Genomic DNA, 144,179 nt, shown 5'->3' on the forward strand with positions numbered 1-144,179 from the left:
AGGAAGAATTAAAAAATTTACATCATGTATATATAATTTGATTCAAAAGCAAATAATTAAATTAGGAATTCATAAATCAAGACAAAAATTGGAATCTGATTTGAATGTTAAAATTGATGGGATAAACTGGTCAAGATTATGTTTTGACAGTATGAGAAATACAATAAATGTTCGACTTAGATTAATACAATATAATTTTTTACATCAATTATATAAAACACCACAGAAAATAAATAGATTAAATTCAAATATGTCTGACCAATGTTTTCGATGTAATCAACAAATTGGTACCTTTTTACATTCTACTTGGTCTTGTTATAAAATTCAACCATTTTGGATAAATTTAAGACTTTTATTGGAACAAATTGCTGGAGTACAACTTCCACATAGTCCACTATTATTTTTATTAGGAGACATTGAAGGGACAATACTGAAACTTAAATTGAACAAATATCAGAAAAAATTTATAAAAATTGCATTGGCAGTAGCCAAAAAAGTTATCGCAGTTAGTTGGAAATCTGATTTATATTTAACTATGGATCATTGGAATAATGTTGTATTCCATAATTGTATTCCATTTTGAAAAAAATACATATAATTTAAGAAATGAATATGATATATTTTTGAAAATTTGGCTCCCATACTTACAAAAGATAGGATTAAATACATAGGTCCTTTGAAGATAAAATTATAGTAATTGGGGAAAGTAAAAAATAAATATCAAAATTGTTTTGAACTCCATGGAGCATGTGGGGATCCTCCGATATCCAGGCAATCTTTTTCTTCTTTCTTTTTTCTTTCTTTAGATAAGGGTTAAGGGGGGGAGGTTAATATTACCTTTCTTACTATTTTACTATTACATTTATTCTTTGTAATTTCGAAAATTCAATAAATAAATATTTAAAAAAAAGAATCTTAGCAAGTCGGGCAGTGTCTATGCAGGATAACAAATGGTCAACGGGTCAGGTTGAGATTCTTCACAAAGACTGCAAAGGGATGGGGAATATGCCAGAATAAGAAGATGAGGGAAGAAGGAGTACAATCACGATAGAGAACCCAAGTAGGGGGGAGGGGGTTGAATGGGTTAGTGGAGAATCCAGGGGGAGTGGGGTGGGGAAGCTGTGAGGTGACTAGTGGAAAAGGTGAAGCTTCGAAGAAGGAGTGTTATAGGAGAGGAGAGTAGACCATGAAAGAAAGGGTAGGAGGAGCGGTGATAGGCTGGTGAGTATGAGGCAAGGGGCAACAGGGGAGCCAGAAAGGGGAATTCAAAGAGAGAGAAGGGGGAAACAAAATTATCAGAAGTTATAGAAATCAACGTTCATGCCAACAGGTTAAATGCAACCTGGATGGATTATGAGGTGCTGCTTCTCCAATGTGGAATTGACTTCATCTCTGCAATGTAACTCAGCATTCAGTGACAAATGTGACATCTTTGGAGAGAGATTTCTGCCTTTCAGTGTTTACAATGAAAGCGTCAATATGGCTCAAGAATAACTCTTCTAAACTCACTACAAAACTAGCTAAGGTATGTCAATTTCGGTATGTAACCAATGATTTATGTTCTAATTGTTCACTGTATGGAAGCTGAGGATGTTCTTCTTGAAGGTTGAGAAGACAGTTTGGATTAAGTGAATGCTCTGATATAATTTGACAGGTAGTGCTAAAGGTGAAAGAAAACTTTTAAGCAAAAATTCAGGGTTAATAGAGTGATAAATGATCACTGAAATGTGTATGTCCTCTGTGCTGCAATAGACAACCTTATTATGTACAATCTAACTTGCCTTGTTACACATAATAATACACATAATAATACTACTAAATTACTACATTTCAGAAGAAGGGTCTCAGCTTGAAACATTGACTGTTCGTTTATTTCCATGGATGTTGCCTGACCTGCTGAGTTCCGCCAGCATTTGCATATGTTGCTTCGGATTTCAATTTCTTGTGTATGTAATACTACTGCTTGATCCTCTATCTGACAATATTCAGGTAAGGCTGGTCAAAGGGAAAAAAAATAAAATCAGGAGCAGGGAATCGATTCCAGTCTGGGTGCTGCTCCCTTTTATCACATATTGAACCCTCTGCGTGCTCAGAACAAATCTAACTCTAGTTGACAATCAGCTGACAGAAAAAGAGGCACCTAAACAAAATACTGTACCTCTCCCTCTGTTCACCACACATACCCGGGAAATTAGTAAAGGTCAAAGTATATTTTGGTCTCAAGGTTGCTCCCCTTCCTTTCCCATTACTGGATGGCACGATACCTGGTAGAGGCTATTGCCATATGCACCTGGCTCCGGTTAAGCTTTTGAATAAAGAGAATACAAGATATATTCTAGTGTTAACTTTCCTTAAGAAATCTGATCCAGTGTGAACTATCAGAAAATAGGACAAGGAGGATACAGGTCTGTTTTACACAGGCAGATATGGAGGCTGTATGGTACAGGCTCATAAGCCTGGTAAAAAGGCTCCAATGCATAGGATCGAAAGAGGCTGCAGAGAGCTGTAGACTGAGCTAGCTTGTGCAGAGGCACAAGCCTCACATCTATCAAAGGCATCTTCAAAAGGCAGTGCCTGAAGAAGATGACATTCATTACTAAGGGCCTTCATCACCTATACCTGCCCTCTTCTCACTAGTAGCACCAAGGCAGGAAATACAGGACCCTGAAGACCCACAGTCAATGATTTTGCCGCAGCTTCTTCTCCTTGGCCATCAGCATTCCGAATGGTCCATGAAACCATGATCACTACATCACTTTTCCTCTTTTGCTGGAATTATTAATGCATTTATATTACAAAATCAATTTTTATGTTTTGTACAGTATTACTATCACAAAATAATAAATTTCATGACAGGGCAACAATAATAAACTAGATTCTAACTCTGATTCTGATTTTGAAACTGAGGAGACGCTCAGACTGTGACTGCAGCCCTGGCAATCACATATAGATGGATGTCAGACAAATTACAGAGAGTTGATGTGGATGCGTAGTGAATGGGGAAATGCAGGAGTTTGATCTGAGAGCTGGATAAACTCAAAGTGTCTCATTCTATGTCTTATGATATATACTGTATATGACAAGTGAACAATAGAATTCTTATCCTAAACTGTCCTTTAGATATGGTGCTATGCCTTTCCACAAGGTCTCACCTGTAAAGTATATCAAGGTAGTAAACAGGAAAAGGAGTGGACCATGTGATTCATAGAACCTGCTCCACCATCCAATGAGATTTCAGCTTACCTAATCAAAAAGCAAAATACTGGAGAAACAGTACATCTCGCTAAGAACAGGAAATTCTGAAGGTGATCAGCAAATCGGGCAGCATCTGTGGGGAGAGAAATGTAATTGATAATTCAGATCAAAGATTATTTACCTGGACTCGGGAAAACCACCCCCTTCACTGCAGCTTAATACACATTGGTAAGTACAGCTAAGAGACAAAGAAAACAGCTGGACGGACTTGTTGACCAGCTGAAGACACCAGCTTAGGCTGAGCACTCCAGGATTAGGCATACACACAAATGACAGAATGCAGTTGAAACTGTATGCCAGGACACCTGTGGATTATGCAATACAACACATTTATTGTTATTCAATAATACACATGCATACAGCTAAAATAAAACAAAGTTCCTTTGGGACCAAGGTGCCAAACACTGTACATTTATCATATCCAGTACATAAAATAATATTAACCCAATAATATTAATAGATATTAAAATGCATTAAGTGTATTCTGTAGATGTACAATTATAGTTGGGTGGTGGGGTCAAGATATTTCTCTACCAAAGGAGGTGTAAGGTGCTCCTTCCCTTTGCTAGCCTGCAGGTCACTCTTGGGCAAAGTGTAGCACCTGCTTAGCCACCCAATCAGTGAGCTGGTGGTGGATGGTTGTCTGAGAAGCTGGTGCATATCACATGTCCTGGTTATGCAGCCACTAATGCCAGGCAGACAATTTCTGAAGAGTATTGATAATCGCTGGGGGTCACCCATCTTGTAAAGACACTGCCCAGCAGAAAGCAATGGCAAACCACTTCATGGTCATGGAAAGACCGTGAATGCCCATGTCATACAATACAGCACAACAAGCGAACAACAATACATAATTAAATATACAACAGTATATTGCTACTGGTACTGTCACAAATGGTGCTTACTGGGTGGTAGTAAGCTGTTCAGAGGTCTTACAGCCTGGGGGAAAAGGCCGTATTCTTATACTGTGGTATCTCTGCCTGACAGGAGGAGGTCAGAGAGATTAGAGGAGTGATGGGAGGTGGTTAGACAGCAGGTTGGTAGTTGCAATTTGTTGGTAGAATCTCAGTTAGAGACTAGAGGGTGTACTGGAGTGAGTTAGTTGAGTGGTATCACAGCAACAATCTTGTCAGTAAGAGGAAAGAGCTGATTGTGGATTTCAGGAAGGGTAAGACTAGGGACCATGAACCATTCCGCATAGAGAGATCAGAAGTGGAGAGAGCGAGCAATCCCAAGTTCCTGGATGTCAAAAACTCTGAGGATGCAAACTGGTCCTGATGCAGCAATAAAGAAGGGAAGTCAGAGGTATATTTCTTTAGGATTTTTAAGAGATTTGGTGTGTCAACTAAAACACTCGAAAACTTCAACAAACAAACTTTGGAGAGCATTCTGATAAGCTGCATCACTGTCTGGTATGGGAAGCTACTGCATAGGACCAAAAGAAGCTACAGAAAGTCATACAATTAGTCAGCTCCACCTTGGGTACATCTTCAAGGAGCGGTACCTCAGAAAGGCAACGTCCGTTATTAGGGACTCTCATTGCCCAGGGCATGCAATTCAGACACAGCTTCTTCTCCTCTGCCATATGATTTCTAAATGGACATTGAACCCATGAATACTGCCTCACTTTCTTGTTTAATGTACATATTATTTCTGATTTTACATTATTTTAATCTATCCAATATGCATATATATACTTACTGTAATTCAAAGGTTTTGAAGGTACATTTAATGTCAGAGAAATGTATACAATATATATCCTGAAATGCTTTTTCTTCGCGAACATCCATGAAAACAGAGGAGTGCCCCCAAAGAATGAATGGCAGTTAAACATTAGAACCCCAAAGTCCCCCCCAGCTCCTCTCCCTCCAGCCTGTAAGCGGCAGCAAGCAACAATTCCCCCTCCCCACACAAGCAAAGGAAAGCATCGGCACCAACCACTGAGCACTCCGGTGTGCAGCAAGGCAAAGCAAAGACACAGACTTGCAGCACCCCAAAGACTACTCATTCACCCGGCAATTCGACATACCACAGGCCCTCTCTCTCCCTAATAAGGGAGAAAAACTTGACTCTGTTTCACAGTGAGAGGGGAGACATGACAAACAACTTGCTGGTTTACCATGTTAAAAATCCATTGCGGCACTTTTTCTGAACTCTGTGCCCAAAGATTTCAGGTCTCTGGGTGCACAGCCAGTTCTTCCGACTCTGACAATGCACTGATTTCCTGCCGGGACACCTACTTCTGATCCGTCCCTCTCCAGGGCCACGTGACCTCGGACCTCTGAAGGTGAGCTGAGCTCTTAGGCCTTGCCTTTGGCATGTCAAATAATGGCCAGGTTTGAAACCCTGAGAGCAGGTTCCATTCCCACAAAGAACCAAAGTCAGCATGCAACTCCAGGTCAGGGTCTTCAAAAGAGCCTTAAAAGGGAGAAATAAAGATAATAAAGATGGAAAGAGAGCTATTTCTGAAGACGCCATCATGCCAAAGCTCCGCCTTCTTCTACTAATCAATTGATTGATTTAACTATTTATTTTATTTCTACTATCATGTATTGCTTTGAACTGCTGCTACTAAGTTATCATATTTCATGACACATGCCAGTGATAATAAACCTGTTTCTGATTCTTATATGGGGTGGAAAAGGTGGGAAACATTGTTGACATTTTTAATGGAGCCACAGCCTCAAAATACTCTCTTAAGGTGGCCCAATGTTTTAATTACCATGGAAGAGGCCTCACTACACGGGGACATCTGTGTTTAAAGAATGTACCTGCAGTAAAATTGGTACTTCCTTCACCTGCTGACACAGAAAGCTGAAAACCTATTGGGCAGAAGACACAAGAGCTTGAGAACAATCGCCATCAGGATTAAGGACAGCTTCTAAGACTTTTGACAGACTTCTTATATGATAAAGAACCCATGAACACTCGATCCATATCATCATGACTGTCACACCTCATTTCTGTACCTGAACTGCACATTCACTGTAATTGTAACATTCTGCTATTACGTTTCATTTTGTACTGCTATGATGTACTTACATATGGAATGAACTGTTTCAATAGCACATGAATGAAGTCATTTTTTGCTTCATCTCAGTGGATCTGGACAATACTAAAGCAATTTCCAATCACCAAATGTGTAGAGCCGTCTCATTGCAATTGTGCACTGGAATCAGGATTGTGGACTGAAATGGGCTATTTTTCTGAAGAGTAACTTAAAGGCAGCACACTACTATCAGCTGCGAACGCCTTATCAATGCTTATCAATAGCAATGGCCAAATTACATGGTATTGGAAAGAATTCAATGGGGTGTGGTCAGAGACAAAGCATCAAAATAACAGCTGGAAAGAGAGCAGTACCTGAATCAATCAAATGCCACAGAGGAAATCATGATGAGGAACCATGGGCACAGAGCTACGTAGATGAGGAAACTTATCTAGGGGTTACATTAGGATTTTTTTGTGAGTACATGGTACATGGATATGGGGGGAGGTGGGGTATATTCAAAATAATTACAGATGCTACAATAGTTGACAAGCATTTTGTACTGCTATGATATACTTACATGTGGAATGATCTGTCTGGATAACACATGGCTATGGACACATAAAGTCCTAAGACAGCAGGCAAGGCCATTTGATTCCAAACAATTAGTTTATTGATCATTAAAAGATGTCTCTCTGGAGCTTCTCATTCCTTCTCTTCTTCCTTCTCCTTTTCTCTACCATGAACCCCTTTCACTGCAGCCTTCCCACTCTCAGTTCCCAATAGAGTCCCATATGAGAATTAGGTTTATCATCATTCACGTAGAAACATAGAAAACCTACAGCACAAAACAGGCCCTTCGGCCCACAAAGCTGTGCCATACATGCCCTTACATTAGAAATTACCTAGAGTTACCCATAGCCCTCTATTTTTCTGAGATACATGTACCTCTCCAGGAGTCTCTTAAAAGACCCTATCATATTTGCCTCCACCACTGTTGCTGGCAGGCTATTCCATGCACACACCACTCTCTAAATAAATAACTTAACCCTGACATGTCCTCTGTACCTACTTCCAAGCACCTTAAGACTGTGTCCTCTCATGCTAGCCATTTCCGCCCTGGGAAAAAGCATCTGACAATCCATTCAATCAATGCCTCTCATCGTCTTATACACCTCTATCGGGTCACCTCTCATCCTCTGTCGCGCCAAGGAAAAAAGCCGAGTTCACTCAACCTCTTCTCATAAGGCATGCTCCCCAATCCAGGCAACATCCTTGTAAATCTTTTCTCTACTCTTTCTATTGTTTCCACATCCTTCCTGTAGTGAGGTGACCAAAACAGAGCACAGTACTCCAAGTGGGGTCTGGCCGGGGTCCCATATAGCTGCAACATTACATCTCAGCTTCTAAATTCAGTTCCATGATTGATGAATGCCAATGCACAATATGCTTTCTTAACCACACAGTCAACCTGTGCAGGAGCTTTGAGCGTCCTATGGACTCGGACCCCAAGATACCTCTGATCCTTCACACTGCCAAAAGTCTCACCATTAATACCATCATATTTGACCTACCAAAGTGAACCACCTCATATTTATCTGGGTTGAACTCCACCTGCCACTTCTCAGCCCAGTTTTGCATCCTATTGATGTCCCACTGTAAACTCTGACAGCCCTCCACACTATCCACAACATCCCCAACCTTTCTGTAATCAGCAAATTTGCTAACCGATCCCTCCACTTCCTCATCCAGGTCATTTATAAAAATCACAAAGAGTAGGGGTCCCAGAACAGATCCCTGAGGCACACCACTGGTTACCGACCTCCATGCAGAATATCACCCATCTACAACCACTCTTTGCCATTTGTGGGCAAGCCAGTTCAGGATCCACAGAGCAATGTCTCCTTGGATCTCATGCCTCCTTTTTTCCTCAATAAGCATTGCATCAGGTACCTTGTCAAGTGCCTTGCTGAAATCCATATACACTACACCTACTGCTCTACCTTCATCAATGTATTTACTCACATCCTCAAAAACTTCAATCAGGCTTGTAAAGAACTGCCTGCCTTTGACAAAGCTGACTATTCCTAACAATATTATGCCTCTCCAAATGTTCATAAATCCCGCCTCTCAGAATCTTCTCCATTAACTTACCAACCACTTAAGTAAGACTAACTGGTCTATAATTTCCTTGGCTATCTCTGCTCCCCTTCTTGAATAAGGGAACAACATCCACAACCCTCCAATCCTCCGGAACCTCTTCTGACCCCATGGATGATACAAAGATTATCACCAGAGGCTCAGCAATCTCCTCCCTTGCCTCCCACAGTAGCTTGGGGGTACACCTCATCCGGTCCCAGTGACTTACTCAACTTGATGTTTTCCGAAAGCTCCTGCACATCCTCTTATTAATGTCTACCTGCTCAAGCTTTTCAGTCCACTGTAAGTCATCCCCACAGTTGCCAAGATCCTTTTCCATAGTGAATACTGAAGCAAAGTATTCATTAAGTACTTGTGCTATCTCCTTTGGTTCCATACACACTTTTCCACTGTCACACTTGATCGGTCCTGTTCTCTCATGTCTAATTCTATTGCTCTTCACATACTTGTAGAAAGTCTTGGGGTTTTCCTTAATCCTGTCCACCAAGGCCATCTCATGGCCCCTTCTGGCTCTCCTAATTTCTTTCTTAAGCTCATTCCTGCTAGCCTTATAATCTTCTAGATCTCTGTGATTACCTAGTTTTTTGAACCTTTCATAAGCTCTTCTTTTTCTTTCTTGACTAGATTTACAATAGCCTTTGTACACCATGGTTCCTGTATCCTACTATCCTTTCCCTGTCTCATTGGAATGAACTTATGCAGAACTCCACGCAAATATCCCCTGAACATTTGCCACATTTCCTCTGTACATTTCCCTGAGAACATCTGTTCTTGATTGATGTTTGCAATCCAATTTCCTTCCTGATAGTCTCATATTTCCCTTTACTCCAATTAAATGCTTTGCTAACTTGCCTTTTCCTATCCCTCTCCCATGCTATGGTAAAGGAGATAGAATTATGATCACTGTCTCCAAATTTCTCTCCCACTGAGAGATCTGACACATAATCAGGTTGATTTGTCACAATATTCTTTTTGCAGCAGAAGTACAGTGCAATATATAAAATGTTCACAATATTCTGTAAAAGTCTTAGGCACCCTAGCTATATATACTGTGTGTGCCTAAGACTTTTGCACAGTACTGTAGAAAAGCAGGTTGAATAAAATTGTATTTATTTATTCATTTTCTCATTATAAATACAGTGAGAGTGAATTTCTATTCTGTGTCTTTAAATTTCGGATAGTATTTTGTGAATTACGTAAGGTTGAAGGCGGATCAGCAGATTGAACAGATCCCAGGGTTCCACTCTACAGCACAAAATGAGAACAGAGTTTGTGTTTGGTTTATTAGAGGAAGTAATTTCAAGGAATTGTATCTGTATTGGTTCGAGGTTCAAGGTACATTTATTATCAAATTATGTATATAGTATACGGTTCTTCTCCAAATCGCCACGAAACAAAGAAAACGTCAGAAGCTGTTCAGAGAAACTATCAACCCCATCCCACCCCGGCTCACCCAAAAAATACACACAAATCGCACAAATGGCAACCAGAACATCAAACCTCAAAAACTGACCCCACCCAGCCCAAAACATACAAAACAAAAAAAAAATTGTGCAAATGCAGGAAAGTAAATAAAGAAAAATACAGGAAAGTGAATCTTAGCATATAGGGTAGAACTATGTCAAGGATGAATTATGTGAATAAGTTTTGCTTGTATAGATTTAAGAACTGTATGTCTCTGCAGTTAATTGTAATTTTAAAAATTTGTAAGTGGCTGATTTAACATATACTCAGTGGCCAATTTATTAGATACATCTGTACACCTGCTCATTAATGAAAATATCTAATCAGCCAATCATGAAGCAGCAACTCAATACATAAAAGCATGCAGACATGGTCAAGAGGTTCAGTTGTTGTTCTGAACAAACATCAAAATGGGGAAGAAATATGATCTAAGTGGCTTTGACCATGGAATGATCGTTGGTGCTAGATGAGTATTTCAGAATCTGCTTATCTCCTGGAATTTTCATGCACAACAGTCTCTAGAGTTTACAGAAAATGGTGCAAAAAACAAAGAAAAACATCCAGTGAGCGGCCGCTCTTTGGGTGAAAACATGTCATTCATGAGAGAGTTCAAAGAATGGCTTGACTGCTTGAATCTCATAGACAAGCAACAGCATGTCAACTAATCACGTGTTACAACAATGCTGAGCAGAAGAGAAGCTGTGATTAAACAATATACATTGAGCATTGAAGTGGATGGGCTTCAGCAGCAGAAAACCACAAACATACACTCAGGGGGCAATTTATTAGGTACACAGGGTACCTAGTAGGTGGTAAATTAAAGTCATAACTAACCTCCCCATCTTTTAATGTTTGCACTCATATTCCTTCTTTTATTATGCACCAGTGTTTATCCTTTGTCGTTTTAGCAAAACAGAAAAGGAAACCACTTCCCTCTACCCATCATAATCTTGGACACCTCCAGCAAATCACATCTTAACATTGCACTCCAAGGAGAATGACATCAGCTTCCCCAGGCTGAGGTCTCTTGGGAGTGAAAGACCTCTGAGGATCATTTAATATCTCTGGATCTGTACTTGATGAAGTTCAGAATGATGAGGAGAGAACTCATTGAAACCTACCAGACACTGATGAAATACATGGACTCGATGCGGAGAGGATACTTCCAATAGTTGGAGAGTCCAGGATCCAAGGGAACAGCCTCAGAATCAAGTCCCCTTAAAACTGAGATGAGGAGAATTTTCTTCAGCCAGAGAGTGGTAAATGTGTTGAATCTGTAGTCACTAAGGGTTGTATAGGCCAAATCACTGTCTGTACTTAAGGCTCAGATTTAGAATCAGAATTTTTTTTTATCACTGACTTAAGTGAAATGAAGTTTGTTGTTTATTGGCAGTGGTACCATGCAGAAACATAAAAATGTTACCACAAATGACAGAATAAATAAATAGTGGCAAAGGAAAGGACTAACAAGGTAATGTTCATATGGGTGCAGGAACTGCTCAGAAATCTGATGGCAGATGGGAAGAAACAATTCCTAAACCATTGAGTGTAGATCTTTAGGATCCTGTACTTCCTCCCCAATGATAGTGGCAAGAAGAGTTCATTTCCCAGATGATGAGGGTCCTCACTGATGGATACTGCTTTCTTGAGGCATTGTCTTTTGAAGACACTCTTAACAGTGGGGAGGGCTGTGCCCATGATGGTGAGGGACCAAGGGTGACAGGTAGAGAATGGGGATGAAGAATATCAGCCATGGCTGAATGGCAGGGCAGATTTGATAGACCAAGTTGCCAAATTCTGCTCCTATATCTTGTGGTGTATGGATCTAGGATAACACGCAGAAGTGAAAACAAGGTACAACTCCCTTACTCTTAATGAGCACAATTTGTTCTTTGTGTTTCGATCAGCCCACACACATACAACAGAAATCCACTGGCAGTTCATCACAAACACCAAATGCTACAATGTCTGTCTTTTCATTACTCCAGTTCAAGGAAACTGATGTAACATAACATTTTGTTGAAGTTCTAATCTATGGTTTGGAGGCATCCCATATTCAATGTAAAATTTCAATCAAATATGTGCATGTGTTATTCTTGAAGTGTTTTATTTATTTCAAGGATTTTGCTGCACTGGCATCATTATTGGCTGAATAATTGTTTTAGACATGTTAAAACAGACACATCATCAGTGCAAGTTAATTCAAAATTTTTAATCTCAAAAACTGTTTATAGTCAATAACGTATAAGAAAGACTAAGATTACGTGGAATATAATTCAATTGTTGAATTGCTGTTCAGAAGTGTTTGGAAATAATAAAAAATACAAGAAAAATTAAGGAAATGAAACCATTGGTAAATGTTACAGAAAATAGAAAACTCATTTCTGTTTTTGATATCTTGTATATTATCAATCTTTTCTGTCACAGTTGGAACAAAAGGATAGGTACACTTAATGTGTGTCACTCTGTGCAGTCCACAGAGACCAAGGTAAAGAAATCAGGGTTTGACATTTGATGTGGATTTATATAGATTCAGTCAACTGCCCTCCCACTATCTCCATCCTCAAGGAATTATGCCTTTGAAATGTTGATGATCAAGTTCACATTTCTGTTAAATCTGCAATGTATGTCCAGCTCAGACATGAAGTAAAATACATGTGCCACTTTATTTTGAATCTGAAACTCTACCTCAGATTGTCATTGCAGCTGACCTCTAGGTTATTTTCTCATACATATAAAATCGCAGCAGAAGCATTTCTCTTAATTTACCTGATTAACATAGTAATGTCACTCAGCAGAACTGTTAGCCATGACAATAACAGGAAGATATATGTCACGCAGAATTACTAGTGGATGAGAATATTCCCAGAGAGATAAATAGCAACTAATTATTTTAAATGAACATTGAATGTTGGTTTCAAAATGTCAATACATGGAAGCACAAATGCTTTTCAGTATGTTGAAAGATTAATGGTTTAAGTAGTAAATGCTACATTCATTTCTTAGTCAAACATTGCTCTATTTGCACTAATGATTTTATGTCCAATCTATCTATTTAAGACAAATATAATGAATCACAGACATGAAGTCAATCTATTAGGACAGAGCAAAATGAAAAACATCAGGTCAAATGACTGAATGCTTAGTGAAGAAGGAGCGTCAGAAAGGAGATCGGGGGTGAGAGAGGTTAGGGAGGGAGTTCCAAATCCTGGCACTTAAAGGCAATCATGGAGAAGCACTGAATATTAGGACAAACAGTGGGGTGGAACTCCAGATTTAAAATGACCTCAGAGTTTGGTAGACTGAAGAATAGTGAGCTCTGTCACTTCACAGTGTCATAGGATGGGCGTTGGGAATGGACCCAAATGCAAGACACAGACACTGAAGCACTAGAGACAGGACTAGGTGCATCAAGAAAGTAAGATAAGTGGGGAAGAAATGATGCTGGGGAAGACACAGGCCCTGGACAAAACTAGGAGACAGGGCATGGGTGAGGACTAGAGTAGGAAAGTGGGACCCGGACGAGGAACTAAGAACTGGGAACTAGGAACCTGGACAAGGACTCCGAGCCAGGGACTGGACAGGGACCTGGAACCTGGGTCTTGACTCGGGCTCGGACTCCGGATCCAGGCGTAGATTGGACATAGCAAGGCAACAGGACTGGATGTGGGGGCAGGATGCAGGACTCCAGGGCTGGACGAGGACACGAAGCTCAGACTTGGACGAGGACATGGACAGGAACATCCTTGGAGCCTTGGACATGGACTGGAAACTCCTCGGAGCCTTGGACTTGAGCACAGGAACACAGAGCCTTGGACTGGAACACAGGAACACAGAACACAGAGCTGGGACCCCTCCTTGGGAACAGGATGTAGGGCCGGGACTCATACATGGACACCAAACACAGGGACACAAAGAGACAGCTCCAAGCTCAACATTAGATAGTTCCTTCTGTTGGCATGGCCAGGCTCCAGTCTCACTCCAGTGGCTGAAATTGACGGCAATACAGATGAGGTCACAGGCAAGGTTGCTGGCAGGGCTTCAGGCCTTGGTAGCCAGGCTTCAGAGGGAAGGAAGGGAACAGTCCAGCCTCAGGGTAATGGCAAAGACAGCCAGATTTACCCAACAGAGGCAAGGACAGGAAGGGACAGATCCCACCATAGGGTAATGATGCACCATCAAAAACTCTCGGAGATGGGAGGCGAACAATAGGCTTTTATTAGCTGCAAGAGACCATGATTAGTAGCAAGAGACCACCACACAACATCCTGGAGACTGAGGGAGGAGCAGTGCCTCCAACTGTCTTTATACAGGGGTCTGTGGGAGGAGCCACAGGAGCAGTCAGCAGAGGGGCATGTCCAGACAGGTATATGTAGTTCATCACAGGTAACAGCAAGAACAGCCTGACTTATCCCACAGAGGCAGGGACAGGATTTCGACAAGATGAACCAGCAACCTCATTCGAACCCAGGGCCACTTATATTCCAAACCCAATATGACAATCAGGTGCCTGTGATTAAGCTCAATTGAAACAACAGACAGCCAGAAGACCCGGAGTCCGGAGTCCACGAACCGGACCATGACACACAGTGGTGAGGGATTTTTGGGAGCAGGTTATATACGTGCCTGAGACCAGGATGCATTAATACATTTAATAGCCACTTCATTATATTTCATGTACTTAATGTGGCCAGTGAGTGTATATTCATATTCTTTTGATGCTGTAGTCCATCCACTTCATAGTTGGACATGTTGTGCATTCAGAAATGCTCTTCTCTGAACCACCATTGTAATGCATGGCTCTTTGTGTTACTGCTGCCTTCCTGTCAGCTTGAACCACTCTGGATATTTTCCACCAACCTCTCTTATTAACAAAACATTTTTGCCCACAGAACTTCCACTCATGAGATTTGTTTTTGTTGCTTTGCGCCATTCTCTGTAAACTCTAGAGACTGTTCTGTGTAACAATACCATGTTACAAATAATGAACAACTCTGATGGGCAGAAGGGTACAGAATCGCCAATGCCCCCCCCCCCCCCTTGGAGAATTGCAAATCTCTACTATTCCGATGCTGTTATCAAGGGAGATGAGAGAAACACAGGAAAGCTGCCCAGACAGTTGTTATTGATAAACAGCTCATGTCAGTTAACAAGAGAGAGAGACAACTCAGAGATACACAAAGTGGAATGTCTCCTCCTAACAAAAGCAGAACAGAATTATTGATTACTGCTATTGTCTCTTGGAGAAGGATTGTTTATTGAGTACTGTATTATTCATTGAAACCCCTCAGGGGGCAACCAGAGTGGGCTGGTTGATGGGTTGCATCATCCCAACCTGATTGACACCTGAGACCCCGTGAGTGGGGATAAATGTAAGGACAGGGGAACACCCCTCAGACGCACCAGGAGAGACGCTACGAGACCGGTGGGGGGCTTGTGTGTGTGTCCACCCTTGCCTGGGTGATGAGTCCTCCATGGAAGAACAGTCTAGCTAAAGGACAGAGGGGTCATACGTGAATGGCCACAACAACAACGCATCGACGGATCAAGATCGTAAAGGAAAGTCGGCAAGTCAATAGCTGTTACTGTTCTGTCTCTCCAACAATTGCAACACAGTGACCAACAACTACCGCAGCCTGCATGAACTGAACTGAACTTTATATTTCCATCTGACAATTCATTATCCCCTAGACAACGATGGAGCTTATTTCTTATTGATTATTATTATACCAGCACTTTTAGGTTTAGTATTGATGATGTATATTATCTGTATATTTGTATTGATACTATTTTTGTGTATTTTTACTAATAAATACTGTTGAAAATAGTATCACCAGACTCCAACGGACACTTCTATCTTTGCTGGTAAGACACCCAGTAATGGGGTTCGTAACAACCAGGAGATCAGTGGTTTCTGAGATACCCAATCCCGTCTAGCATGAACAATCATCCCACGGTCAAAGTCACTCAGATCACATTCCCTCCTTTTCTGCTGTTTGGTCTGAACAACAACTGAACAGGTTGACCATGCCTGCAAGGCTTTTCTGCAAAGAGTTGCTACCAAATGATTGGCTGATTATGTACTTGCATTCAGGAGCAGGTGCACAGGTGTGTCTAAGAAAATGATCACTGGGAGTATATCATCAATATAACTAACTGAAATGTATGCCAAAAATCTTTCAAACAATAAGTGGTAATAGGTTAGTAAGTACAAGATGAAGAAAGACCAGTTTATCATAACAATGATTTAAGGGAGTTTAATTGGTTTAGTTCACATGTATTGTGAAGCGATAGATTGCTTCATTAAGCTCTGAAAGCTAAAACAAGTGAAAAGAGAAAGATTTGAAAGTAATCAAGCTTCACTACGCTGAAAGAAATCTGCAAAAAGAGTCCTTGCAGAGACTTATTAGCATTAAATTGCATAGATCAAATAATTCAAAGGATAACATTTAATTGAGTCAAGAGGTTTCTACAGAGCAAAATCTTAATTAGTGACAACTGAATATGAAACAGAAATGAAAAAGAACAAAATGTACTGGAGACACTTAGAGGCTAAGGAAAGTCTGTAGAGAAAGAAAGGGACTTCACATTTTAATTCCAATAATAGAAAATGCTGAGAATACTCAGCAGGACAGGCAGCATATGTAAAAGGAGAACATGTTGAACATTCCAGGGAAAAGATACTGCCTGATCTGCTGAGTGTTCCAAACATTTAAAAAAAAAATTTGATTAACATTTCATGTCAGCGACTTTTCATCATTCAACCTGAAGAGTCCTGATGAAAGATATATTAACTCTTTTTTTCTTTTTTGACTGATGCTGCCTGACTTGAGTATTGACAGTGTTTTGTTTTTATTTCAGACTTCCAACATCTGTATTATTTTATTTTTAGATTAATATGAGACAGCAGAATCAGGTTTATTATCACCGGCATGTGTCATGAAATTTGTTAACTTAGCAGCAGCAGTGCAAAACATGATAGTGTAGAAAAATAAATAAATAACCAAATAAATCGATTACAGTAAGTATATACAATAAGTTTCTTAAATAAAATAAAAATAGTGCAGAAACTGAAATAATATTTATTTTAAATAAAGAAAAAAGTGAGATAGTGTTCATGGGTTTAATGACAATTTAGAAATAAGATGGCAGAGGGGAATAAGCTGTTTCTGAATCACTACGTTGTGCCTTCAGGCTTCTGTATCTCCTTTCCGATGGTGACAATGAGAAGAGGACTTGCCCTGGGTGATGGGGGTCCTTAATGATGAACGTCATCTTTCTGAGGTACCATTCCTTGGATACTACAAAGGCTAGTAACCAAGATGGAACTGACTAATTTTACAATTTTCTGTAACTTCTTTTGGTTCGGTGCAGTGACCATCTCCCTCTTCCTCCCCCCGCCCCCCCCCACACCCAATAGCAGACTGTGATGTAGCCTGTCAGTATGCTCAGCACGGTACATCTATAGAACATTTTGGGTGTTTTAGTTGACAAACCAATTATCCAGTCACTGACCTCCATGCAGGTTATGACCCGTCTACAGTCACTCTTTGCATTCTGTGTGCAAGCCAGTTCTGGATCCACAAAGCAATATCTCGTCCGGTCCCAGTGACTTATCCAACTTGATGCTTTCCAAAAGCTCCAGCACATCCATTTTCTTAATGTCTATATGCTCAAGCTTTTCAGTGCACTGTAAGTCATCTCTACAATCGCTAAGGTCCTTTTCCATAGTGAATACTGAGGTATTCATTAAGTACCTCCACTACCTCCTCCAGTTCCATACACACATTTCCACCGTTGCACTTGATTGGTCCTGTCCTCTCACGTCTTATCCTCTTGCTCTTCAGATACTTGTAGAATGCCTTGGGGTTTTCCTTAATCCTGTCAGCCAAGTCCTTCTCTTGTCCACTTCTGGCTCTCCTAATTTCATTCTTAAACTCCTTCCTGCTAGGCTTGTAATTTTCTTGATCTCTATCATTACCTAGTTTTTTGAACCTTCCATAAGCTTTTCTTCTTGACTAGATTCTCTACTGCATTTGTACACCATAGTTCCTGTTCTCTGCCATCCTTTCCCTGTCTCATTGGAATGTACCTGAATATTTGCCTCATTTCTGCCATACATTTCCCTGAGAACATCTGTTTCCAATTTATACTTCCAAGTTACTGCCTGATATCTTCATATTTCCCCTTACTCCAGTTAAACACTTTCCTAACTTGTCTGTTCCTATCCCTCTCCAATGCTATAAAATTGTGATCACTATCCCCAAAGTGCTCTCCCACTGAGAGGCCTAACACCTGAGCAGGTTCACTTCCCAATACCAGATCAAGCACAGCCTCTCCTCTTGTAGGCTTATCTACATACTGTTTCAGGAAACCTTCCTGAACACACTTAACAACCTCCACCCCATCTAAACCCCTCGCTCTAGGGAGATGCCAATTAATATTGGGGACATTAAAATCCCCCATCACAACAACTCTGTTCCAGAATCTGTCTCCCTATCTGTTCCTTGATGGCTCTGTTACTATTGGGCGGCATATAAGAGTTATTGACCCCTCCCTGTTTCTAACTTCCACCCACAGAGACTCAATAGAAAATCCCTCCATGACTTCCTTCTTTTCTGCAGCCATGACACTATCTATGATCTACAGTACCACACTCCCACCTCTTTTGCCTCCCTCCCTGTCCTTTCTGAAACATCAAAAGCCCAGCACTGGAAGTAGCCATTCCTGCCCCTGAGCCATCCAAGTCTCTGTAAAGACCCCAACATCATAGCTCCAAGTAATGATCCATGCTCTAAGCTCATCCACTTTGTTCTTTATGCTTCTTGAATTAAAGTACACACATCTCAAACCATCAGTCTGAGCACATTCCTTCCCTATCACCTGCCTATCCTCCCTCTCACGCTGCCTACAAGCTTTCTCTAATTAGCTGTCCCTTCCTCAATCTCTTCAGTTCAGTTTCCACCAACCCCTCCCCCCAGCAATTCCAGTTTAATCTCTCCCCAATAGCCTTAGCAAACCTCCCTGCCAGGATATTGGTCCCCCAGGATTCAAGTGCAACCTGTCCTTTCTGTACAGGTCACGCCTATCCCAAAAGAGGTCCCAATGATCCAGAAATTTGAATCCCTGCCCCCACTCCAATCCTCAGCCACGCATTTACCCTCCACCTCACTCTATTGTTATAATCACTGCCTCATGGCGCAAACAGTAATGCTGAGATTACAACTTTTGAGGTCCTGCTTCTCAGCTTCTTTCCTAATTCCCTGTAGTCTGTTTTCAAGACCTCCTCCCTTTTCCTACCTATGTCATTGGTACCAATTGGTAGCCATGGTCTTGCTTTCTTTATAGCTGCATTGATATGTTAGGTCCAGGTTAGATCCCCAGAGATCTTAACACCCAGGAACTTGAAATTGCCCGCTCTCTGAGGAATGAGGATTGGTTCGTGTTCCCTCATTTCATCTTCCTGAAGTCCACAATCAACTATTGGCTAGAAGCTTTTAATTCAATGCTTCATCCACTAAGCACACAGTGCAGACCAGAATACTAGGATAGCGGAAGTCCAACCAAGTCTTGTTAACTAGCCATATTACATAATGAAGAATATAATTTGCATTCAGTGCCTGAAAATTAGCCTCATTAACATCATTGCCATTTCTTCCCAAACCTTCAACTTCAGTTAAACATATTCACCTGCATAGATGCAGAGCAATGTTTTCCAATAGGAGTTACCCGGCCAATCCTTAATTGATTTATTATTGTCCCATGTACTGAAATATAGTAAAAATCTGTTTTGTATGCTAACCATACAGAGCACTTAAAGACATAAATATACTGAGGTAGTACAAAGGGAAGGTCCTAAGAGAATGCAGAATACAGTGTTACAGTCACAAAACGTGAAATGCAGCTGGATAATAAGGTAACACACACAAAATGCTGGTGGAACACAGCAGGCTAGGCAGCATCTATAAGGAGAAGCACTGTCGATGTTTTGGGCCGAGACCCTTCATCAGGACTAACTGAAAGAAAAGATAGTAAGAGATTTGAAAGTAAGAGTGCCATCACTCTTTGCCTGTTCTCCATCTCCCTCTGGTGCTCCCCTCCCCCTTTCTTTCTCCTTAGGCCTCCTGTCCCATGATCCTCTCCCTTCTCCAGTTCTGTATCCTTTTTGCCAATCAGCTTTCCAGCTCTTAGCTTAATTCCTCCCCCTCCTGTCTTCTCCTATCATTTTGGATTTACCCCCCCCCCCCCACTTGCAAATCTCTTGTTATTTTTACTTTCAGTTAGTCCTGACAAAGGGTCTCGGCCCAAAACATCGACAGTGCTTCTTCCTATAGATGCTGCCTGGCCTGCTGTGTTCCACCAGCATTTTGTGTGTGTTGCTTGGATTTCCAGCATCTGCAGATTTCCTCATGTTTGGATAATAAGGTGATGAGGTAAATTGAGAGATCAAGAATTCTTTATCATCCTGGATGCCCATTCAAGACTCCTATAATTGAGGGATAGAAGCTGTCCTTGAGCCTGTTAGTGTACGCTTTCAAGCTCTTGTATCTTCTGCCCAATGAGCTGAGGGTGCAAGGAATAATTGGGGTGACAGGGGTCTTTGATAACATCGGTTTGTATGCCTGAATATTTGATTATACAGCCTTGATACTTACAGTATACCATGAAGGGATAACCCATTTATGAATATGAACAGAGTATACACTCTTTTGTTTACAAAGGTTTGGTTTCTTTTTGAAGGTAAGGAATGTGATTTTATCCTCCAAGAGGACTACACCTCATTGTAGGCTTCTGTGCCTCAACGACCTAGAGAGCTATGTTGACTAGAGTCAGGGTCTGTGCTTTGGCCTTGATTAATTAAAGTTAAAGTCTGTCCCAAGCCTTATAGGCTCATCAGGCCGGTGCTTATGCCGGTTTCCCTGGCGTGAAGCGACTGAGAGCATGAGACTCTCCCCCAGATAGGATGTCAGTCTATTGCAAGGTTAACCCCCAGCATTTTGACCACCCACAGCTGGGTGGACTGGAGCAATGTGTGGTTAAGCGTCTTGCTTAAGGACATAACACGCTGCCTCAGATGGGGCTCAAACTCACAAACTTCAGATCACTAGTCCAACGCCTTAACCACTTGGCCACGTGCCAAACTTTGGTCTTGATAGGGTCTAAGAGTGGTCCACCAGTCCTCCAGGTTCAGGGGTTCAGCTCAGGACTAACAACCCTGATTGGTTAAAAGAAAATTGGTATGGAAGCAGCAATGAAGAATCCTTCTATACAGACAGAGATGGAAGACCTTCATTGCCGCCCTAAATGCCAGTGGTGTAATGGGCAGTAAGCAAGTAAGTAATTAAATGGGATTTTCTATGGCCTATAGTCCAAATTTTAGAAATAATTTATATCACACCCTTCATATCTTTCTGGCCTAATGTACGTAGGCAATGATATACTTTTGCAGTGAAATCATTGTTGAAATGTAGGAGGCATAAGCACAGAAATTACTGTAATAAAGGTTGGACTATGGAGTAGATGTTATAGACACTGAATCAAAACCAGGTTTATTAACCTTGCCTTATACTTTCTTAAATGAAATATGTTCTTTTCAGCAGCAGTACAGTGCACAGACATAAAATTATAACAAACTTCAAAATAAATAACTAGTGCAAAAATAGGGAATGACATAGTATTCATGGGTTGATAGACCATTCAGAAATCTGATGGCAGACGGGAAGAGGGTGTTCTTTCTCCTTGATAGTAACATAAGAGGGCATGTCACTGACTGTGAGTGTCCTTATGATGAATGCTGCCTTCTTAAGGCATCACCTTTCAAAGGTGCTTGTAATGGAGCTGGCTGATTCCAAAACCCTCTGCAGCCTCTTCCGATCCTGTATGTTGGTGCCCTCATACCAGGCCATGATGCAGCCAGTCAGAATTCTCCCTACCATACCTGCATAGAAATTTGCAGGAGTCTTGGGTGACATGCCAAGTTTCCTTGCCCTAGTAACAAAATAGAGCCGCTGACATGCCTTTGTTGTGACTGCATCAATGTGCTGGGCCCAGGATAGATCCTACAAGATATTGACAGCCAGGAACTTGAAGCTACTTATCCTTTCCACCATTGAGCACTAGTGAGTGCTGTCCTAACTTCCCCCTTCCTGATTGTTCACAATCAATTCCTTGGTTTTGCTGACACTGAGTACAAGGTTGTTGTTGTGACACCACTCAAACAGCTGATCTAACTCACATCTGTAGGGCTACTCCTCCCCATTTGAGACTTCAGCAACAACAATGGTATCATTAACAAATTTTGAAATAGTGTTTGAGCTGTATTTGGCCACACAGTCATATCAACTGTGAACTCTCATTGGAAAATTAAGTTCTATTAACATCAAAAGAACCAAGACTCATGTTTGAAGTTTATTGACTACAACAAGTGCTGAATTTCAGCACTGATCCATTTCATTAAGTAACTTTGGACAGAACCTATGTTTATTTGTAAACAAAAATGAGCAGGAATTTAAGTATTTCTCCAAGACATCATAGTATCTAAGACATCTTCTAGGAATAGAGACTCAGAAAGGTAGTGTCCATTATTAAGGATTCCCATCACCCAGGATATGCCATCTTCTCATTGTTATTGTCAGGAAGGAGGTACAGAAGCTTGTAGGCACACATTCAGTGATTCAGGAACAGCTTCTTTCCCTCTACCATCCAATTCCTAAATGGATATTGAATCCATGAACACCACGTCACTTTTTTATATTATTTCTGTTTTTGTGTTATTTTTAATTTAATATATATATATATACTTACTGTAATTGATTTTGTCCCTATATTATCATGTATTGCATTGTACAGCTGCCACTAAGTTAACAAATTTCACGACATAGGCCACTGACAGAAAAACTTGATTCTGATTCTGATTCAGTTACTACAATGGTGCCCTCTACAGATCAGTTTTCATGTTTCCAGTCTGTGTCCAAATGTCAGATACCAAATTCATAGAAAGATAAGAAGTGGCACCCTTGAAATATTGTTTGCAGTGCTTCATTATGCTTTCACCAGTTTTATTGATACTATCACTGTTTTGGAAGATTAGCAATTCATACACTGTAGTTAGGAGGGCTCTGCTGCAAATTAGCATTAGATTCTGTGGAAAAGGGAATATTGGGGAATGAAGAAAAGTTTTTAAAATGCTGAAAAAGCAAAACTTCCTATCTTATGGTCTCAGGACATCCCAATGCACTTTACAGCTAATTAAATACTTTTGTTTAATGTGAAGCTACTGTCAAAATGTAGCAAACACAGCAACCAATTAGTGCACAATGATGTCTCTCAACACCAATGTAATGATTATCAAATAATGTAGTAATTATAGTGATACTGGCATTTTAGGTGCTAATAAAGTTTATTATGACCAGTAACCCTCATATGACCTCACTTCCTGTCCCCATTGGTTTTATATTGTTCATTAAAAGTGTTATATTTGAATGCACACAGCATAAGGAATAAAATGGATGATCTTAAAATTCAGCTACAGATTGGCAAATATGACATTGTGGCCGTCTCTGAAACTTGGTGAAAAGATGGCTGTTATTGGGAGCTGAATGTTGAAAGATATATGGTGTATCAGAAAGATAGGTTAGTAGGCAGAGAGGGTGGTGTGGGTCTGTGTATAAGAAATAATATTAAATCATTAGGAAAAGTTGACATAGGATCGGAAGGTGTACAAGTCCCTATTGGTTGAGTTAAGTAATGGCAAGGATAAAAGGACCAAAATGGCAGTTGTATACAGGCCTCCAAACAGCAGCCGGGATGTGGATTACAAATTACAGCAGGAGATAGAACAGGCGTGTCAGAAAGTTAATATCGTGATAATCGTTTGGGATTTTAACATGAAAGTGGATTGGGTACTGGACCTCAAGCGAGAGAATTTGTAGAATGTCTAAGAGATATCTTTTTAGAACTGCTTGTTGAGCCCATTAGAGGAATGGCTGTGCTGGACCGGGTGTTGTGCAATGATCTGGAGGTGATAAGAGAGCTTAAAGTTAAGGAGCCCTTAAGGAACAGTGATCACATTATGATCGAGTTCACTTTGAAATTTGAGATGGAAAAAATAAAATCCAGTGTGTCGGTATTTCAGAGGAATAAAGAAAATTACAATGGCATGAGAGGGGAACTAACCAAAGTTGAAAGGAAAGGGGCATTGGCAGGAAGGACAGCAGAGTAGCAATGCCTGGAGTTTCCGGGAAAAATGAGGGAAGTGCAAGACAGATATATTCCAAATAAGAAGTGAAGTCACAGCCAAAGTAAAAGCAAAAGAGAGGGCATACAAGGAAACCAGAGTTAGTGGGAAGATAGAGGATTGGGAAGCTTTTAAAAATTTGCAGAAGGAAACTAAAAAAGTTATTAAGAGGGATAAGATGAATTATGAGAGGAAGTTGGTGACTAATATCAAAGAAGATACTAAAAGTTTTTTAAGTATATAAAAGGTAAAAGAGAGTCGAGGGTAAATATAGGACCAATAGAAAATGATGCTGGAGATACTGTAATGAGAGATGCAAAGATGGCAGAGGAACTGAATGCATATTTTGCATCAGTCTTCACAGTCTTTGCAGTATACCAGACATTCAAGAGTGTCAGGGAAGTGAAGTTTGTGCAGTGAAAATTACGACTGAGAAGGTGTTTAGGAAACTTAATGGTCTGAGGGTGGATAAATCTCCTGGTCCTGATGGAATGCACCCTTGGGTTCTGAAGGAAGTTGCTGGAGAGATTGCAGAGATATTAATGATGATCTTTCGAGAATCGATAGATTCTGGCATTGTATCGGTTGATTAGAAAATTGCGAATGTTACTCCCCTATTTTAGAAGGGTGGGAGGCAGCAGAAAGGAAACTATAGACCTGTTAGCCTGACATCAGTGGTTGGGAAGCTGTTGGAATTGATTGTTAGGGTTGAGATGACGGTATAACTGGAGGCACATGAGAAGATAGGCCAAAGTCATTATGGTTTCCTGAAAGGAAAATCATGCCTGGCGAATCTACTGTAATTCTTTGAGGAAATTACAAGCTGGGTAGACAAAGAAGATGCAGTAGATGTTGTGTACTTGGATTTTCAGAAGGCCTTTGACAAGATGCCACACATGAAGCTGCTTAGCAAAATAAGAGCCCATGGAAGTAACTACCATGGGTGAAGCATTGGCTGGTCGGCGGAAAACAGAGAATGGGAATAAAGGGATCTTATTCTGACTGACTGCATGTAACATTACAATATCAATAAGAGAGAAAGAGTAACTATCAATGTAGTATGGTTAAGTGGGTGGTGACTAGTTCTCAACATTTCATCTTGTACTCAGCAGAGGGACATCTGTTGGCTAGAAACCTTATGTTGCAGAAGCTGATTTTCCCGCTACCTGCACTAGATGAAGAGGAAACAAAATGGATGCTGACAATTGAAGATCAGGTAGATATTAACCATCTTTTGTACTGGGCTACGTTGGAAGTAGGGATTTCAATAGAGACTTGAAGGTGGGCTGAAAAGTCAAGTGGTGGGGAGGTTACTACTCCCTTGGGGAACCAGGGTAGAGAAAGATTTGAGGTTTGAATTTGGACTGTACATTTTCTTTTTCATTTTCAGTCATGTGGGATTCGACATAAGCAGGAATAAAGCACTTCAGGTCCAGACATGGAAATTAGGAAGTTTAACTGGACATCCTTGTGCCGTGGAGTTAAGTTCCACATCAAGAATATACTGAATGTTATGATGCCATTCCCATACAAAGTTCTATTAAAACATACCTTGGCTAATAACATAAGGTTTGCGACTCAATCACAAGCATAATTAAATTTGGTATTTGCATACATGCAAAGACATAAACATGCAAATTAGGAAAACAGTAGACCATACAACCCCTCAAGCTGCTCACCAGATAATAAGATTCTGGTTGATTTGGCTGTAACATTCCTGTCACATCCTTGCTTACTAGGTAAGTTATCTTGCTAAAGGAAGGGTGTAATTAAACTGTAAAAGGTGAAGGAAAGGTTTACTAGGAGATTGCCAGGATTTGAAGGAATGAGTTATAAGGAGAAGCTGGACAAGCTCAGATCTTTAGTGAAGGAGACTGAGAGGTGATCTTATAGAGGTGTATAAAATGATGAGGGGCTTAGATAGATTGAATGCACTCAGTCCATTCCCCAAATTTATGGAATCAAGGCAACAGGGCATTAAGGTGAAAAGGAGAATTACTAATAGGAACCTGGGGGCAACATTCTTTTCACAAAGGGTAGTATGTATGTGGAATAGGAATAGGCTCCGAGTGGAAATGGTTGATGGAGGTAGGATAACAACTTTTAAAAGACAGTGGGCAGCTACATCAATAGGAAAGATTGAAAAGGCTATGCAACAAATGCTGGCAAATGGGACTAGCTTGGACAGGCATCTTGGAAGACATGCGGCAGTTGGGTCTCAGAACCTGTTTCCATGCTGTTTGACCTGAAATATCTATCTACTTCTGCCTTATAGGTATTCAAAGACTCTGTTTCCATCAATCTATGAAGATGTATTTCATGACTTGTGGCAAAAAATATTTTGAGTTTATCTGATTGGACAATCCTTCATTTTGACCTCTTGTTTAGGTTATCCAAACAAGGAAGCATACGCTCCTCATCCAATCTCTCCAGATCCTTCATGGTCTTGTATATTTCAATCAAGTACCTTTTCTTCCCCCAAGCACCAATAGGAATAAGACTTCCCTTCCTATCTTTGATCATAACACCTACCTTTTCCAGGTATTAGACTTGAAAACATTCCCTAGACTTGAAAACATTCCCTGGACTTCCACCAGCACATTTACATCATTTTGTTCTCAGTTGGTAGTATTCCAGATGTGGCCTCTGCACTGTCCTCCATAACTGAAGCATAACCTTCTTAATTTCCATTCAATTCTCTCAGCAATATTCTGAAATAATCAATGTTAACATAATAACCATAATCTTCCCATAGGGAATGTTGGCATTTCCAGTTAGTGATTACCAACGTGCCCGTAAAGCAGCTTACATCAGCCTCAGGAGCTCTGCAACTAATGAGATACTTCTGAGGTGTTGTCTTTTCGGCATCGTTACATACACAGCAATCAGTCTGGAAGCTTCCATAGGCAGTAATGAGATAATATGTGATCTATACTTGACTGATAGTCAATGGTGGCGACCCTGCTCTTCAAAAGAACTCCAGGGAATATTTGTTTGTTTTAGACAAAGGGGCTTCAATTAATGTTTCATCTGAGAGTTAGCATGCATTCATGTCATCATAGTTACGTGTGCTCATGTCTTTGGGTTGGGATTTAAACCCAGATTTTGGATTTAGTGGACCATCTTTTTTATCCTAGAGCAGGATTGAGGGACCAAGAGGCCTACTACTGCTCTGAAAGTGTATACTTGTTTGTCCTTAGACAAGTTTCTCAACCAAATAGGAAAACCTTGAATTGTTTTCTTTGCTTTAGCCTTGATTAAAATTGGAGTCATGTCTTATTGATTTCTTGAACTTCTGATAATTGCTCCCCACATTCCTATTTCCCACTCTCATCTTATCTCTTTACCTCCAATCACCTCCCTCTGGTGTTCCTCTCCTTCCTTTTCTTCCATGGTCTTGCACCCTTTACAATCAGATTCCTCATCTCCAGCTGTTTATCTCTTTGGCCAATCAACTTCTTTACCTTACCCCTCCCCGTCTTCTGGTTTCACCTATCGCCTACCACCCTGTAGTTCTTCCTCCCATCCTCCCACCTTCTTGCTCTGACTTCTCATCTTTTTTTCTAGTCCTGATGAAAGGTGTCAGCAAAACATATTGACTGTTTACTCTTTTCCATAGATGCTGCCTGGTCTACTGAGTTTCTCCAACATTTTGTGTGACTATCTGGGGTTTACAGCATCTTCAGATTTTCTTGTATTTATATCTTATTGATCTAATTTGCTTAGAGTGACCACTGTCAGAGAATGTTTATGATAAAATTATATTTTGATAAAATCTGGGTGGGCTCAGAGTCCTATTTATGATTTTTCAAATTTAAGACTGGGGTTTGCATTGTGGCTCCACAGTATTTATGCAGTTCAGCAAATCTGATGAATTATTTGTTCAATAAACTGGCATTCTTCCAGGTCCTGTGCAAAGGCAATTTAACACAACTCAATATTTACACTGAAAAGGAATATCTAGATCGTGATTCCTAAATGCTGGGACCCAGTTTGGCATTTCTATAAGAGCACAATTTAAATCGATCCCACTCCCACCAACAAAAGCCTGTAACTAGAATTTTTAAAATGCAAGAAATTAACTCATAAACACGAGATTCTGTTGATGATGGAAATCTAGACAAACACAAAATACTGACAGAACTCAGAAGGTCAGGCAGCAGCTATGGAAAGGAATAAACTGTTGATGCTTTCAGCTGAGACCCTTTATCAGGACTGAAACATAGATACATTATTCCATTCCATAGATGCTGCCTGACTTGCTGAGTTCCGCCAGCATTTCAATGTGTGTGACAAGAAATTGACTCACCTGTTTATGATATTTTTCCATCTTTCCTATAGTGAGTTATGTATTGTCCTGCCATTGTTTCAGTGTAAGTATGTGGTGAGCACATTTTAATCAATGTTTTGCATCAGTCAGCTTTGTTTAAAGCTTTCACAACGCCAGAATTGTGGTTTGCAGAATGATTTATTCAAACAAATAAATATATATTCTGCCTGGTTCCTTCCAACATCTTGTGAAAACTGATGTCCTCAGCAGGTCCATACCTTCCGCTGATGGAACACCATAATGTTACTGGAAGAGAGACCCATATAACACCTGGCCATGATGCAACATATTTCAAATGCTGGTAATCTGTAATATGGTTTATATACTGTTCAACACGAGGCAATTTACTCATAAAGTAACACTGTGATTTTTTTTAAAATCCTAATGGTAATCTGTTTAACTCTGGAATATCACATTAACATTACAATAATAACGTCATTAATTTCACAAATATTATTTCCCTGGTCAGAGAAGCTTAGGAGATATTAATTCCATTCTTAAATACATTTTGCCTAATCCTATCTCTATACTCTCCAGACCTAGCCTCAACTAAACTATTATAATCCGCTTATTTTTTAATTGGGCCGTGATCAACAATACGTCCTGTTGGTAAAGACTATTCCATAAAGTTTTCCTCCAAATAAAGATACAGCCCTACACCACAGGAGTGTTTGGTGAAGGCAAATTAAGTAACCTGGTTCAATTAGAGTTACTACTTTTAAACAATATCAGATGTACTTCTCCTCAGTTTCATGTTATTTTTATTTAAATATCACCTTTCATTTCCTTCCAAAATATTCAAAAGTGTTTTGCAGCCTATGAAGTTATCAATGATATAATGTCATAAATATGTTAGCCAAATTATGCACAGTAAGCTGCCACAGATGACATTTTACTTGTACAGTAAAACTTTTCCACATCCAAAGAGAATGCAGGTAACCCAGCTGGAAGTAGGGAGGGGGTGATCTTTGTACATTATGTGTTCATAGAAATCGGTCCTTATTACAATTTTCTACAATGCAAAGTCTCATCCTGTGCATGCATCAAGTAGGAAAAAATATTGCTTTATCTATTTGTTTTCACTCACATAATTTCCATGAGAGGAAAATGTTACTCCACATTTTAGATTTTGGTATTCATTTGTGAATTCAGTAAGGCTGATTTTCTGCTGTAACACGGCTGTAGCATTGTGGTTACCTGCCGTCATTAAATGTACAAGGAGGATTCAAGAAAGGCTAAATTCAAAATAATTAAGAGGAAGGTCAAATATATAGAAGAAAGAGGTGGCTTTGCTAAAATAATAAGAATGCGTCATGGAAGGACAGAAAGTCTATGAGAGATAACATGCCATCAGTGATGGAGGTGACATCAGCAGAAATGAGAACAAAAGCTAATGCTAAAGGTATTCCATTTAATGCATGAAACATTCATGAACAACTGATGAATCACTGGCATACATAGGAATAAATGGGTTTGATCTAATAATCATGGCAGAGTGACTAAGGAACTAAATATTCAAGGATACTTGACATTTAAAAAAGATGGGCAAAATGGAAATAGGTTGATTGTGGAGGTGTTCAGCCTGAATAATGAAGGATAAGATAGATAAGTATTGATGACTTAGATAAACTGGGGCTGAATTCAATTTGGAGAGAGCTATGAAATACTAAAGGTCTGGAGATTCTGGCTGAAATGGATTAAAGAGCCTCTCATTTTTATGTGAGTTCTGGAGCAGTTTGTTTATAAAAGCATAAGTGTGTTGATAATCATATTACAATAATCAGGTGTCATGATTGTATAGTGGTTAGCACAATGCTTTACTGTATAGGTGACCTGGGTTCAATTCCTGACTTTGCATGTAAGGAGCTTGTACATTCTCCCGGTGACTGTGTGGGTTTCCTCCAGGTGCTCTGGTTTCCTCCCACAGTCCAAGGACATACTGGTTGATAGGTTAATTGGTCATTGTAAATTGTCCCATGATTAGGCCAGCATTAAATTGTTGAGTGGCACTGTTTGATGGGGTCAAGGGTCAGAAAGGCCTACTCCACACTGTATCTCAATAAATAAATATATTAAAACTTATAAGTGCCCCAATCCTCAATGATAACAGGCAATAATAAATCATTATCACATGTACCAAGATTTAGTGAATAACTATCTTTTGCATGTCAACCATTGAGATAATTTCAAAACATATGAATATAGAGCAGTACACAAGGAACAGAAATAGTAGAATGCAGAATATAGTGTTACAGTTACAGGGAAAGCACAATGTAGGTAGAGGCTAAGATGCAAGGGCCACCAAGAGACATCAGAAAGAGATCAAGATGACTGTTCAATACTCTTATAATAGCAGGATAAAAACAATCTTTGAGACTAGTAGTGCATGTTTTCAAGCCCACTGGAGAGTAATTGGAGGTGTTGGAGGGGTCCTTGATTATGTTGGCTGCTTTCCCGAAAGAGTGGGAAGTGTTAATGCAGGGAAGACAGGACAAATAAAATTTGTAGTACAATTATGGAGGAGAAAAATTTGGGATGCATTAAGGTAGTATTTTTAAACCAATATTTCTAGATAGTGAACAAACTATTATAGATCAGACATTGTTCAGATGGATTTTTTCTTGAAAGTCAGTTAGTAATCTCTGGGAAAGGTTGATCATGATACGACAAATTTGTCTACCGAGTTTGAGAATGACTTATTTAAGTAATATTGTACTTATCATTCTTAAGGAAAAAAGTGGAGGTATGAGACACATTAGTAAGTTGAGGTTTGGAGTCTCTAACCAAGATATTTGATCACTGAACAAAGTCAAGACTGAGATTGTTGAATTTTCTACAACTCCACTACTTCCTTCCAAATTTGCAGAACTCCCTCACAATTCCAGCATCTTGCACACCTTCCATTTTAACTGTTTCACTGCTGAGGCCTAAGCTCTGGAATTTCTTCCCGAAATCTCTTAAATCTCTTCCTACCTTTAAGATTGTCTTCGAATGCCCTTCACTTAATTTCCTTTTCTATGAAAATCAAAAATAAAACTTCAGATGTTGGAAAACTGAAACAGTTGCAGTAAATTGTGGAAATACTTGGGAAGTCAGGCAGCATGTGTGGAAAGGAAAAGAAATAGATAAAGAGGGGTCCAGGACCTGAAGCTGAGTATTGCTGGTATTAACTCCTTGCATATCTTGAAGTCAAATTTTATTTGATGAATTCTTACGAGACTTCTTAAATATTTTACTGCATTAATAGCACATCATCATTATGTGCCGTACTGTATGACAAAAGCAATCATGGTCTCATGACCATGATTGTTCTTGGCAAATTTTTCTACCAAAGTGGTTTGCCATTACCTTCTACTGGGCAATGTCTTTACAAGATGCATGATCCCAGCTGTTATCAGTACTCTTCAGAAGCTGTCTGCCTGGGTGTGGTGAACTACATATACCTGTCTGGACATGCCCCCCCTGCTGACTGCTCCTGTGGCTCCTCCCACGGACCCCGGTATAAAGGCGAATGGGGACACCGCCCCGGCCTCAGTCTCCAGGATGCAGTGTGGTGGTCAATTGCTGCTTGTTCTTTCGTCCAGCCAATAAAAGCCTATATCTTGCCTCACGTCTCCAAGAGTTATTGGTGGTGCATCACTGGGGTCAGTGGTCTCAAAACCAGGACTTGTGATAGGCACCAGCTGCTCACATGATCATCTGCCATTGGGTTCCATGGGCAAAAAGTACAACACCTGGAGGAAGCCAGCAGCATCTGTAGAGGTAATGGAATGGCCAAAGATTTTGCCCTGACCCAAAACACCAACCATTCCTTTGCCTCAGATGCTGCTTGACCTGCTGAGATCCTCCAGCCGTTTTATTTTCTCTCTTTGACATATTTATGTCATTAAAGCCAAGTGTGTCATATTTCATTAACTGGTGCGTAGGATGAAAAGGGAAGGGATGTTCATGACAGATGCATACACCAATCCATCAACAATTATTCAAAAATGGTTACCTTCAAAACACAACAAAAAATGAGAATGAACAGAATGCTCTGAAAGCAATTTAACTTTTCTACTTCTCAAAGTTTTAGTTACTTCCAGCAGCTCTCTGCAGCAACCTCTCATTACCAATGATTTACTGAGATAAACTACAGGCAATGATGTATTTTTTCTACCATGTCATTTAATTTTGTGTACCTAACATTCACTTGTTTAATGGTGAATTCATATAGCTCTATTGGTCAGATGGCATGAATATTATTTATTTGTAAAATGCTGATTGCAGTTTTGGTGTTGTGGTAACCTTACAGATCTATCAACATGAGTTCAATACTAACATTAAATGCCATGTATGCAAAGTTTGGTATTCTTAATGACCATGTAGCTTATTTCCAGGTGTTCCTGTTTCCTTTCACTTTCATAAACTGTCAATGACCTCGTCTCATTACTATTATCATGGAGGTAGTACAGGAGCCTGAAGACCAACACTCAACATTTTAGGAATATCTTCTTCCCCTCTGCCCTCAGATTACTAAATGGTCCATGGGCCCATGAACTCTACTTTGTTATTCATCTTTAGCACTATTTATTTATTCATTGTAACATATTAATTGTTATGTCTTGCACTGTATTGCTGCAGCAAAACAACAGATTTCATTACGTACGTCAGTGTGAATAAATCTCATTCTGATTCTGAATTTAATTCACTTATCATTTCTGTATCAACTGGCCTATGTTGACCCCCCAGTCAAACAGTGCCTTGAAGTTAAAATTCTCATCCTTGTTTTCAAATCTACTCTACTGTCTCACTGGCAGAATAATTTACTGTCATAAATTACCTTTGTGTATTGGAGTATGGTAAAAAAAAGATCAAAATAGAGTTGATGGGTTTGTGCAAGTGTGGTTAAGTTATAGTGTACAGTAAAGTAAGGACTTTTATTTCCTTTTATTTATAATATTGTAGACAAATGATCATTTGTAATTGTTTTATTGTTGCCACATATACTGAAATACAGTAGAAAAAAAACTTCTGTCCAGACAGATTAGTCCAAGCATAAGTTGATTGAGGTAGAATAAACTCTCTCAGGCTTCCAGCTGGGTAGAGCTATCAATTGTAACCAACACTTCAATGACAAACACTGCCATCTTCATCAAGGATGATGCCTGGTCTAGTCTGGTGGTATTTACACTCCCGTAGTCCATCCCTCCTGATAGGTTAGTCCTCATCCAATCAGGTTTCTGCTCTCCCACCTTGTTTACAATCAAATTCCAGTTCTTACTTACTTTGCTTTATTTAGTTTTCTTTGTCACTGAAATGTTGATTATAATCAAAATCTGTACCCAGCCGAAAGCCCGAGAAAAGTTTATTCATTATATACACCGAGAAAGTACGAGATCCTATATTGAGGTAATACAAGAGAAAAACAACAGAATATATAATGATACAGAGAAAGTGCCGTACAGGTTGAGAAATATAGTGCACGGGCCATAATGAGGTAGATTGAAAGATCAAGAGTTTATCTTTAACGTACAAGATATTCATTCCAGTGTCTAGTAAGAGTGGGATAGAAGCTGGTTGTAAGTTCTCTGAAGCTTTTGTATCTTCTGCCTGATGGAAAGGGTTAGGAGAGAGAGTGACCAGGCAGAGAGGGGTCTGGGATTATGTTGGCTGCTTTCCCAAGGCAGGAGGAAGCTTAGACAGATTCAATGGATGACAAGCTGGCTTGTGTGATGGACTGGGCTGCGTCCATAACTCTCTGCAGTTTCTTGCAGTTTTGCACAGAACATCCCAAGCTGTAATGCACCAGGGCACGTTGCTTTCAATGTTGCATCTGTAGCTGTTGGTTTTGTTAGTGGACAAGCAATTTGTGAGCATGATCCAATATTAAGACAGCAGTCCCCCAATATTGTAATGATGAATGTAAGTTTAGTTTTAAAAACATTTGAATTGCAGAAAACAAGTATCAGTGATGATCACACATCTGCTGGATTGTTGTAATGATCCATTTGGTGCACTAATGTACTTTCACAAAGGTAATGTGCCATCTATCCTGGTCTTTTATGATATTAGAGTCCGGATAGTAATGATATAGATTTTAACTATTCCATGAGCCAGAGAATTCAAGAGCTAATCATGGATGTACCAATAAATCTGAACTTGCCCATGATCATCATCTCTTGTGCATACTGTAAGTAGAAAGAATACATGCATCCGTATATATATTTAAGTATTACAATAAGTACTGAAAGCTCCAGCAGATTTCTCTCCTCCATAACCCTGGAGAATTGAGGCCACTTATAAACCAGTGGCATCTCCCCAGCGGAATTCAGCTGGATATACAAACCAAAAAGCAAACTTGGAACCTCTGCAATCTCTCCTAACCAGCTGAGCCTTCAGGGAACCATCTGTGTGGATTTCTATAAGTGCCTGATATAAAAAAACAACAGGAAGCAAACAATGAATAAATATGCAAACCAGCCAGGAAATGTGCCCAACTACAACTACAGCTGCTGCTAAACTAGCTAGGGCCCTGCCACCTGTTCTTATTTAATTCCACAATTTAAAATGGTTAGAAGTTTGAAGTTAATATATTCAAGATCTAAGTACCATTTCAGTACTGGCATTTGCTGTTTTTCGTTGTTGTGAAATAGCTCCTTTATTGGTGGAAGGTGAAATATTGCAGAATGTTGAAATGATTGTAGAGACGGGGAAAAATCTGTAAAGTACAAATACAAGTTCTCAGCTAGGGTGTAAAGTGTGACTTAGAAAATACTGGGATAAATCCAATCTGAAAATCTTTTACTATCAATGCTTGAACAGCTTGGAACTTATCTTATCAATCATGCAAAGCAAAGTACATTTTGACAAAGGTAGCATGCACTTTGATACTAGGAATTCTGAAACAATTCCCTCTAAAATTTCTGATAAATATTTTATTGTAAATTTAGACATAATAGTTTTCAATATTAATAATAATCTGGGAATGAATGAACAGAATACACTTATCTTAGAAGCTATTATTGTTCTCCAACTTTTATTGTAGACTGGATTTAAAAGGTGAATTTTCACATTATATTACACCAAGACAACCTCTCTTCCCAATATGTATTGACATCTGGCCATTTTCTGTTTAGTGTGTTAGTTTATTATATATAGTGACATTTTAAAAACCTGTTCTATTCATAGACAATATGCTTCGCAATAATCAAGTATTCCTTCCACACTCCCAATCCCTTTGTGTTACGTTTCCTCCTTAGCAATGTATGTGCCTCTCTGCCTGTGTATAAAAATAATGACCACCTGACAGATAAAGCTCTGTGGGTGTATGGGTTGATAGCACAACTCTAGCTGCTTTAAAACCATTGATAATATGGCATTGAATGACTGATCTGTTGTGGCTCAGCCTGTATTTTCCCTGAAGTACTCATCGCCAGAATCACAAACAAAGGTGACTTAGAAGATGCTTTAAACATTCTTGAGAAAATTGGGACTTCATGTCAAGATGTGCCAGTTGCAACTTATGTGAACTAACTTGTTAAGATTCATAGATTTCTTTTGGTGTTATACAGCATGGAGACGGGGCATTCAGATCAACTCATCCTTACTGACTAAGATGCCTGTCTAATCTAATCCCAGTTGCCTGCATTTGGCCCATATTCCTCTAAATCTTTCTTGTCCATGTACCCATCTAAATGTCGTCTAAATGTTGCAATTGCAACTGACGCTATCACCTCCTCGTCCAACATACAAAACATCCTTGTGTAAATGATAAATCCCTCAGATCCCATTAAAAATTTTCCCCTCTCATTTTCAACATATGTCATGAGTTTCAAACTCCTCTATCCTAGGGACAAAACTGAGTATTCACCCTTTCTGTGTTCCCCATAAATCCCTCACCAGCCTCTTTCATACCGGGGAACAAAGTCCCAAACTCCTCAATTTCTCCTTGTAACTGGAGTCTTCCAGTCCTGGCAACATTCTCATGAATGGAGTCACAGGAAATTTTGCACATGCTGGAAATTTTGAGCAACATATACTAAATGCCGGTGGAGCTTCACGGGTCAGGCTATGTAGGGAAATTAACCGTTAACATATGTGGCCAAGAGCTTTTATCAAGACCTCTATCATAAGACCATAAGATATAGGAGCAGAATGAGGCCATTCAGTCTATCGAGTCCGCTCCTCCAATTCATCATGGCTGATCTGATCCTTTTCAATCCCTTACACCTTCCGTCTCATCACACCCCTTGATGCCCTGGCAGATCAGAAATCTATCAACACCTGCTTTGAATATACCCGTGGACTTGGACTTCACCGCAGTCTAGTCCTTTCAATATTTGATGGGTTTCAATGATATCCCACACATTCTTCTAAATTCCAGTGAGTACAGGCCCAAAGCTACCATACACTCCTCATATGTTAACCCCTTCATTCCTGGAATAATCATTGTTAACCCCCTCTGGACTCTCTCCAATGACAATAATCCTTCCTGAGATATGGTGCACAAAGCTGTTGACAATACTCCAAGTGTGGCCTGACTAGAGTCTTAATAGGGCTCGGCATTATCTCCTTGTTTTTATATGTTAATCGTCTTGAAATAAATGCCAACATTTCATTTGCCTTCTTTCCCACAGACTCTACCTGTGAATTAACCTTCTGGGAGTCTTGCACAAGGACTCCTAATTCCCTTTGCACTTCTGATGTTTGAACCTTCTCCCCATTTAGACAATACTCTGTACTATTGTTCCTTTTACCAAAATGCATTCTCATATATTTCCCAATACTTCATTTCATCTGCCACACTTTTTGCCCTTTCTTCCAATTTGTCCAAGTCCTGCTGCAATCACATTGCTTCCGTAGCACTACCTGCTCCTCCACCTATCTTCATGTCATCCGCAAACTTTGCCACAAAGCCAGGAATTCTATCTAAAACATTGACAAAAAAATAAGAAAAGTAGCAGTCACAATAAAAATCATGAGGAACACCACTAGTCAATGGCAGACAACCAGAAAAGGTGCCTTTTATTCCCACTCGCTGCCTCCTGCCTGACAGTCATTCCTCTATCCATGTCAGCATCTCTCTTGTTACACCATAGGATTTTATCTTGTTAAGCAGCCTCATGTGAGGCACCTTATCAGATGCCTTCTGAAAATCCAAGTAAATGTTATCCACTGCCTCGCCTTTGCCCACTGTACTTGTTACTTTCTTGAAGAATTCTAACAGATTTGTCACTAAGATTTCCTTTTACAACAACAATGCTGACTTTGACTTATTTTATCATTAGTCTCCAAGTACCCTGAAACATCATCCTTGGTCATAGACTCCAACACTTTCCCAACCACTGAGGTTAGGCTAACGGACCTATAATTTCCTCTCTTTTGTCTTTCTCCCTTCTTACAGGGTGGAGTGACATTTGCAATTTTCCATTCCTTCAGGACCATGCCAGAATCAAGTGATTTTTGAAAGATCATGACCAATGCATCCGTTATCTCTTCAGCAACCTCTTTCCAGACTCTGGGATGCAGTCTATCTGGTCCAGGTGACTTATCCATCTTAAGACCTTTGAGTTTGACTAGTACTTTTTCCTTTGTAATAACAATGGCACTCCCTCCTGTTCCCTGACACTCACAGATCTCTGACATACAGCTTGAGTCTTCCACAGTAAAGACTGAAGCAAAGCACATATTAAGTTCTTCTGCCATTTCTTTATCCCCCATTACCACCTTACTGGCATCATTTTCCAGTGGTCTTGCCTCCCTTTTATACTAAAATTACTTCCAGAATGCTGTTTTACATTATCAGCTAGTTTGCCCTCATATTTAATCTTTTCCCTTCTTATAGCTTTCTTAGTTACCTTTTATTGGATTTTAAAAGTGTCCTAATCATCCGACTTTCCACTCACTTTTGATACATTATATGTCCTTTTCTTGGTTTTTATGCAGTCCTTAACTTCCCTTGTCAGCTACAGTTGCATAGCCCTGCCATTTCAAAATAATTTCTTCTGTGGAACAGTATCTATCTTGCACCTTGTGAACTATTCCCAGAAACTTCTGCCATCATTCCGACTTGTATCCCCTCCAATCCACCTGGGCAAACTCCTCTCTCATGCTTCTGTAATTCCCTTTATTCCATTGTGATACTGATACATGTGACTTGTGCTTCTCCCACTAAAGTTGCAATATGAATTGAATTATATTACGATCATTGCCTCCTAAGGATCCTTTATGTTCAGCTAACTAATAAAATTCAGGTTATTACACAACATTCATTCTAAGATAGCCTTTCCCCTAACAGGCTCAAGCACAAGCTGCTCTAAAAGCTATCTCATAGGCATTCAACAAATTCCGTCCCTTGTGATCTGACACCAACCTGATTTTCCCAATCCCCTTGCATATTTAAGTCCCTCATTACAATGTAACATTACCCTTATTACATGCCCTTTCCAGCTCCCTTTGCAATCTCAACCCCATATCTTGGCTACTGTTTGGAGGCCTATATACAATTCCCATAACTTTTTTTCAACCCTGCAGCTTTTCAACTCGACCCACAAAGATGCAACATTCACTGATCCCATGGTACCTCTTTCTAAAACTGTAATTCCATCTCTTGCCAATAGAGCCATGCCACAGCCTATGCCTCCCTGTCCGTCCTTTCCATACAAAGTATATCCTTTCAGCCTACATTCGTGTGAATCTTTTCTGAAACGTAATCACACTCTTCCTATACCTTAGCAAATAGAACAATACTACAAGAACTGGAAGTGACAGACCTGAGTGGAGCACCAACACAGAGGCTGTGTACAAGAAGGGCCAGAGTCAGCTCTACTTCATGAAGAGACTGAGGTACTTTGGAGTATGCAGGCCTCTCCTTCCATGTTCTACCAGTCTGTTGTCGCCAGTACAATCCTCTATGTGGCGGTGCGCTCGGGCAATGGCATCAGCACAGGTGATGCCAATCTGCTCAATTAATCAGAATGGCTAGTTTGTTTTCTGGCTGGTGGCATAGTGGCATCAGCGCTGGGCTTTGGGGCGAGAGGTCCTGAGTTTGAATCCGGCTGGCTCCCTTGGACGCTTTCCATCTGTGCTGCTTAAAGGAACATAGAAAACTACAACACATTACAGGCCCTTCGGCCCACAAGGTTGTGCTGACCCTCAAACCATGCCTCTCATATAACCCCCCAACTTAAATTCCTCCATATACCTGTCTAGTAGTTTCTTAAACTTCACTAGTGTATCTGCCTCCACCACTGACTCAGGCAGTGCTTTCCATGCACTATGAGTCTGAGTGAAAAACCTTCCTCTAATATCCCCCTTGAACTTCCCACCCCTTACCTTAAAGCCATGTCCTCTTGTACTGAGCAGTGATGCCCTAGGGAAGAGGCGCTGGCTGTCCACTCTGTCTATTCCTCTTAATATCTTGTACACCTCTATCATGTCTCCTCTCATCCTCCTTCTCTCCAAAGAGTAAAGCCCTAGCTGCCTTAATCTCTGATCATAATCCATACTCTCTAAACCAGGCAGCATCCTGGTAAATCTCCTCTGTACCCTTTCCAATGCTTCCACATCCTTCCTATACTGAGGCAACCAGAACTGGACACAGTACTCCAAGACTGGCCTAAGTAGAGTTTTACAGAGCTTAATCATTACCTCACAACTCTTAAACTCTATCCCTCGACTTATGAAAGCTAACACCCCATAAGCTTTCTTAACTACCCTATCTACCTGTGAGGCAACTTTCAGGGATCTGTGGACATGTACCCCAGATCCCTCTGCTCCTCCACACTACCAAGTATCCTGCCATTTACTTTGTACTCTGCCTTGGAGCTTGTCCTTCCAAAGTGTACCACCTCACACTTCTCCGGGTTGAACTCCACCTGCCACTGCTCAGCCCACTTCTGCACCCTATCAATGTCTCTCTGCAATCTTCAACAATCCTCTACACTATCTACAACATCACCAACTTTTGTGACATCTGCAAACTTGCCAACCCACCCTTCTACCCCCACATCCAGGTCACTAATAAAAATCACGAAAAGTAGAGGTACCAGAACAGATCCTTGTGGGACACCACTAGTCACAACCCTCCAGTCCAAATGTACTCCCTCCACCATGACCCTCTACCTTCTGCAGGCAAGCCAATTCTGAATCCACCTGGCCAAACTTCCCTGGATCCCATGCCTTCTGACTTTCAGAATAAGCCTACCGTGTGGAACCTCATCAAATGCCTTACTAAAATCCATGTGGATCACATTCACTGCACTACCCTCATCTATATGCCTGGTCACCTCCTCAAAGAATCCTAACAGGCTTGTTAGACACGATCTGCCCTTCACAAAGCCATGCTGACTGTCTCTGATTAGACCATGATTCTCTAAATGCCCATAGATCCTATCTCTAAGAATCTTTTCCAACAGCTTTCCCACCACAGATGTAAAGTTCACTGGTCTATAATTACCTGGACTATCCCTACTACCTATTTTGAACAAGGGGACAACATTCACCTCCCTCCAATCCTCCGGTACCTTACCCGTGGACTACGAGAACATAAAGATCCTAGCCAGAGGTTCAGTAATCTCTTCCCTCACCTCGTGGAGCAGCCTGGGGAATATTCCATCAGGCCCCGGGGACTTACCCGTCCTAATGTATTTTAACAACTCCCACACCTCCTCTCCCTTAATATCAACATGCTCCAGAACATCAACCTCACTCATATTGTCCTCACCGTCATCAAGCTCCCTCTCATTGGTGAATACCAAAGATAAGTATTCATTGAGGACCTCGCTCACTTCCACAGACTCCAGGCACATCTTCCCACTTTTATCTCTAATCGGTCCTACCTTCACTCCTGTCATCCTTTTGTTCTTCACATAATTGAAGAATGCCTTGGGGTTTTCCTTTACCCTACTCACCAAGGCCTTCTCATGCCCCCTTCTTGCTCTTCTCAGCCCCTTCTTAAGTTCCTTTCTTGCTACCCTATATACCTCAACAGACCCATCTGATCCTTGCTTCCTAAACCTCATGTATGCTGTCTTCTTCCACCTGACTAGATTTTCCACTTCACTTGTCACCCATGGTTCCTTCACCCTACCATTCTTTATCTTCCTCACTGGGACAAATTTATCCCTAACATCCTGCAAGAGATCCTTAAACATCGACCACATGTCCATAGTACATTTCCCTGCAAAAACATCAGCCCAATTCACACCCGCAAGTTCATTATGAGCCTTATAGCCTCATAATTTGCCCTTTCCCAGTTAAAATTTTTCCTATCCTCTCTGATTCTATTCTTTTCCATGATAATGCTAAAGGTCAGGGAATGGTGATCACTATCCCCTAGATGCTCACCCACTGACAGATCTGTGACCTGACCCTGTTCATTACCTAATACTAGATCTAGTATGGCATTCTCCCTAGTTGGCCTGTCAACATACTGTGACAGGAATCCATCCTGGACTCACTTAACAAACTCTGCCCCCTCTAAACCCTTGGAACTAATCAAGTGCCAATCAATATTAGGGAAGTTAAAGTCACCCATGATATCAACCCTGTTATTTTTGCACCTTTCCAGAAACTGCCTCCCAATCTGCTCCTCTGTATCTCTGCTTCTACCTGGCGGTCTATAGAATACCCCCAGTAGAGTAACTGCTCCCTTTTCGTTCCTGACTTCTACCCATACTGACTCAAAAGAGGATCCTGCTACATTACTCACCCTTTCTGTAGCTGTAATAGTATCCCTGACCAGTAATGCCACTCCTCCTCCCCTCCCCCCCCCCCTTTATCCCTTTTAAAGGATCTATCCCTTAAAAGCTGGTGATCTCTTAAAAATAACTCACCCGGCAGAAGGCACAGGCAAACCACTGCTGTAACTTGCCACATATATGATTTTCCAATATGTCAGAGTGCCATGGAGGGAAATTGTCCAGCAAATGGAAATTCTAGACACTGACTGATGAGTCTGTTATAGGAGTTAAAATGGATACACTGGAGGCTGTGGTAGAACAAAGGACTCTACGGAAAATCCTGGCAATTCTAGACGATGTTTCTCACCCTCTACATGCCGCCTTAACTGAACAGAGACAACTGTGCTGCTCCAAAGTGAACTTTCTGAGATCATTCTGGTCCTCAGCCATTAAGCTCAACCTATAGCCAGAGAACTGATCATCCCCTCCTGCTAGACTGTGGTAACTTATTTTTTATTCTTTCTAATTCTGTTAAATATTTATATCTGTGCACTTGTAAGGTTACTGTGACACCGTAATTTCCTTTGAGATCAATAAAGTGTGTGTCTCTCTCTACACACACACACACATATATATATACATTTCTTAACCAACAATTTGTGCAGCTGTATTCCAACTTATATAGATGTAGATGACGCAAGCTTTCAATATGGAATATGGCTTCCTCACCACTCTATCTATCGACGTTGCTTCTTTCAGGACTATGTACTTGCCCAGCAAGATCTCCCTGTTTAATAACATCCCCCAGAGCAATGTTTTATTAGTAAGTTGTTGTTACTTCCATAAAGGTTGCCAAGTAGGTAAGTTCGTCCACTTCGGGGTTCAAATTGCACTTGGGAATTTGTACGTGATAGACAGTATAATACTGGCAGATTATTCTACCGGGGATGTACATTTTTGATATCGTTCACCCTCTGACATTCTTTGACCGCACACCTTCCCATCCCTTAAGTATTAGATGCCGGAAACACAATCGAAGACGAATTATAAGCTTCTCTAAATGTGTTGAGTAATTTGGAAGATCATGTCACATTATTCCAATGAGGACTTGTTTTAGACGGGACCTTAATTGGACAATTAGGGCAATGAATAAAGTATGCAGAAGATCAGAAGCCTTCTTACTCAGCTGAAACATGCCGGTTGAAATTCCTATTGCAAACAAACAAAAATCAATGGCTTCCATTTTTTTTAAAAACTCTCCCGTGAAATGTAAGCAAAAGAGAGAAAAGCACATTCGGAATTAATCTGAGGAAAAATTATTTAATGAAGGTCCAGGGAAACATTCTGACACATTCGGAAAGTAACTATTATAACAATATCGGGTGGGACACAAATATCAGACGTCTCTCAGAAGTAATGCCATTGTAAAATGACAGTGCGCTGTTACTGAACGTAAATTGGTCTGCGACTGATAAATAGGTTCATTATCTCGGCAACAGATTTCCTGAAAGGTGATTTAAATCCCTTTGAATGGGACTAACCGTCTCGTCCACTGGGAGTTATGTTAATCCCCCACGCTGTCACACAGCTCGCTGAAGCAGTAAACTTACTCTTTGCTTTCTTTCACTTGCGCTGTCTTTTCACCCTGAAGATGTTGATGTTCCCATTGCCGCTCGGGAATCGTAAAATAAATGAGCTGTTCATTTGAGGAATAAATGACCTTTGCGGCGAAGACACACCGGCGATGTTCTTAACACCCACTCCCTTCCGCGTTTTGTGACATATTTGACTGCCCTGTAATGATTTTCTCTACTGCTCCAAGGTACACAGCTTGCGGTAGAAACCGCGGTGTGTGCTGTAGACTGATCTCTATCAAGCGGCAGAGAAATCCACAGACTTCCGCGGAAAAAAAGAACGCAATCTATTTTGCGCCTTGACAGATTTTTTTTTACGCTGACTGAATCTATTTATACTAAAAACGGGCGCATCGCCGTCTCCGGGCTGAACAAACTGAACTCTGGCTCGCTTTAATTGCTCGCTGCACAGCAACCACCTAACCTGTGACCCTGTGCGGCCAGTAAGTGGTCTAATACACCCAGTTGCGGGATGACTCGCATGAAGCGCGTTTCTCTCGGAGACCCTCCTTTGGCAAACCAGCCCAAGGGACTATAGAAGCCAAGGTAATAAGCGAGGTCAGGAAACCCCCCTAGACTCGTTGGAAGGTTTCACAGCGCGTTCCCGTCACTGACTGGAAGGGGAAAAGGGGTGGAATACTGGTCCCTGGACACAGTATGTTCGTGCATTATATCCCATCTTCAGTACCTGTCAGAGATAGAGAGCCATGGCGTGTACGGTGAGAGCCCCTGAGCTTATATAGGTGACTCTGTTTCCTGTTGACTGTGTTGCGGGTAGTAAAAGTGATTTGCTGCCAGCAAGGTAACCTCGTGATTTGCTGGGAGTGTGGTTCTGGTAGTTAGTGTGGGAGGGAAAAACGTATGTCTAAGCTCCGGGAGAAGACCGTTATCAGCACTGTCCTGAGCTATACCTCGCAGTTGGCACTCGCCCCTGTCCTTTCGCGGGACCTCCGTTGAAGTTGCAGGAGTTTGGAACCATCACCCCCCTCCCCTTTTCGGGAAGCATGTCAGGCTCCGGGAGAAAGGACTTCGACGTGAAGCACATGCTGCGTCTCCGCTGGAAGTTGTTCAGCCACCCGTCGCCCAGCCCGGCCGGCGGTGGCGGCGGCGGCGGCTATCTGCCAGCGCAGGAAGGCTATGAGAACTGGGGCAACAGTCAGGGCCGGCTCAAGAACCACAGCCAGGACCGGGCGAGTTTCTGGAAGAAAAGCAATGGCATTCTGCTGCCGGCGCCGTGCAGGGCCAGGACGGTGGAGAGCCAGGCTCAGCAACGTGCCGTCTTCTACATGGAGACCTTGGAAGAGGTCCCCAGCCTGGAGTTCACCAGGGAGAGCAAACCATCGCTGGAGGAAGTGAAGGAAGAACTGGCCACCACCGATTGCTGCGAGGGAGCCGAGGACGGCTGCTTGCACAGGTAAAATGTTCAGCTTTCAACTTAATAGAACTAACTTTAAAGTCACGGTCCCCATTGCATTAAATAAGGACCAGTTTAATGTCTAGATTTGTGGCATTATGGAATCAGGGGTAACATTCCGAGGCTGTGTCCACAACAGAGTTCGTTCCATCACAGATGAACCTGTAAACGCCTTTACCACTCTCGTCAGACACGCTAATGGTCTCCAGAGATTCTTGCATTTAGGCAGCGGCAACATGTGAAACAAGTCATAAAAGTCAAAGCTAAATAAGCGCCTGACGTTTGCCCAGAATACATACTACCGAATACAGTATGCTACTTTGTACTACCTCAAAGCACGGCTGTAATTGATCTGTGTGGAGCATATGCGTGGCAAGTTTTTCACTGTACCTCGCTACATGTGACAATGATAAATTCAATTTGCAATATTATCCAACGATATTCTCCCAACACTTCTACCAGGGTTAAACCCAGCGTCGGTTGAAAGCTGTTCACAGACACGGAACAGAAAACGGGAGAAACATTTGATTTGAGCTCGGTAATGAGGGATAGTAAATGTAAGTCTCCACGCGGTGGTTGAAACACGGATAACCTCAAAAGTATGAACAAAATCATTGGGGACCTAGATAAAGTCAATGGTCACGGAAGTCAAAAAGGAGATGACATCTGTTTAAGGCAAAGGGAAAAGGTTTAAAAAGAGACACGAGGAACAAGCTTTTATTTCAAAACAGAGCGTGGTGGCCATGTGGATCGACCTATCAGTGGTAGAAGCGGGTTTAAATGTCTTTTAAATGATTTGGAGGGATTTGGATCAAAAGTATGCAAATTGATAAACTCAGAGACACGAATGGGGTGGGCTGAAGGGTCTGTGTTCAAGTACAAGTCTGTGACTCTCTACAGGACGTCTCCAACTAACTACTTGTTCAGCCTGTTCCATGAGGTATTACAGACTGCAGCTGGGCACCTCCTTTGGAAGAAAAAAATCATTGAAGGCTGATCATTCTGGGTATGTTTTTGCATGTCCAGCCTCTAATTCATGGGTTCACGGCCCTTTTTAATGCTCTGGAGCCTTACCATTTACTGAGGAGTCCATGGACCCCAGGTTGAGAACTCCTGCTTTACTTTCACAGTAGCTTTAGGAGACATGTCTACTTGAACGCTCTTGCAAATATCTTGAGGGGAATTAAACTGTTATAGGAGAGAAATTTATTTGCTGCCCCTTAATGGAACATCTCCTTCCACTAACTACTTTGTGTCCTGTGTAATGTAGTTATTCAGTCAATATGGTCTTTGATAACTCCTCTGCACCTAGTGTTTACCCATGAGTCAAGGGGGGAATATGGATAGGCCATTCAGAATCAGGTTTATTATCATTGACACCTGTTGTGAAATTTGTGGCAGCAGTGCAGTGCCTCTTGCAGTGCAGTGTATGTCTTATACAATTTATAAAATGAATACTGTGAAAGACAATTAATTTCATATCAAAATTTGCCACGATTGATGATTAATCTAACATTCTTGGGAGCTCACAGAATAAAGGAGCAGTATTGGGACTTGGTTTGAATGTCTGTTATTAGCCAGACTTGTAGATCACTTTATATGTAATGGTTCAACAGTCTTCCATCTTTATGAGTACAGAAATAAATCAAACAAAACCTTTGTGTGTGCAACTTATCATCACAGATGAACATGAAGTTGTTGATTAAAGAGCAGCCCATGTAATGTAAGGGTCAGTAAAATCAATATGGTCCAGCAGTAAATAAAAACAATCCAAGAGTTTTTCCACTAAAGCTTGTGTAAGCTTTTATAACAAGAGGAATTGAGTATAGGAATAACGAGGTCCTTCTGCAGCTGTACAGGGCCCTGGTGAGACCCCACCTGGAGTATTGTGTGCAGTTTTGGTCTCCAAATTTGAGGAAGGACATTCTTGCTATTGAGGGAGTGCAGCGTAGGTTCACAAGGTTAATTCCCGGAATGGCAGGACTGTCATATGTTGAAAGATTGGAGTGACTGGGCTTGTATACACTGGAATTTAGAAGGATGAGAGGGGATCTGATTGAAACATATAAGATTATCAAGGAATTGGACACACTGGAGGCAGGAAGCATGTTCCCGCTGATGGGTGAGTCCAGAACTAGAGGCCACGGTTTAAGAATAAGGGGTAGCCCATTTAGAACAGAGATGCGGAAAAACGTTTACACCCAGAGAGTGGTGGATATATGGAATGCTCTGCCCCAGAAGGCAGTGGAGGCCAAGTCTCTGGATGCATTCAAGAGAGAGTTAGATAGAGCTCTTATAGATAGTGGAGTCAAGGGATATGGGGAAAAGGCAGGAATGGGGTACTGATTGTGTATGATCAGCCATGATCACAGTGAATGACGGTGCTGGCTAGAAGGGCTGAATGGCCCGCTCCTGCACCTATTGCCTATTGTAAGCACTTCGTCTGATTTCTATTGCATTATTATCAGTTGTTTTATAACAGCCGGTAAATTTCAACAGGTAAGACAACATCTGCAGCTCTTTGAATTTAAACCAGTTAGTTGTCTTATCTTTGGCATTCACCTTCCATTTAAGTAGATCGTTTGTACAATGTAAATGATTATGCATGGAACAGATCAAAGATATAGTTTGGTTCTTCAATTAAGGAATGGTGTGGTTACTTTACTGACTTAATCTAACGCTATGCAAATTTCCACTTTTTTTGCAATTAATAATCTGACATATTGCTAAATATTTACACAGCAAATGTTATTTTACATGTAAGTTGCTGACTTCAAGTACTTTAAGTTCCTCAAGACAACAAAATTTTAGTCCAGATGAAGGGTCTGAACCCTAAATATCAAATGTCCGTTTCCGTCCAGAGATGTTGCTGGACCTGTTGAACACTCTGTGTGATATTATTTTCTTCCATTCCCAAACCTGCATTAAACATTCTTGAGGAAAATACTCAGGAAGCTAAGAGTACTTGTTTATAAATATATACATGATCATAAAATGACATGTTTTGTTAACAAGAAATTCTTTAGTCATGCATAGATGTCAAAATAGAACAATGAGCCAAGTTCTATTCAGCTGAATTTTACTACTGACGCAGTCAGAAAAATAATTTGATATTATAAGCTTTTTGGGCCACATTTAAATTTATTCTCATTAAATTCAATCTTTACAATGAACATCAAATCTTGTGTTATCCAGGAAGAGCATTAATTGGGTAATATATCCAAACTCAACAGGAATCTCACTAGGTTGGGTTTGTTATCCATCTCCACTGACAATTGATCTCATTAGGTTCTGGGATATGTCTCTAATTTCCTGACTTCTATTTCTCTTAACTGTTAATTTTCCCTCAAAGATAAGAGTTATGGAGCATAGTAGAAGGCAAAGTGCAGGGAATTGGTCCTAGTGTCCAGTCTGGTGTATCTGTTCCATGGTAGCCACCTCTCACTTATCCATTGATCTCTATCTGCATGAAATGTATGTCTTTGTTCCTTGTGTTATAAGCTTTCCTGTAAAAAGAGGTCTTCCTTGGAAAATATACTGAATTATTTGTATTCATACACCACATTTCATGCAGTAAAATTGAGGCTTCATAGCGCTACCAAACAAAATTTAACAAACAGCATCATAAGGAAACAATAGGTTGTATAAAACAGTTATATCGAACAAAGTTGTGAGACTTAATGGCAACTGTTTCATGGAACACCTTTGTCCATAAATGGAGGATTTGACAGTGGCCAATTATTTTAATTCCACTCTCCATTCCTATTTTGACATTTCAGTCCATGTCCTCCTTTACTGCTACAATGTGGTCAGTCTCAGTTTGGAGGAGCAAGACCTTGTATTCCATTTGGATAGCCTCCAACCTGATGGAGAAATTGATGGTAAAACAAACTTTTTGTAATTTCTCCCTTTAGTCCATTCTTCTCCATTTTTCATTCCGTATTCTGGCTCCCCTTTTACTCCTTCTCTGGTTTCCTGCCTATCAGCCCCTCTGGTGCCCCTCCTTCTTCCTGAATTCCCATGCTTCACTCCTCTCCTATTTACCATTACCTTTTCCACCTATTACCTCCATTCTTCTCACTTCATCCTTCCCCCCTTTCCTGTTTTCCCGCACCCTCTTATTATTGCTTCTCACCCCTTCCTTTCCAGTCTTGATGAAAGGTCTTGGCACAAAATATCGACTCTTTATTCAACTCCGTAGATGCTGCCTGACCTGCTGAGTTCCTCTAGCATTTCGTGGTGGCATTGCTCTGAAGCAAGGATTTCCATCCTGGCCTTAAAGGACCCTTTGGCAAATGGTATGGGTCCAAGGTATAAAAAACAGATCAGAACCACTGCTCTAAAGCTTAATTAAAATAGGTTTTAAGCATTATGCATGTGATTGGTCTTAGAAACTAAACTTTAGGGCCTTGGCAACTTGGGGTGGCATTTAAATTTGGGGATGATTAAAGGACTACTACTAGAAAGTTGAATTTTAGCCAATTTAGCTGGTAGAGTGTGAGAGCAGGGAATAATATGTAATCAAGGCTAAGTGTATGCTCTTTATTTCTTTGATAGAAATTATTATTTTGAGAAATAACTTAGTGGTTTTCAGTAACTTTGTTTACCAGGTGAGGAACAAACAGGACAGATTAGAGTGCATTGGAATAGTTGACTCTAGAATGTGGATGAGGCTGGAGTGCAGCTGTGTAAAGGAGGTAGACATAGGCTTTCCTGTAATTCAAAATTCATTTTGGGGTTAGATATAATCCCCAGGTTTGTATTAATAAGTTTATTTTGAGATAGGTGTCCAAGGTAGAGAGATAATGTTGGTGAATGGTGAATGTGGTTTATACGAAAGTACATCATATAGAGGAACAATTCTAGGTGGTATTTAACAAAAGTTATTCAATCTAGCTGGTAAACATAACTAGCTATTTTGTGTACTTATAGTGCTCTTCTGTTTACAAATTGTGAGCATGTTAATTTTGTGTTGTCTTTTGGTCTTGCGTAATGAACAAATGGTGTTATCCTTGAGCACGGAGCTTGACTTAACCAATGGGCAGTTGAGTTGTTTGCTGGTTGTTACAGAAATGTCTGTCATACTTTTGAAAAAAAGCGCCAATCTAAGACAAAATTGTAACTACCTGGAATTTCCTGGTCAAATGGTGATAGATGTCACGGTTTTGCAAAAGTAGTAACAGGATTTATGAATGCATTGATTGTCATGTTCCAAGGATACCACAGCATTGTGTTCCATGGATATGTTACCATCTATTTGAAGGTATGAAGGTAATCGTCCTCTTTTAGAAAGGAGATAGAAAATAAAGGGTCACAGATTACTTGGTTTGAATGCTTGAATGTATGATTAATAAGCAGTAATAAAACTTTAAATGTAAAAATGGGACTGGGCACAAAAATGTGCTGGAGTCATAGAAAAGTTTGGCATGGGAACAGCCCCTTTGGCCCATCTAGTCCATGCAGAACCACTTAAACTGCCTAGTCCGATCGGCCTGCATCCAGACTATATCCCTCCCATCCATGTGCCTATCCGAACATCTCTTAAATGTTGAAATTGAGCTTGCATGCACCACTTGTCCTGGAAGCTTGTTTCACACTCCCATGGCACTTTGAGTGAAGAAGTTTCCCCTCATGTCCCCTTATAGATTTTACTTTTCATCCTTAACCCAGGACCTTTAGTTGTGGTCCCATCCGACCTCAGTGGGACAAGCCTGCATGCATTTACCCTCTATATACCCCTCATAATTTTGTATATCTCTATCTAATCCCCACTCAGTCTTCTATGTTCCAAGGAATAAAGTCCTAACCTATTCAATCTTTCCTTATAACTGAGGTCCTCCAGTCCTGGCAATATTCTTGTATTTTTTTCTGTACTCTATCAACCTTATTCATATTTTTCCTGTGGGTAAGTGACAAAAACAGCAAACAATACTCCAAATTAGGCCTCACCAACATCTTGTAAACCTTCAACATAACATTCATCTCCTATACTCAGTATTTTGATTTATGAAGGCTAATATGCCAAAAACTTTCTTAATGACCTTGTCAGTCTGTGATGCCAGTGTCAATGAATTATAGACCTGTATTCCCAGATCCTTTTGTTCTACCGCACTCTTCAGTGCCCTACTATTCATTGTGTAAGACCTATCCTTGCTGATCCTATTGAAGTGCAACACCTTGCACTTGTCTGCATTAAGTTCCATCTCCCATTTTTCAAGGTCATCCAGATCTCACTGAGTTGCTGTCCGCCACACCCCCAGTCTTAGTAACGTCTGAAAATTTGATGATCCCATTTATCACATTAACGTCTAGATCATTGATGTTGATGGCAAACAACAATGGACCCAGCACTAATCCCAGTGCTACTCTACTAGTCATGGGCCTTCAGTCAGAGAGGCTGCCATCTACTACAACTCTGGCTTCTCCCACAAAGCCAAATTCTAATCCAATTTAACACCACATCTTGAATGCCAGGCAACTGAACCTTCCTAACCAACCTCCCATGCAGGGCCTTGTCAAGTGCTTTGCTGAAGTCCATGTAAACAAAGTTCATCAACTTTCCTGATAACTTCCTTGAAAACGTCAAAGATTGCTTAGATCTCACCTACCCACACAAAGCCATGCTGACTATCCCTAATCAATCACAGTCTATCCAAATACTCATATACCTGGTCCCTTAGAATACCTTCCAGTAATTGCACCCATTTCTGGCTCACAGGCCTACAATGTTCTGGATTATTTTTAGAGCCTTTCTTTAAAGATCTTAATAGTTTTTCGAGGTTGCAAGTAGCAGATTTTATTTTTGAAAATGGAAAACCCGTTAAAGTCAGGTATTTGGATATTATGGAGGTATCTACAAGGTGTCACCTACGAGGGTATTAAGCAAAATTGGAGCTTGTGGGATTGGATATGATATGCATCACTGAGCTGAGAAATACTCATAAGGCAGAAAACACTAGGTAGGAATAAATTGGTCATTTTAGGGCAGCAAAGTTATGAATAGTAAGCTGCAGCAGGAGCTGAGGATCCAGCTGTTCAGAATCGATGTCGATAATTTGGATGAGAGAACAAATATACACTCAGTGGCCACTTTATTAGGTACAGCTGTATACCTGCTCGTCAATCCAAATATCTAATCAATGCCTTAAAACAGTGATTCTCAACCATTTTTTGGCCACGGCCCCCTCAGGGGCTCTTCTCAGGTTCCAGGGCCCCCTTTCAAACAGGGATGCAACACGAACAGATTGACAGAAAATCGTTTATTATTGAACACCAAGAAAACTTAAACATTCTGACATCCTGGACAAAGATTATTTCTGAAAATAATAAAAAATAATCATGAGGCATGATTTTGCTATTTTTTCAAGCTAAATTGACAACATTGACTGGTAAATAATTTGGGAAGGCTGCCTACACGTTTTTGACGTGGGAATAAGCACGCAAAATACAGATACATTACTAACAAAAAATACTGTCACCAGGAGCCAGCGATTTTTTTTTTTGTGACTTCATATGCAGTAATAAACACTTTTGACACCTACCTTAACGTATAATATATCCAAACACATGTACTTTAAAGTTACTAGGCTAAAAAAGGCCTAGCAAGACATGCTAATCTTCGGAGAAGGAAGTATGGCGATGATGGATGTGAGAACCCTTGATTAAATACGTTGTCCTGGTGCAGTCTGATTCATGATGGGCTCTGAAGTGAGGCTGTGTGGAAGGAGCTTCAACAATGAATTTACCAGGTGCGCCGAATTCAAACTGTGTGTTGGGAAGTATTATAAATAGTAGGGGAACCATTGACTCCAATGAACGTTGCTGCTTGTGTATTTCATCGGTTCAGTTAACAGGGCCCCCATAAATACTTAGGGCTCCCCTTCTCACAGATTTCAGTCAATGGCCCCCTTCAAATATGCCAGGGCTCCCGTTGAGAATGGCTGCCTTAAAGCACGCAGGCATGGTCAAGAGATTCAGTTGCTGTTCAGACCAACCACTAGAATGGTGAAGAAATGTGCCCTAAGTGACTTTGATCGTGGAATGATGGATAGTACCAGATGGTGTGGTTTGAGTATCTCAGAAACTGCTGATAGGCTGGGATTTTTAATGAACAGCAATCTCCAGGGAATGGTGTGAGAATCCAGCATCCAGTGAGTAGTACTTCTATGGGAGAAAATGCCTTGTTAATGAGAGAGGTCAGAGGAGAGTTTCCAGTTGGGTTCAACGTGACAGTAACTCAAATAACCATGTGTTACAGCAGTATGTGCAGAATAGTATCTCTGAATGTACTTGAAGTGGATGGGTTACAGCAGCAGAAGACTATGCTGGGTTCTACTCCATACTTAATAAAGTGGCCATTGAGTGTATTTTTGCTAATGATGTAGGAGAATTGGTGAGGATGTGGGAGCTGGGAAATAATGTGGAAAATGTAAAGTTATCCTCTTAGGTGGGGAGAAAATAGGAAAGCTGAACTTCTTAAATGGAGGAATTACTGTAGATATTCTGAGTCATGAAAGTTAATGCAACAATCAAGAAAGAATCAAGTAATTTTTTTTTGTAAAATAATTTGAGGGCATGGATAAAGATGTCGTAATCCAATGATACAGAATTCTGGTGAGGCCACATCTGGGTTATTGTGCATTGTTCTGGATGTGGTCAAATTCACAAAATAAAAGGTCAATGCTTAAGGAGTGTGATACTGTGACACTTTGTTTCATCCAGGAGGTTTTGTATCTTTGGAATTCTCTACATCAAAAAATCTTTTTTTTTGCCATTCAGTGTACTCCAAGATTGAGCAAGTACTCCTCTCTTGGGTAAAGGGATTTCAGAAATATAGGGTTAATAACACTGAGGTTAAAAATAATCAGTGACAGTGGAATAAGTGCAAGGGGCTAAGTAGTCTACTTCTGCTTCTCACTCATTGTCAAAGCCTATTCATTATTATCATTCCAAAGAAAACTACCTAATTACAGGGGAAAAACTAGGTTGAGCAGTTCTTGAGAGAGGTGGTAGAATTATAATGGAGTGAATGCCCTTCTGTCCCTTTAGACTATTAATAAAAAAATTCTCTCCCTTTTTGATTTACTTTAAGGTAAATTGGAGAGTCAATTTAAAAAAAATATCCTGAGGGATGGGTTAGTGAAGCTCTAGTTTCATTGGAGCTGCAGGCAGATTAAAAACTTGTATGAGAGAATCGGGTGGTAGATTCGACTTTCTCTTAAGGCAGCCCACATATTTTCAGTTTGAGATTTTTCATTCTAATAGACATAATTTAAACACCATTTGCAATATAATCAGTAGGTAAACATGCATCACAGCTTGGCGACTGGGAAATAAAAACGTGCAAAGTTTAAAAGATTTGGCTGGTACTTAGTGCAAAAATCAATCTTCTTTTCAGCACTATGTTGAAGCAGTGTGGAAGCATTTAGAAAAGTGGAAATAACTGTCCTGTTAAACTTCTCATCAATGTAGGTGGCCAGTGGGTCCATTGGATCTGTGTTGACTCCCAGCAGAATCAACCTATCAGAATCGGGTTTATTATCACTGATGTGTCGTGAAATTTGTTAACTTAGCAGCAGCAGTTCAATACAATATAATATAGAAGAAAAAAATAAATAAAAATAATAAATAAGTAAATCAATTACAGTATATGTATATTGAATAGGTTAAAAATTATGCAAAAAAGGGAAATGATATAAATTATAAAAGTGAATTAGTGTTCAAGGGTTCAATGTCCATTCAGGAATTGGATGGCAGAGGGGAAGAAGCTGTTCCTGAATCATTGAGTGTGTGCCTTCAGGCTTCTGTATCTCCTACCTGATGGTAACAGTGAGAAAAGGGCATGCCCTGGGTGCTGGAAGTCCTTAATAATGGATGCTGCCTTTCTGAGACAGTGCTCCTTGGAGATGTCCTGGGTACTTTGTAGGCTAGTACCTAAGATGGAGCTGACTAAATTTACAACCCCCTGTAGCTTCTTTTTGTCAGTATCTATGTATCCCTGCAACTTACTTTCTCTTCCATGCCCATTAACTTATTTTAACCTCAGTATCACTAACTCTTACATGTCCATCAACTACTCGAGATGGTTATTTACTGTAGTTAATTAACCTATCAACCTGCCTTTGGGATATGGGAGGAAACCAGGGCACCCAGCTCAAGCCTTTGTGGATGCATGTAGATTGTACAGAGCCTATGAGGAGATGCCCTTTAGAGCATCAAGTGTCGGGGTTACACCCAAACCCTGCTCTCACTGCTGTACCACTGTGACCCCCCACCTTTTAATCTCTGTATAAATTTCAAACACGAGGAAATCTGCAAATGCTGGAAATTCAAACAACACACACAAAATGCTGGTGGAACACAGCAGGCCAGGCAGCATCTATAAGGAGAAGCACTGTCGACATTTTGGGCCGAGACCCTTGGTCAGGACTAACTGAAAGGAGAGATACTTAGAGATTTGAAAGTAGTGGGGGGAGGGGGAAATGTGAAATGATAGGAGAAGACCGGAGGGGGTGGGATGAAGCTAAGAGCTGGAAAGGTGATTGGCGAAAGTAATACAGAGCTGGAGAAGGAAGAGGATCATGGGATGGGAGGCCTTGGGAGAAAGAAAGGGGGAGGAGCACCAGAGGGAGATGGAGAACAGACAGAGTGATGAGCAGAGAGAGAGAGAGGGAAAAAAAAAACTAAATATGTCAGGGATGGAGTAAGAAGGGGAGGAGGGGCATTAATGGAAATTTGAGAAGTCCAATGTTCATGCCATCAGGTTGGAGGCTATCCAGCTGGTATATAAGGTGTTGTTCCTCCAACCTGAGTTTTTTTTCCCCCAGCAGATTCAACCTATCAGAATCAGTTTTTTTTTTCTTTCTCTGCCCATCATTCTGCCTGCTCCCCATCTCCCTCTGGTGCTTCCCCTCCATCCCTTTCTTTCTCCCGAGGCCTCCCGTCCCATGATCCTTTCCCTTCTCCAGCTCTGTATCACTTTCGCCAATCACGTTTCCAGCTCTTAGCTTCATCCCACCCCCTCCGGTCTATCATTTTGCATTTCCCCCTCCCCCCACTACTTTCAAATCTCTTAGTATCTCTCCTTTCAGTTAGTCCTGACGAAGGGTCTTGGCCTGAAACGTCAACAGTGCTTCTCCTTATAGATGCTGCCTGGCCTGCTGTGTTCCACCAGCATTTTGTCTGTATAAATTTGTTGTGATTGGCATTTAGATATGTAGCAAGTGTAAAAATGGCTAGCCAACATGAAGACAATAAAAAAGGAGGGAGGGGTTGGGAAGGTCGTTGGATTATGAATTGATCAGCTGCCTCAAAGACCTGCTCTTTGTTCTTTACCCAGAACTTTGCCTGTTAAATACTTTATACATTACCCTTTGGAATGGGAGGCATGCTATGTCAGTGCTTTTGTTGCCGAATTGAGGTTTGGCAATTTGTTGCTGCATGAATTGAATATGTTTTATTGCTATTTGATGGGTTGCTGTTATTGCACTCCTGTATGATTGCAAATTAGTAATAAAATCTCTACAGGACAACTGCCACCAGCTCTCGTAAATCTCTTGCAGCAGCTACACTGTGGTCTTCATTTATCTTTGGCATGAAATTAAAATTCTGAAAGGTACAATACAATCGGTCAGCCAGCAAATGGTCTGGGTGTATTAAAGTTGAATGAGCACAGTATTGGGTTGTCTGTGATGCCATACTTTTAAATAATGCCACATTCTGAGATAAAACTGAAAACTCTAGAAATGCGCAACAGGTTGGGCAGCACCTGCAAGGTATGAGCCAAAGCTGACCTTTCAGATGGAGGGTCAGTCATCTGATTTGGAAAAACCTGAAAGATAAATGGATTCTGAGGTTTTGAGAAAGAGAGGAGGGAAGGTTACAAGAGCAACTCTGGGGTGGAAAACAGGAAAAATTATATGACAAAAAAATTGTTTGGGAAGACATCCCAATGCTTGTTGACAACAGGTCTAAAGGGGTGCTAGCTTATTGATTTAATACCATTGGAAGAACAGGAATAGACTGCATCATCCACTCAAATCTGCTTTACCTTACAATAAGATTTGCATCTTATTTGCACAGTTGTTGTCTTTTAGCTACCGAAACCAGCGTTCAGTACTGTCCATGTATAATTTGTGCTTTCTCTCTGTGATACTGAGAGCTTCCTCTACAAACAGAAGACCATACTTTTGGCACTGATGCACCATCAATAACTCTCTCTGAGACGTGAAGTCAAGATATCGGCTTTTATTGACTGGAAGAAGGAACAAGCAGTGGTTGACCACCATACTAGATCCTGGAGCCTGAGAGGCCGGCCTCAGGCCTCAATCGCCTTTATACCGGGGTCTGTGGGAGGAGCCACAGGAGCAGTCAGCAGGGGGCGTGTCCAGACAGGCACATAGTTCACCACATTCACCTCCCCTTTGTTTTAAAAGAGAGTCCCCATGGGGTGAAGTTCCTTACAAGTATATTTACAGTTTAAGTCTATCAGGTGGTCGAATCTGTCACTGCGATCAATGTAGCACCAGCTGTGATTGCACAAGTGCCAGTGGTGATTGCACCAGAGACGGTGGTTGTGCTGGTTCCGGCCTAACTGGAGGTGTCAGCCCACTAGGCGTCAGTGATCCCTCACTCGTGTGCGAGGCGCCTAGTATATGCACGTACGAGACGTCCAGTATAGGAATGTCGTGGAGTCTCTGTAGGGCTTGGTGTGCGAGGTGTCACCTCGGGTACAAGGTTCATAGTTACTGTGGAGTGTTCGGGGTGGTGGTTTGCTGCTCCTTTGGGCGCCAGGTCGCGGACGGAGACCGTGTCCTCCCGCCCATCAGGTAAGACCACGTAAGCATACTGGGGGTTTGCATGTAGAAGGTGAACCCTCTCGAACAGCAGGGAGTATTTATTGATCCTCACATGTTTCCGGAGCAGCACTGGCCCAGGGGACGTCAGCCAAGCTGGTAGGGTGGTCCCAGTGGCAGACTTCCTGGGAAAAGAGAATAGGTGGCATTGGTGGATGTGCATAACAAGGAGCAGATAGAGTGGAGTGCCTCAGGGAGGACCTCCTGCCATCGAGAGACTGGCAACCCTTTTGATTTAAGGGCTAAAAGTGTGGCATTCTCCCTCTCCACCTGTCCATTTCCCCGGGGATTATAACTCGTCTGACTAGTAGCAATGCCCCTAACCAGCAGGTATTGGTGCAGCTCATCACTCATAAAGGAGGACCCTCTATCCCTGTGGATATAACAGGGGTATCCGAACAGCATGAAGAGCTGGCGCAGGGCTTTTATGACGGACGTGGCAGTGGTGTCGGGGCAGGGGATGGCAAAGGGGAACCGTGAGTACTCGTCGATAACATTTGAGAAAATAGACATTGCAGTCGGTGGAGGGAAGGGGCCCTTAAAGTCAACACTCAGTCACTCAAAGGGGTGGGTGGCCTTGATGTTGCACCTTTTCAGGACGGTAGAAGTGCGGTTTGCCCTCAGCGCAGACTTGGCAGTCCCTGGTCATCGTCCTGATGTCCTCAAGGGAGTACGGCAGGTTCCGGGCTTTCACAAAATGCTAAAATCGGGTGACCCCCGGGTGGCAAAGATGTGCATGGAGGGCGTATAGCTGGTCGAGCTGTGCGCTGGCACACACTCCCCGGGATAGGGCATCAGGGGGCTCATTGAGCCTTCCAGGCCGGTGCAGGATATCACAGTTGTAGGTGGAGAGTTCTATTCTCCACCGCAAAATTTTATCATTTTTGATTTTGCCCCGCTGTTGGTTGCTGAACATGAACGCAACTGAGCGCTGGTCGGTCAGCAAGGTGAACCTTTTGCCGGCAAGATAGTGCCTCCAGTGCCTAATAGCTTCCACTATGGCCTGGGCTTCTTTCTCCACTACGGAGTGCTGAATTTCAGGGCCTTGAAGGGTACGAGAAAAGAATGCTACCTGCCTGCCTGCCTGATTGAGGGCAGCAGCAAGCGCAAATTCAGAGGTGTCACTCTCTACTTGGAAGGGAATGGTCTCGTCCACTGCACGCATCGTTGCTTTGGCAATGTCCCCTTTAATGCAGCTGAAGGCCGCGCAGGCCTCGGCAGAGGGGAAAAAGTGGTAGACTTGACCAGGGAGCGGGCCCTGTTTGTGTAATGAGGGACCCATTGGGCGTAATAGGAAAAGAAGCCCAGGCACCGTCTGAGTGCTTTGAGCGTGGTAGGAAGAGGGAGCTCTAACAGGGGCGCATACGGTCGGGATCAGGGCCAATGACCCCGTTCTCCACGACATACCCAAGGATAGCGAGTCGGATGATTCTGAACACACACTTGTCCCTGTTATAAGTAAGGTTCAGGGCTTTGGCCACTTGGAAAAATTGTTGGAGGTTGGCGTTGTGATCCGGCCAGTCGTGACCACAGATGGTGATGCTATTCAGATAGGGAAATGTGGCCTTCAGTTGGCACTGGTGCAGCATCCAGTCCATTTCCCTCTGGAAGACTGAGACACCATTTGTGACACTGAATGGGACGTGTAGGAAGTGATAGAGCCTGCCGCCCACCTTGAAGGCGGTGTAGGGGCGGTCCTCTGGGCTGATGGGGAGCTGGTGATAAGGGGATTTCAGATCTATTGTCGAGTACACCTTGTACTGAGCTATATGGTTGACCATATCCGCGATGCGGGGTAGGGGGTACGCGTCAGGCTGCGTGAACCTATTGATGGTTTGACTATAGTCCACGAGCTTCCTATTTTTCTGCCCGGTCTGAACAACAACCACCTGGGTCCTCCAAGGACTTGTGCTTGGCTCAATGATACCCTCCCTGAGCAGCCGCTGCACCTCCGACTGAATGAAGGCCCTGTCTCCCGCGCTGTACCTCCTGCTTTTAGTTGCCACAGGTTTACAGTCAGGGGTCAGGTTGGCGAACAGCAGTGGAGGAGGGATCTTGAGGGTGGAGAGGCTGCAAGTGGAGTCAGTGGCGCAGCTGTCGGCATGGTGCTGGGTGGGATGTGTGGTTCGGTGTGTGTATGAGTGTGTGTGTGGTCAGTAGCGGGGTATATGGCGAGGTCACACAAAACTGAGGATTCCTGACAGTGAGTGGTGGGAGGGGCCTGTCATGCCATAGTCACACTTTCGAGGTGGCTCTGGAAGTCCAGCCCCAATAGCACAGGCGCGCACAGTTGAGGCATGACCAGTAGCGCAAAGTTCCGATATTCTGTGCCCTGCACCACCAATGTCGCTACACAACCCACCCGGATGTCTGTGGAATGCGACCCAGAAGCCAAGATGACCCTCTGGCTTACTGGCCGAGTCACGAGTCCGCAGCATTACACTGTGTCCGGGTCAATAAAACTCTCAGTGCTGCCCATGTCAAACAGGCAGCTAGTCCTGTGCCCCTCACCAGGATGTCCATCATTGACCTTGTAGGCTGGTGTGGGGCACTTTGGTCGAGGGTTATGGTGGCCAGAGTTGAACTGCCGTCTTGGTGCCCGGTAAGCATCGGTGGGTCGGGGGCGGGGCACGTTGACGCCGACAAAGATGGCCACTCACATCCGAGCATGCAAGATGGCGGCCCCCGCGCCTCACATGCAGCGCTGCCCGACCCCACTCGTGGTTTAGACTCACAAACCTTGGCGAAATGGCCCTTCTTCCCGCAGCTGAAGCAGGTTGCTTCTCGGGCCGGGCAGCGTTTTTGGGCGTGTTTTTCGAGTCCGCAGAAGTAACACTGCGTGGGCTTGCGACTGGCAGCAGCTGTGGTTGGGTTCGGGGAGTTTGTGGAATCGCGACTGGCAGCGGCGTTGACAAATTCACTCATGGGAACCGGTGGCGGCGGGGTCTGAGGTGTCCATGGAACCGGCAGGGGATCGTGTGGCTGGACAGTGTCAGCGTTGTTCAGCGCAGCCTCCAGAATGTCGGCCGTCTCGATCGCCGAGCGTAAGGTAAGATCGGCATTTTCCAGCAGCCGCTGGCGCACATACACTGACCTGATTCCTGTAACAAAGGCGTCTCATACTAGCAGCTCCAAATGCTGTTCCACTGTGAATGTTTTGCAATCGCAAGTTTGCATGAGTGTCTGTAGGGCTCGGAGAAACACAGTGCTGGACTCTCCAGGCCGCTGTTGTCGCGTAGCTAAGCGATGTCTTGCGTAGACGGCATTCACTGGCCGCAGGTACTGTCTTTTGAGGGCGTCCAGTGCCCCTTCGTAGGTCGGCAGGCCTCTGGTAAGTGAGTAAACTTTCCGGGTGACCCTCAAGAGGAGAATTCGGTGCATAACAGTGGGTCCAGTTGCACTTTCCTCCACTAAGTATGATTGGAAGCATACAAGCCAGAGTTCAAAGACCAGAGCTGCTTCAGGGTCTTGGGGGTCTAAATCCAATCTTTCTGGACGTAAAACACTTTCCATGTTTAAAACTTCCAGTCAATAAAATTGGTGCACCATCAATAACTCTCTCTGAGACATGAAGTCGAGATATCAGCTTTTATTGACTGTAAGAAAGAAGAAGCAGTGGTTGACCACCATACTACATCCTGGAGACTGAGGGCCAGGCTCAGGCCTCAATCGCCTTTATAGCGGGGTCTGTGGGAGGAGCCACAGGAACAGTCAGCAGGGGGCGTGTCCAGACAGGTATATGTAGTTCACCACAGGCACACAGACTGCAAGTCTGGGATTTGGGAATGAGATCAGGGACAGTCAGTTTGCCAAAGGCATAAGGTCATTGCAAAGTTTATTTCTTTCTCACCTCCCCACCCAGAGAATAGAGAATCAAAGACCAGAGGGCAGAGATTTCTGGTGAGAGGAGAACGATTTAAAATGTGGTTGAGGGGCAGCTTCATGAAGCTGGATGGTCCATATATAAAATGCATTGTCAAAGGAGGTAGCTAAGCAGCTAACAACATTGAAAAGGTATGTTCAGGTACATGTTTCGGAAAGGTTTAAAGGGATGTGTTCAAGTACAAGTAAATGGAGCCTTAGGTGGGCATCTCGTTCAGCATTAACACTTGGGTCAAAGGGCCTATTTTCCTGCTGTGTTGCTCTATGATTCTGTAACCAACAGGAAAAACTTGAGCTGGGATTTCCCATCATTACAATTGCGAATAACTTTTGAGCCTGCTGCAGTTTTGATAGTTTGCAAGATCTGCCATCCTGTTATTTCAAGGAGCATTTATGATGTATTAACTTAAAATTTTGGTTGAACATTAATAGCTTCTGAACTTGATGTCTTTAAAAAAGATCTGTGACCATCTGTGAGAGCTTTGACAGAAGTATAGCTCAGACTTGTTACCCTTTGACTAACGTGGGGACTGCACACTTTAATGCTTGATGCCTACTTCTGGGTTATGCTTTCCTGTTGATTAATGAAAACAGAAGGCTAGCACTATCAACATCTTGCCCGAGTATGAGTGAGTAGGTGGGGGTGGATTCAGAAATAATGAGCTTTGTACATCACTAGCAAACCTGCCATCTGTGATGGATTGACCAAGGAAAAGAACAAGAAAATGCCTGAAAATTTGGAGAGACTATTATTTGAGGTAAAAATATAACTGTACTTCATGGTTTTAAAGTACTGAATGGTAAAATTGTTGGTTCACGACCATGTAAGTTATTTGAAGGTAAAACGCTACATTCAGAAGAAGGATTGGTCAGGTTGAGTCTATACAGATTTTGACTTGCTGCAAAATCCATGGGATTCTTTTAATTATTTGAGGACTTCAGTAATTTATATGCTTCAGATTTGATTGGGTAATTAAAAAAATAACCACGCAATTATTTTGCCATGCTTCCTCAGGCAAAGTTAGGTAAATAGCAAACTATTCCTTGTCAAAAATTGTGGACTCTGGAGAGGAGGGATATTCAATACAGAAGGCTTAACTCACTATCAACTTCGGGGACAGCTATCTCCCTTCCATCATTATGTTCTTGCACAAACATAAATCAATACCTTAGACTAGCAACACTGACCACTTTGACCACATAGTACTACAGTGGATTTTGTTTTTTTTTTGTTCTAATTGCACTATTTCTTGTAAAAAAAAGTGTATAATTTGTATTGCCTTGTAAATGTGTGTTTAATACTATGTGGGTGTTATACTGATGCAAGTAAATTTTTCATTGTACCTCTGCACACATGCTCTTGTTCATTTGATGTAAGTATTTGCACAGAACTGCTGCTGCAAAACATCGAATTTCACATAATTTAACTCTGATAAACTTGTTTCTGACTCTGGAGGAGTTGTTTGGATCACCTTGCTTGTTACTGGCTGATGGGACTGACTAATTGACTACTGCTGATCTCTGAATGGACGGTTGATCATAGTGCTTGTACGCTGTTTGTGGAACTGACAACATTGGCCAATGTCTGAGGAACATTTTCTGCCACTCTTCTCTTATTGCTTGATAGTTTTGCTCTACACCTTCTGTGCCCAGCCAGAAGAAGCATCATTGTCAAATGTACTGAGTGAAGTACAGTTAAAACCATTGCTTTGTGTTCCTTCCATAAAGCTCATTTCAGCACATTGTGGTAGTTTATGGTTGTACAGTACAAGGAAAAAGTGATAGCAGAGCGCAGAATATAGTATTACAGTTATAGAACACCGTACAGGCAGATAATGAGATAAATGCCCTAATAAGTTGCATTTTGAGATAGAGTTCATGTTATACAAGCGTTTTTTTTAATAACAAGATAGAAGCTGTCTTAGAGCTTGATGGTATGTGCTTTTATACTCTTCAATCTTCTGCCCAATGTGAGGTGGGAGAAGGGAGAATGCTTGGGAATTGTGTTGCTTCCTTCCCAACATCAGGCCCATTCATTTAGACAGCTGGACTAATGGCCTGGAGGTGTGTATTCAATTTCATGTAATTAATTAAATGAGTCCATAATTAAAGGCTGGTGTCAATTTTATGACCACAGAGCGATTCAGCTATTACAAAAATGAACCTGTTCATTATCTGTCCTTACCTTACCTTACCTGTCCTACATTTGCTGAGACTTCAAGAAGTGAGGTTGCTTCATACGTTCTAGAAATAGTTGATTCACTTAATCAGTTCAAGGGCAATTAGGGGTGTGCAGTCAGTGCTGGTCTGTTTGTCAATGCCCACAATCAGTTAATGTATTAATTATGATAGCTGTTTTGTTTTCTGGCTCAGTACTGCAGATCATGATAATTATTTATGCAAATTAACTCATTCTGATGTTCTCACTTTGCATGGATAATGATTCCTTTATAAGGATTTGGGTTATGGTTTGATTTTACCAAAAAGCCACTGTCTCGAGCTCCAGTGGGAGAGAAGCTTTCAAGAAACATTATAAATCCACAAACACGCGTAACTGCGGTCTGAGAGCAATATGATTAGTTTTATTTTACTTTGTATTTGGGAAAAGCAGCTTGAGGGGAACTGTTTCCTAATGAAAAGCGAGGATGGAGTGAGCTGGCAGTGTAGTTTTAAGTAAAGCTATAAATTTTGGGTATGTGAAATTATCCGGAATGCAGTGAAGAGTCTGAATTGTTGCCTTCAGGAGAGGAAGGGAGGAAATTGAAGGCAACTTTGAGATAATCACACCATGGTGGTTTGCAGGGATTCTATTGTAGAAATATTCTTCGTGGACAATTTGATTTTTCTTTCCTCATTAGCAACAGAGCTCTGACCTGTATTTACTGGTTTTACAATTCTGGAGGAAAGAATCCATCATTAGAAGTGTACTCTGTCTACCTAATCCTCCTGGAATAGAGGATTGCCTTGACTGACAGCAAGGTGATTTAATTGACTGATCTCTGCACAATGAGTTATGCCACAGTGAATAGTTTCTTATGAGCTAAATAAGCATTCTTGATTGCCTGGGAATACAGAATTTACAATGTCTAAGTACATCTGAGCAAATATTCGAGCTAAACATTTTAAATACAATGTGAAATCTTGATTTGTCTGTACACGAAAAGGTTGCCTGTTACAGGGTGGGGGGGGGGGGTTTGGAAGTGGGGGAGAGAGGAAAACTGTGAACAAAATGTAGCTGTGAAATGTTCAAGGCCCTTAGCCCCTCAAACCTGTTTCACCATTTATCTAGATCATGACTGGTTTGCATTTCAGTTTCATTGATCTGTCCTATTAAGGTGTCATTTGAAATACTTCTCTAACAGCCGTTTGTCAACCTTTGTTTTGAATTTCCTCACACTCGCCCTGAAGCCACTCAGCGGCTATTGCCCAGATGCCACTTCCCTTCAACTGTTAGTTTCTTGTGCCAACCAGCATGACACTAATCATTACAGCAGTTTAGCAACATTATGGCCACTTTAGTCACTTTCCAGCACTACTTTTGCTCCAGTTGTGTTTTTTTTCTTGGTTAAAAAAAAATCATGTAGAATTTGTATTTGACTTGTGTTTTCCTTGTAATTGCTGCTTATCTAAAACTATGTGCCAGCAGTGACGCTGCAGATAAGTTTTTTTTTGCATCTGTGCAAAAAATGTATTTGTGCATATGACAATAAACTTGACTTTGCACTTGGCATTTTGCATTTCTAGTGGACATCGGAGCCACATTGCAATGGCAGAGCAGACTAACTGGGCCAAATAGCTTAACTCTGCGCCTACGTCCCATGATCTTCTGGCTAATGTATACTAGAGAAAGGGGGCTGAACAGACTAGCATAAATGTGGCCATGTTTCTGGACTGTTATTCCAAAAGCACTCCTTTATTTTATTTCTTTATTGATATCTTCATACCCTCACTGAGATAATTGCTTAACCTGCTTCAGGTATAAGCTCCATTGCAGTGATTCAGTCGTTGAGTTGAAGCTGTGAAAGAAATCATCATGAAGTACTTGAACAGCTGGTAATAGCACATATCAAAAGCTCCATTCCTGCTACACTGGACACTCACCAATATACTTACTAACAGAACTGCTCCATGGCAGATGCCGTAGCATCTGTCATGCACCTGGTTCTGACACATCTGGAAAACCAGAGCAATATTTTCCCCACAGACCCCTTTCATCTAAGTACACTACTGTGTGACTGGGTGTTGGACAACAGATCTCAGATAATCAGGATGCCCAACCACTCCTCCCTCCCCATCATCCTCAACATGGGTACCTTCTGGGGCTGTGTGCCGAGCCCATTGATATGCCCTCTGCTCACATATGACTGAATGGCCAAGTAATCACAGCAGTGAGAGGGCCTACAGAGAGGAGATGGAAGAGGTGGAGGCCTAGTGCCAGGCAAATAACCTCTTCCTCAATGTCAACAAGACAAGACAGATGATTATTGTCTTTAGAAGAATACACACCACTGGTGCTCCTCTTTACACAGCAGTGGAAACTGCATGCAGCTTCAATCTCCTGGAAGTGCACATTCCGTAAACCTCTCGTAAGGTATTCTGCATAATCGGGAAAGCTCACTCATGCCTCTACTTTTGAGGAGGCTGAAGGGAGCTTGCATATGCACATCAAGATGCCCAGTAGATAACATCCTAATGCACTGCATGGTATGGAAACTGCACTGCGATGGGTAGGAAGACTCTACAACAGGTAGTCAAAACTGCCCACCGCATCACTGGCACCTGCCTATCCATCAAGCTATGTACACAGAAAAGTGGTAAAACAGGCCAGTAACATCGTGATGGATCCCACCCAGATCATGGACTGTTTTACCACAATAAGAGGCTACATAGTATCCTCACCTGGACCACCAGGCACAAAAACTTACTTTCCCCAAGGAGTAAATCTGACCAACACCTCCACCCAATAATCCACCCCTACACACCCCCAACATCACCACTTCATCATTTCCTGTCAATCACCTTGTGTACCTAATGCCTAGCATCCTTATGGGCATATAATCAATGCACTTAAGCTAACTTATGTTTTTTTTCTCTCCCTTAATTTATTGTGACTCTTTTTTTTTGTCATATTGTGTTTCTTTTTGTGCTGTATTGGATCCAGAGTAACACATTGTGCCATTTATTGTGTGCTTGTTACTAACTATTATTTTGTTCTCTCTTATACTTGTGTACTGGAAATGACGTTAAACAATCTTCATAAACCAAGTCCCTTTTTATTTGAATTAATCAGGTGATTGAGGATATATCTTCAGAAAGTGCTTGGGTGAATGATGACATTGTTTTAATGAATATAATTCTATCAGTAACTGGTGTATAGAAATTCCTCTTGTGCTTCCTATGCATCTCTGACTTTAATCCCTTTACTTCTGACAGCCAGACATCATCTAAGTAGATCACAAACACTGGAAATCCTATACTCTTTCATCTCATTCAAAGACCTTAATCTTCACAAGAAGGATTTTTGGGTGCCATTCTCAACATCATCGTCTCCAATTTTGTTTGGTAGCTCTCATGTGGAGCATATGCAGTATTGTGCAATATAATGGTAGGTTTGTATTGTCGTTCAGCTTCATTGAAGTCACCATGGCAATGTGCATCTGTCTTCGGTATTGCACAATTTGCTGAGGATGAGCTTCGATCTCCAATTACTGAGGTCCCAAGTGCATGCACAAGTTCTTCATTGGTTCCTAGGTGTTTCAAAGAGGGAATCACATTATTGTGACCTTCTTTATAAATCAAATTGCATTTCTATCATCCTTCAATTTTTTCACTTGCAACAAATACTCCTCTAGAATATGAGGCTTTTATCAGTTGCTGCCTGAAGAATGCCGAGACTCATTTTAAACTAGGTGACCCTCTTATTAGAGGATCTATAATCACTGTTTGCATTTAATCCAACCGCCCCCCCCCCCAATAGTCAGATTCTTCCTACCAACATTGCTTTCATTAACAATTGAACATAGTAATAGCATGATGAGAAAATAAATATCAGTTACCAGTGCGCAAATGAACATTTTAATGGCTCCAACAGTGGAATTTATTGTGGGATAAAGACCTGTCAAAGTGCAGAATTTAATTTAGTGGAAGATTGGCTCTGACCAATGATTTTACTGAAATGATTCAATAATAATCACTGAGTCAACCACAGATGTGATTTTTATATGAGATTTAAAAAAAAGAATTTCCTTGCCCTCACTTTCAACAAACTTTAAACAGCAGGGCTATGAATAATTAAGACAGCAAAGGATGTCAGAAAATGACCATCACCACCACCGAGTGAAGAGCTGGCAGGTTTTTTATTCTGTGTTGCTGCACTGTTTACCAGAGGAAAAACAAAGCTTCACAAGACTGCAAAACTTTTCATTTTTATTTTTTTTCTTAAAATTACAGTCAGTACCAAGTTTTAAAAAAAAAAATATTTTTAAATGAAAATAAAAATGGCAGATGCTAGAAATCTAAAATGAAAGATTAGAAGTTCAGATTTATTTGACACCGGTACCTCAGAACAGAAGTGAAGAGCGTCAAACACATTTGAGGCTGTGGTAGGGGCAGACTGCAAGGGTTGCCGTACATCCGGTGGCAACACAACATGCCCACAACTCACACGAGTGAATCTGCAGATGCTGGAAATAAATAAAAACACAAAATGCTGGCGGAACTCAGCAGGCCAGGCAGCATCTATGGGAGGAGGTACTGACGGCGTTTCGGGCCGAAACCCTTCATCAGGAGTGAAGTAACATGGGATGGTGGAGAGGGGATAAGAAGTGGGGGGAGGGATGAAGTAGAGAGCTGGGTAGTGATAGGCTGGAGGGAAATGGGCTAGGGGGAAGGTGGGGAATTATGGGAAATAAAAGAGAAAGGTAGGGCTAGGGGTAGATTATAGTGAGGGGGGGGGGAAAGAAAGAAAGAGAACCAGACTAAAATAATCGATAGGGATGGGGGTAAGGGGGGGGGGCAGGGGTATCAACGGAGGTCTGTGAGTTGGATGTTCATGCCGGCAGGCAGGAGGCTACCTAGGCGGGAGATAAGGTATTGCTCCATTGACCTGCGTGTGGCCTCATCTTGATGGTAGAGGAGGCCATAGACAGACATGTCAGAGTGGGAGTGGTCTGTGGAATTGAAGTGTGTGCCCACAAGGAGATCCCACCACTGCTGGAGGGCTGAGCGAAACGGTCTCCCAGTCTGCGGCGGGTCTCCCCAATGTATAAATGGCCACATCGGGAGCACCAGATACAGTATATCACCCCAGTTGACTCGCAGGTGAAGTGGTGCCTCACCTGAAAGGATTGTCTGGGGCCTGGAATGGTGGTGAGGGAAGAAGTGTGGGGGCAGGTGCAGCACTTCTTCCATTTGCAGGGATGAGTGCCCGGAGGGAGATCGATGGGGACGGATGAATGGACAAGGGAGTCGCGTAGGGAGCGATCCCTGCGGAAAGCTGAGAGTGGGGGGAGTGGAAGATGTGGCTGGTGGGTTGCAATCCGAGATTCATGCGTATTGGTGTTGGAGCCGACGGACTCTGGGGTCCCCCGCTGCCAATCACAGCACTGGACGGACTCCGAACCCCGACTCCAGTACCACCAACGCGGGTTCCTACAGCCATGGACACCCCCTCAGAGAAGTGAATGTTTCACTTGTATTGTTCCCTTATCTTAAAGGAACATTGATTCTCATTCACAGCCACAGATCAGATTGACTACAACCTAGCTGAATAGTGGAGTAGGCTCATGAGACAGTACCACCTTTCTCTACTTTGAGCTCTATTCTCTAACCAGGTTTATTTTAGCCACAGGAATGAAAATGTTATTTTAGAACAGCAGCCACTTCATCGTAGAAATTTGGAAGACTTTGCAAGTTACAAAATGGGGTTGAAATGTATCAATGTTCCTTGACTGGTGCTAACGCACCCAATGTAGGTTGTGTCTCTCCATTACCAACAATGGAACCCCAAGCCAGGTTTGAAATCATTAAGTTATCATATGTGAAATTCATTGTTTTGTTTGCAGCAGTGGAGTGCAAAGATACACTCTACTGCTGCCACAAAACAATGGCAGAAATAGCGAAACATTTAGAAAGGAATGGTTCCATTAGACAGACGCAGCATGGATTCAGAAAGGACAGGTCCTGTTTGACAAACTTACTGGAGTTCTTGGAGGATATAATGAGTGCAGTGGATAGAGCAGAACAGGTTGATGTCTTATATTTGAATTTCCAGAAGGCTTTGGATAAGGAGTCGGACAAGAAACTTGTAAATAAGATACGGATGCATGAGTCGGAGGAAGTTTATTGGCATGGATAGTGGATTATTTAACCAATAGAAGGCAAAGAATTAGTATAAATGGGTGTTCTCTGGTTGGCAATCGGTGGTGAGTGGGGTGCCTGGGGTCAGTGCTGGGCCCACAGTTGTTTAGCATTTACATAGATGATTTGGAAGAGGAGACTGAGTGTAGTGTAGCAAAATTCACTGATGACACTAAACTGAGTGGAAAAGTACAGAAGATGTAGAAAGTCTGCAGAGGGATATAAATAGGTTAAGTGATTGGGCCAAGGTCTTGCAGATGTAATACAATGTTGGTAAATGTGGGGTATTCCATTTTGGAAGGAATAATAGAAGAGCAGATTATTATTTAAGTGGTGAAAGATTGCAGCATGCTGTTGTGCAGAGGGACTTGGGTGGTGCTTGTGCATGAATCACAGAAAGTTGGCTTGCAGGTACAACAGATTATTAAGAAGGCAAACGGAATGTTGGCCTTCATTGCTAGAGGGATTGCATTCAAGAGCAGGGAGGTCATACTGCAACTATACAGGTTACTGGTGAGGCCACACCTGGAGTACTGTGTGCAGTTCTGGTCTCCATACTTGAGGAAGGATATACTGGCTTTGGAGGCAGTGCAGAAGAGGTTCACCTGGTTGTTTCCAGAGATGAAGAGGTTAACATATGAGGAGAGATTGTGTCGCCTGGAGCTATACTCTCTGGAGTTCAGAAGAATGAGAGGAGATCTTGTAGAAACATACAAAATCTTGAAAGGGATAGATAGAAGTAGAAAAGTTGTTTCCATTGGTAGATGAGACTAGAACTAAGGGACATTACCTCAAGTTCCAGGAGAGAAGACTTGGGATGGAGATGAGGAGAAACTGTTTTTCCCAGAGAGTGGTGAATCTGTGGAATTCTCTGCCCAGGGAAGCAGTTGAGGCTTCTTCACTAAATATATTTAAGGTACAGTTAGATAGATTTTACATAGTAAGGGAATTGAGGGTTATAGGGAAAAGGCAGGTGGAAGGAGCTGAGTTTACGGACAGATCAGCCATGATCTTATTGAATGGTGGGGCAGGCTCGATGGGCTGGATGGCCTACTCCTGCTTCTGTTTATGTTCTTATGTTCTAAAATTACTATAAAGTAAAATAAATAAGTAAATAGTGTGAAGCAAAGACATTGGAAGAGAATCTGATGGTGAAGAGGAAGAAGCTATTCTGAATCTTTGTGAGTGTGCAGGCTCCTGTACTTCCTCCCTGATACTAATAAGAGGGTATGCCCTTGATATTGAGTGTTCTTTGTGATGGATGTCACCTTCTTGTGGCACCAACTCTTGAAGATGTCCTTGATGGTGGGGACTGCTATGCCCATGATGAATCTGGTTGAGTCTATGACCCTCAGCAGCCTTTCGTGGGCTTGTACATTGAAGCCTTTTATACAAGGTGGCAATGCAACCAGTCAGAAAGCCAGTAACTTCCTCAAGTTGTGTCTGAGACACATCTGCAAGCTGAGTGCTAAAGCAATGACTAATTCCTGTACCCCACCACTACAGCATTGAAGGTTTGAGGATTCTTTGTACCTTCCAGGTTTAGTAATCATGAATCAATTACATGTAATTTTCAACTGTGATTCCTAATGAGTTGTAACTGGTAAATACTTAATTGTGAAGAGAATTAGTAAACTTTGATTGGACTTACTGATTCATGGTTCATTGAGTTGTATTATGAAAATGATAAGACATGTTCCACCTGACGTGGTTGTAATGATAATGTGCACTGATGCAATAAGAAAGATCCCTGGCACCATTCGTCAAATCTGATTTCTTTGAGTCTTTTTTTAAACTAAGTTTTCAATGCAGTTTGAGGACATTTTCTGGTTTCATTTGTTGATGTTCTAGTTTCAATTTGCCATTATTCTAGCCAACCTGTCACTATGGCTTACTTATTTTGATTTACAGAAGATCTATGCAGGGTTTCTGAGGGGGTGGGATCGTGTAGGTACAGAAGGTTTTGAGCTTTGGAGGTACAGCAATCATCTATAATCGTCTCCTATGAAAATGTTTAATGATAGAGCTTTATATTGAATAATGCAAGAGTGTTCATACAAACTTAAAGCAAGAATTGCACTTCTGTGCTAAAATGCTCTGCAGCCAATTCACTTATTTTGAAATATGCTTCAATTTATGCACAGTTAACTATCATAGAATTGAAAAAGACAGGGTAGCTTGGTAATGCTTCAAATTAAACTGGTTTTTCTCAAGCATTTGTGAAGAATTGCTTGCACAAAGTGACCATTAAGCATTTTGAATTTTCATGATTAATATTAGAGCATAGACTACTTTGAAAAAGCCCCATATAAAATGCTCAAGGAATTCATTGTATCAAGCAGCATCCAAGGAGGAAAATGAACAGTTGCTGTTTTGGTTGAGACCCTTGCAACCAAATTGACGGATGAGTTTTTAGTTCCTACATTGTTTTGTGTGTTATTCTGCAGCCTCTTGTGTCTTCAAATTCACCAGTGGCATGTCAGCCTTTGTTACAAAGGATAGAGTAAGGAGGTTTAATTCAGTTAAACTGAGTATTAGTGAGGGTATCACTGAAGTTCTGTGCAGAATTTCCTCAAATTTCAGGAGACTGGTATTTGGTTTGGGATCTTATTTTTTGTGGGGGGACTCAGTAGAATTTAATAGAAGGGGGATGTCACATTAAAACCCACAGAATGCAGAAGTATCTCAACCATGATCAGAACACCAAATGTGCTTTCACTGCTTGAAAAGATGAGATGTAGGAATGGAGCCAAAAAATAAATGTTAGGCTGTTATTACAGGAGTGAAAAGAAATTTCTTTACTCAATGTTGTGATTTTTTTTGGTATTTTCTAACTCCTTGAAGTTTATTGTTCCTCCAATGGAACTATTCAAGATGGAAACTTGCATACCAAAGGATTTGTGGAATACAGTGACAGTAGTAAAGGGTAGAAGATCATTTGTGATCTCGCTTCCACTAGGGAACAACCTGCAATTGTTGTGTTGATTCAGAGGTGTGACTGCTCATTCTCTCTAACACTGTGCTTACAGTGAATGTACAGAAGACTTGAGGGATGCTAAGAGCAAAGGAACTTGCTGAACAATTGCACGCACATTCTTCCAATAACACTGCATTTAATTTTGTAAGTTCCAGTGAAGCATATTTAAGTTCCAGGAGAACAGGCAATCAATTGAGCGAAGGACTGAATTACTGGTTTGAGGGAGATTAAACTTTTATCCTTATCAGTGGTTGAAATCAAAAGGGAGGGAAGCAATGAAAAAATTTCAGCTATGTTGTGGGATGGTTCAAATTTATTAGTGTGCCTTGGATCCAATCCTTGTGGGTGTCGAACAGTGGGCTAAGGACACATCCTTGAGATGTACTGGTGTTGATTGTCAGCGAGCAGGAGATGGTATTTCTGATCCACACAGACGCTGGTCTCCTGTTGAGGAAATCGAGGATCCAAGTTCAGAGGTTGGTGTAGAAGCCCAAATTTTGGAGGTAATTGTTGAGAACTGAAAGTGTTTGTGTTGAGCATTGAGCTGTAGTCAATAAATGTAGGTGTTGTTATTGTCCAGGTAGTGAAAGTTGCTATCTAAAGTTGCTGAATCCTGGCATGGTTAATCATCTGCAAAAGAAATGTGTATCTGTGTACATGCACTTGCATGTTTGAGTGCACCTGAAATGAAGGGACAGCACAGACTTGAGTTTTGAGAGCTGGAATCTGTTTTTTTATCATTGACTCCTGTGTGGTGAAATTTGTTGTTTTGTGGCAGTAGTACAGTGCAAAGGTACAAAATTGGTCTAAGTTACAAATAAATGGACCTCCGTTGGTCAAGCTCAGCCATGGATGTTGCCTCTTAGCTGTCGATGTTGTCTGTGGCCAACAAGACCATTGCAAGAGTGGCAGTCTCTGTTGCAAAGGATGCATCTGTAAGTGGTCTCGGCTCTGGAGCTGCTGCATTTCTTTCTATGGGCCAGCTTGCCTTCTGCCACTTACAGGAATTTTTCTTCACCTGACATAAGGTGTAGTTTCAGCATACTCCATCCAGTGCAGTTGGTTGCAAGTTCCTCTCAGGACTCCATATTGATGTCCAGAACCTTCATGTCCTGGTTGCAGGCATCTTTGAGGCACAGATGTGGGTGGCTAGTGGTTCTCTTGCCTGAAGCAAGTTCACTGTGGAGGATGAAACAGAGGGAACACACTATATCATGGCAGACTTTTTAACCTTGTCCACCTAAGGGCCAAAACCATACTGTACAAGGCTGTTCACTGATAATGCAGCAGTTACAACCTATATTCTGCAGCACCTAGAAAGCTTGATGGATCACTTCTCCCAGGCCTGCAAGGAATTTAGTTTGATGATCAGCCTGAAAAAGCTAAACTTATTGGAACAAGGTGTGGAGACACCACCAGTCATTACCATTGCTAACTACAAATTGGCTGCTGTTCAGCAGTTCAGAAACATGGGTCTGTCATCAGTGACCAGGTGTCCTTGGATGCAGTAATCAGCAAGCACATCGTGAAGGCTACATCTCTTGCCCACCTTATAAAATAACAGTGCAAAGAAAAAGATCAGTGAGTTTGTATTTGTGGGTTTCATGGACCATTCAGAAATCTGATGGCATGGGGGAGAAGTGGTCATTAGGCTCCCCATTGACAGTATAAAGAATAGGGTGAGTCCGATGCAGTGATGGATTCTATCTTCATGAGATCCTGCCTTTTGAAGATGTCCACTCAGCTGTGCTCATCTCTTTTATCTAATATTACTACAAAAGATAAAGTTTGAAGTGATTTGCATTTCTGTAATTCCTTGAAACTTCCCACTGAATACAATCCTGCTTGCAATGAAAGCTACTGCCCCATGGGGAATTAATTGACCTTGGGAATTTTTAATATAGTACTGATCACTTAGAACAATACAGCACGGTATCGTCCTTTCGGACTATGATTTTGTGCTGACCATTTAACCTACTCCAAGATCAATTGACCCCTTTCCTCCAGCATTGTTCTTCATTTTTCTTATTACCATGGGCCTACCTAAGAGTCTCTTACATGTCCCTAATGTATACACCTCTGCCACCACCCCGAGCAACACACTTCATGCACCAACCATCCTCTGTGGGGAGGAGAAAGCAACTTTAAAAAGAATGTAATAATTGTGCTTGTTTCTTTTTGAGACAGAAGTACTTTAGTCTCAAAAAGAAAAAAGCACAATTATTATGTTTTTAAAGTTGCTTAAAAGTACTTTCTGAGGGAAGGATATATTTTCAATGCTATTTTGATTTTCATTTAAAATCAGTATAACATACGCTTCTATAACCAGAGAAAAAGTTTAGTTTTAAAATTAGTTATTTAGGTGATGGGTTGCTATTGTACTTCCTCCTTTTAGGCAAACAATTTCAAATACTTTAACCACACCTCATGTTTGTATCTTTTTGAACAAAAAATAATCGTTTGGATGAGTTCCCTACCAGGGTGTACAAGTTCAAAATAAACTTATTATCAAACTGTTATGTTGCCATATACAGTTCTGCTAAGATATTTATCTTTACAAGGGAAAAAAAACAGAATTTTACTAAAAGCTGTATGTAAAAACTAAATAGTAACCAATCTACAAAAGAAATCAAACTGCTAAATAAAAATAATACTGAGAACATGAGTTGTAAGGAGGCCTTTTCCCATTTTGCATCCTCCTCCATTTTGTACAGCAAAGTAATTGCCCTCCATTCTGAGAATGCTGAAGTTAGTCATCAACAGTCTGTGGGAATTGATAACAGTAATGGGCATCCTTTGCTACCAGATATCTTTTAGGAGGCAAACAAACATAATTTGTTATAATTGGAAAACAATCAGCTGAAGAAACTCGTCAGGCCAAGCAGCACCTGTGGGATGGGAGTAAAAGGAATTGCTGGTGTCTCGGGTCAGAGTGGAGAAGGGATGACGGCCAGATTAAAGAGAAGGGTGATGGGAGGTTTGAGAGATGATTGGTGGACTGGGAGTTGGTTAGTTTGGTGGGAGATATTTGGTAGGCTGAGCCAGTGTGGAGTTGGAAGACAGGAGACAGAGGTCTCAGCCCGGAATGTCAACTGTTTACTCTTTTCCATAGATGCTGCCTGGCCTGCTGAGTTCCTGCATTTGTGTGTGGGTGTGTGTGTTGCTAGGAGACAGAGTCAAGTGGATGAATGATGGAGGCAGAAAAATGATGGCTAGGTCATCCTTTTTTTGGTATGCCTCAATCTTCTGTCCATCAATCTGCCTCTGTCTCCCAACTCCACACTTCTCCCATACTAGGCTCAATCTACCTGTAATCCTTAATTTCCACCCAAACACTCTCTCTCTCCCCCCCCCCCCCCACTGCATCTACCAAATATCTCTGACTTTGGTGACTTTGGTCTCACCCCCTCTATCCTCAGTCCTGATGCAGGATCACATCCCAAAACTTCTCCAAATGTTGTGACAGTGATCTTAATCACCAGAAAAAAATCTAAAGCAGATGATATAAAACTCTTTATTCATAATGACAAGTTAACACTCTCCTGGAAACACTCTTAGAGGAGTCTGCACCAAGCTTGAAGGACATAACAATTTTTATCCTTAAGATTAACGGTAGCAACAGGACCCTTGAGACAATTTCAGTAGCTACAATAGCATCATTTACTTCAATATTTCAATACTTCAATATTTTAAATCTGTCAGTGATTCCATTTATTAAACATCTACCAATGGGAGACATCAGTTTGTTCAAACAGCTTTGCTGGGACAAAGCATTTCACAAAAATGGTTTAAAGCTTCTGAAGACAGAGATTGCAGATACTCAAAGTTAATGTCTTGTAGGCTGACTGAGTACACAGGTATTGATCAGATCAATTATACCCGTGTTTTATGTACTGGGTGACCAGATCAGTCTGTTCTGCAAGCTTACTTGAACTCCAGCACAAAGGTGCAAAATGACTTGGCCATAGTTGTTTGGTTTGATGAAGACCAATTAACCTACCTCATTGTCTTGCATTTGGTGGACGCATATGAGAAACTAAGCTGATTTTGATTCTAACAATGAGACATGAGAATCAAAATCAGCTTATTTTCTCTGTCTTGCATGACATGAAATTTGTTTTTTTTTGCAGCAGTGCAATACAAAGAAGTAAAATTACTATAAATTACTAAATAAATACCGTTTTTAGAAAAGCAAGGAATAATGAGGTCATGTTTATGGACCATTCAGAAATATGATAGTGGAGGGGAAGAAGCTATTCCTAAATTATAGAGTATGGAGCTACAGACTCCTGTACTTCCTCCCTGATAGTGGTAATGAGAATAGCAATCTCATTTTACAAACCGTGTCTCCTAAGCAGCCAGCCACCTGCTGTGAACCTGCAGCTTGAGCTCGGTACACAGTACTGCTTGTTTACAAAGCTGTCCTTCTAACTTCAACATGATTACTGCTTGCAATTTACATTTAAGAACTGAAGACTGATTCTCAATTAATATCCACTTTACTCATATAATTCCATAAACTGCAGAATTCTTAACATGTATCCGCCCTCTTGGCTGCTGGATAGAAGTTTATCCCAGGTAGGCCAAGCCTTTACAATTTATTTAAGTAGGGCAGTGAAAATGACTTTCACTTAGGTTTCCTCGCCAATAACTAACCTTTAATGTCCCTATGTGCACCCACATCTATGTTAGCTATCATTTTTAACCGTTTATCTGCAAGACGCTAGCAGAGATGGCTATGAAACTTTCCAGACATTCAACCACACCATCTTCTTGGAGACATTTGTCCCCCTCATTAATTTCATGCAGTCTTTAAAATGCACTGATGTAATTGATGACACCTTGCTGACCCATTGTAGTTTATTTATCTTTGCTCATTCAAACTCTAATAACTTAAATTATCGGATATCGCTTTCAGTAGTTACTTTGTTGGTACGGGCACTAGACTTTGTTCCATTTTCACAAGCAACAGTTCACATTCTATTCTCTATGGAAATTTGTTGGACTAATTAAAACATCCCTCATTCCCTTTGACCAGTCTACAGGAGGGTTTGGTGTCATCTCTATTTGAATGGCTGTAAGAATCTCACTCCAAGGGTACTCCTCTGTGTCATTTTGCTGACTGGACCTGTGCTGAATGAGCCAAATTTGTTTTGTGCTCAGCTGGGAATGAATCACTTGTAGATCTGTTTGTCTCCATCTCGTTAGTCTGCCTGTCCTTCAAAATTGTGGAACTTGTTTTAGCAACTATCTTGGACCCCTTCTCTACCTGTTTTCACAGTACCCCTCTATTCTGGTTTGTATTGCTAAGCTTCCAGAGCCAGCTTTACATTAACAGGTTATAATACCAGTATACTTTAATGCTTTAATCATAGTTTACTGGCATGTGTTTGTGTCTTCTGAATTCGTGTTTTCATTCTCTTTTATTCATAGGTCTGCTTCCATCAGGAGTGATCAGATGTCAAGCAACAAACTGGTGTTAATTATTTAAATTCTTCATAGTGATATCATTAGTGTGTGGAGTTGGTCCCTTGGCCTGTGTGTGTGTGTGAGTCGGAAGGTGAGTGATACCATTTTCCCTGAGTCCAGTGTCCCACTGGCTTCCTCACTTGGTCTGCGCGCAGACACGGGTGTTGTTTCTCATTGATGCTGCCTGAGCTCCTATCCACCTGCAGGTGAACCCAGCCATCTCAGTCAGCTGCCTCACTGTGGCTTGGTCACCCAGCTGTGGGAGGATGACTGTCTCTCCCTCTGTTTCTCTCTGATCAGCAATATCTTGCTGCTGCTTTGCTCGATCCTTCAACATTGTGCACTGGTTCCAATGGTCCTTCATGACTCCATCCAATTTCACTAGACTGGCTTTAGTACTTCCTTTCTGTGCACTTCCATTTTTTTCTATTCCACTGCTTTCTTTGCCCTGTGACCTGTCCTCTTATTCCCTTTCTGGAAGTTGCAGTCCCTCTATCTCAGGTACTGGAGGCTCACTTCTCTCTGCCCTCGCTGCAGTGGCAATGTAAATCACTTCTTCAATCCTGGGCAAGGGTATATCAAATATCAATCCTGCATCTAGTAACATTGCTGGGTGCCATAGTAAACTGCTCATGTACATCCATAGGTGATCATAACTGGCAAGTTGGCTACCACAGGTCATTTACCTGATTCTGAAACTGACTTGACCAGCTCTTTGATCTGGTCAGCTGTCAAATCAGATAGTGGGTGCTGCTGTGGTTTCTGGCTCTTTTTAGTGGGCAACTCTCGTACCTTCATCCATTTTTTTTTCAACATTGCTTCCAACTAAGGCTGTAAACTATCAGCTTATTTACCATAAGACCATATGACAAAGGAGCAGAATTAGACCAGTTAGCCCATCGAGTCTGCTCCACTGCTCAATCATGGCTACTGTATTTCCTTTTCAACCCCATTCTCTTGCCTTCACCCTGTAACCTTTGACATGATTATTAATCAAGAAACTTTCAACCACCTCTTTATGACTTGGCCTCCACAGCTATCTGTGGCAATGATGCCACAGATTCACTACCCTCTGTTAAAGAAACCATCTCTGTTCTAAAGGAATATCCCTCTATTGTAAGGCTCTGCCCTTTGGTTGTGGACTCCCCCAGTATTGTCCATCATTGCCACGTCCACACTATGTAGGCCCATCTATTAAATTTCAATGAGATATTCATCCCGCCCCTCCCCAGCATTCTTAACTGCAGTGAATAGGTCCAGAACTATAAAATGCTCCTCATACAGTAATCGTTTAATTCCCAGGATAATGCTAAAAAAACCTTCTCCAGAACCTCTTCAATGCCAGCTCATCCTTTCTGTGATTATGGTTCCTCAAAACTGCTTACAATACTCCACATGCAATCTGACCAATGGTATATAAATCCTGAGCTTTCATATTCTAGTCCTCTCAAAATGAATGCTAAAACTTTCCTTTCTACTGACTCAACATGCAAGTGAACCCTGCATTAGGCCTCCCAGGTCTCTTTGCACTTCAAATTTCTGAATTTACTTCCCATTTTAAAAAAAAATTATGCCTTTATTCCTTCTACCATACATTTTTCTACAGAGTATCCATCTGCCACTTTCGTCCATTCTCCTCATCTGTTTTAAGACCTTCAGCAGACTCCCTGCACTTCCACCTATCTTCATATCAACCACAAGCTTGTCCACAAAGCCATCAGTTTCGCCATCTACGTCATTAACATATAAAATAAAATGTCATGGACCAAACACCAACCTTTGCAAACATCACTAGCCAACCAGTAAAGGTACCTTTTATTCCTAGTCTTTGCCCTCAGACAGTCTGCTAATCTTCTGTCCATGCTGGTAGCTTTCCTGTAATACTATAGATCATTATCTGGTTTAGCAGCCTCATATGCTGTACCTTGTTAAATGCTTTCTAAAAATCCAAGTAAACAGCATCCACTGACTCTCCTTTGACTAAACTGCCTGTTATTACTTCAAAGAATTCCAACAGATTTGTCAGGTAAGATTTCCTGTAGAAGAAGTCATACTGACCTCAGCCCACTCTATCATGTGCTTCCATGTATGCAAAAGCTTCATTCTTAATAACAGACTTTCCATTATGATGAATATATGAACATCTTAACAACTACTAAAGTCAGGCTAATTCGCCTTTACTCTCTTCTGCTTCACTCCTTTCTTTTATCTTTTTCTTTTACTAATCTGGCAATTCCTTGCTAGGTGCTTCACTTGTCTGGCACACAAAGCAGCTGCAATCACTGCAGTCACCTTCAATCTCTCTTCCCTCTCCTCCAGTCTATTTTCCCAATGATACTATTGCAGTGCAGCTTAATCTCGCAGCTAACCACCAAATCTAGAGCTGGTGGGCTCTCAGCCCTTCCTTCAACATTTCAGGAAAATTATTCTAGCACCCCTTAGAAACGTAGAAAATAGGTGCAGGGGTAGGCCATTTGGCCCTTCGAGCCTGCACCACTATTCAGTATGATCATGGCTGATCATCCAACTCAGAACCCTGTACCTGCTTTCTCTCCATACCCCCGATCCCTTTAGCCACAAGGGCCATATCTGATGTACTCTTGGATCGTCCATCCCAAGTACTCGTATTCCCAGTATTTGTGCTCTTTGTAATCTATTGGTAGATTCATTAGGTTTCTGATCCACGGACATTACTTTTATTCCCCAGGTGCTCTCACTTCCCTACCTCAAGTTGCTGCCTCATTTGAGATATCCTCATTTCTAGCACTCCTGCTAGTTGCTCAGTTACCATCTTGTACCCCTTGGGTCCTATTGTCACTCACCTATCTCGGATATTTAGCTTTAAGCAACATGCATACATCTGCAGAGTACATCTGATGAATTGTAATCATTGTTTCGAGCTTGCATTCCCATGGACAACTTTAAGTGAGGCCAGCTCAGGTAATGTGCTCTGCTTCTCTCTGTGGGTGAAGAGATGGTGGTTTGTGGTAATCAGTGTCAGGCACTGCGGTGTCATCAAGATTCTGGGTCTTCCTTTGTCTGACCTCAATAGATGTCATTCCAATAGGTATGGCAGTGTATAACCTCTTCTGTTTGCCTGCATGTTCTCACTTATCAACTTCACTGGCTTGTACCTTTCAATCTCCCTCATTAATTCCCTCTATGTCCATTCCTATGACTGCAACCCATTGGGCACTCATTTGCTGGTTTTACCACATTCAACTCTCAGACTTTTTAAGTCTATATCTAATTGATCCTTTTATTGTTCTAATTCCTCTCTCTGCTTGCTTCCTGACCTGATGAGCTCCTCCAGCAGATAGTGTTGTGCTCCAGACTGAACAATTGCATTTTCTGGTGCCTCTATTGTACTCTTCAGTAAATACATTATACATACTGAGGAGTTTATGGATTACAAACAAAAGCTGGGACAATTTTGGAAGCTGAATTCTTCCAGCTTGAAACATTCAACAAATTATTGTGCTCTTCAATCTGAGTGTGGCTTGGTCCCAAAAAGAAGTTGTCTATTTACAGTGGGTCCTTTGATTTCAGTGTTTCTCAGTTTTGACAAGTGATCACTTGATATTGAAAGAGTTAACAATTGGGGCTTAAAGTAAAGGGAAATGAATGACTAAGTGTGATGTGTGCATTATAAACATGTCAAATAAAAGATAAGATATTGAGAGTGGTACTGCAGTAACCTTTGATCAGCTTTACCTGTCTTCCACTTCTGCCTGGTATGTTCGTCTTAAGGATAGAATGGAATTTTTTTACTGTACACTTGAATTCCAAGGTGCCATTTTCACTTCCTTTATGATTGCACGTAACAGCACATCACTGTTTTGATATACTGTATATACGATAAATCTGAATCTGACGATGAAATTCCCATACCTCTGATCGACATTGCTCTTGTTTTACCTGATGGGCATTATTTTTACCAATGATCAACCTGATATGCTAAAACAATCAATAAGCAAGATTTGTTTTGGAGCATTTCAGTTCTCATTGACCTGGAAGTAACTGTTAACACAATATCTGGAAATAGATTAAGCAGACTTTACGGAAAGATTTGTGAGTTGACATTCCTTATCTGTGGTTTATCATTATGTTTATCCATGCGAATTGTTTCTTGGAGAGCTGGTTTGATGTTTATCAGGTTTTGACTGGTGATTACAGCCCATGAACAGGAATCGCTTAAGCAGATCAGCCTGTGGTGTGTTTAGTGCCTGCTAACAGCAGTTAGAAAACATTTGCCAAAAAAAAGTGGTGTGCCAACAATTACACTCCTTTCCTTTCTTATTAGTGACAAGACGTTTTGTGATGGAGGAGGGTTTTTTTTTGCACGATCTGATTCGATGTGTTAGTATTTGTTGTGATCTGTTTATTTTCATTTCGAACATCCATACCAATTTTGTGGACCTACTGATGGCTGACAGGATACAAGGACTTGTGTGGTGTCATATCATCATGTAGATGAACCATAAGCAGCCACACCTGCCGACGCCTCAATTAGCTGAGTTTTACCCTGAGGCTTTGCCAGCGGTCAAAGTGCCTTGAATGAGATAAAAATTACACATCAAACAATAAGTGACAATTCATAAATTAACACCTAGAAGTGCATATAAATCTTTTAAAGCAGAATATTAAATGAAACTCAAAGAAAAATAGTTACTTTATAATGCCATTTTTCTCCAAATGAATAGACTGTAATAATTTATTAAAAGACTAAAATGCAAGAGACGCAGCCAGCTCTGTCGGGGCAAACACTGCCCACCATCGAGGACGTCTTCAACAGTTGGTGCTTCAAGAAGGTGGTATAAATTACTGATCATCATCACCATGCAGGATTCTCACTGTCATCAGGGAAGAGGTACAGGAGCCTGAAAACTCACTCTTGGATTTAGAAAGTTTCTTTTCCTGCACCATCAGATTTCTGATTCGTCCAAGAAATGCCGCGGTAGCCTAGTGGTCAGCTCGAAGTTATTGCAGCTTGGGGTGTTCCGGAGTTCAATAAGGAGTCTGGGTAAGTTCTCCTTGTGGAATGTGGAGGTTTTCTCTGAGTCTGTCAGTTTCCTCACCGGGTAGGTTAATTTGTCATTATAAATTGTTCCATGATGAGGTTAAGGTTAATCTGATCTGTTGGGCATTGCTGGATGGCATGGCTCAAAGGGCCTGTGCTTTGCTGTGCCACTAACTAAGTAAGTGCAACGACGCCATTCTTCTTTTTTGCATGATTTGTTGTTTTTTTCTAATTTTTAATAATTTTCATGCCTTAGCCTGGTACTGCTGTTGCAAAACAGCAAAATTTGTGCCATCTAAGTCACTGAAAATAAATCTGATTCCGACTTTGTTCTTGGTTCATGTAGACAGATTTCCCCATGTAACTGCTATAACATTGCAACAGGTTTGTACTGCCACAAAACCACACGAGGAGTTCGGTGTCTGAGCACAGAATTGAAATGGACAAAGCAGGTTTGATATTATGTTCAGGACTTCCACCTCCAAACATTCCCGTCACCACTTAATTGCTTACTCAGAATCGAAAGGATTACATTGCTTGCCATTACTGCTATATTTTTCTTGTACAATGTGGGTGAAGGAATTCATCTTGTGTTATTGTCATTAAACAGGTTGCTGCAGGTTGCTCACTCCCAATTGCTGGTTTCTGCAAAGTCGGCAGAATCAGTGCGAGTGATGTTTGATGTTCTCGGCACATTTATTGGCAGCTAAAGATAACATTTCTCATCTCAGGAATTTTCTGTGATTTTTTTTTTCTTTTTTGCTTTCAGTTGCTGAAGATTAAGCAGCAATGAATCAACACTGGTAAAGCATTAGAAGCAACCGAAGTGCTTTAGTGAGTAGTCCTGGCGATTCCTAATAGAGACACAGGGCTATGCAGCATAGAAACATGCCTTTCAGCTCAACATTTTCATGCAGACCACGATGCCTACCTGAGGTTGTCCCATTTGTCTATGTTTGACCCATTCTCTTGTAAAGCTTTCCTATACATGTCAAAAGATTTCAAAATATAATTTAATGTCAGAGAAATATATACAATATACATCCTGAAATGCTTTTTCTTCGCGACTATCCACAAACAGAGTGCCCCAAAGAATGAATGACAGTTAAATGTTAGAGCCCCAAAGCTACCTCCCCCCCAGCTCTCCCCCCCCACGTGTAAGTGGCAGAAAGTAACAATCCCACCTCCCCCCCCCCCCCCCCCCCACCACCGCCACCAGCGGCAACAAAACACATCGGCACTGAGCAGTGAAGTGTGAGCAAAGCAACAGCAAAGAAAAAGAATTGCAGTTACCCCGCAGACTTCGTGTTTCACCCAGTACTCAACATACCACAGAAAGATGTGTCTCGGTTTTCACAGCGAGCAGGGGACACAAAACAAACATCCTGCTGGTTTCTGATGTTAAAAGTTTGCCACGTTGCTTTTTTTCAAACTCTCTGCCCAAAGATCACAATTCTCTGGACACACAGCCGCAGATATTCTGGCTCCCTGACGACACTTGGGTCTTCTTCTCTGACACTGACCCTCGATCCTCCTGTCTCTAGAGCCCTGAGATCCCAGGCTTCCAAAACCGAGCCAGAATCGTAGGCTGAGTCCTTGGCGTGCTGAACAACAGCCAGTCATGAAACCCCGAGAGCGGGTCCCATTCCTGCAAAGAACCAAAGTCAGCGTGTAGCTCCAGGTCAGAGTCTTCAAAAGAACCCTTTTAATCAACATTGGCCAGATCCTCTCTCATGCCTCTGCAATTTCCTTTTATTCCATTGTAGTACTAATACATCTGACTTCTGCTTCTCCCCCTAAGAGAGCAGGGTGAATTTTATTATAAGTCTCGCACCTCTTACTTTAATTAGAGTTGTGGAGTACCAAAGCACAGAAATATACGATTTGACCCAAATAGCCCATGTGACAGAATCTGCCTCATCGACATCTTGCACAACCTTAACATAACATCCAACTTCTGTGCTTGATGCCCTGAGTAGTAAAACCCAAAGTGCTTAGAAACTCCCTTGATGATCCTATCTATCAAGGCTCTAACTGTATCTAGATGTACAAAAAAGCTGGATGAACTCAGCAGGTCAGGCAGCATCTGTTGAAAGAAGCAGTCAACGTTTCGGGTTGAGACCCTTTGTCAGGAGTCCTGATGAAGGGTCTCGGCCGGAAACATTGACTGCTTCTTTCAACGGATGCTGCCCAACCTGTTGAGCTCATCCAGCTTTTTTGTACGTCTTGATTTGACCACAGCATCTGCAGTGTATTTTGTGTATATCTATATCCTATCCTATCTATATATCTTCCAAGGTCCCTTTGTTGTACTGCACACCTCAGAACCCTGCCAGTCTTACCCTGGTCTGACTTCCCAAAGATCAACACTTCACACTTGCCTGTATTAAATTCATACACTTTAGTTTTAGACTCCCCTACTCTGGAATAAAGACTGATCAGTTACCTTATCTATGCTCTTCATGTTTGTATATTAGGCTGCACCACAACTTTTATTTTGTTCCTCCAAGTTTCAGAAGAAAAGTTCCACAAAAAAAATCCCATTTTTAACTTCTTGCTGCCTTGACTCTTAACACTAAATTCATAAAAATTTCAAACCATATAAGGTCCTAAATTAAATGCCAGGTGGATCCTGATTATATTGTTGGAGCCACATTCACATATTTACTGAAGAAGAACTGCAATTTTCCTGTTTGCAGTTTCAGGTTAAAATTTTAGCTGACAATTAAAATCACCTTTATTGAATGAAATATCAATAAATAATAGAATTTTGCTGGATTTGATAGTCAAGATGTCCAATGAAAAGGATAAATGCAGTTTAAATCTCTTTTTAATATTTAGAAAAGTTGATCTCAAACTAGCGGGACTTGGCTTTCACTGATATTGAATTTACAGAGCTGATATGTTTAAACCCATTAATTTTTCAGGAGATGAGATTATACAAATTAAAGCAATTTATTAAAAGTGGAGGAGTTGGTGTTGTATAAATCATGCTCTACAACCATGAACACAAGAGTGTCAATGATTAAATTGCCCATCAAGTGACAAAGTTCCAGCAGGAACTCATTTCGGAAAATTAGAAGGATGAAGATAGTCAGTATTGTTGATCAAGAGAGAAATTATACTGTTTACCAAAAGAAAATTACAGGCAGCAATTTAAATGAATATTTCTTTGACTTTTCAATCCTAAACAAAAAGCTAATCATATCTCCACATTGCGATGAATTATTTTGACTACACTATGTTCTGTATATCAAAGGCAAGCGAAGACCAATGTGATTAGCTTAACAGCACATTAAATATGGACACTATAATCGTTTAACTACATTTGTGTTACTTCCAAAACTGATGCCTTTAGATGTGTTTTTCCTGGTGTTCCTAAATTTCATGTACAATTTACTCTCCTTTTCAGTGCAACTCACTGCAGTGTTGGCTGACTCTCCACAGCTATTGGCACCTAGCTGTTGCCAGCTGATAGCAGTGTAGGCTACAAAATGGATTAGTCTACTCCTCGCACTCCAGAGGCAATTTGATGTGGAGTGTTTTCATGAATTATTACTGATTTGCTATTCAAAACCCTGGACCACTTTGTTTCAAGGTGTGGTTTCCAATCTCACCATGACAGCTAAGGAATTAATATAATTGGAAGCGGCATACATAATTTTGGCAAGGATCATGACACTGTGTGGTTAGAACATAACATATAACACTACAGCACAGGGCAGACCCTTTGTCCTACAATTGTCCCCATCATTCTTGAAGGAAAGCATTCCGCTGCTTTTACCTGATCTGTTCTATATCCTATATGTGCCTCCAGATCAATCAATTTGATTGTCTTGCTGAACTTTTCAATTTGCTCTACTAGCTGCCTGGTTTTGTGTGGCAGTTAAGTAGGAACTGTAAATACAGACCCTATCATGAATTCTCATGGATCCATTTCACAGAACCAAATGGAGATTTTCAATTTATTGTAGGTCTGACTTCCAACCTGCAAACATCATCAACTTCCTTTGTCCTGTCGCTCATCAGTGCAGCTCCTCGGCTAGGTTTGGTTTGTGTTCTTCAAAACGGAATGGTTCCACGGGAACGCACTTTAATGAATAGTGGACAAGTCCTGTTACCTATCATTCTCAAAATGTGAAGATGAGCACTGCGAGAGAGAACAAAATTGTAGCTCTTGAACAACCAATGCCAGCGGGGGAAAGCCGTGTTGAAGAAGTTGCAGCTCTGCTGAAAGATTCATACTGAGCGCTCTATTGTCGTCGCGTGATTACAATAAGAGCACACTTTAAAAAAAACTTGCCAAGCAATGATGCTTCCTCAAACTTTACAGTCAACATCCTGAAATGTTAGAAGGTGGCTCAGCCTACCCAATACTTTAAATTGTTACATGCAGTAGCTGTTTACTATATACTGCTACATTGTTGTATTGCAGTACTGTAATGATAAAATGCTGGATAAACTCTCAATGTCAGACAGCACCTATAGAAACAGATACTTTTGTGGAGCACTGCCGCAAGAAAGCAGGATCGATCATCCAGGACAATCCCTCTTCTCACTACCACCACAAGATAGAAGATGCAGATACAAGGGGTGATTGATAAGTTTGTGGCCTATGGTAGAAGGAGATGAGTTATACAGCTCTCATTACATGTACATGCAGGTCAACTCTTTGAGTGATTATGCAGAAAGTTTGAAGTTAATAACTTGTCTCCTTCTATCTTAGGCCACAAACTTATCAATCACCCTGATGAGTTATTAACTAATGAGTTATTAACTTCAAGCTTTCTGCATAAACACTCCAAGAGTTGACCTGCATGTGCATGTAATGAAAGCTGTATAATTCACATGAGGAAATCTGCAGTTGCTGAAAATCCAAGCAACACGCACAAAATGTTGGTGGAACGCAGCAGGCCAGGCAGCATCTATAGGGAGAAGCACTGTCGACGTTTCGGGCCGAGACCCTTAGTCAGGACTCATAACTCATCTCCTTTTACCTTAAGCTATGAACTTATCAACCACCCTTGCTGTGGACAATTTCTGGATGTCCAAGGTCCGTATGCTCCACAACAGCTGGACTAAGTATGTAAATGTAGGAGGGGGTCTGTGTTGAAAAATAGATGTGCTAGGTTTTCTAAAATTGACTCCTTCTACCTTAGGCCACCGACTTATCAATCACCCCTTGTAACTTGGGTTCCACACCACTAGGTTTGGGAACAGTTATTACACTACAACCATCAGGCTCTTGAATCAGTGTGGATAATTTCACTCAATCCTACACACTCACTTTCAAGGATTCTTTAACTTATACCCTCAGTATTATTTTTATTTGCACAGTTTGTCTTTTGCTCTTTGATGTTTTGTCAGTCTTAGTTTATGAATACTTTTTGTAAAATTCAATTTCATTTTGTAAAATTTGAACAATTGATGACTTCATTGCAAAATCATTTTTTCCTGTCTATAAAGCAATGAAGCTGCAAATGATTGACTAATTCAATCAGCGCTTGGGTAAATACTACATTTGTCTGTCCCTTGGTTCTACTTAAGAAATAACCAGAACATTACTTATTCTAATGATACCTTTCTACTTGCAGTACGTATCTGTACGTGGAGATGGCTAAACATGTAGGACCCTAACAAGATGTGATTCCAGAAATAATTTATGCAACCAGTTTCATTAAAATATTTTAAAAAACAAGCAATATTGTCAACACACACAAAATGCTGGTGGAACGCAGCAGGCCAGGCAGCATCTATATGAAGAAGCACTGTCGACATTTTGGGCCAAGACCCTTCGTCAGGACTAACTGAAAGAAAAGATAGTAAGAGATTTCAAAGTAGGAGGGGGAGGGGGAAATGCGAAATGATAGAAGACCCGAGGGGGTGGGGTGAAGCTAACAGCTGGAGAGGTGATTGGCAAAAGTGATAGAGCTGGAGAAAGGAAAGGATCATAAGATGGGAGGCCTAGGCAGAAAGAAAGAGAGGGGAGCACCAGAGATAGATGGAGAACAGGCAGAATGATGGGCAGAAAAAGAAAATAAAGGGGGGGGGAAGGGAAAAATAAATAAATCAGGGATGGGGTGAGAAGGGGAGGAGGGGCATTAACGGAAGTTAAAGAAGTCATTGTTCATGCTATCAGGTTGGAGGCTACCCAGCCGGTATATAAGGTGTTGTTCCTCCAACCTGAGTGTGGCTTCATCTTGACAGTAAGGGAGGCCATGGATAGACATATCAGAATGGGAATGGACAGTAATGGTACCAACTGTAAAGAACTGAAAGTCTTTGAATGGTTATTGTATATAATTTTATTTTGGAATAAAGTATATTTTGTATAATAAAAAAAAATCAGAATGGGAATGGGACGTGGAATTAAAATGTGTGGCCACTGGGAGATCCTGGTTTCTTTGGCAGACAGAGCGCCAATAAATGACAATATTGTCATTTGATATTGTTTTAAAAAATCTGCATTAATTGGAAATCTTATGATCATGCTGCTGTGAATTCTAGTAAAGTACAGAGGCATAATACAAAGCTATGTGCCCTAGCATATGTTCATGAGGATATAGGAAATACATTCTATCTGCCGTTTAATTGTCTACTTTAAAGCTTCTTGAGCATTATAATTGTATTTGATTTCATCACTGCCTCTGGCGGTGCATGTTGGGCATTGACCACTTTTTAAAAACTAATCCATCTTCCCTGGTCACCCCCCCCCCACCCCCTCACCACTTTAAAACTTCTCCATCTCTGATGCCCATATTGTCATGTTTTTGATACTTGTGGGAACAAATATTTCAACCCTATACCCTATCTATACTTCTCAAAACCTTATGTATTCTATAAGGTTGTCCCTCAGTTGTTTCTGCTCCAGGATAAATAAGATTGACCTATCCAATAGCTGCTCATAACTCAAAACCTCCAATCCAGGCAACATCCCCATAAATTCCCTCTGTGCTCTCTCCAACACAATTACATTCTTCTGACTGTGTGTTGAGCAGTGATGCTCATAATACATAATATCCAAGTTTTAATATTCAGTGCCCTGACCGATGAACACAAGTGTGCACTATGGTGCCTTTAGCTTCTTATCAAACTGTGTAGCCACTTTTGGGGAAAGATGGAATTTTACCCCTAGGTTTCTCAGTTCAACATTTCTCAGTGCTTGACCAATTACTGTATATGTCCTACTCGGATTTGACACCTCAAGATTTATTAGCTTGCTTTTGTCGAGACTAATTTTTATATGCCTGTGGTGAACTATGTGCCTGTCGGGACACGCCCCTGCTGACTGCTCCTGTGGCTCCTCCCACAGGCCCCTGTATAAAGGAGACCTGCGTCCTGAAGATCGGCCTCAGTCTCCAGGACCTTGTATGATAGACACTCACTCCTGGTTCCTTCTTCCAGTCAATAAAAGCCGATATCTCGCCTACGTCTCAGTGTGAGTTATTGATGGTGCATCAATGCCTATGCCCCACAAACTTTCTATCTGATCTATATCATTAGACAACCTTCCCAGTTATCAGTAACAGTACTGATTTTGGAGCCATACAAACTAATTAATCGTACCTCCTACATTTATATACAGGTCATTAATATATATCACGAACAGTAAAGGCCTCAGCACTGATCCCTTTGCTACACCATTAGTCACAATTCTAATCAGATAAATATTTCCCCACTACTACTTCCTATCACCAAGTCAATTTTGGATCCAATTTGCCAGTTTCCTTTGCCTTTGCCAATTTGCCTTTGACCCCTTTTGCCTGAACCTTCTGGTACAGTGTACCATGCAGGACCTTGTCAAATACTTTACTAAACTCGACATGGATAATATTGTTTTCACCCTGTTTTCATCAATCTCCTTTGTTATCCTCTCACCAGGAAAAAAAACAATCCAATTAGTGAGACAGGATTACGGAGACAGACAGAGACACACTCCCCCTAAGCCGTATTCTCCTTTCCAAGCATACAGAAATCCTGTCCCTTGGTATTTTCTGCAATAAATTTCTTACCACTGACATGAGGCTCAGCAACTTGGCGTATTCCTGCTGCTCATTTGCTTTTAATGAAACGACATTAGCTATCTACCAGTCTTCTGGTACCTTACCTGAGGCTAACACAGTTGTAGTTATCTCTCTCTTGGCTCTGGCTATGTCCTCCCTTTTTTCACATAGTATTCTCTGGTAGATTTCATCAATTTCAGGGTATTTATCCACACTAATATCTTCCAAGGCATCTTACATTTTAATACTGCTCTGCAAACTATCAACCTATTCCTGAGCACTCTAACTTCCATGTCATTCTCCTTGGCAATTTGTGCAATAAACCATGTTCATTTAGGACTTCATGCATATGCGCCCTCCCATTACCCCTTTGGTCCCTGTTTGTACAATATTTCTTTGCATTACACCGGTAAGTAAAATGTTGGAAATACTCAGTGAGTCAGGTAGCAGCTATGGAGAGAGAAGCAGAATTAATATTTCAGATTGAAGACGTGGAATGAGATTAACCTTGTAGTTCACGATATATGTGATACAGCATGTGGGAAAAGGTTATTTGTATTTATTCTGGGAAGTAACTTCCATTTATATAACAGAACAATTTAAAGCAGCAGATGATCATTTTGTGAGAAAATGCTTTTGGTAAGAAGTTTGTGGTTGTAGCCAAAATGATAATAGTGTTAGATGCTGTAGTCAAGAGATTACATTATTACAGGTAAATTGATTTTGGTCACTATTGTGGGAGGCTTGGTATAACATTTAAAGTGAATTCTTCAGAAATGGAACAAAAACTTAATTGAAAACAAAAATGTTCCATTGACTGGTGGGGAGAGTGAGTGCTTAAGCTGGTGGATGGGGTTCCAATTAAGCTGTCTGCTTTGTCATGGATTCCATTAAACGTCATGATTGGTGTTTGAACTGCACTCATCCAAGCAGTATATTTTCCTATCACACAGCAGAAATGCACTGGAGCACAATGAAGGATGTCCTCATTGAGGAGACAGGACATTATCTTCACCAAAGGCATTCAGTGGGCCAGGAAATATGCTGTCATGGATAAATGAGAAAGAGGTAATGTAGGTTATTTCATCACATTGGCTGATACAGTCCTGGATACTACCCTTTCTTGTTGGCTTTGGGCTGTTGAAGAAATCAATAGAATGCCACATTTTTGAGATGATTATGGTGGTTATATAAGCTGTTTTGACTCATCATTAGTATTTTGTTTTTTTTTTGTTAGGTAAAATCTGTACTGACTCAATCACAAGCTGAGCTTAGTAATTGTATCTTTCCTGACATGTGCATTGAAGTGTTGAACTGTTAGGCAGAAAAGCTCACAATTGAAAAGTAACAATGCAATAACAGCTGAAAATTTGATGATTCTTGCCTCTGCTGTTTAGGATTAAAGTTCTGTAGCTAAGAAATGGGATCCATTACCACCTATTTTTCAAGTACATCCTACTTATAAAAATTAATATAAAAACCAAGCATTAAAAATAATCAGAAACCCTGAATCTGAAATAAGTGCAGAAAATGTCGGAAGCATTCAACTTGTTAGGTGAAAGGCATTTCATTAGATAACTCACCTTTCATTTAAAACATTAGCTGTTCCTCTTTCTGCAGCTATGGTTTGACTTGCTGAGTTTCTCTGGTAGATTCAAAACAGTTTGAGTCAGTAAAGTTCAAAGTACACATATTATCAAAGTATCTGTGCAAACTTGATTCATCTCCTTACAGGCAGCCACAAAGAAACCTCAAAAGGACACTTTTTTTTAAAAAGACCGTAAATCACCCAAAGTGTAGGGAGGAAAAAAATGTGCAAACAATGAAACTGAGCAAATAACTTCAGGAATGAAGAGTTGTGCAAAGGACACAAAGTCAGGAGTCAACTGCAGCGGGAGGAGGCCGGACCCTGAGTTCTGCAGGGAGCTGAGTAAAAGTTGTGGAGCAGTGAGAAGGTCAGAACTTTGCCTCACCTACAGTCCTGACACCCTGATCTTTTCAGCCTGGCCCGGCACTTAAATCATCCAAATGTTGGGTTGTTCCTCACTCTCGGACCACTCTGGGGGCTGCACTCCAACACCACGATTCGGCTCATACGCAATCTTTCCAGTTCGGCCCAGCACTTAAACAGATACTGGAGCTTTCCTCGCTCTTGGGGATGCCTCGACTCTACTTCACCCCTTCCTCCTCCTCTGCTTATTTCCACCATGTGTTCCCCATGCCTCTGCTTCCCACAACCATTTCTCACCTGTACCACCACCAGCACCACTTGCCTCCCCATCGTTGGCATTGATGTTTGTTAATAAAATGTTATAAATAAAGTATTGCACAGAAAATGCTGGTGGAACACATCAGGCCAGGCATCATCAATAGGGAAAAGCACTGTCAATGGTTCAGGCTGAGACCCTTCGTCAGGACTAACTGAAAGGAAAGATAGTAAGAGATTTAAAAGTAGGAGAGGGAGGGGGAAATGCAAAACAATAGGAGAAGACTGGAGGGGGTGGGGTGAAGCTGAGAACCAGAAAGGTGATTGGCGAAAGTGATACAGAGCTGGAGAAGTGAAAGGATCATGGGATGGGAGGCTTTGGGAGAAAGAGAGGAGGAGGGGGGAGCACCAGAGGGAAATGGAGAACAGAAATAGTAATGGGCAGAGAGAGAGAAAAAAAAGAGGGGAAAAAAACTAAATATATCAAGGATGGGGTAAGAAGGGGAGAAGGGGCATTAACGCAAGTTAAAGAGGTCAATGTTAATGCCATCAGGTTGGAGTCTATCCAGCCGGTATATGTTGTTCCTCCATCCTGAGTGTGGCTTCATCTTGCCAGTAGAGGAGGCCATGGATAGATGAATCAGAATGGGAATGGGACGTGGAATTAAAATGTGTGGCCACTGGGAGATCCTGCTTTCTCTGGTGGACAGAGCTTAGGTGTTCAGTGAAACGGTCTCCCAGTCTGCGTCGGGTCTCGCCAATATATAAAAGGCCACACCGGGAGCATCGGACACAGTATACCACACCAGCCGACTCACAGGTGAAGTGTCGCCTCACCTGGAAGGACTGTCTGGGGCCCTGAACAGTGGTGAGGGAGGAAGTGTAAGGGCAGGTGTAGCACTTGTTCCGCTTACAAGGATAAGTGCCAGGAGGGAGATTGGTGGGAAGGGATGGGGGGGACAAGTGGACTTCTGTCACCTGCAATGGGATCCCACTACCAAGCACATCTTTCCCTCCCCCCTCTTCCTCCACATGGTCAGAGGGAGAACACAAACAGCACTTAGTATCATGATTGAACCCTGCTGCTGTGAGATAACGGGTCTACCAGCTGCACTGCCGTGAATGTCTGTTTGAGTCATGTTTGACTACACTTGTGATTTTGCCTCATTGGGATCTTGAGCTGAGACCTCTGGGGCCAAATTACGTGGGTTTGACATTTCTAGCATCAGTCGTACACAGAACGATATCACACATCAAATGCTGTGTCATTCCTCCCTCTGCTGCAGAATGCTTTTTGGTATAACAATGATTTTTGTTAAACATTAACAAAAGGTTTTGGGAGTTCACCATACTAAGATTGGAATGAGAGGTAAAATTTAGATCACCATTCTGAGATCAATGTAATTACAATGGGGGAGAGAGGATCTTTTAAAAGTGAGCATACCCTTCCCTGTGATCAGCACTACAAAAGCACTTTAGGTGGGAGCTTTCCATCCAGAAAAAAACAACATCAGGTTTATCATAACTGACATGTGTCATGAAAATTGTTGATTTTCAGCAGTAGTACAGTGTCATACATAAAAATATAAATCTGTAAGCACTTTAACACGGCCATGGCATTGTTTACAAGGTATTTTGGGCTAATTAAATGTCCAGCTGGAGGTCCAATCAGTTGCTTGAGTGATTCACAGCCTATGTTAAGCACAACAAAACAAAACCAAGTGAAGTCTAATTTCTAGGCCATGATTTTCAGAATGAAGTCAAATAGCACTTGGAAGGAGGTGGAGAGATAAAATAGGTTGGTTCATTCCTCATTTGAGCCTGAAAGGAAAAGAGATGAAACAAACAAAAATCTTTCAGGGCTTTACGGAGTGAACTTGCGGAGAGCATGTTGCCTCTTGCTGGGTGCTTAGAGCCATGACAGAAGTTCAGAATAGGGGGTGGCAAAAGTCATTGCAGCAGGCATTTTAGTTATTGGAAGAATATAAAAGATCTAAGCCCTGTCTCCTTCCAATTAACAGCCAACAATCTTTTTCAGATGTGAGGATCTGGTACAGTGAAAAGGATTGAGAGCATAGCTGTATGATCTCCTACTGCTCTTATTTCCTGTACTTGCCACTATGTAGTTCTGATTGCCCAGCTACAGGAAGGATGTCAGTAATCTGGAAAGGATGCAGAAAATAAGTTCTGCTTCTACTCTTTCTCCTGGAATGAGTCTAAAGCTAGGGAGTATAGGTTTAAAGTGCTTGGAGGGGTAATATAAAGGATATGAATGGCAGGGGCAATTTTTTCTACAGAGGATGGTGGGTATATGGAACAAACTGCCAGGGAAAGGTGCAGAGGCACACACAATGACTATGTTTGAAAGGAATTTAGACAGGTAAATCGATCAAAGTCAAATCAAAGCAAAATTATCATCAAAGTATACTGTATGTTACCACATGCTACCTTGAGGTTCATTTTCTTGCAGACACAATAAAAAAAATACAATAGAATTTTCTGAAAAGCTCTACATAGATAAAGACTGACAAGCAATCAATGAACAGAAGTAAACAAACAACAACATGAAATATTTAGAGGAATATGATGTGGAACAGAAGTGGAAGAATGAGGTTTAAAAACATTCTGCTATGATTGAACAATGGAGCAGACTTGATGGGCTTTATGGCCTAATTTTGTTATTGCATCTTATAATCCATGGATCAAATGCAGTAAATACTACTAGATTAGGTTGGCATAATGATGAATTTGAAACTCTTGTTTTGGAGCTATGGTTATATTACCACTGAAATATTTTCCTTTGTTGAGACTGCTATTTAAGTTTATCATGTTTCATTAGAGCCAAGCAGTTAGACCAGGCAGGCCAAATGCACTTGAGTAAGAAACAGCATGAAAAGTCTGCATCATTAATACTGGGATCCAAGTTCAAGCTGGGAAGATAAATCTAAGTAATCAGTAAAGTTGACTGATAATTTTGAAACAAAACCTCCAGTTTATCAATACCTTGAAGACAAAGAAATTGGTCATCTTTGACTAATTAATGTGTGACTTTCAATCTACCAATAGTATAATTCTGAGTCGTTTCTTCAGTTCAGGGCAATTAGGGATGAACAATAAATACAGGCATTGCCATTGTTGGTCACAGTCCTTGATAGAAACTAATAGTTAATTGTTAAAAGGTCCAAATCGTTTTCCTGTCCCACCACCCCCTCCTCTTCTTCCGCAATATCTTCTCCCCTTATTGCTGATGACCTTTCATTGGTTTCCATCTGGTAGTTACTTCTGATGGCCTTTGTGCAGATGCGTAGCCATCATAGGCTAAAAACATAACAGCTTTTAGTGATCAGAAGCCCTCTACTCTCCGTAGATATCCTTCAGGAAAAGAGTGTGATGTAGCCCAGCGATTCAGCCCTAATCATCCATTATGTTATCCTAAGCTAATCACTTCCTTCTCAGCACTTCCTATCCATTTACAATGTTTAAAAAATAATTTACATGTGTAATTCAATTTGCCTCTGCCACCTCCTCTGGCAGCTGATGTTACATGATTACATGTCCTCTGAAATATTTTGCTTTATTGGGGGAAAAAATTCAACTATGATTGAACAGTGAAGAGACTTGATGAGTCAAAAAGCCTAATTCTGCCCCTTTATTTTAAAGTCTGTGGGCCAAATTCCATTCTCTCTGTACGGGGGGTAAATAAAACTTATCCTTCAGATCACCTTTTAAATATTTCTTCGTTTGTGTTAAACTGAGTTGTAGACTCCCCTACCCTAGGGGGGAAAAAAGACTGTGACTACTTACACATTCTCTGGTCCTCATAATTTTACAAACCTCTTTTAGATAATTTCTCAGCTTCCACGTAGAGACAGGTACAATTACAATATTTAAAGTGTTGGTAATTTCCAGGATTAAATCGAAGAGGCTTTTAGACCAAGATGTGAAGAGTGTAATGTGATCCCCACTATTGATACAGGACTGAAGTATGCCATGGCCTTGCAAGTCAGACATGCAGTGTGGCTGTGTCCAACAGATCCAGGAGATCTCTAGAGCCCAATCTTGCAAAATTAGCTTAATCAACTCTGTTCCCATTCCAATAGGGCATTCCTTATCTTGCAAACTTCAAATATTTTTCTGATTCCACTTAGCAGTTTATGGTTGGAAGACCCTTAAACAGCATTAGTTCAGTCTGCTTAATACTGACACATAAGGATAAGACTAGTACACTCATTGTACAGGTGAAAAAACGTCAAACACTTTCAAATGTTTACTTGACAAAGATGCTGTTTTCCCAAAAAGAGGGGGGCGGGGTAATGTTCTGGAAATAAAATGTCAAACTTGTGCAGTGAGCAGGCATATCACAGTGTATCATATTAATGAAATCTTTGCAAAAGCTTTCTTCCTCCCCAGTCAAACATAAACGTCTATTAATATCCTCAGAGATGATGACCTTCTTTTAAGTATCTTATCTTGCCCCTTTATTGCTGGCTTCCCTGGAGAATTACACACTCTGTAATTAGCCTAGATGTGACAAATTGGCCATCAGTTAGGTTGCCGAGAATTATTTTTCACAAACAGTTCAATAGATTAATGTGTAAGATGCTACAAGCCAACCATTCTTTTATTTAATGCTGAGAATGAGGAATTATTTGGTAAACCAATCATTTTCAGTACATTTCTACAGAACTGCTTCTGCAGAAGCTGTGATAATGATTAATGAAAACTAGTTGGTCTTCTGAATGTCAAACTGCTGGAGAGATTAGACAGGAGGTTTATCTAGAAACCACATACAGAATTAGTCATTGTATCTCTATTTTGCAATGTATTACACAAAGCCAGATGACAAGAGTTCATCAACCTGGGCTTATGAGAGGAGGAAATTTGTGCATTTTAACAACATGAATAAATCAGTATTATTACCTTGATGTAGATGGAACCAACCAACCAATGCAAGACCAGCAAATAATAGCCAAGTATTTCAGCTTGAATATTTTGTGGGGTCTCACCAGGCACATTAATACTGTTCCTGCAAGAATATGTTAGAGCTTGGGTATTGTATTATCGGTTACTCATCAAAAGCTCTCCAGCATCAATATAGCCCTGTCAGGAGCATGATAGAATTTAAAATAAGCCCAGAAAATTCTGGGAACTCTCAGTAGGTCAAACTGTATACATAGAAGAGGAAGTAGAGCCTGTGCTTCAGGTTTGAGACCTTTTTGTTTCATTGAAACGTGCTATCTCATTGCATAATGGCTTGGTATGGCATCTGCTCTGCCTGTGACCATAAGGAACTGCAGAGGGTTGTATACGCATCTCAGAACATCACAGAAATCAGCCTCTCCTCCATGGACTCTGCCAAAATTTCTCACATTCAGAGCAAGATTTATTTATTATATGCATATCAAAGCAGACAGTGAAGTGTGTCGCTTGCATGAACAACCAACGCACCCAAAGATGTGTTGGGGTAGTTGGCAAGTGTCGTCACATGTTCCAGTGCCAACATTGCATGCCCACAATATTGAGCGAGCAACACCACAGCAAAGCAAGCCCCTTCACTACCGTTCATCTCCCTCACCCACTCTCACACTCCCCAGGACAGGCTACCACTGTGTCTCCAGTCATTGGCCTTGAATGTTCACATTCTCAGACATTAGGCTTCCAACTTCACTGGCTTAGGAAGCTGTCAGCATAATCAAAGATGCAACATCCCTGAACATCTTCTCTTCCTTAGTCTTCCATCGGACTGAAGAAAGGCTGAAAACATGCACCAGTGGGGTCATGGACAGCTTCCACCCAGCTGTCATGAGTCTATTAAATATTTCCTAGTAATATTAATAACAATCTTAATCTCACAATCCACATTATTACTTGCACTTTATTCTTTACCTGCACTGCATTTTCTGTGTAGATGTTGCACTTTATTCTTCCTTTATTGTTTTTCCTTGATTTACTGTAGTACACTGTGTATTAACGATCTGTATGGACAATATGCAAGACAAACTTTTCACTGCATTTCAGTACATGTGACAATACTAAATCAATTCCAATTCCAAACTCTTCACTTTCCATAAATACTACTGCATATATCTAGTAATTTTTTGTTTCCTTCCCCAGAGTTCCTGCATTTGCAGACTTCTGATTTGCATGATACAAGATTTTCGTTCAGCTGGTGCCACTGTAATGATGCACCGAGTGTTGTACCATCCAGGATTAGCATGCCAAATGTTCCCCTGTCCAATACTTGAGACAGAATTTTAAAGATGGTGAATGCACGTTAATTTTCTGTGCCTGTGATCTCTGGCCCAGAGGTTTTTTTAACCATCTATGTGAATTACATTGCCCAGGCAATGGTATCTGAAAAGAACATTACATGCAAAAAAATGTGAACCAGTAACAAAACAGAATAATTGTTAGAAAATTTTGGGGATTGTCAGGAATGACAAGGAGATTGACAGAAAGGAGGGCTGACAGAAAGAACTAGAATTTGTTCCTCAACCTTTAATTTCTGGAATGGACAGCTCATCGTTATCTTGTTTTAGTTCACAAGAATTGGACCTATGTTTGGAAATCCTTTGAGGTTTATAAACCTTTTGTAATTCAGAAATGATTTATAAATGAGAAGTTCTCTGAGTTTTAAGTGTATGTTTGGTAAAAAAAAATATTTACCAAAATTTAAATGTGCTTTGTTAAAAATAAAATAAGCTGCGTTGAAACTAGTTTCTTAGCAGGATGTACTTCCTGCTTGGTGGGGAGTGGGAACCAGCCACTCAAGCAGTGGGAATTAGCAGCTGGACTTCGCTGCAGAGACTAGACAGGGAAGTAGCCTTGTCTTTGAAGAGTGGGTGGATACAGTATAACCTACAGATAATGGAGGTACCTGTAAACTTTATAGCAGATGGGTCTCAATATCTTTTTTTGAGTTTAGGGCTTTGTGAACAGTGAACCCGATACCATCACAGCAGTTGCTTCCTCACAAATCCAATGACCTGGATTCAATCTTGCAAGATGTAAGATTATTTTGCCCTTAGTGTGTGGGTAAGCAGCAGAATGCAGGGGGAGCTAATGGGCATGTTGGGGATAGCAAAATTAGATTTGTGCAGGATTTGTGCAGAAAATGTGTGTTTGATGGTCAGCACAGAGCCTGTTGGCTGAAGGGCCTATTTCTACACTGTATGATATGTTGACTCTTATGGTTAAATGGTGTACACTTTTAATGGGCTCGAGTTGACATAATTTAGAGTCACAGACTCATAGAACAGAACAGCTTGGAAACAGGCCCTTTGGCCCATCTAGTCTGTGCCGCATTATTAATCTGCCTAGTCCCATTGAACTGCACCTGGACCATATCTGTCAATACTCCTCCCATCCAGGTGCCTATCCAAACTTATCTTAATTTTCTCTGCACTTTTTGAATCTTCTTGGCATCTTTCCTGTCAGTAGGTAACCAAAACTGCACACAATTCTCCAAAGTAGGCCTCACCAATATATTATGCAACTTCACCAGAATATCATAAATCCTTTGCTTAATACATTGATCTATGAAGGCTAATGTGCCAAAAGTATACTTTATGACCCTAGCTATCTGTGAAAGCATTTTCAATGAATTATGGATCTGTATTCCCGTTATCCCTCTGTTCTACCACACTCCTCAGTGCTCTACATCTCACTGTGCATCTCACTTGCACCCTGGTACAACACCTCCCACTGATCTGTATTAAATTCCATCTGCCATTTTCAGCTCATTTTTCCAACTGGTCCAGATCCCGTGTCAAACTTTGACAGACTTCCATGCTGTCCACTGCACCCCCACTCTTGGTGTCACCTGCAAATTTACTGATCCTGGTAATCACATTATCATCTAGATCGTTGATATAGATGACAATCAACAACAGAGCTAGCACCAACCCTGCAGCACATCACTTATCACAAGCCTCCAGTCAGAGAGGCAACTATCTACTATTATTCTCCATCTTTTCCTGTGAAGTTGATGCTTAATCTAATTTACTATGTCATCTTGAACGCGAAGCAATTGAACCTTCTTGATCAATCTCCCATGAAGGACCTTATCAAAGGTCTTGCTGAAGTCCATGTAGACATCACCTACTGCCTTGCCTTCATCAGCTTTCCTGGTAACGTCCTTGAAAAACTCTTAAGATTAGTTAGCCAGGCTTTCCATGCACAAAGCCATGCTGACTATCCCTGATCAGTCCCTGTCAATCCAAATACACTTGTATCTGGTCTGTTAGAATCCCTTCCAATAACTTTCTTACTGCTGCTAACAGGCCCACCCACCTATAATTTCCTGGCTTATTGCAAATGCCTTTCTTAAACAATGGAAAAACATTAGCTTTCCAATCCTTCCACACCTCACCTGTGGCTAAGGAGATTTGAAGTATCTCTTCTAGGGCCCCTGCAATTTCTACATCATTTGAAAAAAGAAATTCCATATTCTGCTTTTATGAACTTCAAAATCCCAAGAGGGTCTCTGTATATCACCCCCTCACATGACCACATTATTCACTTAACCCTCCCCCCCCCACCCCCACCCCCCAGCCTGTGATTCAGAGCAGTGCTATTTTTGAATAGCTCTTTCCAAGCTAAGTCAGCTGACAGGTTGCTGACAAAGGATGCTTTGTGATAAGGATCCTTTTATCAATAATATGTAAACATATAGTAATCAGTTAGCAGGCTAGTTGTGGTCTAAATCTCTCTGAATGTCATGGATCATTGAAACTTTTTCTTAAAGGACAATGGAAGCAGAGACTGAATATTTTAGATAGATTCCTATTGAATAATAGGATAAGCTGTCACCGCAGTTAGGCAGAGTTGTTACAATCAGCTCAGCCATTAAATTATTGAATTGCAAAACAGATTTGAAGGGCTGAGTGGCCTACATGTTTTCTATCTCATATATTTACATGCACATTGGTGTGAAGAAATACTATTATTTTCCTCATCCAAATTGCCAGCATTCCATAGCAAGCTCCTGCATAAAATCTTTTTGGATAAGGTGTTGAGGGCAGGAGTTCAGAATTGAAAAGTGTGAAATTATTTTCAATGACAATATTTTCAGTGAACACCTTCAGTTACTTGCACAACTTAAAATACGTGCGTGATCTTTTTCTCAGGCACTGCTTGGTGTCTGCCTAATGACAGCAACTAATAAGCAATAACAGCTTGAAACTATTTACACTTCAAAACAGTCTCCCATAGCAGTTGGTGATATTTAAGAATTGTGTAATGCGATGCTGCTAATGATTTGACACATATTAAAACGGGTTTTCTTGTCTCCTGCAATAATATCCTTGAGCTCAGTGAACATGATAATCATCAATTAGGTAATGATTTTCAATATATTTCATAAATATTCCTCAGGATTAGAGCTCCTTATTTGAATTAGTCAATATTGATTGTGTTCCTTTTGGCAAAACAATCTTTGCACGCTGAAGAATTACATGCATCAGTTGCCTTGAATGATGAGACGCTCACATTGCTCATTTCTAAACTCTCATATCTTCCCACAATATACAAGGAGTCTATTCAGCCCATCTAGTCAGCTGGTTCTTCAGGCAACTCATTGTTGTCTTTTTCCCAGTTCATTTCCTTCCAAAACTATTCTCTCTCATGTGCCCCATCAACTACCCCCTTCCCTACACAGTAACAACGTAACTTGCTTATCAGCAGGTCCTTGAAATAAGGGTAGAAAACAGAGATCCCTCGGATGAACCATAGGGGTTGATGGCACCAAAAGTCAGGACTGAGCTTGGGTCAAAGGATTCAAAGTATGTATGCAGTATACAAATCTGAGATTTGTCTTCCCCACAGACAGCCATGAAACAAAGAAAAACATGGAACCCATTCAAAAGAAAATCAGCACCCCACGCACAAAACAACAAATTGCACAACAGGAACAACCCTTCCCCAAGTGCAAAGAAACAAATCGCACGAATGCAACAAGAAAGAACAAGCAAAAACACAGAATATGAAACACACAGTTGAAAGAGTCCATAATTCAGTTCGGCTCAGTGTCCATTATCTGCAGGCCACCCTGATTCGAAGTTGCCCAAAATAACAATGGGAAAATGAAGCGATCATAATCTGAACTGCAGGTCCCATCCACAAACCATAGACGCAGACTTTCAGCACCATTCTCCGACAGCATCGACGGAAAGAGAGAGACCACTCAGAAACAGCGACTTTCCTCCGAAGCAGTGAGTGCGAAAGAGAGTGTCATATGTTGTCAACTTTCTCCAGCAGCAGTCAGTCGATCATGAGCCCACTAAGCCTCAAGGCCTCTCGCCTTCCGGAACCCACTCGGAGATGGCAAAGCACCAGATTACTCAATCAGCACACCGTCAAACTGTGGATCACAGGCTACAGTATCAGATTCATCTCTGAAGGAAAAGGAAGACATAAAAAAACAAATTAAAGAAGTAGTTCTGTGGGCCATCTGGAGGATCTTGCCCTTCTCGTGTTGTTCGCTGGTGCTTTCTTTTTCCCTCACGTTTCACTGGCGCTATAAGACAGCAGCTCTTTTTGTGATGCCACTCCATGGCTGTCATTGTACAGACTGTTTTCTTTCAAGCTGTGAAGGTCAAGGACTTATTTGTGATGTTCATAGATTATAGTCAGTTTTGATTGGGAGAGCCCAATTATAATGGACAGTGGAGTACATAGGTTTTTGGATAACTTAAAAAAAGTGAAGACTTTTGATGATTTTTTCCCCTTTGCACAGCAGTTTATTGATGTCTGGAATATTCTGTCTGAAAGAATGAAGTAGATTAATCTTAAAAGAGAATACTGAATATACGTATATTTGAGAGGGAAACAGGAGTCTAAGAGTGAGGGAATCTGATGAATTGTTGAGTTCTTTTTCATATGGGAATATAAAAGCTCCTACTATTTTGGGAGTGGTGAAGACAATCTTTGTTAAGAGCATCTTTAATGTTATTATTAAGTTAGAAGTATTATGTTGCTTTGGAAAATCTGCATAATTTGCAAATAGTCAATATTAATCTGACCAATAATGGAATGCTTCTCTGTCTTTTCTTTGACTCTCCCTCTTCCTTACTTTCTACCTCCTTTGTGCTTTCAGAAAAAAAAAGAAATAGCATGAGTTAAGACTAAGATTGGCCTGAGTCATAAGATTATTAGTTATAACCAATTTCTTTCTCAGAGGACACTTACATAGGATTTTGCACAGTTATTAACTCGAGCATCTGGGTTGATATAGGAAATATTTTACCTTTATCTGCAGCAAGTGCAGAAATCCCACTTCCAACTTTGTGCTATCTGTGAGGTCATTTTTCTTGAATGTCAGTTTATTTCTGAGGTGTTTTTCTCTTTGCCTATAATCTTTACAGTCTTTCCATTTCTGAAGAGGTATTTGTTTTCATAAAACCTACATAAAATGCATTGGGGTAACAATTGAACTTTAGATCATTAACCATCACGGTTTGAGAATATTTTTCAATAGAACCACCTGATAGCACAATGGTTAAGATACCTGACTAACGGCCAGGTTCTGGAGTACTGTTATAGAAACAGGACAGCTGCGGAGTTTAACTATGTGTAATTAAAATAAATTTGGAATTAAAACAAAAAATCTGGTCACAGCAATGATATCCATCAAACAACCAGATTGTCAATAAAAATACATCTGGTTCACTAATGCATTTTAGAGAAGAAATTCTGTTTTTTTTACTTGCTCTGCCTTATTCTTGATTGCAGACCAACCAAAGATTTCATACCTTATCCTTATGTTAAGGAGCAACTTGAGGGGGAACAGTAAATATGGTGTTAGCAGAAGTGTCCAGATTGTGTGAATGGATATTAAACAAAATATATTCAGGTTTTTGCTGATGATGTTCTTAAAATTAGATTATATCTATTTTAGAATGATTCATTTGCTCATTCTGGTAACTTGGCAGATACTTGGCAGATACAATCCAAAATAGTTCAGGAGAATTAGAACATTTGACTGGTCAGCAGAGGGGAATGGAACTTCCCCTCATCTGCATTGAACTTGAGCAAGGAAAATCAGAATCTGAACTGTGCTTACTCTTTTTTCAACAGGTACATGCATTTATACAACCTATTCAGTATCTCCTGTAATGTTATCTAATGTAATGAGAACAAGGAATATTCAGTAAAGCAACCATTCAAAAGAGAGAAAGAGATGACATAAGGAATAATCTTCTCAATGCAAAACAAAATGGAACAAAACTAAACAAGTATTGTTTAATAATACAATGTAAGTATTTGAGATAAACACAGACTAGTCAATCTGAACGTTAAGGAGAGAGATTATATAAACATTTATAAAAAAATTATGAATTAGTTGCTTGTGAGAAAATGATCATGTGAGACTAAGGCCATTAATCAAATATTGTAAAGTGAGATTGTAGTAATGTGACCAAGGGAGCTATTTATCATCATTCGCAATCTAAAAGCTGGAAGTTCAGTAAAGCAATAACTGCAGACCATGGATTTGCTAAGAGCATGTGGGGAAGGATGCCAGGGTCCATGTCCCAGTTCGTACCAAGCCGTTGCACATACTGAGACAAACCAAATGCTGCTGGAAAGTCGATCAACTTGGTGAAAAGTGTCCTTTCATTTACTGAAAAACCATTGATCTTTCAGCATAGTGAGATGACCCTAAGGGAGCTGCTGACTGGCACATTCCAGGCTGAACTGGGGAATGTATGAAGTTTTGTGCAATCAATACAAAAGCCCTGTGGAGAAATACCAAAGTCTAGGGCCCCTCTGCTATGACAGACAGAGAGGCTGAGTTGGGTGGGGAAACCTCTCAAACAGTGAAAGGAACCATATAAGTTGATATGGTGCTATGACTTCCATCAAAAGTTTTTACACTTCTGAAAGCAATGGCCATGAATGTATAAGGTTTGTGCTGTTTCCTTTTTATCGGGAAGAAAGTTTGTTATGGAAATAACAAAAAGTAGGGAAAAAAGAGACCAGAGCTCTTACAACCATATAACAATCACAGCACGGAAACAGGCCATCTCGGCCCTCCTAGTCCATGCCAAACTCTTAATCTCACCTAGTCCCACCTACCCGCACTCAGCCCATAACCCTCCACTCCTTTCCTGTCCATATACCTATCCAATTTTACCTTAAATGACACAACTGAACTGGCCTCTACTACTTCTACAGGAAGCTCATTCCACACAGCTATCACTCTCTGAGTAAAGAAATACCCCCTCCTGTTTCCCTTAAACTTCTGCCCCCTAACTCTCAAATCATGTCCTCTCGTTTGAATCTCCCCTACTCTCAATGGAAACAGCTTATTCACGTCAACTCTATCTATCCCTCTCAAAATTTTAAATACCTCGATCAAATCCCCGCTCAACCTTCTACGCTCCAATGAATAGAGACCTAACTTGTTCAACCTTTCTCTGTAACTTAAGTGCTGAAACCCAGGCAACATCCTAGTAAATCGTCTCTGCACTCTCTCTAATTTATTGATATCTTTCCTATAATTCGGTGACCAGAACTGCAGACAATATTCCAAATTTGGCCTTACCAATGCCTTGTACAATTTTAACATTATATCCCAACTTCTGTACTCAATGCTTTGATTTATAAAGGCCAGTGTTCCAAAAGCCTTCTTCACCACCCTATCTACATGAGACTCCACCTTCAGGGAACTATGCACTGTTATTCCTAGATCTCTCTGTTCCTCTGCATTCCTCAATGCCCTACCATTTACCCTGTATGTTCTATTTGGATTATTCCTGCCAAAATGTAGAACCTCACACTTCTCAGCATTAAACTCCATAAACTCTCCATTAAACTCTCTTGACAGAGAGCTCACTGTAGTTTTGAATTAGTCCCCTCCAACTCTGAGATTCTGTTGTGCATAATATCCAAGACACTGTGTGCAATAGAAATACCCAAATATCCAAAATACAGTCCAAGGCCTTTCCTTTAATAGCTTGTGGAGCTTGCAGAAGACACTTGTTAAGTCACTGATTGTTAGATTTCTGTGAGGTCATACTCTGAGAGAATTGGTTTCCTAGCAGGTGCTGGGTCCACTAGTTCAGGATTTTTTCAAAGGGGTTTGGGTTAGGATATAGAGGGCAGCAGGCATCAGGAATTGTGTTGCATTACATGCATGTGGATAGTTGTAGTGAGGTCAGAGGTGTGCATTTGCAGCATCTGGAGGAGATGGTGGTCACACAATTGGGGACAAAAGTGAACTGGAAATGATGGGAAGATTTTAGATGCTCTCAGGAGACCCAATCTACAATGGCAATGTAGTGGGGAGGTGAGATGTGTGAAGTATTGTGTAAAGAAAAGTTATATTCATGTATTTGAAGAGGACAAAAGTGGCAGAAGATCAATGACGCTATGTCCTTGGAAACAGATCAAGAAAGATTTCTATTTCTAATTAGCATAGAAACAAGTCCCAATACTCGGGAGATAGTATACCAGCTGAGACTACTGCACATAACCTGTGCACAAAACTTGGGAGATAGTACACCAGCTGAGACTACTGCACATACCCTGTGCACAAAATTGTGGAGAAGGTTTGAAAACAGTACGGTCTGGAAGAAGAACTTTTTCATGTTCCACTATCAGCAATCATGTTTTTGATGAATTTCCTTTGTACCACACACGGAAAGTATAGCCCTATGCAAATTTTTAGCTTGTAATGTCTTCATGCAGATGTACAATAAACCTCAATAGGGCATTATAGTGGGAATGAGCTGATAAATCAAACTGTGCTCTCCCCATACATGTTAACTATTAGTTTATGTCTCACAATTCCAGAGTGAGGACTAGAATTATAAGCTTTTCTTTTAATCGGATGAAAACTAAAGGTTGGTTTGAAGTACAACACTCAGGAGTACATGTGCACCACATATGTTGTATTAAAACTGCTGGATCTGTGCCTAGTTTTGGGAGCTAATTTAAGGTCCCAGAAGTGATGTTGGAGAATAACTTTAAATCCAAGATAAAATCTAGTCCTATTTACATGAAGCATTGTCTTTCAACAGTTGTCTCTTGGCAATGAAGTTAGTAGCTAAAGGATGTTTCACAACTCTTTAATAAGACCTGAGAGTGACTGGTTTGGGATCAGTCGCTGTCCAGTTAGTTAGTAACTTGCTTTTCATCATTCTGGTTAAGCAGCAAGCAAAATGTTCACCTTCAGTGTAGTTTGAGTTCGTCACAGCAGTCCAGTTCTAAAATTTGATTTTGTTCAGTTCTATTTCAAAAACTAAATGCGGATCACATACAGTTAGCATATACATGTATCATTCAGGGTGACTGCAATTGAAGATGGATATGTAGTCCATGCCTTATCTCAGGATATGTAGGACAGAGGTTGATGCAGGAACACTGGATGCAGTAACATAGTGGCTGCATTACTGGAGATCTTGTAGAGATCTGACTACTGATGGATTGACACAAAGTTAAATCACAATAAGGTTATCTGGAGAATGTAATTAACTAAATTTTCAGATAAAGCACACTCGGTAGTGCAGTCATTGTTGAGCAAGGGAAGATTTTAGTAGAGATTAAAGTCGCTAGACGCGGGAAACATCTGTTCTGAAGATTTTGTCTGTGGATGTGGACAAATCAGATTAAAAATGGGTTTCTTACTGAATTGGAGATCTAAAAATATTTTATTTGCCACATTGAATTCTATTTTCTTGTTTTCTTCTAAATGCCTGCTAGAAGATAAATCTTATGTTAGTATATGATAACATAAACGTAAGTTTACTTTGAACTTTGCCCTTGCCTATGATGCCCTGGAAAAAATGAGTAAATAATTAAAAAAATATAGATTTGTCTTATAGTATCTCTGTTTTCCTCCACGTACCGTCCTGCTGTTGAATGTTAATACCCTTTCTCTATAGCTGTCTAATCATTTTGAGGTTGAGCTTCCATCAGACTGGTATGTAATCTGCGTAAAAGTACAAACCCAGCTGTAAAATGTATCAGACATCTAATGTCCTTGTGGGTGATTGTCTGCAGGTTAAGATTTGGTTTTTTTTTACTAATTTTCGTCCAATGAAGAGCCTTTTGTGTTTTTTGGACTCTTTTATACTTTGGTGTTCCGTCTGCTCTTGTGAAACTGAGCATATCTGTGCACTGCCCTGTTGTTTTCATGATGTTGGGCTGAAGGCGGCATAATTTCATTGCGATTGGAGGAAAGCATAGGGTGGAATGTTAGAGGTACCTTCTTGACACTGACAGTGGTGGGTGCATGGAATGTACTCTGCCAAGGGTGGTGATACATTAGGAGCCTTTAAGAAACTCTTAGATAGGTACATGGATGATTGAAAAATGCAGGGTTATGAAGGAAAGGATTAGATTGACCTTAGAATAGTTTAAAAGGTCAGCACAACATTGTGAGTCGAAGGGCCTATAATGTGCTGTTGTGTTCTATATTCTATGTTCTCTGTTGTGCGGAACACAATCCAAATTGAACTAAATGTCTACCTAAAAGTCTTAGATGCACTATTGTAACTGCTTTCAGCACTCCTCTTGGAAGCCAGTTCACGCCACTTGGCATTCTCTGTGTAAAAGAAAACTTGCCCCTCACATTTCCTTTAAACTTTCCCCTTATAACCTTACATTCATGCCTTTTATTGTTTGAAGTTCCACTTTGACCTTCAATCTGCTACCTATGAACAATATTTGAGCCAAATGAGATTCTGCAGATGCTGGCATTCTTGAGCTGCACACATTAAGTGCTGGAGGAACTCAGCCCGCCAGGTACCAACTGTGGAGGAAAATAAACAGTCGACTATTTATGGTCCTGATGAGACCCTTCAGCCAGAATGCCGGTGAATGGTGTCAGCCCGAAATGGCGACAGTTTATTTCTCTCCATAGCCGCCACCTGATCTGATAATTTCCTCCAGCATTTTGTGTATTGCTCAACGGTATCTGGGCCCCATTTTTTTCCCCTTTTCCCTTGAATAATTTGCTTTGTCTTTTCATGTTCACTCGGTTTTCCCTTGTATTCCATTGAATATTATATCAATTTAGTCTGCACTTACAACACCAGCAGGCATATATTCTGCATAACCTCTGTTGTAGTTTTACTTCATTACCAAATGACCATAAGGTACAGGAGCAGAATTAGGCCATTTGGCCCATCAAGTTTGCTCTGCCATTTCATCATGGTTGATCCATTTTCCCTCTCAGCCCCATTCATCATCCTTGCCTTCTCCCTGCATCCTTTCAAGCCCTGTTGGGTTTCTTGAAATAAGCTCTTGCTCTTCATTTGACCTTGTTAAATTCAAATTATGCAATTCAATTTAAAATTTGGGCTTTGTCTTTTTTAAAGTATTATTCATTCATGCGATATGAATGTCACAGTGTGCACGTATTAGACGCTAGACACTAGAATACTACAGCACAGTACAGGCTCTTCAGCCCTCCATGTTGTACCAACCCATATATTCCTTAGAAAAAGTATTATCAATCTTTAATTGTTTGCTGAGCCACATCAGAGGGTATTCAGAAGTAAAGTATCTTCTTCAGGTTTAGAATAACATATTGTCCAGACTGAGTTAGGGTGACTATTTTCCTTGCCTAATAGACATCAGTGAACCAAATATCTTAGTAACAGCACAGGCCTTTCAGTGTCACTATGGTTGATATCAATGTTTTACATCCAGATTTGTTTAATTACACAAACTTAGATTCCCTCATTGTTGTGGTGGGATTCGATCTTTTGTTTTTCAATCAATAGTCCAGGTCTCTTGATAGAGAGGTCCAATTACTTAACCAGGATTTTTTCATAACCCTGATTACATGTACATGGTGTGGATTTGTGTTGTAATCTCTCCATATTTTCATTGATCCCATCACACATGTCAGCAATTAACAACACATTCACACTTTCTCTCTGAGGGCTCAATGTGCAAAACAAGAAAATAACTTCAGTGATGTCTTCAATTTGTTGCTGAAATACAAAACAGGAATTTGCTGATAATTGTCATATTATGAATGTTTAAGTGTGGATCACTGTCAGCTAACACTCTAATATAACTTCAAACAGATATACAGTACGTACTGTTGAACACTTTCTGACTGCTTGCTTCATCATCATCTGTTATGAAAATTTGAATGTACAAGGTTGAAAGAAGCTGCAGCAGCGGATAATGGAATGGGCACATACGTCTTGGGTACATTCCTCGGCACCACTCGTGGTATCTGCATGAGATGCTGCCTCAAAAATATTCAAGGTTGTTTATTGTCATTCATCAGTACGCAAGTGTAAAGGAAGTCAAAATAATTCATCAGTACGCAGAGAATGAAATGATTCATCAGTACACAGGTGTAAAGGAGCACGAAATGTTTGTTACTCTGTGTCCAATACAGCATAAAAAAAACTAAGCATAGAGAACACAATAAAAAAGAAAGACAGATTAGATTATATACTGTATATGGACTGGTTGTATGTACATAAAGTGATGTTAGCTACAGGAGTACCTGTAGATGAGCTGACTCATACAATATGATATAGTTGACATCTACTGTATAATCAGAGAACTTCCCCATTCAGGCCATGCCATGTTCATGAAGCTATCATTGGGCAGAAGATAAAGAAGCCTGAAGTCCAATTTCACCATTTGGTTCTTCAACCAGCTGGCACGACCCTAATCACTACGTTAGTATAGCATCACTGTCACTACTTTGATCACTTTGCAATAAACTGGGCTTCATTGTTCATCTTTGGGTATAATTTGTTCATGTTTTTCTTATGAATGATGATTATTTGATGCCATGTGTTTGTGATATTGCTGTATGTAAATTTTCCATTGTGCCTGAGCACATACATGTGCTTATGACCTTGGCTCCAGGAGCTTCTGCCTTTATGGTCACTGTGACATTGTTTCCTCTCAGTGGAGATCTAGTCAGAATATGTTGATTATTCATTGAATGATGTGATACCAAGTTTATAACAGAACACAGGACAATATAGCACATGAATAGGCCTTGATGTCTGCACTAAGCATTATGCCAATTTAAACTATTCCTTCTGCTTACACTGGATGCATGTCCCTCCATTCACTACATATTTGTATGTCTATATTAAAGCCTCTTGAATGCCGTTATTCCATCTGCTTCTAGTACCACGATTGGCACTGCATTCCAGGCACCTACTATCTGTGTTTTCAAAAAAAAGCCCTACACATCCCCTTTAAACTTTTCCCCTTTCACTTTCTGGTATTAGACATTTCAACCTTGGGGAAGATGTCTACCACATTAGTCACCCCCACCCCGATCAGGGTCACATGAAGCCATGGGATCATGGGAGATGGTCATATGAGCAGCCAGAGCAATCACAAGTTCTGGTTATGTGACTACCGATGCCAGACAATCTCTGAAGGGTATTAATAATGGTTGGTGTCACCCGACTTGTAAAGACACTGCCCCAAAAAATGCAATAAGGAACTACTTACGCAGATAAATTTGCCAAGATCAATCATGATAATGGATAGAGAGGAAGATTATGTCTGGCTACATCATATGATACAGCACATAATGATGATGGTGACCCTATCTGTGTCTCTTGTACTTGAATCATCCTGAACTTCCGTCAGGACTCCTTAGCCTCTAATACTTGCTTTACATTTAACAGATGTAAATTTTGACGGAAGTTTGCCAAATTATGTGGAATGTATCATATACTTGGAATGATTTCAAGGTATTTGAAAGCTGTTTGGAAACAACCTTTAGAAATTGGTATTCATTGCTGTCGTCAATTTCTGGAAATTGATATTCCTGAGACCTTGCACCAAAGGAAGAATGCCAGGGAAATCAAAGCTGTTACACTGGAGAAGAGCCCAGACTGAGTGTTCTCGATAGGCCAATTAGAGGGTGATTACTATCATATCATGGGACTGAAAGTCAGCCAAATTGATGGAGGAGGCTAAACCATCTGGTAATCTATGTTTGCAAACTTTGACTGATGGCCTGAATTATCATCTAAATCACAACTGCAGGTGCAAGCTCAAAGGTGATGTATGCACATTTTGCTGCACCGAGTGGGTGAAGGAGTATTGTGGATAAAGATACACGGGGTTACCAATGCACAGACGGCCTATTTCTTGCCTCATTGACTCCTCGACGACTCATTTTTATTTGTGTGCCTGTAAGTATAGTATCTTCAAATGCATCATATATTAATTTATGTATGCTATGTTTCATCCTTCTTTTTGAAAGAAATGTACATTTTCCTAAGGTTTACTCACTTACCCTCTCAATAGTTTTTTTGGGTTACTTTGATATTAGAGCAGCCTTAAGGATGCAGTCCTGGTAAAGAGTCTCAGCCCAGAACGTTGACTGTCTACTCTTTTCCATTGATGCCACCTGACCCGCTGAGTCCCTCCAACATTTTGTGTGTGTTGTTTTGGATTTCCAACATCTGCAAATTTTCTAGTATTTAAGGATACAATATCCATTTTGATAATAGGCGTCATTTCCAGATGCACTTTAGTAGAATCTTCTGATGTCTTTTCCAAGGTCTCCGCTGGACCATTTTCTGGAATACACCATGAACACTTCTTGATGTTACTTTTTATATCTTTACTGGAATTGAGTAACTATATTGCTGATACTCTTTTAATTTTGTCTGCTATCTTCATGAGATAAACAAATGCATTGCACACTTGACTACCTCAACCTGCCATTTCAGAATGTCAGATGTGATTGGTAGTTTGATGTCCACACTTGATCATATTGTCTGAACTATCGCTCTGCCGAGCTAGAGCCATGATTTTGTTTCTGCCTCATCTCTAGCTCACCCACACTTTCATAGTTGTAAGATAAGAGGTGCAAGAGTTAAGGTCTACCCATAAGGGTTGTGGAGGCTAAAACACTGGGATATTTAAGGATGAGGTAAGTATATTTTTTAGGGCTATGAGAAGTTGGTACAACAGAAGAGATGCAGCCTGAAACAGTGTATTGAATGGTGAGCAGTCATGAGGACTTGAATGGCTGTTTGTATTCTCTTATGTTCTTAGGATATGGTCTATGGAATTGACTGAAATAAGCTCAAAGATGGCTTGATTCTCTAAACATCAACTGGGTAATAATCTGTTCAATGTCATGTTGCTTTTCCGTTTAGTAAAACATTTGGTCATCAACATCCTTTTCTTGAGTGTGATCTCTCTATAACTGCTCGATCCTCATTGCTTCATTGCCAATTCTCACACTCAAACAATGTTTGTGCAGAAAGCTAAATTATTCATTCAACATCATCCATTCTGTGTTTGTTTACAGCTCCTAATTCATAATTTAAAGTGTCAAATACAAATTGTACAGTTAGTTGTGGTTGATTATTAACAACTCTTTTCCCAGACTCCGTTTACACAAATTTTGTGCTTTTTCCTTGCTCTTTGTCCCAATTCTATGTTGCGGCTGTTTTTGTTTCAATAACCAATGTGGTGGCGTCAGTGTTTTTAAAAAGTCTGTGCTGTAGTGCTGTACATGGCCTGGAAAGGATCTGAATTCCATAATGCATCTACTTTCAGTTTAATATAAGTGACTGCATTTGGTGTGAATGCACAAATGAATCACTTAAGTATAATGTATTCATTTAATCATGGGTACGTGTTTAATATTAAGAGATTCTCATCTTCTGCACATCGTCTTAATTGATCTATATCTTGTAACTTACCTATTATTGAAATGATCGAGCAGTCTGATGCCATGGAAATGCTTGTGTTACGTGTCTAGCCATTGCCACAATGTTGTTCCATTTTCCATCCTGCTGTTAGTCATATATCAGCTGAGGAAGTCAATTCTTTCATGTTCACACCTATTTCAGTTCTCTGGAGATGTTCCTTTGTGCAATATTTTGGCTGTGAAAATTTATTTTCTGAAAAAAAATCACATAATCACTTATAGATACTTTGACATATTGGTTTATTATTGTCATATGCACAAAGTATAGTGAAAAATGTTTTCTTGCATGCCATCCAGGTGGAACCCTTTATCACCGAGTACACTAAGGTAGTACAAGCGTAAACAATAAAATAATGCAAATGAAGTGCTACAGTTATAGAATAAGTACACTAAAGGCAGACAATAAGGTGCAAGCCACGATGAGGTAGATTGGGAGGTCAAAGTTCATCTTATCGTACTGAGCAGTGCTCAATAGTCATATAACAGTGGGATAGAATAGATAAACTCTTCTCAGGTTCCCCCATGAAAATGGCAGAGCTTGTCTTCAAAACGTAATCGATTTCTATACCTGGGTGGAAGCCTGATAAGAATTTATTCGTCATATATACCCAGAAAGCAAAAGATCCTTTTTCAGTGGGAAAGAAGTTGTCCTTCCATTATGGTTGTAAGCACTTCCAGGCTTTTGTATCTTCTGCCTATTGGGCAGGAGGGAGGGAGAAATAAGAATATCTAGGGTGGTTGACGGCTGATTTACTGAGGCAACAAGAAGTGTAGACTGATTAACTACAATAAAAGCAAAAAAACCCACTAGAAACTAGGTCAGGTAGCATTGATGGAGAAAGAATAAATGTGAATGTTTCAGGTCAATGACCTAAATCAAATGCATGCAGAAGAAGTGGAGGGAATGTCTGTGATGGAATGGAGTTGAAGAGAGACTGCATAGCACTAATGGCCAAGATAACGGCTGAGAGTGAGTGACAGAAGCTTGGCGATCACATCTGATCTACGTAAAGTGAACTGAATGAGATTATAAGATTAGCTCTATTTGTCACGTACATTGAAGCATACAGTGAAATCCATAACTTGCATCAAATCAAATCAGTGAGGATTGTGCAAGTGTACACTTCTGGGGCCATAGCATGTCCACTACTCACTAACCCTGAAAGTACAGCTTTGAAATGTGAGCAGAACCCAGAGGAAACCACACGGTCATGGGAAAACATATAAACTCCTCACAGGCAGTGTCAGGAATCGAACCCTGATCTTACAGCCAGTGCTGTAAAGCATTGCGTTAGCCACTATGCTACCGGACAGCTCCAATGATGAAAGATGGAAACATAGAAAATAGGTGCAGGAGTAGGCCACTCGGCCCTTTGAGCCTGCACCACCATTCAGTATGATCATGGCTGATCATCCAACTCAGAACCCTGTACCTGCTTTCTCTCCATACCCCCTGATCCCTTTAGCCACAAGGGCCATATCTAACTTCCTCTTAAATATAGCCAATGACCCAGCCTCAACTGTTTCCTGTAGCAGAGAGTTCCACAGATTCACCACTCTCTGTGTGAAGAAGTTTTTCCTCATCTTGGTCCTAAAAGGCATCCCCTTTATCCTTAAACTGTGACCCCTCGTTCTGGACTTCCCCAACATCAGAAACAATCTTCCTGCATCTAGCCTGTCCAATCCCATTAGAATTTTATATGTTTCAATAAGATCCCCCCCTCAATCTTCTAAATTCCAGTGAGTATAAACTTAGTCGATCCAGTTTTTCTTCATATGAAAGTCCTGCCATCCCAGGAATCAATCTGGTGAACCTTCTTTGTACTCCCTCTACGGCAAGAATGTCTTTCCTCAGATTAGGGGACCAAAACTGCACACAATACTAGGTGCGGTCTCACCAAGGCCTTCTACAACTGCAGTAGAACCTCCCTGCTCCTATACTCAAATCCTTTTGCTATGAATGCCAACATACCATTTGCCTTTTTCACCGCCTGCTTTACCTGCATGCCCACCTTCAATGACTGGTGTACAATGACACCCAGGTCTCGTTGCACCTCCCCTTTTCCTAATCGGCCACCATTCAGATAATAATCTGTTTTCCTGTTCTTGCAACCTAAGTGGATAACCTCACATTTATCCACATTAAATTGCATCTGCCATGAATTTGCCCACTCACCTAACCTATCCAAGTCACCCTGCATCCTCTTAGCATCCTCCTCACAGCTAACAGCTTCGTGTCATCCACAAACTTGGAGATGCTGCATTTAATTCCCTCGTCTAAATCATTAATATATATTGTAAACAACTGGGGTCCCAGCACTGAGCCTTGCGGTACCCCACTAGTCACTGCTTGCCATTCTGAAAAGGTCCCGTTTACTCCCTCTCTTTGCTTATTGTCTGCCACCCAATTCTCTATCCACATCAATACCATACCCCCAATACCGTGTGCTTTAAGTTTGCACACTAATCTCCTGTGTGGGACCTTGTCAAAAGCCTTTTGAAAATCTAAATATACCACATCCACTGGCTCTCCCCTATCCACTCTACTAGTTACATCTTCAGAAAATTCCATAAGATTCGTCAGACATGATTTTCCTTTCACAAATCCATGCTGACTTTGTCCGATGATTTCACCTCTTTCCAAGTGTGCTGTTATCACATCTTTGATAACTGACTCTAGCATTTTCCCCACCACCAATGTTAGACTAACTGGTCTATAATTCCCCGGTTTCTCTCTCCCTCCTTTTTTAAAAAGTGAGGTTACATTAGCCACCTTCCAATCCTCAGGAACTAATCCAGAATCTAAGGAGTTTTGAAAAATTATCACTAATGCATCCACTATTTCTTGGGCTACTTCCTTAAGCATGCTGGGATGCAGACCATCTGGCCCTGGGGATTTATCTGCCTTTAATCCCTTCAATTTACCTAACACCACTTCCCTACTAACATGTATTTCTCTCAGTTCCTCCATCTCACTAGACCCTCGGCCCCTTACTGTTTCCGGAAGATTATTTATGTCCTCCTTAGTGAAGACAGAACCAAAATAGTTATTCAATTGGTCTGCCATGTCTTTGTTCCCTATGATCAATTCCCCTGTTTCTGACTGTAAAGGACCTACATTTGTCTTGACCAATTTTTTTCTTTTCACAAGAAAACAAAATCAGGTTCATTGTTTGGATAACTGCCATACTTCAAAATGTACATCCTAAGGCAATGCACCTGTTGTTATGGTGGATGAAACATTTGGCCAATTTAAACTGATTTAATGGAGAACTGGCTTTCGCAGTAACAGTTCAGTCTGTGTCACCCATGCACTTTGAATTCTGCTTTGCAATCGCTGCATTCACTGCTACAGTCTACAGCAATTGCTTTGGCTGAAGTTATTTGACATATCTCAATGCTACCTCTACTTTACAAATAATTCAAGTATAAAATCCTGTGTGTTCAGTAGCTTTGATTAAATTTACTCATTGATTAAACCACAAACAAGTTCAGCATGCAGCACGCAATCCAGAAAAGCAGCAAAATTGCAGCGTCAAAACAATTGCTTTGTGATATTCTTGCTGACAATGTTACCTTGCTGAATTTCATTTCACATCCTGTTAAAATGTTCAACATGATCTGATGGCTTTAAAATAATATGATGAATCTCTCAGCTTCTGAACTATTTTACTGAATGAAATATTGTTTGCATTCTGTGGAGTTAGCAGGTCTGCTAAATTAGTACACTGCTCCAAAGTTTATAGTGTACACAGGCCGGTAAAGAAGTAGACGTTTTTGTTGGCGCATGTGATTACAGATGCTGGAATGTGGAACAACGTTGGAGGGATTCAGCAGGTCAGGCAGCATCTATGGACGGTTGATGCTTCAGGGTGTGACCCTTTACTTAGACTGGAAATGCTGGGAGATAAGCCTCAGCAGGGTGAATCCCTTCATTTAGACCAGAAATGAAGAGGGGAGATAGTGGGTGTATAAAAAAAAATGAAGGGAAGGGTGGAGTAAGAGCTGGCATGAGATAGGTAGATGGGTTGAGTGATAAGTACATGAGAGAAGAGGTGAGTTGGAATGATGTCAGAATCAGGGTGGTCATATGTGTAAATGACAATGCATTGAAAATAATGGAATCTGAGCAGAGAGGGTGGTGGAACATGGACTAAAAGGAGAACCGGTGGGAGGTGTGTGAGAATGATGGCATCTCTTGTTATACCCCCTTTTTCCTGGCTGTGTTTCCTCTTTCCAGTCCTGACGAAGGGCTTTGATCTGAATCTTTGACTATTCATGGATGCTGAGTTCCTCCAGTGTTTCGTGTGATTTTTTTTGTCTTTTCCTTCACTCATTCCTATCAAGTCATGGATGTCAAAATATTGTAGAAACTTGTATTTGGGCATGTTGCACTCCACAGGGCTCCCATTAAATTCTCCAACTTTAGATAAATATTCCTTTATTTCTGTCTGCCTGTTTTTCCATGCCTTCATTTTAATTCCCTTTTCTTCCATTTGATTAGATTGCCCTGCTGATCATGTCCCTCCGGATCATCTGTACAACAATATGCTGACATTATAACATCAGCAATACATTATGGTCAAAGGAGTTTAATTGCTCAACAGTCACAGTATTTCACTGTATCAGAGAAATCCCTCTTGTTCCAAACATTTACTCTGCTGCCTAGGCTATCGTGTCTATCGTCCTCGGTTCTGAAGGGTTCCAGGCCAGAGACATCAATTGTTTTCTTTCTACAGACGCTGCCTGGTCTGATGAGATTTATCTCTTAGCATTTCCTATTTTTAGTTGAGTATGAAGTACTTAATTTCTACACCTACTGACTTACTAAATTACAATGAAACCATTCGTACAGTGATTTCTGCATTGATTAAAATTGTCCTATAATTGCCCTCCCCCTAAACACATATTCGCTTAAAGTCACCTTGGTTTCTGCCAGCTCTTCTCTGGAACTGTGTTGGTTTCCACTCAAAGCACTCAGCCCTTGAGCCTCAAGCATTAAGCTACTCACATACAATACGGTTGGGACTTTTCCTCTGCCCAAAACTTACTTGGTGTAGTTCCTATGCTTGTTACAGGATCAGAGCTCCCAGCTGCCACTACACCTTGTACACAGGTCCTGACTTCTGCACAGAGTTCGGTTTGTGGAGAGAGTCTTTCCTCTTTCTGCATAATCCAGTTCCTTGAATCTACTTTGCTCTCATTGGCAGTAATCTCCCTGCATCTTGCAAAGTCAGTTTTGGGTCCTGTAGAAACTTTTGAGGAAAATGATGAAACATGGAAAATTACTAAAGCACCTGCAACTTTTTCAATCACTTACCTACTCCTTTCCTCTATTGCATATTTGCACATGCAGTACACACGATCGCCTACATTCTGCAATAATTTGCTCCCATTATCCAATGCATCTGTCTCTCATTCATTGTCTTTTTACTTCTGTTTCTTTCTCGGATTGTTAAGGAAAATGACATACAACATTTTAGTTGTAAAGACAGTTGAAGTGAAGCTTAATTATCAGCAATGGGTAAGTGATGTGAGTATGGCCAGCTTTTTGGGAATAAAGTTCACAGCTTACATAAATTTTTTTTTAACAGCATTTGCCAAATCTTAATGAACTGCAGAAGTCTGATTATGACAGTAATGCACTCTTGGTCTAAAGTGCCTCTAAATAGGTTAAAAAAAAAACACATTTGAAGGTCAATATATTCGATTTATTATTTTCCAACCTGCAAAATCAATGTCCCAGAAGTCTGGAGAGCTACTTATTGACAATGTAGATTTTGAATTTAATTTCTGATTTGCTGTTCAACAGTATGAACAATTGAATCCTCTAGAAGAGCAAAGGTCTTTATTACAAGCTCCACTTCTATTTGCCGTATAGTTTTACTTATTTCCCATAAAGTAGAAAGCACATGCTTTCACCCCTTCCCCCTCACTTATTTTTTTTTTGACAGCTATCTCCCATTTATTCTTCCAGTCCTGTTGAAGGGTCTTGACCCAAAACACCAACTGTCCATTTTCCTTCGCAAATGCTGCTTGACCTGTTGAGATAATCCAGTAGTTTGCTTTTTGCCTCATAGATTTGCTTGTTGTTAGTAGCTGATCCAATCTGTGAGTGTGGCAGTGATGACGTTGTACTTCAACTTCTGCAATGAATATTTAAGGTTGCCTTGACAAAATATGATATTTACATTATCAGTGATTAAGCAATCTGAAATCAACATTAGTAGATACTGTAAAAACCGTTCCTTTTTCAGTGAGTGACAGCCCACAGTTTCCATCACCAGTGACCAGTAACAAACAGGGTGTGGAGTTAAAGATTCCAACATCAACTGATCTGGGAAAATCAGCAATTGGTGTTGAGCTGTAAACTAGTCAACTTCAAGAGGTCATTTGGGGTCATACAACCTGAAAGTAGTACCTCAAATTATTGCTTCCTCCAGAATTGTTGGGCTGAATGAGTTAAACAAGCTAGTGAACAGATGCTTTACCTGGTGACATTTCAAAAAGTAACTTGACCTAAGCACCTTGAAATTAATGAGGTAGAACATGTTTTAGAACCTTAGCAGAGACTTAAAATTTCTTCAAAGTAATTTCACTGGGTATGTAGGTTAAATACATATTGCATGCATATGTGTACAGACTAGACTAAATGAATATAACTATCAGTGAGTTAATAAGGCAATACTAATAGACATAACAAGAAAAAAAACAAGCATTAAAACTTAATCCTGAAGGTCAGGAAGACTATTAAAAATGAAAAAGCCTCCAATTGATGAAAAAATAATAAGGATATTTTGCAATGAATTGCTGTGCAGAATAAACCATAGATCAATTATTGTAATATTAGATCCAACACTAAAGTTGTTAGTGCAGCCCTTAATGATAAAAAGGGGATTGGAATGGAGCAACAGTAAAAATAGTTAACTTGCTAAATGATACCTGGAAGGATTTGCCATTGAATACATTGGAAGCCTGATCCCCATTACAACAGAATTATAACTGCATTTAATGGACTGTTCAAATGTAGGCCCAACAAAAGCTCTGATCTCAAAAGCAATTATCGTGTGAGAGAAAGAAAGTTAATATTTGAGAGCAAGACTGAAGAAATAATTTGCAAGCTGCTGACATTTGTAATGAAATCAATGAATACAGAGATCCTTCAACACAAACCTATTTCAAACAACAATAAATGACTGGATGTTATTATTTAAACAGTCAAAGGAATAACCATGATGATTATGCATGTGGAAAAATTGATTCTCTGAAACCAATTTGGATGTTGTAAAGAAAAAATGGCACCTTAAGTATGATGAAAAGACACAAGAAGTAGCTTAAATTTGAAAGAAATCTTCAAGCAAGCTCTGTATGAATAACACCTATTTTTTGTAATTGGCAGGAGAAATGTCTGAAACAGAGAACTGAACTGGTGCACATTACAGTAATGAGAAGTGTAGTTGTGTGCCTGGAATTCCATAATGGCCTGATTTCCTTCTTTAAAGAACAATAAACTTGTTATATCATTGGCACAGGAATAACTGTCAAGGCCTATGTGGTTCCAATCTAAATATGTTCTTTTTAAAATTATTTATGGGATTTGAGTGCTGTTGGCATGTGGTTGTTCCCATTTTATTTGCCTTTGAAAAGGAAATGTTGAACTGATACCTTGTGCTGCTGACATTTTTCTGGTGAAGTTGTTTCCTGAGTGCTGTTGGCTTCTGAGTAGTTGGAGCTAAGATTCTGTGCTGATGACAATGCATCGCTGTGAAGGTGGAATTCTGTATGGATTACGTGAGGATCCTGCAGAACTGGGGTTCATAAACTTTATTCTATGGATATCTGTCACTAACTGAGGTGTCCATGGACCCCTGCTGTAGATGCTAACATTTCCACATGTCTACTTAATTATCTTCATCAATGGATAAAAACAGGCTAATATGTAACTCTAGTCACATAGCTACACTCCAGTAAGCCAGTCTTCTATCGTGGAGTTCACTCACCACAAGAAAGAGAAGAAAATGAAATGATGGCCTTACCATTCTGCCAATGACACACAAGTGAACAACAAAAGAAGTTATCTATATCTCCCTCTACTGATTTTTCTCCCAATTCTACTTCTGCTCCCATCTTCTAGCTAGTGCTGCTTGTCTGTCATTCTACACCCCTTTTCAGTCCATCAGTCATTTCAGACTCCCTTCCCACCATTCTGGCCATCTCAACTCTCCACTTTCAGTTCTGGTGCAGGGTTCTGACCTAAAATGTAAACAATTCCTTTCCTCTCACAGATGCTATTCAACATGTTCCTCCAGCAGATGGTGTGTTGCTCTAGATACCAATATCAACCATCTCTTTTGTTTCTAAAATGATGTTTTCTTGTCTTCATTACAATATTTAAAGATCGGAGTTCTGATGGCTTGGAGATCTCAATAAACTTTTATTGAGGGCCAACATGTGCACCCAAACTGAATAAAGTAAAATGGATATTCAGCATCAGTGTTAATTGGCTGTGACTATTAGAACATCCAATACATATGACTGAAAAGTTGATGTCCAGTGAGTATAATATTGGTTTTGGGCATCGTAAGTTGGAAATGGATATTATTAACTATTCATACATTTTTTTACTCACAGAAACAGTTTTTTTTTAATGACACAATACATTTTGTAACAAGCATTGTCAAATTTTTTCAACAGTTCACTTTCAGTGATTCATCAGGTAATCATTAGAATCATCATGTTATTGTAGTTTTTCAAGAAAATTTATCACCCCCAACTGCCCTCCCCACCCCTCACCTCACCTCTTAGAGGGCAAGAGGGATTCAACAGTAAATGTCAGCAATACCAACTGGAGTTTAGAAGATTGAGGCTGGAATCAAATTCAAAACTACCGACTATTGAAAGGGCTGGATCAATGGATGTGAAACGATGTTTCCAATAGTGGGAGAGTCTAGAACATGGCACAGTCTCAGGACAGAGATGAGGAAGAATTTCTTTAACCAGGGGATGGTGAATCTGTGGAATCATTGCCACAGATGGCTGTGGAAGCCAAATCATTGGGTATATTTAAAACAGATGTTGATAGGTTCTTGATTAGTAAGGGTGTTAAAGATTACACAGAAATGGCTGGAGAATGAGGTTGCGAGGGAAAACAGATCGGCCATGATCAAAATCAGTGAGCTCAATAGTCTGGCAATCATCCTAGGAGACTATTCAATAGTCCTATAACAGTGGGATAGAAGTTGGCCTTGAAACTGGTGGTATTGAATATGTTTATAGGCTGTTGTGTTTTCTGCCAATGGAGAGGAGAGACTTCTGGGTGGGAGTGGTCATTGATAATGTTAACTGCTTTACCAAGGCAGTGGGAAGTGTAGACAGGGTCCATTTCATGGTGTACTGAGCCGTTTCCACACACTCTGCAGTTCCTTACAACACACACAAAATGCTGGAGGAACTCAGCAGGCCAGGCAGCATCGATGGGGAAAAAAGTACAGTCAACATTTTGGGCTGAAACCCTTTGGCAGGTCTGGAGAAGAAAAGCTGAGTAGTAGCTTTAAAAGATGGTGGCGGGGAGAAAGAACCACCAGGTGACAGGTGAAACCTGGAGGGGGAGGAATGAAGTAAAGAGCTGGGAAGTTGATTACTGAAGGAGACGGAAGGCCATGGAAGAAAGATAAAAAGGGGAGCAGGAGCACCAGAGGGACGCAATGGGAGGGAGATGAGGTGAGAGAGGGAAAAGGGGATGGGAAATGGAGATGGGGGGAAGGTTAAGGGGCATTACTGGAAGTTTGAAAAATCAATGTTTATGCATCAATTAGAGGTCACCTAAATGGAATTAAAGGTGTTGTCCTTCCAACCTAAGTGTGACCTCATCATGATTGTGAAGGAGGCCATGGGTGGACATATTGGAATGGGAAGTGGAATTAAAATGGGTAATCACAGAGAGATCCCACTTTTTCTGGCAGACGGAGTGTAGATGCTTGGCGAATCGGACTCCCAATTTGCATCCCGTCTCATTGATATACAGGAGGCCACACTGGGAGCACCGAGCACAGAAAACGACCACAACAGACTCACAGGTGAAGTGTCGCCTCACCTGAAAGGGCCCTGTATGGTAGTGAGGGAGGAGATGTAGGGGCAGGTGCAGCACTTGTTCTGCTTGCAAGGGTAAGTGCCAGGAGGGTGATCAGTGTGGAGGGACGAATGGACAAGGGAGGTGTGTAGGGAGCGATCGCTGTGGAATGCAGACATTTAGGGGGAGGGAAAGATGCGTTTGGTGGTGGGATCCAGTTGGAGGTTGCAGATGTTTCGGAGAATTATGTGCTGTATGTAGAGGCTGGCAGTGTGTTAGGTGAGTACATGAGGAACCCTATCCCTGGTAGAATGGCGGGTGGATGGGGAATGGGTGAGAGCAGAGGTGCGTGAAATGAAAGAAATATGGTTGAGGGCAGCATTGATAGTGGAGGAAGTGACGCCCCTTTGTTTGACGAAGGAGGACATCTTCACTCTAGAATGAAAAGCCTCATACTGAGAGTAGATGCAGCAGAGATGGAGAAATTGAGAAGAGGATAGCATTTTTATAAGCAGTAGGGTGGGACGAGGTGTAGTCTAGGTAGCTATGAGAGTCCGTGAGTTTGTAATAGACATCAATCTCTCGAGGTAGAGACAGAGAGATCAAGAAAGGAAAGGGAGGTGTTGGAAATAGACCAGGTGAATTTGAGGGCATGGTGGAAGTTGAAAGCAAAGTGGATGAAGTTGACGAGTTCAGCATGGGTGCAGGAGGCAGTCGTCAGAGTAGCATAGGAAAAGTGCAGGATGGTCACCAGTGTAGGCTTGCAACATAGACTGTTCTAAGTAGCTGACAAGCAGGCCGGCATGGCTGGGAACCATGGCTACCCCTATTACGTGAAGGAAGTGGGGTGACTCAATGAAGAAATTATTGAGAGTGAGGAAAAATTCCGCTAGGTGGAAGAGAGTGATGGTGGTGGGGAACTGGTTGGGTCTGGTGTCCAGAAAGAAATGGAGACCCTTGCAGTCTTGGACTGTGCAGTTGTCATACCAAACTGTAATGCATCCAGATAGGATTCCTCCTTTAGTGCAACTGTCAAAATTGGCGAAGGTTCAAAGTTCTTTTCTTATCAAATTATATAACTCTGAAATTTTTCTTCTCCAGATAGCCTTGAAACCAAGAAAGAGAGCATGATCATCTACCCCAAATCCATCCTCCCTACACAAGAAAAACAAACAAAAATTTGTTCTATTTAATAGAACAAATAGAACCCCTAAATCCCCATTCCCCACACATAATAAAATGAGAAAGTTTGGGTGAAAAACGCAGAATATAAAATACTATATAAAAAAAAGTTTATCGTTCAAGTCTGTATTCAAAATGCTAAAATCCTGGGTAACATTCTCCAGCCACAGTGGCAATATCTTCACTCTCTGGCTGCAGAGCAATCCTACCGGTGATCATAAGGCAGTCTCCCATCTTCTGTAACAGAACAATCTCACCAATGACTTACCTTCAGCCTCCTGACATTCCTGTCAATGAACAAGGAAACACTCTGCTGCCACGTGCAAGGAAGTAGACTTACCTTCTGCATTGGCCTTCGTGTGTCAGTCTCCCCTGTGCATTAATCAGCAGACAATGGAAGCTTTAATCGGTGAACTGGAGTTGAACAGCTGCTTACAGCCCATCCCACAGCCTTCTCACCACGAGGTTCCCGCATGCTGCCTCAGCAGTCTCCAAGAGTATTCCAGGAGACTGAAACATCCAAACAATCTCCAAGCTGCAAATCACCGGGTCCAGCAGTTCCAGAATCACATTTCAGATTAAAAAAAAAACGTAAAAGACATAAAAGAAGTGAATATATAGTTTCATGGTTTATCCAGATGTCACCGTGGGTGCATTGTATGCAGGAGCCATCTTGACCAAAGGAGACTTGCAGAAATTTCTTTAGCCTGCTGATGAAGTAGAGGCACATAATGTATTTAATGGTATGTAATAGTATGTACAGTATGCATAACAACATTGAAGTAGTACAAGGATAAAGCAATAACTGAATATAGAATGTAATGTAACAGTCCAATTAGGGAGGCTGATAGAGGGATATTGATGGTTGCCTTCAAGGGGAGGTCCCTAAGTACTGCAGTATGCTCAGACAGACAAGCTGATGTTCCTTATGTTTACATTGAGTGCAATTGGAGCAACAGAGGGGGCTGGAAGCAGAATGGGGCAGAAAACTGAAATGACAGGTAACTGGAAGTTAGGGGATACACTTGTAGATGTTTGTTTTTACTTTCTGCTTCCAACAGATGGATTCTATGGTGATTGATAACATGATGACTTTGTTTTTCTTCACATTCCATCCATCATTTCCACTTCTACCCCTCTCTGCAACTTAAAATAAAGTTGACTTCTCAATTGACCATTTCTGATCTCATTGTGGGCTAGACCTTAAAGGCACCAATGACACTCTTCCAGTTACTAGTGAGTGCTGCTTTCTTGTTCGTTGACAGGAATGTCAGGAGGCTGGAGAATGATGACACCCAGAGGAACGATATACATTGTTCTGGTGTGGGGTAGAGGGCAGAGGGTGTTATTGTGGGAGAGCACAGACACTCTCCTTGACTATAACCATGCATTACTGATGGGATGGTGTAAGAACATGAGTCAGTCCGAGGATGCCACTGCTTTTGGGATCCTTGCAATGGCAGCAAAGCCCTGTGCTTGTATACCGTCCTACTCCTGCGGTCTGATAGAGCAGTAGAGAAAGTTGGCCCTTGTGGAACAGAGAGCATCAATGCCTTCTGTAAAGATCAGATGTGTTCATCAGCCACTGTGAGTTGGAATGAAGCAGAAAGGAAGCTGAGAGCAAAGGTTACTGCAGTGGACTTAATGTCCACTGTGAACACTGCTGACAGAGCCATACCCGAGTCTGCATGAGAGCAGAGGATAGAATGGAAGCATATATATTGCTCCTCTGAAGACCTACAGTAAGAATGACTGTCTGTGAACCATAAAGGTGCTGAGTGCTGAGCTTCTGTCTACCTTCTGAGGCAAGTTCCTACCTACCTATGCCATATCATGCAAGGAGAGTGTTTGGTCTTGACAGATGATCACAGTGAAAGGGAAAACATGGCCCAGCCATCACTATGTATTGGTGTTGGTATTGGTTTACTACTGTCACATGTAACAAGATACATTGAAAAGCTTGTCTTGCATATTGTTTGTCCATATCAGATCAGATACACAGTGCATTGAGCTAGAATAACATGAAACAATAACAATGCAAAATAAAATGTGATAACTATAGAGGAAGTATAGTGTAGGTAAACAATAAAGTATAGGGCCATACAAGGTAGATTTTGAGGTCAAGACTCCATCTTATCATGCAAAATGTCCATTCTAGAGTTTGATAACAGTGGGACAAAAGCTGTCATTAGCCCAGTGGTATGTGCTTTATTCAGGCTTTTGTATCTTCTCACTAATGGGAGGGGGAGAAGAGAGAATGTGTGGTGTGTTTAATTATACTGGCTGCTTTACTGGGGCAGCAACAAGTACACACAGTTCACAGAGGGAAGACTGGCTCCTGTGATGTGCTGAGCTGTACTTGGAGTTTATTTCAGTCACCTGCAGAGCAGTTCTTACATCCAGACTGAGAGTACAGTATTCGGTGTGCAGCCATTTGCCTGTAAATGACTTTTTGTTACAATGGTTTATTGAAGAACACATCAAGCCTTTCAGCATTACTGAAAACTGTTGCTTCTGTGTAGAGTGTTTGTCATTTTTCAAGCCAATGCTATTGAAAACCTTGCATTAGTTGCATATTGTTGATGTTATTTGGGTCTGTTTAGCACTGAAGAAACAACATCAAAAAATAAGAATATGTTGGATATCACTGCACTAAGGTGTGCAGATTTATATACAGTGCCTTATAAATGTATTCAGCCCTCAACCTTTTGTCCACATATATGAATATTACAACCAGGTATTTTGATCAATTTAACTGAGAATTTTTATTTGTGAATCATATGCCCTTTTATCACAGGGGAGCCCAAAAAAGGGAAAATTGTAAAGTATGAAAAACTAATAATTCAAAAACTGAAATGTCAGCAGTTCAAAGGTATTCATCCCCTTTGCTCAATACTTAGTTGAACCACCTCTCGCAACTATTACAGCCAGTAGTCTTTTTGGATAAGTTTCTATTAGCTTTGCACAACGTGATGGGGTAAGATTTGCCCATTCCTCCCTGAAAAATTGCTCAAGCTGTGCCGGATTAGTTGGAGAGCATGGGCAGACAAGCATCTTGAGGTATGCCAGAGATATTTGATTGTGTTAAGGTCAGGACTTTAAGAGGACATCAGTTTTCTTTGTGTGAAGCTACTCCATGGTTGCTCTGGCAGTATGTTTAGGATTATTGTCTTGCTGAAAGACAAACTTCCTCCCCAGTTTAAGCTTTTCTGGCAGAAGGTAGCAGGTTTTTAATCCAGTATCTCTCTGTATTCAGCAGCATTCATCTTCCCATCAATCTTGAGCAGATTCTGCTGCAGCAGTCTCTGCTGTTGAAAATCCTCCCTATAGCATGATGCTATTTCCACCCTGCTTTACAGCAGGAATGGTGTTACCTGGCTGAAGCACAGCATTAGATTTACGCCACACCTACCGCTTAGTGTTGAGGCCAAAATGTTCTACCTTGGTCTCATACAATATCTTCTAAATGACACTTGGCAAAATCTTGATAGGCAAGAATATGTTTCTTATTAGCCAGGGCTTCTTCCTTGCCATTCTTCCATAAGTACTTCTGTTTTGTGGAAGGTCTTAGAGATTGTGAGGCCATGAACTTCATTTACAGTTTCAGCCACTGACTTCTGCAGTTCACTCAGAGTGACTGTTGGTGTCACAGTAGCCTCTCTTACAAGTGGCATTCTTCTTCGCGACTAAGTTTGGAGGGACAGCCTGACCTAGGCAGTGTGGCTGAGGTTTCATATTTTTATCACTTTTTCATGATAGACTGCACTTAGCTCCATGCTTTTGAGATAGTCTTGTATCCTTCCTCACATTTGTGCTTCTCTATTGTCATTTTCCTGACTTGTCTTGAATGCTCTTTTATATTCATTTTGGTTTAGTCCGTTGAAAATCGAGCATTATGTTGGAACTTGCAGAGAGCAGGGGTATTTATTCTTATGAATTCATTGAAAAAGGGTAATTCTCCAATTTTCTACATCAGCATATTGGTTGAGTTCATAAGGTAAAAATACAGTATTGCTCTTGAGAAAAGTTAACTTACTAATTACAAAGGGGATGAATACTTTTTCAGCCTCATAATTTTGGTTTATAATTTTTAGGGTTTCAGAATTTTTCTTTTGTTTTGACATGATGTACAAAGTTTCATAGATTAGCTTAAAATATTACTTAAATAAAAATTACGTTTAGGAAATGAGGCAGGAAAATATAAAAATATTTGTGGGGGCCGAATACTTTTTCAAGGTGCTGTATAATTTATGTACAATTTATGTTCTGTCTATGGTTTGAGTCTATGTGCCTGTGATATGCTGCAGGCAAGCTTTTTTTAAAAAAACTGTACTTGTGAATATGTCGATAAACTCGACTTGACTTGACCCAAAATTACTTTACTCAGCATAAAATGATTGCCAACTTTGGAATGTTTGTTTTTATCGATTGACACTGCATGGCCAACTTACTAGCATGAGGTAAAAAACCTATCGTTATCCAAGCAAAATGTCTTGGTTAACAGTTAGTATATAACTGAACCGTGATGGTCACTGAGAAGCATTTGGAATCGCAACACAGTTCCCGTGCCATGAGTGGGGAGAGCATGAGGTCCTTTCGACATCAAAGATACTGAGGTGGAGTGAGTTGAGAGCTTCAACTTCATAGAATTGGACATCACCACCAATTTCTTGACCTGTTCAAAATCTGCAAGCACAATAGCCAATGAAGTTCACTACTGCCTCTACTTTCTCAGGAGGCTAAAGAAATTTACCCATGTCTCCTTTTGACCCTTACCACTTTTTATAGATTTGAAACACAATGCATGCCATCCAGGTACATCATGGCCTGGTGTGGCAATTCCTCTTGCCAGGGTGTTGTGGATACAGATCAGCCCATCATGGAAACCAGTTTCCTGTCCACTTACTCTGTCTATACTTCTTGCTGCCTCAGTAAATCAGCAAACACAATCAAACAGCCCATCAAGCCTGGAAATTCTTTCTTCTGTGCATTCTATTGGGTAGAAAAGACAAAATCCTGAAAGCATGTACAACCAGGCTCAAGAACAGCTTCTATCCAGCTGCTACAGACTATTAAATGATCCCCAAGTATGATAAGGATGGACTCTTGACCTCACAATCAATTTCATTATGATCTTGCACCTTACTGTCTACCTGCATTGCACTTCATCTGTAGCTGTTACGCATTATTCTACATTCTGTTGCTTGTTGCTTCAATGCACGGTTGTAATGATCTGTATGAATGGCATGAAAAACCTTGGTACCAATGACAACAATAAAATAAGTTACTAATTTAGTTGAGAAGTAGAACATAATATATTGGTCAGATGAGCCAGTTCACACATGCTGAGCATCTTGTTAAAAATATACAGCAGCAGAACAGCAAGAAACAGAATCAAAGATAAATGCTAATTACATAACTAATTATAAATGCTTCATAATTAAAGTCTATTTAAAAGAAAATTAGACCAATTCTCTCAAAAATGATGATGAACAGGACCCAGAGAGGAAGCTGACTTATCACCAATTTACATTCAGAATTTCATCTTCTATTACAATTTAAGAAGATGGTAGAATATTAAAGTTCTGATCTCATCCAAGGGCATTTTATGTTGGATTCACTAAGCGCTTCAGATTAAAGAGCATTATTCTATGAGAGACATTTAGATACACTAATAATGAACACTTGTTCTAAGTACTTCATAATGCCAGCAGTGTACATTCCCCTCAGACAAAGGCACATTATTTTGACGAATTTTCAAACAGACTCTTTTTTTTGGAAGCCTTTATTGCCTACTAAACTTGGATAAAAGAGATGATCTCATTTAACCAGCTATTCAAAAGAATTGTTCCATTAAAGAGGGCAGGGAAAATTTTAATCACCCAGCCAGAAATGGTTCAGAAGAAAGACCACAAGCTCTCTCTATGTTGTAAAATTAATCTTTTAGTATTATCGCTAATCCATAAATTAAAAGTTGGTCATGAACACTTTGAAAGTTCTAGTCATGTATACAAGGTGGTTCTTTTGTGATTCACCAAAATTTGGCCCATTTCTCACAGGTTTTTATTCTGCAGTAGAGTCGAGCAGCATGATTAGGGCAGTCTTCCATTGCTTTGTGTTCACCAGTTGCCTGATGTTAAGCCATACACTTTTTACTAGTCTTGTCATAGAGTCATAGGAAAGTATAGAACAGAAACTGGTTCTTCAACCCATCTAGTCCATGCCAAACCATTTAATCTACCTACTCCCATTAACCTGCAACAGAACCACAGCCCTCTGTATACCTGCCATGTATATACTTATCCAAACTTCTCTTAAATGTTGCAATTGTAATTCTTCAAAAGATCATTACCTTGTCGTGGTAAAGAGTATTGCGTGTTCCTAAGATGCCAAGAGCACTCAGCTTCCGGTAGGGTCACCCACGGTGATAAGGGGCAAAGGGGAAGTTCCAGACAAAGAGCAGTACAATCAGTACCGCAACTGTGGAGCTGGCCAAAGATGATTATATATCACTATGGTAGTGAAGGCAGAGGAAGGCTGCACCAGTTGTCTTGGATGACATGTCACTGGACCCTGACCCCAAACTATCAAGGACTATGTGGTAGCTGCCCATGCATCAGACTCCTAATGTTAAATAAAGTCACTCTCAGGTGTTCTCCATTAAGAGGACTAACCCTTGGGAGGACATCATACTCAGCTTGAGAGATCACACTATTCTAGTCTGTTCCAGAGTGCTGTCTTCCACAGGGAACCAAACTGTTTGGGCACCAGATCAGTCTCACACTCTGAACCCATATGGAGGTTGGGGATCAGGATCATACTGAAGGGTGGAGCACGCTGGAAGAGCTGAATGGCTTAATCCTTTCTTCATATTTCTCCCTGCTGTCAATGCATTGAAGTCCAATTGAATGATTCAGCTGACAGTTCCCAGAAAATGCATTTGACAGAAACCCTCACTTCCATAAATACTCCATATGGGTGGAAGAGAAACAAAGAGAACCTTTTGTGTCATAAACCATACATAATAAAGATCTTCAAGCTCTGAGACATTAACTCAGTTTCTCTTTCCACTAATGCTGCCTCATCAGCTCAGTATCTTCAGTGATTCTTACTTTTATTTGTGATTTTCAGAATCTGCGGTTTTAAATTTTAATTATAGGCATCCTGCCAAAAATAAAATATCGTATTAAAATGTTTTTTTAAGGATCGCATTTCCTTCTGCATTCTGTCAGGGACACTCTCTTAAAGCATTTTCACTTTCAGTGAGGCCTCCATTTTGCTTCCTGGGAATTAATTCTGCCTTAACAAATTCTATGAGGATTATAGAGGCAGCCAGCAGCCCAGGCGAGAGAACAAAGGATGGTATTGCTGCCTTAGCTCATGCCAGTCTTGGAAACCAGTGCAACTACTGGAAAACATGGGAAAATCTTGGCAACAGATTGGATCCGGCATTTGCATCACACATTCTGAAATGCCTTTGAAAGGTGTTGGTAAGCCTACCTGACCTGGAGAAGGCATTATTGTGATGTACTTTCACTGTTCCCCTTCATCAAAAAAATGATAACTTTTTTGAGGAACTATTACATTTACCAATAAATTGAGATGTTCAGAATTAACTGCATTCTCTCTATAATCAAAGTAACCAACGTTACCTTAAACATGAAAGCAGCTTTTTTGTCCAATTTTTTTTGTTCTAACTGTGTCTTTTTTTGTAAAATGTGTATAATTTTCATTGAATTTGTCTTGTGAATTGTGGTTATATGATGCTTCTGCAAATAATTTTCTTAATGCACTTGCATATGCATTTGTTTATGTATATGACAAACTTGACTTTTGACACTGATCCTATGTGAATCCCACTGCTTTTACACTTGCTGCATTCCATCAACTCTATCCAGCTTCCATCACTTACCTGCACACAAGGGGCAAATGACTGAGACCAATTAACCTTACCGACCTGCGCATCTTTTGAAGGTGGGAGGAAAGCAGGACACCTGCAGGAGAGTATGTAAACTCCAAACAAACAGCACCCAAGGTCAGGATTCAACCTGGGATTCTGGTGATGTGAGGCAACCACTGTGTACTAACTGTGCTGGATTTTACGGGAATGAAAGCAATTACATAGGCTCACTTGAACCAAACTGAGAAGTTAACAACACTAGTTGATTAGATTTAGTCCGATGAGGCGGGTAGAATTGAAAGGAGGGTGGATAACATTGCTGCCAGTATTGTAACAATGGACCAGATTGGAAATGTTGAAAACCCTGTTATTAAAATCTTGGTAATGCTTCAAAACTCAGTGGCTGGAAAACCTGAAGGTTTTTTTGTTGTTTATCAGCATTTATGATGGCAATCTTTAACAAGTCTGTTTTACAATCAGACAATCTGTAGTAAGCAGCATCAGAGTGAAACTCATTACGTACTTGGAGTAAACATCTCAGTGTAACTTGGGAATTGTTAGATTGTAATTTGTGTTATTGCAGCAAACGAGCTGTGCAGTTTAAGTGGCTAAATCAATTCCCATTAGAAAAACTACTTCACAAGCCTGTCATTTTCCCTTGTTGCTAAGGCAGTATGATGTCGTTCAGAACTTGCACTTGGGTTCTGATGTTACCAATATATAGAACAGCTGTGCTTACGGCCTGAAGCTTGGTTTTTGTATGTTACACTTTGGTTAATTGAAACAGAGTGTGTGGAGTTAGAAAGACGTACAATGGAAAAAGAAAAGCTGAAAGAAACAAAATGCCTTCCATTATAGGTGAAAGCACTGATAAAGTGATTGGTTGCAAAGCTGCACTCTGCCTAACATAAAATTGTAATTGATCTGCTAACTCAGCTAGATTTTCCAGAACTATCCCCATATCACAATGAGTTTTTGATAACATTGAGCTTTTGATTTTGAGGCATGAATAAGGAAATTTAGGTGTATTGAAATTCTCTGCTGTAAATTGTAGACATAATGATGTGACAAAGTGTAGGTTGATAAAAGTATGGTCAATGTTTAATTTTTGCCAGTGTACCAAAGGAGCTTCAGAAGGGGCTGAGGAGAGCAAGAAGGGAGCATGAGAAGGCCTTGGTGAGTAGGGTAAGAGAAAACCCCAAGGCATTCTTCAATTATATGAAGAACAAAAGGATGACAGGAGTGAAGGTAGGACCAATTAGAGATAAAGGTGGGAAGATATGCCTGGACGCTGTGGAAGTGAGTAAGGTCCTCAATGAATACTTCTCTTTGGTATTCACCACTGAGAGCGAACTTGATGACGGTGAGGACAATATGAGTGAGGTTGATGTTCTGGAGCATGTTAATATTGAGGGAGAGGAGGTGTTGGAGTTGTTAAAATAAATTTGGACAGATAAGTCCCTGGTCCCAGGCTGCTCCACGAGTCAAGGGAAGAGATTGCTGAGCCTCTGGCTTTATGTCTTCGTTGTCCACGGGAATGGTATGGGAGGATTGGAGGAAGGCAAATGTTGTCCCCTTGTCAAAAAAGGTAGTAGGGATAGTCCAGGTAATTATAGACCAGTGAACCTTACATCTGTGGTGGGAAAGCTGTTGGAAAAGATTCTTAGAGATAGGATCTATGGGCATTTAGAGAATCGTGGTCTGATCAGGGACAGTCAGCATGGCTTTGTGAAGGGCAGATCATGCCCAACAAGCCTGATAGAGTTTTTTGAGGAGGTGACCAGGCATATAGATGAGGGTAGTGCAGTGAATGTGATCCACATGGATTTTAGTAAGGCATTTGACGAGGTTCCACACAGTAGGCTTATTCTGAAAGTCAGAAGGCATGGGATCCAGGGAAGTTTGGCCAGGTGGATTCAGAATTGGCTTGCCTGCAGATGGTAGAGGGTCATGGTGGAGGGAGTACATTTGGACTGGAGGGTTGTGACTAGTGGTGTCCCACAAGGATCTGTTCTGGGACCTCTACTTTTCGTGATTTTTATTAGCGACCTGGATGTGGGGGTAGAAGGGTGGGTTGGCAAGTTTGCAGACAACACAAAAGTTGGTGATGTTGTAGATAGTGTAGAGGATTGTTGAAGATTGCAAAGAGACATTGATAGGGTGCAGAAGTGGGCTGAGCAGTGGCAGGTGGAGTTCAACCCGGAGAAGTGTGAGGTGGTACACTTTGGAAGGACAAACTCCAAGGCAGAGTACAAAATAAATGGCAGGATACTTGGTAGTGTGGAGGAGCAGAGGGATCTGAGGGTACATGTCCGCAGATCCCTGAAAGTTGCCTCACAGGTAGATAGGGTAGTTAAGAAAGCTTATGGGGTGTTAGCTTTCATAAGTCAAGGGATAGAGTTTAATGGTCATGATGTAATGATATAGCTCGATAAAACTCTGGTTAGGCCGCACTTGGATTTCTGTGTCCAGTTCTGTTTGCCTCACTATAGGAAGCATTGGAAAAGGTACAGAGGAGATTTACCAGAATGCTGCCTGGTTTAGAGAGTATGGATTATGATCAGAGATTAAGGGAGCTAGGGCTTTACTCTTTGGAGAGAAGGAGGATGAGAGGAGACATGATAGAGGTGTACAAGATATTAAGAGGAATAGACAGAGTGGACAGCCAACGCCTCTTCCCCAGGGCACCACTGCTCTGTATAAGAGGACATGGCTTTAAGGTAAGAAGTGGGAAGTTCAAGGGGGATATTAGAAGAAGGTTTTTTACTCAGAGTTGTTGGTGCCTGGAATGCACTGCCTGAGTCAGTGGTTGAGGCAGATACACTAGTGAAGTTTAAGAGACTACTAGACAGGTATATGGAGGAATTTAAGGTGGGGGGGATATATGGGAGGCAGGGTTTGAGGGTCGGCGCAACATTGTGGGCCGAAAGTTCTATACTTACCTTTAGTTACATCTTTAGCTCATGAACATCAATTGATGCCTAATAATTAGAACATACTTTGGTGACAGTCCATTACTTACAATGATACAGAAAAAACAATGTAGAATGATCTCAGCTAATCTGTAAATAATGGAGAAGTTTATAAGATGATGTAAGTCACAGATAGAGTAGACAGCTTGTATCATTTTCCGAGAGTCAAATGTCTAATCCTAGAGAACTGTATGAAAGGTGAGAGGAGAAGGTTCAAAGGAGATGTAAGTTACAAGCTTTTTTTTTAAATAGAGTCATGGGTGCCTGGAATGTGCTGCCAGAGGTGGGTAGAGAATGATATAATAGAAGCCTTGTGTTGGCACATGAAAATGGAGGGATATGGACCATATGCAGGAAGAAAGGATTAGCTGAGTGGAATATCATTAGCTTTAATTAGTTTGGCCCAATATTGTGGGCTGAAGGGTATGTTTCTGTTCCGTTCTGTATTACTATTGTCCTGTCATGTTCACTTTTGAATCCTGAGAAGAACAATCTGGTGTTTATAAAAGTCAGGTCATTTAACTTTCTTAAGCCCTCAAACCTTAAAAGAATTTCAGTTAAATTTTATATAATGTTTGGCTGTCATTTAAGTTGATCTCTTGGGGTTCTTCCAGATTACAGATTGAATTAATGGCACCTGTGGTTTATTTACATAAATTACATGAGGATCTATCCATTGGTTAGAGGATTTCTGTTCCATTCCTCAGAATCAGAATCAGGTTTATTATCACTGGCATGTGACCTGATTTGTTAACTTGCAGCAGCAGTTCAATGCAATACATAATCTAGCAGAGAGGAAAAAATTATAATAATAAATAAAATAAAACATAATAAATTAAATTGCATATATTGAATAGATTTTTTTAAATGTGCAAAAAAACAGAAATACTGTATATTTAAAAAAAGTGAGGTTGTGTCCAAAGCTTCAATGTCCATTTAGAAATTGGATGGCAGAGGGGAAGATGCTGTTCCTGGATCGCTGAGTATGTGCCTTCAGGCTTCTGTACCTCCTACCTGATTGTAACAGTGAGAAAAGGGCATGCCCTGGGTGCTGGATGTCATTAATAATGGACACTAACTTTCTGAGTCACCGCTCCCTAAAGATGTCCTGGGTACTTTGTAAACTAGTGAGCAAGATGGAGGTGGCTAGATTCACAACCTTCTTTTGGTACTGTGCAGTAGCCCCTCCATACCAGACAGTGATGCAGATTGTTAGAATGCTCTCCACGGTATATCTATAGAAGTATTTGAGTGTATTTGTTGACATACCAAATCTCTTTTCAAACTCCTAATAAAGTATAGTCGCTGTCTTGCCTTCTTTATAACTATATCGATACGTTGGGACCAGGTTAGATCCTCTGAGATCCTGACGCCAAGGAACTTGAAGCTGCTCACTCTCTCCACTTCTGATCCCTCTATGAGGATTGGTATGTGTTCCTTCATGAAGTCTACAATCAGCAATTTTGTCTTACTGACATTGAGTGCCAGGTTGTTGCTGCGGCACAAATCCACTAGTCGACATATCTCACTCTTGTACACCCTCCTGTCACCACCTGAAATTCTACCAGCAATGGTTGTATCATCAGCAAATTTATAGATTGTATTTGAGCTGTGCCGAGCCACACAGTCATGAGTATACAGAGAGTAGAGCAGTAGGCTAAGCCCACACCCCTGAGGTGCACCAGTGTTGATCGTCAGTGAGGAAGATATGTTATCACCAATCCGCACAGACTGTTCTTTGGGTTAGGAAGTCAAGGATCCAATTGCAGAGGGAGGTACAGAGGCCCAGATTCTGCAACTTTTCAATCAGGATTGTGGGAATTATGGTATTAAATGCTGAGCTACAGTCGATGAACAGCATCCTGACATAGGTGTTTGTGTTGTCTAGGTGGTCTAAAGCTGTGTGAAGAGCCATTGAGATTGCATCTGCCTTTGACCTATTGTGGTGATAGGCAAATTGCAATGGGTCTAGGTCCTTGCTAAGGCAGGAGTTCAGTTTATTCATAACCAACCTCTCAAAGCATTTCATCACCGTTGATATGAGTGCTACCGGGTGATAATCATTAAGGCAGCCCACATTATTCTTCTTAGGCACTGGTAAAAATTGTTGCCTTTTTGAAGCAATTGGGAACTTCCGCTCATAGCACTGAGAGGTTGAAAATGTCTTAGAATACTCCTGCCAGTTGGTTGGCACAGGTTTTCAGAGCCTTACCAGGTACTCCATCAGGACCTTCTGTCTTGCGAAGGTTCACTCTCTTTAAAGACAGTCTAACATCGGCCTCTGAGACGGAGATCACAGGGTCATCAGGTGCAGGAGAGATCTTCACAGCTGTAGTTGTGTTCTCCCTTTCAAAGCAGGCATAGAAGGTGTTGAGTTCATCTGGTAGTGAAGCATTGCTGCCATTCATAATATTGGGTTTTGCTTTGTAGGAAGTAATGTCTTGCAAACCCTGCCAGAGTTGCCGTGCATCTGATACTGATTGCCTCCAAACTCTTTTGAAGTTGTCTCTTAGCCCTTGAAATAGCCCTTTGCAAATCATACCTGGTTTTCTGGTACAGGCCTGGGTTGCCAGACTTGAATGCCACAGATCTAGCCTTCAGCAGAGGACGTATCTCCCGGTTCATCCATGGCTTTTGGTTTTGGAATGTACAGTAAGTCTTTGTAGGCACGCACTCATCCACACAGTCAGTAACAACTGCAGCATAGTCATCCAGGTTCAAAAATGAATCCTTGAATACAGTCGAGTCCAACGATTCAAAGCAGTCCTCTAGGGGCTCCAGTACTTCTGTTATCCAAACCTTCTTGGTCCTCACTGCTGGTGCTGCAGTCTTCAGTCTCTGCCTATACTCAGGGAGTAGATGTACAGCTAGGTGATCAGACTTTCATTGGCCTTTGAAAGGACTATTTTTACATTTTTTGAGCTATACTCATTCATTATAATCTAGAGTATATATGTCAAACTCAAGGCCCGCGGGCCAAATCCGACCCGTGGTGGAATTATCTTTGGCCCGCGAGATAATATCTAATTACTATTAAAGCTGGCCACAGTAATCGAAGCGCCTATGGTGTATGATATGGCTAATGCTGAGTTTATTCAGGTACCAGGTTTTCAGGGTTTTTAGTGTTTATTCGGTTTCCCTGGTTTACTTCCTGAATATCATTAATGAATAAATTTTTTTTTCTATTAGAGCTCGCCCACCGATATAGTGCATGCACCACTAATACTACAAATCCCACAATGCACTGCCAGTGCATTGCTCGTGCTTGCCTTACTCTCTCATCAGCATCCTTATGGCGCTAGTCACGTGTGGTCAACTTTCAGCTATCCCTCACCCCAAAAATGGCTGAACGAAAGGTGGACTTTGAAAACAGGGGTTTTCAAGGCAGGTGGGAGGCAGAGTATATGTTCGCAGATATAAAGGGCAAACCTGTTTGTCTTGTGTGCGGGGACGGTGTGGCTGTAATTAAAGAATATAATGTAAGACAACACTATGAAACGAAACACCACGACAATTACAAGCATCTGGACAAGAAACAGAAGCCCGCGATGTGCGGTCAAAAGAGTGGATTGGTGGGCAGGATCTGGGAGAAGATGCGGGAGGAAAACGGCGCAGGTGAGCTGACAGCTTATCACTTCATCATCATACACCAGGAATCGTTGTGTGGCAAAGCCTTTAAAATGGAACATATAATGAGCACCATAACACGAGCAGTTAACTTCATAAGAGCCAAAGGTTTAAATCACAGCGAGTTCAAGTCGTTTCTGGAGGAATTGGGTTCAGAATATAATGATTTGCCCTATCACACAGAGGTGTGATGGTTAAGCCAAGGAAAAGTGCTGAAAAGATGTTTCGAGTTGCATGAGGAGATCTGTCAGTTCATGGAAAGCAAAGGGAAAGACACAACAGAGCTCCGGGATAAAAAGTTGCTTTGTGAAATGGCGTTTCTGTGTGACATCACGAGCTATCTCAATGCGCTCAACCTGCAGCTTCAGGGGCGGGGTTGTGTGATCACAGACATGTACGCTGCAGTGAGGGCTTTTAAAACCAAGCTGCACCTGTGGGAGATGCAGATGCAGCAAGAAAACTTGAGCCATTTTCCGTGTTGCCAAACTATGAAAGAGCAGGTTTCTACCGCAGTGTTCCCACGTGCAAAGTTTGCTTAAAAACTTAGCATACTTGGTGCCGACTTCACACGGCGATTTGCCGACTTTGAAGCCCAAAAAAGCAGGTTTGAACTGCTCAGTAATTCCATTTGCAGCTGACGTGGAAAGCGCACCAACCAACATACAAATGGAGCTGATTGAACTCCAATGTAGTGACACACTCAAGGCAAAGTATGACTCGGTGGGCGCTGCACAGTTTCTAAGTTTCATTCCCGACACAATGGCCCAGCTGCGTACCCAAGCTGCTCAAATGCTCTCTATGTTTGGCAGCACATATCTGTGTGAACAACTGTTCTCTTTGATGAAGATAAACAAAACATCACACAGGAGTCGTCTTTCTGATGGATTTCCTCAGCTCAGAGCCTGACTCCAAACATTGATGAACTTGCATCCAAGATGAGATGCCAAGTATCTGGCTTAGACTAGTGTGAATCACAGAGATGGCCTGTGGAAAAAATGTTTTAATTAGAAATTACTCGGGAAAAGCTGCAGATAAAGCCATAAGAAATAAATGCAGCTGATTTTTTATTTATTTAATGTTCAATGTTGTTTTTGTAGGCAATAACCTAAGCTTTGTTAGTTCCAGGTTAATATGTGTAATAAATTCATTTCAATAAGTTTTGCAATAAACGCTGAACCAGTCCGGCCCTCGACTTGTACCGATTTTTAAATTTTGGCCCACTGTGTATTTGAGTTTGACACCCCTGATCTAGAGGGAACAATAATCTTGTTAGAAGTTGGAAGAATGTTTCAGCTACCACAAACATAACAGAATATTTTGTGGAGGAACTTTCAAATGTTAAATGCAAAGTAGCCGAAGTGAATTTGCTATAATAATTCAGTAAACATGACATTTCTTCAAAGCAAGCTCCCGCCTAATGGAGTTCCTGGTGCCATTGAGATGAATCGATGGCTGGCTTTTGTCAGTTCAACAGTTAAATAAAAAAAGTTAAAAAACCACAGATGCTTAACTGAAATAAAACAAAAAATGGAAATAATGCTCAGAGAGATTATTCTAGCTTTTTTAAATTTAAGGATGACCATATTTGTTTCCTTTGACCATTTTTAATTGCAAAGTGTTTAATTTTTAGAGCAGAGAATATTAAGGAGATTTAATGTAAGTACTGCATTACTGCATTTAAAAGCATGAGATGAGAGAAGAACTTCTAAATATAGAATTGACTGTAATCAAAGGATAGATGTTTAAGTATCCAGAAATAAAATAAGATTTTAAAAATTATTTGTCAATGAGTTATTCACTTGAAAGGACTGGAGAGAATAGATACAGTTGTAAATTTTCAAAAGAAGTAGATTGTATGCGACAGGGATGCAGAAAATAGCGTGGATACCTGTAGATTCTGTAAATGAGTTCGCACAAATGTGTGATGGGCTTTTTGTGTGCTCTGTCAGTCAGTCTTATCACATCAGGCTGAAACTGAAATGGCCTCAAGACTGACTCAACTTGTGGGAAAGAACAGCATACCAGTAATTGGGATTCCTTAGGTTTTCAGATCTTAAGTTGTTCCAAATGACTTGCTTAAAATAGTAAAAAGATTTGATGGGGACTTGTGAACTGTTCAGCCACATGTGTCCTCGCACAAAAGAACAAGTCCAACGAAGCAGGAGAAAAGCAGGAATCCATCGGCAGCCCATTGGTAGAGCTCCATTGTACTGGAGAGGGCGTGCTCTGGCACTTTGCATCTATCATCAGCTCTTGGCCAGGGAAATCTGGCGATTGACATGCGACTTTGATGTGAGTTGCAAAGTCCTGTTTTGGGGGGATTAACCATACTGTAAGCAAATTAAAGAAACACTGAGATAATATGAAAGATCCAGGCCTGTAAGTGTACTGTCTAAAGCTAAATGCTGGACATTAACCTGTAATTTACATTGACCCACCCCTTGGGGTCATTGACTATTCCTATACACAGACTTCCTAACAGCCACAAGATGCAGTCCAGATTTTAAGATGCTGTGTTCCTATCTGCACAAGTCAAAGCTGACTTATTATTTAAGCAATAAATTGAGAAGAAAAATAGTGAAAATTACTTCACATCAAGTTCCATTAAGGCTTATTAATTTCTTATCCTTTTAGTTTGACTAGTAATTTGCATAATAGCTATGTGCCACCAATTGCTTTCCTGTACATGGATATTCAATTTCAACCTTAATCACTACCTGACATACGAAAATTGTTCATACCTTTCTAGTCTTCTCATTTCTTTTGTATGGTTCACATATAGTTGTATGTATTATATTTTCGGTTTGGAGACCGAGCATGTTATAGATGTATATTACACTC

This window comes from Hypanus sabinus, chromosome 5 (genome assembly GCF_030144855.1).
Source record: "Hypanus sabinus isolate sHypSab1 chromosome 5, sHypSab1.hap1, whole genome shotgun sequence".
NCBI lineage: Eukaryota > Metazoa > Chordata > Chondrichthyes > Myliobatiformes > Dasyatidae > Hypanus > Hypanus sabinus.